Genomic DNA, 144,179 nt, shown 5'->3' with positions numbered 1-144,179 from the left:
TATGGAGGAAATAAGAGCTGCCTTCAGGGACTCACAGTGCAGGAAGTTCTGACTCTTCTAGAGTACAGCTAGGACATAGGGCAGTTCCGGGAGAGGCAGAACAGGTGAGGTCACTAGAAGGAAAAGCACAAAGGGAAACCTAGAGGGAGGGTTATGGGAGAAGAAATCAAAAAAGAGCAAAGAGAGCAGCAGCCAGAGAGCTCTCTGAAGTAAATTCTGCAGAGCCTAAAGGAATTGGACAAATCTAGATATCTATATTTGCTAGAATCAACTTGTATTTGATGTTATCTAATAGTAATATTTCTGATAATGACAGTACCTAAATATTCTCTTAAACGTTATAAAATTATTAAGGAATTGTGGAAAAGTGCCATAATATAGGGGGATACTGAATCATGACATTATTTCCACCTGCACCGAACTTATAGGCTTGGGGTTTCTCCAGTGAGCAATCTAGAAAAGACAGTGCTAAAAACTCTTAGTGGAACAAAGTTTCAATGGTGCTTACATTCTTATTCTCAGATGGAGGGTGAGTTGGAGGTGGTTACAATCAGTGTGCTACAGACAAGAAGGCATCAGGATATAGGAACTGATAATCCATCTAAAAGTTTGGTGATGGGCTTTTCTGTATAATTTTATCTTAAGTATTGTAGGAAGGAACACATGGAGCTTGGTTAACATATCTCAATTGTCCAATATTGGATCACTAAATTTATCACAGAATTGTGCCTGGAAGAGCAATCTCTGGCTCTGCTTTGGCTCACCCAGGCACCTGGGATAATCCAAGAGAGAGTCTAAACCAGTAAATTTAAAAGGAACCTTGAGATAAACACTGTCAGACCATCTAGATTCTTCTGGGGATATAGAGTAGTTTTCAGAATTCAAAGTTAATAAAGTATAAACTGAAAGGAGTACAAATACCCATCTAGGAAAGAACCATAATATGAGAAGAGTTGTGTCATTCATTAGAAAATTCCAAAGTGAAGGATAATGTAGCGAAGGGAAACAAGTATAAGTCTAATTATAGGTATTATAGTAAAATTGGGAGATACAAAAATAATTATTTGTGAACTGAACATAATTATTTGTGAAGAAGCTGGACCATGCAGATCAGAGTAATAAAGATAATGGCCATCAGAGCTCCCCATCTTGTTCAAGAGATCTTAAAGTGCCAAGTTAGCAAAACCTACAATACTTCGTATTAATCCTGAAAGTGTCAGAAACAATCATGCTGTAAAAGTGGTAAACTTTTTCATTATTATAGTTGCATTATAATTATATGTAATATAGTGGGATTCATTGTGACATATTCATTTACACATGTGACAATTTGGTCAAATTATCTCCTGTACCTTCAGTTTTCCTCCCCTCTTTCCTCCCTTCCAAATTCACTCTCTCTAGTTTACCTTAGTACTTTTAGTATTATTATTTTAATTAGTGCATTAGTGTTATATACAAAATATGTATTCCTTGTGATATATTTGCATGTGGACATAGTATAATTTCTTGGATTTTGTTCCCTAGTATTCCCCCATGCCCTAACTTCCTCATTTTCTCTGAATTCCTTCCTCTTCCTTCTATTTTTGTGAGCTCACTAACTGAAGTAACAACATTTCCAGATCATGCAATGTTTTTATCAGTAATATTGTTTCATATTTAGTGACAAGATACATATGAAAGTGTCTAATTGAATCAGATCCCTAAAGATAAGATTATATAAACAAATCCATTGTAAACTATTTGACCTATATGATTGAAGACTAGAATTTAGAGTACATAGTGAAGAGAGTTGCAAATCACTTCAGCAAGTTTTCAATTTTTATTATTGTTCATAAACCATAAGTAATGAGTCCACACTGATAATTAGATTGTCAGGAGAAATTTTTGCATTACAGTTTTTTTTTCTGTCCATTGTAAATGTATAGCCTATTCTAAAGTGAATTAGTGAGACACAATCTTCACAATTTTAGTGGGATATATTTGACATGCCATAAATTTTGTCCTTGTTTTAAATGCACTATTCAATAAGTTAAAGGCAATGCTATATTGCATTATGTGTCATTGAACTTTTTAAGAAAGTCTGGACATACACAGTTATTAATGAAAGAGGAGAATTATACCTTAATTGAAGATGTAAAATCTTCTTGTTATTGTTTGAACTGCAGACTGGAGTCATTCTAATGCATTTTTAAATGTGGTACAATACTCTTCTTATTAAAAAGAATTAAGGAGAATCCTAAATCATTTTTGCCCCACGTTGGATCCACAATGATTTGTGATTTTACTCTCTGGTTTAGTGCCTGGTTATTGTGAAATTGAGTTGAATGCATAACTATGAGTTTTAAAAGCGAAAGAAAAACCAATGGTAAGGTTAAATTTTTGTTATAAAATAGGACAAGTTGAATAATATTGTTCCTTCAATGGAAATTATTCTACTAGAGAATGATAAGTGGGCAGAGTTAAGAGCAGACTTTGATCATTTCACTTAGAGAAATGGCAATTTCAAAGTGAAGTTTAAGGATTTAAGATATACATTGTGAAGCAGGTGCATGGTATTCTGGTTTGAGTCCAGTGAGACAGAATACACTTGTAGGTAGCAAGATACATTAAGTAGATTCATTACTTATAAAGAGGCTGCAAGGGACAACAGAAGTTTAGGATTTATTGCATTAATTTAAGGTAAAAAATGTATGTACATGTTTAAAGTATTACATATTTTCTTTGTGATTCCATGACTATCTACCAGTTTCATGATTTAATCAAAGTAGTCAAACGATTTACCCTAAGTCCATATTTACAGAAAAGATTTATGACAATAAAGTTAATAGGAAAAAAATTCAGGAAAACTATATATATGCAAAGTCATATAAAGTCAGAGAGGTCATATGCAGTTTCTTTGTCCCTACTCTTATAGAAGTTAAAAGAAAACATCCTTCTCACTTCTTCCAAATGGCAGGAGCATATAAGAGAAATTCCTGACCCTGAAAGTCCTTTTGAAAAAAAGTTGATAAAATGAACTAAGAATCATTTACTTTTACTAAAATGATACAAATATTTATATTTCTCTTAAAAATCAAGGGAAGAAATTGCAGGTTATTGTGGATAAAAGTAATTTATGTTCATTAGTAAATGAAGTATAATATTCTTTATAAAAATACAAGGCATCTCAAATAAAAGTTGGAACACATTCAAAACCAATAGTCTTAGTCTATTATTTTAATTCTCAAATTAGTTAGAAATACTTACACATGTTTTTGTATAATGATGACCCTCTTCTTCCACCATCCTTGCTATTCCCCTTGTATCTCCCTTTCCATCCCACCCCTATTCCCTATCTAGAGATAATCTTCTTCCCATGCTCTCCCTCCCTACCCCACTTTGAGTCATACCCCCTTATATCAGAGAAAACATTCAGCATTTTTTTTGAGATTGGATAATTTAGCATAATCTTCATGTGAATTTGGTGTCAACATACCTTATATGCAAACAGAGATCTGATAAATTATGGTATAAAGGTGTATTAAAAATTGCAATGCAAAAAAATAAGAGAGCTCAGTATAATGGCATAATTTGGCATGAACATACTTTATATACAGAGTTATGAGAAACTGTGCTGTGAATGGATAATTATGAATGTAATACATTCCACTATTGTCATGTATGAAATAAATAAATAAAAAGAAAAAAAATACTTACACATGTTCTATTCCCTATGTTTCATTTTCAAGAGTAAAGTTGACAAGTGAAAATATTTATCCAATGTCACAATAAGATTTAAACCATTTTTCCAAATGTAATATGTTATGTTTAAGGCACTACTGTCGAACAAAATGTCTTTCAATAATTTTGTTCTCTAATACTCCTAGGTCTGCATAGCTATTGGCAAAGAGATGTATCACTGCTATGATGGACAAAACCCAATTTTTAATTTTATATTTTATTCATTTTAATTTAATTAGGTCCATGCAAATAATGCCCCCCATATGGGCAGCACAACTTGCAGTTATAGATATGGATATTCTTCTGGAAAACCACTTTATCTGGAAACCTGTGGCACATGCTATCAGTGTCCACTCATAGAATATTGTTCATATTGTTCCTGCACTTTCTGTATACTCTCACCCACAAATAGGGAAAACTGTAGGGAAGTTTATTTTCATGAAATATAGCCTTCAGGAAAGAAGCAAGTGGATCGATAGGAAAAGACTATCATTCTCACACTGCAGTGGGTGTGGAGATATTCTGAGGACAATGCTATTACTGGTCTGAGGATCTGCAATAGGATTGAATCCAGTTGCTCACTCCAATTATTTATTTATTAATAGTACTTATTCTTTTTTTCCCCTGGTATTCTTCCTTTTCTTAAATGAATTCACTCTTTCTTCTTACCAGTAATTCCTGGAATCATCTCTCATATAAATCCTTGCTTTAGGAATAACTTCCTTATTTACTCGAAACAGGATTAATAGACTGTCACTTCTATCTCTGTATATTCATGATATTCCTTCCTTTTCCCCTCACTAATACATTTGTGAGCCATGTCAATATTTTCATCACCATTGCTACTCAAATATTGATATACTGCCTGACAACATCAATGAATATAAATATTTAATGAATGATTGGTTGGGTAAGTGAATAAATAAATGTATGCATAATCAATACAAAATTAAACAGAGTAAATTTCAAAACTCAGTGGTAGTTATCCACTTTTCTACTGCCTCTAAGCTGATGTCAGTTTTCCTTTTTCTTATGATTGCTAATTAATGTATTTGTTATCTACTTTTTATATTATTGGGTTTTGTGTTTTTATTTTCTTTTTTTCATATTTTCACTGTTCTCTCAAGAGAGCTTATGCACATATTTTCTTTGCTAGATTAACATACTTAATCTAGGTCTTATATAGTGCTTTCTTCCAGTTTTATCCTCAGAATCTACCCTGTATGCACAACCTTCTGATTGTTTTGTTATCCAACACTTTTATCAGTGCACAGTTTTTAACAAGCACATAAGCTGAGAATTGTATTTCCTTAGTTTTGCAAATGAGGTTAAACAATAACAATTTTTAAATTAAATGTTGAGAAAAAATTCAGATATCCTAATGTATCTGAGTCCCAATAGGAAACACACAACACATTCTAATTTGAATGATATTACCAAGTGGTTAACTGCAGAAGCACCTCAAGAAATAATAGTGCATAAACCTGGAAATGATCAAAATTGCTATCAGTGTCCCTAGAGACCTTTTATTGAAGAAATCTAGTTTTCTGAGTTTCTCATACAGGCAGAACCAAGGAAAAGTTACTCTCCCTCTCATTTCTCTGCTTTCTTGCAAGGGCTCCTCATTGGCCAACCCCAGCAGAAACCAGAGGACCCAGGTCTATTCGTCCAAACTATACAGATTGCTCTGTCAGGATGGTTGAATAGAGCAGGAGAAGTTACAGGGTAGACCTGGAGTAGCAATTAGAAGACCTAATACATACTCATGAATAGAAAGCTCAATTCAGAGCTCACTCCTATTCAGAAAATTTCTACACTTCAGATCCCCTTTAGCGAATAAATAAAAATATTTTGTAGAACATCTTAATATTTTGATAATTAGTATAATGAAAAATGTGGTAAGAATATCTTTCTATTCTGCTTCAATCACATTTAAGATATTATAAGGAAGCTTACAACTGCTAATAGCATGCTAATGCTTAAAAATAACAATACAGTTATGTGGCATTTTTAAAGTTCAGAATTAAAGCAGAATTAATAATTCAGGTATGCGATTGCTCAGTAGGGTGACTATATATAATAATAGCATATTGTGTATTTCAAATGGTAGAAGAAGAGGTTTCTTAAGTATTCATTACAAAGAAAAAAATGATAAATATTGGAGAGGGAGGGATATGTTTAATGTGATTCTACAATGTGTACCTATTACAAAACATCACTTGCTGAAACATTAATTGTGTATTTTTGTCTTTTTTAAGTATCAGTTCAAGATAAATTTATTTTAAATAACAAAATTTAAGAATAGTAAAATATTTATGCAAAAGATCTAAAATCAGCATATTATAGTGATATAGTATTCATAACAGCACAATACACAATTGCAAATTTATGAAAGCACTCTATGTGCCCATGAAAGGCAAATGAATTAAGAAAATGTGGCATATAAACACAATGAAGTTGTACTTAACCATAAAGAAGAATGAAAAGATGGCATTTGCAGGTAAATTCATCAAACTGGATAATTTTGCTTAAAAAGTAAAGCAACATATATAATACCAAGTGATAAAAACATTTTTCTACCTTCTCAATATCATATGAATATTTTTATTAAAAAATGTAAACTAATTCCCAAGTATGTGATATTTTTATGTTTTTACTGTATTATTATATTTTTTGTTATGTAGTGAAAAATGAATGTATTTTTAAAAATCATTTTTGTGTTCCTGATATTAAAAAATTATAGTTAGTTTTTTGGCTCTTTTAATTGTCTACTCATTCAATATATTAATTTTTACTATGATCGTTTCAAAAATTCAATTCTATACTAAATACATTCAAAGATTGAATACCATTTTCAGAAATGGTAAAGGCGAGATTCAGTCATGCTAATATAGTTTGTTTAGTAATGGTGATGTTTAACATCACTGTGAATTATCCTAAGGAAATGTTAGGATAATATCTGATGCTTTAACACCTGCAGCTAAAATTTCTAAGAACAAGGCCATTGTCTCTTTAAAGTTGAAAAATATTAACTTTTTCCCCATATAATCTTATAAGTACATTTTCAAAAGCAATTTCAAATATTTGACATACTTTTAAAATTTGTTGTAGTTGAGAAAATACTTGCCAGATTCCCACAACATAGTTTTAAGTAAAATATAGAATTTATTTTCTTTAAAATATTGACTAGTAGATAATATTTTTGAAATAAAGTTTTAAGAAATTTTATTTAAAAAATCCATGATTAAACAAATAAAACAAATAACAGTATCCTCAGAAAAATACAAAATAACTTATTTCTTAAAACATTAAATATATACTAACCTCAATATAAAAGTGTTGAGAATACACATTACTTTAAAAAAATTGAGTTTTATTTCTTGGAGAATAAGAAAGACAAAAATATGTTTGAATAAATCACACACTGATAGTAGACCTTGTGTTAAATCCAAAAGGAAACTGATTTCTTCTCATGATAAAGGTCCATGTAATATTTATAATTCTCATGCATTCCTCCTTCTTGCAATAATCCTTGGCATCACAGTCTTTCTCCAAATGACTAAATGGTGCTGCATCTACCCTGAAAACATTACTGGCTTCCAGATCAGCTGCTTGCACTCTGTTGTATTACGTTTTTCACCTATAAAGTCTGAGTCAGTTAGCATCAAACACACAAATTTCCTCATTGAGAAGGAACATTTAAATCAGAAGTGTAAATATCCCTTTGAAGGAAGCTCTGATTAAGGCAAAGCTCTTGATTAGGACTTATTTTATTAGTATTAATTGATATTAACATTAGTATATTACAAAATATTTTTCATGCATTAATTGACTTACAATATAAAGATTATAGTATATGTTAATATGAAATAAAAGATAAAACAATACTATGCTTATTTAAATTTTGTTTACTGTGGTCTTATTTTGTAAATTCCTCCTACATGATGGTAAAACTCAATGTAAACACATTTGAACTGAACACAGATTATGGCTAACCATATAATCAGACTTCTGCAAAATGTGGGCGTGTGCTGTGATATGTCATATTGCTTTTCTTTCCTTTAATATGAAGATACTACAAAGGCTTTTCTATGAAAATATTTTATTATAGGATTCTGTTTCTCCTAATGTTAAGTAAACTGAACTTTTCTAAGGCTGTGTGGTATCTTGGATGTCTTTGCAAGTTAAGTACATTCATTTAAAATGTTTTATAATTGTGTAAGTTATAGGCAATGAAAGGTTCTAAATTGTGCTATCTGTATTTTCATTTAACCAAATATAAGTTGTAAGAAACTTTAGGAATATCAATAATTTTTTTGCACATCTGAGTCTCTCTTTGCCAAAATATCTATCATAACAAAAGCAAAATCTCTAAAACTTAGGTAAGTAAAATTGTTTCAGTTTTGAAACCTAAAAAGAGCTCAGAGAATTGCATATTCTGAACATGCATCCTTTTAGTATACTCTACCATGCTGGGTCAACAGGTGGAAAATGGCATGGACAACCAGAATTTTCTCTCTCACAAATCACATTAATTTTGCAATATGTCTCTTTTCCTACAAAAATATGGTTTATTAAATGTTCTGCTAATTTGATTGGGGAAAGATCTGTAATATTTATTTTCCTATATGTACCATTGGTAAAACCATGCTTTGTCCCTCAACGGTGCTTAATAAATAATTTGATAATATTTTGTAAAGTGAGATTGAATTATGTGATAAGGCCTAAGGAAGTTCAGACGTTGAAACAATTTAAGACAATCAATGATGAGAGAATCCCCCAATATATTTTATTACACACTTCATAAAGTTAAAAAAAAATAGTTTACATATTTTTTCTGATGGAATCCAGATTCTAACACAAACATTTATTGAAATATATTTTCAAAATTCCAAATACTAAAAATTAACTCAGATATTGCTGTCACAAGTGAAATAAGAAGTCAATATTCTTACATGTGAATTTATTTTTTTAATTATGGTGCTTTTTTCAAAAATTGCACAATCTTAAATGATTTTATTTTTAGAATATTAAATATGAAGTACCCTTTGATATCCTTATTTTGGTAGAAAGATTCTTACTGTTATTTCTGACAAAAACACCCGTGAGGCATTCCTCCTCACTTCTACTCTGGCTGGAATCCACATGAGCATTAAGTGGGCTCAGAACTTCTATATAGCACCATGATACTTATAAACAGGCTGAATATGTCAAAGAGTTAAATACATCATACTCCAGAAGTTAGTCTATGTTCTCAAAATAGTATCTGGTACAAACACTGGGAACTGAGAATATTTCTTTTTTCTTTCTTCTTTTTTCTTTATTCAATTTATTTATTTACTTGTATTTATTTAAACTTCTTGTTGAACCTCCAGGGAAAAGGAGGTAAAAAATGGTCTCTTTGGAGAATCTTTAATTTGATTACTTTTTTAAACTGAAATTTTCTAAGGCTGTGTATTATCTTGGATGTCTTGGCAAACTTCTTATTTTCTCTAAATTTCAGAACTAAAATTGTGTTGAAGAATAATTTCCTGAATGTATTTTGCAATACAACTTACTAAAGCTCCATTTTTCAGCATAATGTTCAGTTATAAACCATAAATAGAAAAGTTCTAACTGGAATTAGACTTAATATTCTCATTGCTTTGCTGAAATTTAAAGGCCCAGGTGCTGTTATTCTTAGATCCTATCACCTGAAAACCTATTTACCACTGCTGAAATCAAATGCAGAATACTTTTACTATCAAAATAGCACAGTTCATTAATAATTTTCTTTCAAATAAACTTCTGTCCCTGGGCTATTACTTAAATACCAAATAATCTTTATTCAGAGCTTTAAAAGGCAACAAAAACACATTGAGAAATGGTTTATTTAGCACAGGTTGTACTGGAACACATACAAATAAAGTCAGCCGCTGGTTCTCATGCATTGCAGTAAATCCCACTGTTTCTTCTCATTGCTCCTATTCAGAGATTACGAACATGTATAAACTATTTTCAACTAATAAGATATTCTCTCTGGAAATGCATTGACAATTACAATGAAACATAAATATTAAAAACAATTTTAAAAACAAGACATGATTATATAAAACAGAGACTTCAACCTTTGTGTGTTTCTCTAACCCTCACTGAAGTACTTTCATCACGCTTGTAATCAAATTGGATGCATAAATTTGCTTTATCTATATACTCTATTTTCTATTCCACATCAAGTCACTCTTGTTTCTGGTATTTTCCTGCCGTTTACATCAATAAAAAGCCACACTCATCCCCACGGACAGCATTTTATTACCAAATGCATCTAATTTTCTAAAGTGTAAACAGCTTTGTATCAGTGTTATCCATGCTGTCAACAATTAGCCTGTGAAGCAGCACTATAAAGCACATAGGGCTGATGTTGATCAAATTTCAGTACTTTGACTCAGGATATAATTTTGGAACTAAGTGCCTGACTTGCACTGATAAAGAAACACTATCCTTATTTATCAATGTCTATCTGAGGGGTCAGAATTCCAAATATTCTCAGATGGGAAGTATAGTAATTAAGACTGGGAAAAAAGGCTATCTTTACTAATAATGTTAAAAATAATATGAGTTTCTTGGAGGTGTTACTCAAAATGTGAGTCCTAATGAAAAGGAACTTATGCTATTTAGCTCTAGTTAATTTTTCACATATGGTGCTGGTAACCTACAGCAGCATCATTTTTTCATCTCTATGTATTTTTAGGAGTCAGAAAATTTAAATTCTTTTCTGACTTCTCCAATAGTTAAATGTTAGCAAAAATACTGACAGTTCTCACAAAAGACAAAACACTATATAACTACTCTTGTGAGCTCTCAAGTAGAATAATAGTTTATTATTTAATACAACACATGTCCTTAATTGAACACTGGTGGTACAACCAGTATGGAAAGTGGGATGGAGATTTCCCAAGAAACTTGGAATGGAACCACCACTGGCCCAGTTCTCCCACTCCTTAGTATATAGCCAAATAACTTAAAATCAGCATACTACAGTGATGCAGCCACATTGATGTTTAGAACAGCTCAATTCACAATAGCTAAATTATGGAGCCAAACTAGGTGCCCTTCAACAGATGAATGGTTAAGAAATGTGGAATATATATATATATATATATATATATATATATATATATATATATATATATATAATGGAATATTACTCTGTCATAAAGAAGAGTGAAATTATAGCATCTCCCAATAAATGGATGGAAACAGATACTATCATGCTAAGTGAATAAGCCACTCATAAAAAATTCATAGGGCAAATGTTCTCTCTGATACATGAATGCTAACCCACAATAAGGCAAGGTGTGGTGAGATGAATGGAAACTCATTGGATTATATAAAGAAGGATAAAGGGAAGAGAAGAGGGATGGGAATAGGAAAGACAATAAATGAATCAGACATAACTTTCCTATGTTCATATATGAATACACACCAGTGAAACTCCACATCATGTACAACCATAAGAATGGGATCCTAATTTTATACTCCATGTATGTATAATGTGTCAAAATACATTCTACTGCCATGCATAAAGGGAAATTGCATGGAAATGGAAGGAGACCCTCAGTGTTATACAAAATTACACATAAGAGGTTGTGAGGGGAATGGGAAAAAAACAAGGAGAGAAATGAATTATAGTAGATGGGGTAGAGAGAGAAGATGGGAGGGGAGAGGAGGGGGGATAGTAGAGGATAGGAAAGGTAGCAGAATACCACAGTCAATAGAATGGCAATATGTAAAAACATGGATGTGTAACCGATGTGATTCTGAAATCTGTATTTGGGGTAAAAATGGGAGTTCATAACCCACTTGAATTTAATGTATGAAATATGATATTTCAAGAGCTTTGTAATGTTTTGAACAACCAATAAAAAATAAAAAAATAGAAAAATTTAAAAATATATTTTAAATAACAAAATTTAAAAAAAAACTTTAAATAATATTAGAAGTAACCTTGTGAGTTTCTCTTATTTTACATATAGTATGGATCTAATCTTGTAGGTTATTTGCCTTGAAGTCAAAAGAGTATATCAAATTTTGCACACCAGCAAGGGAAATGTCTCTCTCTTTCTTTCTCTCTAACTCTCTCTCTGATTTCATTAAAATGTGAACGAATTAAAACAATGAAAAACTTTCTTGGTTTTAATGAAAATTGGTGAATGTAATGCATTAAAAATAAAATTGAGTCTGGGGTTGTGGCTCTGTGGTAGAGTGTTTGCTTGCCTGCACCTACACATCAAGGCACTGGGTTTGATCCTCAGAAGCACATACAAATAAATAAATAAAATTAAAGTATTAAAACAGTTTATTTTATTTCATTTTAAGTCACATAAATTTTTAAATGAATCAATATTTTAGGAAAAGAGTAAGACAAAATAAAGCAATAATAAATTTTATAAACATCTTTTAATCAAATCAGTATTTGTAATAAAATTGATAGAATTCCTTTCACCATTCATATATAATACATTTATATATTCATGCAACTAACATTGATATTTATAATTATGAACTTAGAAAGACCTAAAGAGAAACAGAAAATTTGACTAAAATCTCTATCCTTCACTGTTAAAGCACAAATAATTTAATGTGGTTAATCTAATGAATTTCTTATTGAAATGCAAATTTAAACTACATTGAGGACTGGTATTGTAGCTTCGCAATGGAATGCTTGCCTTGCAAGTATGAGGCACTGGTTTGATCCTCAGCATCATTCATAAAATAAATAAGATAATAAAATGTATTATATCCATCTACAACTAAAAGTATTAAAAAACAAACAACAACAAAAAAAACTACACTGAGATTTTTATCATAATCCAGTCAGAAAGGCAATTATCAAGAATATAAGTAACAATAAATGTTGGCAAGGATGTGGGAAAAAAAGATACATGCATACATTACTAGTGGGACTACAAATTTGTGCAAACACTCCAGAAAGCAGTATGGAGATTCTTCAGAAAACTTGGAATGAAACCACATTTGACTCAGTTATCCCACTCCTCAGCATATACCCAAAGGAATTAAAATCAGCATACTATAGTGACTCAGCCACATCAATGTTCATAGCAGCTCAATTCATAATAGCTATGCTGTGGAACCAACCGAGGTGCCATTCAACAGATGAATGGATAATGTGGTACATATATATAATTTAATATTACTCAGCCAGAAAGACAGATGAAATTATGACATATGTCAGTAAATGGATGGAACTGGAGACTATCATGCAAAGTGAAATAAGCCAATCCCTGGAAAACAAATGAGTGTTCTCTCTGGTAGGTGGATACTGACTTACAATAGATTTGGGGGTGGGCAGGGAGAGAGGAGTGAAGTTCATCAGATTACATGGGGGAGGGGGGATAGGAGGAATGGAAGATGGATAGGAATAGGAAAAACAATAGAATAAATCATACATAACTTTTCTATGTTCTTATATGTATATACCACCATTGTAACTCCACATCATGTGCAACCACAAGAATGGGAAGTTATACTCCATGTATGTATGAGATGTCAAAATAACATTCTACTGTCATGTATAACTCAGAAGAACAAATAAATATTTTTCAACCACTGTAAATTCCTAAAAACTCAATTTCAACTTTTTTAAGAAAATAAGGGATTAGACTTTAACAAATTAAAAAATTCAAAAGCATGGCACTGAGATTTAGCTTTGCCCGTTTTACTTCTGACTTTCCTCTCCCTTAGTTCTGTGAATGAATTCTTAGACTCTATTGTGATCAAGTAGCTATTTGTTGCTTCCAAGTTCATCAAAGTAAAGGGATTTTTTTTTCATCTACCAAGAATCTCAGTTTTTTTTTCATGTATTTAGTCTTGTTTTCATATTTTAAGTGCTCTCTGTGGGGATCTGACTCACCAAACAAACAAATCAAGGTTGTCACTGGTCTAGTGGGTGTGTTCGGTGACACCAGAATCAAAGGGCCAACAATGTGAACTGTATGTAATTCACAATTTCTTAGGAAGAATGAATGCTGACTGGGTGATAAACCCTTCTATATTGAAAATATCTTATGAATTGCATATTTGAATAATTTGATAGGGAAATGGAAACTGAATAAATAAAAATCAGTGAATTATTTAAGTTTCTGAATAATTTAAATCCAAATACAAGTAAAATATGTCAGTCCTCCAATGAAAATTCATCATCTTCTTTTCACCTTCAAGCATGTTCAAAATGTCATTGAAAGTCTATAGTCATGCTACAGCTGTTATCAGTGGGTGGTGGGCTTACCACTGTAAATATGTCCCTACCTGCTGCTGCTTCTCATGGTGACTTAGATTTTTCTTTATTTTGGAGGTCATTTAAAATGTTAATTTAAAAGATATTTTAAATTTTATTTCTTGGCAAAATGTTGTTTTAATAATTTTCCATACATGCTATGAAAAATTACATTTGTTGGATTTGAACAACAGTAATTTATGTTTGCACAGGTCTGGAGGAAGAAGTTTGATATTAGTTCCAGTAGATCAAAACTGAAGTATTGGCAGGGCCACATGCCCCCCAGAGGAAAAGTTGCTCCATTCCTGTTTGCCTTCTGATGATTGGCAACGGTTTTGGTCTGTTGGCTCCGTGCAGCGTTCAAGGAGAACATCTTCAGATTTTACCTTACTTTGTATTGACATCACCTTCTCTCCTCTGTTTATCAGACACCCTTTTTCCCTCTTTTATAAGGTCACATGTAATTGTATTTAGAAACCAAGCACAAGCTGAGATAATTTCTCTCAAAGTTCTTTTCCTTATCACATCATTTTGCAGGGAGACATTTTCTAGCATAGAACAATAAAATCTGATTTATCAAAGATCTGAATGTAAACCTTTGTAAATATACTATTATTGTCTGTAGATTTAAACATTCAAATTTTCTTTTTTCTACTAAATACACTCAAGCACTATGATTTTGAGTTATTTGAATATATAATTACCTAATCAACTATATGAAATAAAATATATAATTTAATTGCATATAATTGTAATATTTGTTTTTTTTTCAAGATTATATTTTGTCTTTGATTCTGCTGATGGTCCACTGCTCATTAAACACTTTCTGGACCTTTGCCATATGCTACCCTTAGTTCCATAGGTATGTGGTATAGCAGAAAACAAATGAATAAAAACAATAAGAAAGAAATTTTAAAGCCATAAAAACTTAGAAGTCTGTAGGAACAAGCAAAAGAGTAATTGTGAAGGCATATTGCCTCTAAATTGCTATGCAGATATTATATATTATTTAATAAACCCCACACTAATCACATAGTCCCTATAGCTAGAACAATCTCAACATATATCTTTGTATCATGCTGTTATAGAAGAAAGTTCTCTAAAATGTAGGGGTTTAAAAAAGCATTTCTTCTGTCAGTCAACAGTGTGCCTTGGGCCAACTTTTGTGGTTGTTTGCTGGTCTTCTATGATTACTCAAAAGGCTTTGATCAATAAACTTGGCTTGAGCTGTATGATCATGAGGGCCACGTTTAGGATACTCATGATTTTTCTTCTGGCCATGTGTTTCCGTAGGATCAACATAGGCATTCTCATAAGGTGAATAAATCCAAAGCAAAAATGGAACAGAGCATGCCCCAGGTGCAGTCACTTTTAACTTTTTAAACTGCAAGTTTTGGCTCCCTATTTACCCAAATCATGTCACATGATGAGGTCCTCAGGCAATGTTCAGAACATGGATATAAAGAAGCATGTATCATTGATTATTGGTGTTATAATATTCTCCCACATTTCTTGTTTTTTTTTTAAGCAATTTATGCAGTGTCATTAAAAATGCTTGATTATTCCATACCCGGGACCTAAGGGAATCTTTAATTATTTACGGGAAAAATTTTATGCCCTTGAAAATGCTCAATTTATTAGTGTCTACAGCTTCATACATGAAATATTATTACACTGTTTTAAAATAAAAAGGGTCTTCTGTTTACCCTTTGGAAATTCAAAATATCACTGAACAAAATATTTTGGAACAATGATATTACCACTGTACAAGAGTTACTAAGTTTCTTAGACATGTAAGCCAAAAGAAACCAGAAAATGTGGATAGAAAACATACTTGGATGAGACTGTAGAATGAGATGCTTTCAAATAATGTACTTTCATAATATCTAACCAAATAGTTTCTTATTAAATCCTCCTCAAATTTCTCTCATATCTGAATGTTCTTGTTAAAATTAACTACCTGTTCATTATTCTCTAACATGCTAAATTTTGTGTTAAGCATAAAGAAAACAATTGAATAGTTTATTACTTCATTTATTCTTGTAAGAATTTGTTTCCTGCTTTATGGACAGAATACTAAGATAAGTCTATACATGCCATACTCTGAACGGAAAAGTAAAACAAATCCACATGTGATTAGTTAAAGAGAATTAGGCTACATAATAAAGTGAAAGTGTCACCTCATTAATTTTACAAAGATAAAATTCATGAATACTAATTATGTTTCATGACATTTATTGACTACTTTGCATGGATTTCAAGAAGGTACACTAAGCACTGGGAAAATGTGCAATTGATAAATCCACCATCAGATTAAAGAATAGAAACACAAATTCCTTCAGATATCTAGTATATATACATACAATCTGATGGAATTCTTTTATTTTAATAGAATGGAAAAAATAAGAATGAGCCACATGCGGTGGCTGGAATGCCAGTGGCTTGGAAGGCTGAGACAGGAGGATCCTGAGTTCAAAGCCAGCCAGCAAGAATGTGAGGTACTAAGTAACTCAGTGAAACCTTGTCTCTAAGTAAAATGTAAAATAGGACTGGAGATGTGGTTAAGTGGTAGAGTGGTCCTGAGTTCAATCATCAGTATCAAAAAAAAAAAAGAAGAAGAATGACTTTATAATTTTTACATTTCCTTGTATAATATAACATCTCAGCCTACTGAATTATCAATAAATATTTGTTGCAAAAATAAATAAAATGTTGAATTATTGAATATAAAGCTACCTGCCTATTTAATAAAATGCTAAAATTTATAAAAATTATGACTTGAAATAGTTTTATATTGTTGTAGGCTATTTTTAAAATGAACCTGTTATCTGATTGGATAAATGAGTTTTGGTACAGCTACTATGAAAAAAGTTATTTGTTTATCTGAAGCAAAACATTTCATATAAGCCCAAGAAAAAAATCATTCTTAAATACTTCAGTAACTTTTAGTGATGATCTTAGTAACCTGAGCCTGAAAACTCACAAAAAAAGATGGCTCTATTAAAGAAGCTTTATACCATGTATTTTTTTGTGTGTATTATCTAAAGAAAAAACAATTGAATATTTGTTACTTATGTTATATGGATGTATTAAGACATGAACAGTTTTGTGTCCAAATTATTTATTGTTTATCTGGCCTAATTCATGTAAAGACATATAAAAATGCCATCGTTTTGATTTTTCCAATGTAGCTTCTTTACTGACTGGCACAAAATAGATACACAAGGAATGGTATTTCTTGAAAGAATGAATAAATGACAATGACAGCACTCAAGAGAATATTAACATAATTCTGATAGTGATCTGAAAAACCTGACAACTTGATAATCAGCAAAATAAAAGATAAATAAATTCTTAGAAGAAAAAATATAAAAAAAAATGTATAGTGACTTGAAAAATATCTTCCTTGGAGCTTTATCCGTTAAAATAATTTTCAAGAGTACAAGCAGTATAGTATGCTTTGGCTCAGATACTATCAAATTGACACTACTGAAAATTGTGCAAATGCTATCTATAAGAGACAAGGGAAGAAGGATGAAGTGGGAAACTGTGGAACAAAGAGAATTACTAGTTACTCTATAAAGCTGCAAGTATGATTTTCTGCAGAGATTAGCTAGAAGGGTGGGTGTGTGCCAGTGAACGTAAATGAAACCACCAGATAATTTTTAAACAACTTCTATAACAAATGACAAGAGAAACCGGCCAGGGATAAGTAAGTGATTATCAAGCTTCGGTATGTCAAGAAGAGACAGAGAAATGAAACTGGAAGAGCTTAACTCCTGAAGGAAATTCTACAAAAGCTCCAATTAGAGTTTTCAAAATTATTAACTTTGAGGCCGTGGAAAATTGTATAACTTCTAGTGTCTCAGTTTTCACACCTGAAAAAAAAATTAGACGTTCAAATCTGACCACAAACAAATTGACAAAACAGCATATTTTGCTTTTCCTTCAGAGTGAAAACTGAATCTTAAAACAAGACTTTTGTTAGGGAAGATGTTTGCCTGTCTAATTGTACTGATTGTAAATGAGAGTGGCTTCTTTTGATAGAAGGGTCCACTTCAGAAGTGAAGTGCCTGAGAAGGAAAGGAACAGACATCAGAGTAGATGAACTTCTACATCTTTATGCAGAAACAATTCTTTGTGGAGTTTAAAACTGAGCATTTTTTTTTCTGATCTCATTTTTATCATTTCTGTTTTTGTAAAACTGGGCTTTTTTCTGACCTTTGTTTTTACTGTTACTATTTTTATTTTACCTTTATTGAGAGAGAGAGAGAGAGAGAGAGAGAGAGAGAGAGAGAGAGAGAAAGAATTTTTTAATATTTATTTTTTTAGTTTTTTGGCGGACACAACATTTTGTTTGTATGTGGTGCTGAGGATTGAACCCGGGTCGCACCCACATGCATGCCAGGTGAGCACACTACCACTTGAGCCACATCCCCAGCCCACTGTTATCATTTTTATTGGAAATACTTTTCTCCTCAGAAAACTTGTCACGTAAGAGTTATGTAACTGTAGGTGCATTTTAAACTCAAGCTGATAATTTCCATAAGGTTTTTGTGTAGATTAAATGAAAAGATGGCAGTAACTGAAACATGAATGTTATTGCTTAATATTCATTCAAATAATTATTCCAGTCGAAAATTACATGTCTATATTTTAAAATGCATTTCACTACGTCCTAAATATTTTTAAATTATGAATTGTGCTATTGTTTCTTTATGAAGTTCTCTTAGAACTCTATAAATTAATCATATTATTTGAATATCTACAAGGTAGCGTTCCTTGAGAGATAAATTCTCTGAAACAAAATAGGGCATACTTATGAGAACAAAGCTTTAAGCATATCTCTAATCTGCTTTGTGAATTTGACTTAATCTTTTTTAGCCATTCAGAGATGCCATAATGAGGCTGGATTTTTAAGGGTAATAATTTCAGATTTTCCTCATTTTCTATCTACAGCTGGAACATTCATATGCTGTGTGCATGATGTATTTTTATCATTTTAGTTTGCATATGACCTTTTCATTTTTCAAGAATTTAAAGGAGTTTATAATAAATGCTCATTATTAACCACTAATGAGCAAAGCCTAAGGTTTTTCTCTGCTCATTCTTTGTGTCCATAGTTTAATAATTTGTTGAGAAATGGCATCTTCCATGTTTTATTCCTAAATAACAACTTGGTATGTGATATTGCCATAATTGAACAAGTGTGTATAAAATAGACAGCCATAATATACCAAACCCTACTTCCATTTCATAATGTTGCGGGGTTTAAGAACAGTACATCCAACATGTTTAATATTTAGAGGAATGTGTATATGTATACACACACACATAAACAATGATATTTCAAAAATCATCTGAACAGGCTATTATAATTGAATGTTCAGCAAATTTTACTTGTTTTTTTCTCATGTATCATCAGCAACTCACTTTTATTCTAGTATATATTTAGGAAGGTCTAATTTTCACTTTTTATTTTAACTTTGCATTTTTGTATAGAGAAAATTTAAGCAACAACTTATAAGAGCATATGTTGACAATGAATGAAAAAAAACATTTCTGAACTACAAATAGAAAGAAAAATAGTTTGGAAACACTAAAGAGAGTAAACACCAGATAATAAAATAAAATTATTTGTCACAGAAAAGTACTTTGAAAAGTCATAGACTTGAGATATATTTTTAGTGAAACATTGATATTTAATCAGAAGAGTAGAGAAATCTCCTAGTCCCTCACACTCCCCAAATGCAAATAAACTGTAGTATAATATTTCATATATGCCAATTAAAAGTCATAGATGATCAGAGTAAAGAAAAAAGAAGTATTGATATTTTCTATATAAATACTGAGTATACAAAAATAAGAAATGGATGCAACAAGATGTGTTTCAGATTTTGGTTTATTTTTTGTATATTTGAATATTTGCACGTGCATAATGAGATATCTTGGGGATAGAACCCAAACCTAATCATAAAATGTTTCATTTGCAATTTATATTCATAATCTCTTGGTATTTTTGTACCATATTTTTAGAGTGCATATAATTTGACTGTGACTTCTTCCATGAAGCCTATTATGACATTTCAACTTGTGGTGTCATGATGGTAATCATAAGATTTTAGATTTTGAAGCATATTGAATTTGGCTTTTCAGATAACCTGCACTTGAAAATAGGTTTAAAATTATTAAGAGGTAAAAATAAAGAGGTAAATGTATGCAATGCTAGCATTAATCAAAAGAAAGCTGTATTCGCTATACAAAATTTAGAAAAAGCTAAATTCAAAACACAAATTTTCAGGCATAAAGAAGGACATTTATCAGGTGTTAGGAAGGTATCAACCCTCCAAGAAGAACCACAATTATAGATAAGTGAATGAGGCAAAAGAAACAGACATGGGAGAGATAGAAAAATCCAAAATTTTAATAGGAACTTCCACATCTATTTGTTGGATAGATATTTACAAATCAAATTGGTAAAAAAGTCAGTGAAGATATGAATGAGATGTACCTACCTGTCCATTTTATGTAATTGACATTGAATATTCCATCCAAAGACAGTACCATGCACATTCTTTTCAAACAGGTATGGAACATTAACCAAAATAAACCATATTCTTGGCTAAAAACTTGCCCGAGCAAACTTATAAAATTAAAAATAATACAAAATAAAATGCAGAAGTCAAACAAAATATTTTCTAGATTTTCAGTGGAATTAAAAGTATAAATCACTTGAATCAAAGTGTGAAATATGATATATCAAAAAATATGTAATGTTTTGAACAACCAACAATAAAAATTAATAAAAATAAAAATAAATAAAAGTATAAATCAATAACAGAAACTTGGAAAAAAACTTAACTGTTTCTACATTAAAGATTCTTCTCTAAATAATACATAAACTAAGGAAGTTTTCAGAGAAGTTAAAAATATGTAGGACCCAATGGAAATTAAAATGTATTCTGTTAAAATTTCAGGGACACGGTGTAAATTCTCTCTTCAGAGAAAAGCATGTATGAAGTTGGACCACTGTGGAGTGTACCTGCAATCCCATCTCCACATAAACAGAGAAGGAGCATCAGGAATGCAAGAAAAGCCTGGAAAACATATAAAAACCCCACCTCAAAAATGCATATATTTCAAAACTAGTTATACTTATGTTCTACCTAAAACATCATAGAAAAAAGATTAATATAAACCACATAAGGTAAAAGAAATAGTAACAATTAGAACAGAAGGTGGGAGTGGTTGCTCAAAACTGTAATGTAGCTACTAGGCATGATGAGGCAGGAGGTGCAGGAATTCAAAGTCAGCCTGGGCAACACAGTGAGACCCTGTCTTAAAATTTTGAAAGAAGGTGCCCAGGGATATCTCAGTGATCAAGTGCTGCTGAAGTCATTCCCAGCCCTGCAAAACAAAAACAACAACTATAAATAAAATAAAATAAAATAGAGCAGAAATAAATGAAAATAGGAAACAGTATAATAAAAAATCTGTTTCATTTAAAAATATAAATGACCAATTTATTTTTATTTAGCAATCAAACTAACCATGAATAAAAGTAATAAGACAAAGATTAGCAACACCAGAAACAAATTAAAATTGATCACCATTGTTGTGAATTTGAGAGGCATAGAAATTATAACTAGTGAATACTGTGACCAAGCCTAGGGTCACAAATTTTATATCCTTGATACCAGAGTCCTATTGTAAGACACAAACTAAAAACAAAAACAAACAAAACCCCACCTCACACAAGGAGAAATAGATATCCCTGAACCTATTAAATCAATTAAACACACAATAAGTTTATACTAAAAATGTAACAGGTCCTGATTATATCACTTAGGATTTCTTCCAAACTTCAAGTAAGAATAATACCAATTCTAAATAATATGTTTTCAAAATATACAAGGATATATAATACTAGCTAATGTATTTTATGAAGCTAACATTACCCTAATATCAAAACTACAAGTGATATTCAAAGAAAGGAAATCCAGGTTATATGTATATAACAAACACAGGTGATTCATTTCAAGTCTGCTTCGATATTCAATATTTGTAAATGTTATCTACAATGCCAATTGATTTACCAAGAAAAATCATTATAATCATACAATGAATAGAAAAAATATTGACAAAGTCCAACAATGATTCTCTATTTTTTAAAAAGTCTCAATAAATTAAGAATAGAAAGGAATATTCCTAACTTGATTTTACCTAAAAAAAAAATTATCTAACATCAGTCACAATACAGGAACATGACAAGAATATCTGCCATAACTATTTCTTCAACATTGCAGTGAAATTCTTACCTAGAACAATGAAATAAATAAAAGGATATATTGATTTTAAAGGAAGAAATAAATATTTGTTTATTTGAGTATGACATAAATGTCTGTGTATAAAATTTGCAATGTACAAAAATCTCAAATGATTAGCAAATATAGCAATATTACAGGATGCAAGTTTATTTAGAATGAGTCAATTGCTTTCCTATATACCAGTGAACAATTAAAATTTTAAAAGTTTTATATGCCATTTACAATACACACCAAAAAAGAACCATTTGTGTATAAATCTAATAATTATATACAAGGTCTTTACACAGACTACAAAAACTATTAAATAAAGTAAGAGACATATAAATAAATTGAGAAGTAGTCAATGTTTAAGGATTAGGATATTCATTTTTGTTGAGAAGTGAATCCCTTCCAAATCAATTTAAAGATTTGAGTCATTACAATGAAATTCTAAGAAAATTACCTCCTGACTATCAACAAATTTGTTCAAAATGAGTATTAAAAAGCAAAAACCTTCAATGACCAACACAACATTGAAAAGAAAAACAGGAGTACTCACATTCTCTATCTCAAGACTTAAAGAAAGTGATGGTGATCAAAAGACTGTGGTTTTGTGAAGGAGTAGACACAAAGATCAATAGCACTGAACAGAAAGTCCAGAAATATACTCCTAAAAGCCACTGGACTTCTAAATATTTTCCCAAGTAATTTGAAAATGTGTGTTTACACAAAGACCTGTATGTGAATCTGTATAAATCTTTATTTACCATCTCTGAAAGCTAGAAGCAACCAAGGTGTCCTTCAGTAGCCAAATTGATAAACTGGTACATCCATACAGTGGAATAAATTCCATAAAAACAAATGCATTATCACATCACACAAAGTCAAAGATGACTCTTAAATTCATATTGCCAAGAAAAGCATCCAGTGTACAAGGGCTACACAATGTATTATTCTATTTATATAACAGCATGGAAGTCAAAAACACAAAGATAGTTCATAATTTATGTTTCACAATAGTCTAGAGAAGTCTCTGGAGATTACGAGAAGTGCAGCAGATTTTCTTTTTTAGAGCAGTAAAACTATTTTGTTGAGACTAAAATGGTAAACTAACAACACTATAAATGTGTCAAAATCTATAGACCATTATATTACAAACAGTAACTTTTAATATGCAAACTAGAATTTTTATTTAGGAGATAAAATGATCTAAAAATTGAAAGAGAAAGTGACAAAATAATCTCACTTTTTGACAAATGGCCAAAACTGCATCACTGGTAAAGTTATGATGAGTGACATTGAAAAATCTAAGACTGAAGGCTAAAGAATTCTGATAAAGTCGTCTTATGGCTTAATAGTTCTTAAACACTATACTGGAATTGAAGAATTCCTAAATGGAGGACCGATGCTAAGAGGTAGTTTTCTCAGTAATGGAGTGAACGTTTTTCATAAACAAGAAAGACTACAAACAATGATGTAGGTGGTAAAGAATTATAGATGTGATGTTACCCTGACTCATTCTGAGCCTAATGAAGCCACCACAGATGGTTACACACTGCAACACTTACAGACAGATTCTGATCCTCACACATGTATTTTCTTGTTCTATTATCTGAAGACATGAAACACACACCTGGTAATGAGAAGCACTTTTACCTTCCCACAAATTTGTAAGATAATTTCCAACAAAAAGAAATAAGCCTTTTTGAAGAAATGGCTAATTCTAGAACTCTGTCAAAATAGTTTATAAGACAAGACTGGAGATTGCAGTGGCAGACTGTAAGACAGTGTTCAGAATATACTAACAACCAAATACACACACACACACACACACACAAAAAAAAAAAGAACTATTGAAGACATGCAAAGGGCTATATAAATGAATGGAAATAGGTTTATGAATAAAGTAACATTAAATTATAGGCCAAAATATCAAATATCTATGAGTCCATTGTCATATAAATAGATGACTAAATATATAAATTGAAAATAGACACATATCTCATGCAAAATTAAAATGTTTTATGATGAAACTCTGCTCTTAAGTCACAGAACATAGCTCCATGCCTCTTACATGTAGGCAACATGAATAAACTCTCTTGCAAGAACTGCATAAGGATTTGGGGAAAATTAGGAATGTACAATAAGAAAACCTGAAAAACTAACTCAGCCAGAGGATAAAAGTTAATATCAACAGTGATGTCATTTGAATAGCATATCATTCTTATCTATGTGAAGAGAGTGGCACTTTATGTCTCTGTTCTTCCCCAGAACACATCCTCAGTCAAATCATGAAGTGAAAATATCTGACCAATACCCAGTGAGGGACAGTCCACAAAGCACCTGATCAGTAATCCTTCAGACTTCCAAGAACCTGTGAAGTAGAAATATGAGAAACTGTCACAGCCATGAGAATCTTAGAGTGACCATATGCAATGACAACCCTGCATGGGATCCTGAACGGTGAAAGCACATTAGGTAAAAATAAGGAAAAATACAGATTTTAATTGACTGAAAATTATCAGTACTGGTTCATGTCTGTAATCCCAGCAGCACAGGGAGCTGAGACAGGAGGATTTTGAGTTCAAATCCAGCCTCAACATAGTGAGGACTTAAGCAACTCAATGAGACCCTGTCTCTAAATAAAATACAAAATAGGGCTGTAGAAGTGGCTCAGTGGTCGAGTGCCCCTGAGTTCAATCTCTGGTACCCTAACAAAAAATTATGTAAGAGTAGGGGAAACTAAATATAGGGTATTTATATGTATATATACATATATGTTCATATTTATACATATATAAGTTTTCTGCACTTAGTAATTTTAAAAGTTTATTTTTAACAGTTGTTTTATTACTATAACAGCAATACAATGAGAGAGTGGCAATAGTATTGGAAATAAAGATTATTCATATCTCGGTGGAAGTATACTGACATAATAGGGCGAGTGATAGGAAGGTTTTGTGTGTGTGTGTGTGTGTGTGTGTGTGTGTGTGTGTGTGTGTGAAAGAGAGAGAGAGAGAGAGAGAGAGAGAGAGAGAGAGAGAGAGAGAGAAAACAAAGAGTTTAGAGTACATTAGAGTTCATTTAACAACAGAAATATTACATTCAGAAAGTGGAATATATAGATTTGGATCTAATGAATTCAAAGCCAATGAATTGCCAGGAGTATATATTTAGAAAGTAGCAAATACTACTTACTTATGAATATGTTTTATATATAAATACATATATATATATATATATATATATATATATATATATATATATATATACTATAGGAATTATATGTATGTATATTGTGTATATAGATATACACACATAAATTTAAGAATTCTTTGAATGCTATTTTCTATAGAGATAAAAATTGCTTCATGAAAGAACTCCAAATGTTGATGATACCAAAACAAAGAAAGAAATAAAAACAGAGTGAGCACTCAGTGGAATTACCTCTGTAGAACATGTGAGGGTATAAAATACTTAAAAAAAAGAATGAACCGAGGGGTGGAAGCAGAATTTGAAGATGAGAGATGACAATGTGCTTAAAACCATGGAAATCACAGGAAGATGAAAGGAAAGGTCGTTGGAGGGTTTCAATTTTGAAGTTACTAGTGAGCTTCAAAAGAGACAGACTTTAGGCTGTTAGTCATGAATGAGTGAGGTAGGAGAGTACAGTACACTGTACCTCATTACTGACTGAAGTGTGCATTTCAGAATTCTGTTAGGGTCCTGGCTCTGCCACTTGCTTTTGTCTAAATAGAGGCCTTTCGTTACATTTTTAAACCTGATATACTAATTTACAAAATAATAATGATAATTAGTGTCTCATCAATGTATTCTAAGAATTAAATGTTTATAGTATAATTGTTAGCATAGTGTGTGCTCAGTAGAAACTCTATTTTAGTTGTTGATTCTTTAAAAATGGTTACAGAGCAGAAATTTGGAAAGAAAAATTTGATAATTGTTACTGACCATCTTAAATCATTCAGTGACCATATATATATAGTAATTTTCAATCAGGTCAAGCATCATATTCAGTGAATGATGTATTGGGAGAAATATAAGGTAAGTAAATTACTTTTGGAATTTGTATCTTTAGTGTTGCTAAAGGTTAAGGTAGAAGTGCACTCAAGGCAGCTAAAAAGAAATGACGTTGAACATAACTGCATTGAAAAATAAAGGCCAAGGTTGTATTTAGATGACTTATGTGAATGCAGAAAAAGGTATAATGCAAGGTGGTTTCATATATTTGGATTACTGGTAATACACACATGGATATCTTCAATTTTGTAATAGAGTTCTATTTGTACTGGGGAAAAATATTGTGTCATTCAGTCTTGACTCTTGGGTAAGATATTGGATATCAGAAATAATAATGTTATTTTCTTGATTAAGTATAATAATATGTTGTATTATGAACCATAATTCCAAGAAGTTCCTGTTGTTTTTATTTTTCATTGTAGAGTAGTAAATAACAGTGTTGTGGTTGGAAAACCAGTGAGAAAATACCAAGAATGGAAGTTAACATTAGATTTATTTAACTCTCCATGAATAAAGAACTTTACTTCCTACTTATTTTTTATTTCTCAACTTTGCACAAGTTGTTTGGGTATCAGTACATCCCATAACATTAATTTTAAAGTGAGACAATAAAAAATGTGATTAAACACAAATACCTAAGGAATTTAAGAACTTTGGAAAAAATAGAGATTCAGACTGACTGTTATAAAAATATGTGCACTAAGAATTTCAAGAAACTTGAACAACGTGGTGGTTCATAATAAAATTTAGACTTATTAACATGCAATGGCTAATATATAAGTGTATTATTTATATAGTGTAACATATATTAACCAACCATAAGGATTTAGTCTCACTGTTTTATAACAAATGTCAGAGACAAATTATTAAGGTTTTCCAAGTCTTTATATAATTGTGACTGTTTATATGTCTCTGCCATAATTAGACAGAGTGATGAAGATAAATAACATAATGTTAAGGAAACAAATATTTATGAATCATCTAGATATGCTATTTTTATATTATTCGTATATGCACATCAGTGTATTTGTATTTTTACACAATAAAGAATGTGGCATATTGTCTAATAGCAGTCAAGAGTTTTGGGTAAATGACTGGAAGTTTGGTGGAACAGGGATGTGTGAAATTATAAACTCCAGAACTCATATTGCTGCTGTTTGAGATTCTATCTTCTCAACAGAACACTTAAAAGTTTCAGAATTTGTTCATATCATGTTTGGCAGAAAACTGAAATGAGATCTGAATTTGAAATGGAATACATTACAATTAAATCTATAGTTCTTTTTCCTGTACTCATTTGAAGCTCATAATGTATGAAAGAATAAAAAAGTGTAACTGTTTTTAAAAAGAAGCTACAATTAACATCATCACAGAAAATGAAGACTCATTTAAATATGACTCATCTAAATATAAGAGCAGAGCAAGCAGGAAAAAAGAGAACTACCAAGAAAATTATTATCACGAAAATAGGATAAAATATTAAAAGACACAAAATTAAATATAATACAATGAGCCATTACATCCAGACCACCAAACAAACAAACAAACAAAACAGCAACAAAATAATGAATACCAGAAAATCTGCCAGAAGTGAAGGTTCTGAGGCTGCATATTTACAGAAGCCCTCAAATATCTAGTCCTAAGAATTAGGAAATTCTCATCCTTGGCTCATTAGTATGAAATTTTGTAACTCAGAGGGTAAGAAAAAAATTTTAATATCATCCAACACAAACCATTTCACATACACATGAAAGAGTAGTGCAATCATATTTGTCTCTTCAGCTGAGTTGTATGCCAGAATATGATAGAATACTTAAAATAATGAGGAAGGAACGATTACAACAAGAACTGAATATCCGGACAAGCTGCTGTAGTTGAGGAGGCAAAAATAGATATTTTCAAGCAGGGGGTGATTTATACAATGATCCATTGTACAGGCATACTCTTTGGAAGGATACTGAGACTGTTTACTGATTTTTTTTATCACCTCGTTTTTATTTCTAGTCACAATTTGACCACCTCACATATAATACATACGCAGTTACATCTGTTATTAGTAATTCTCAGTTTTATACAATAGCTATTGAAAATTTTGCAAAGATTTCTATAGGGAATAGTGAATATCTTTTAATCTTTCCTTTTGATGATTTATTTTTCCTCTTTGCCTCAAGATCTGGGCTGTAGCTATTTTCATACTATTTTCTCTCTCTTCCTATGCACACCTAAAGAACTTCTGCATCTGTATTTTAAAAATGGCTCCTTTCTGTGATAGAAGTGGAAAATGTTAATGTATGATCAATCAACTACATACTTCAAAGATTTCTGTGATTTATGACTTAAAGATCTCTATGAGTCTCAAGATTTTTTTGTAATCCACAAATGATTTAATGGACTTGTGATTATAGCTAGAATTTAATAGCCAATTAATTTCAGAGGAAGCTTACAAAACATTAGGGTGCAACAAATTAAGTTTACCACAGTGACCACTAGAATATTGAGAGATGAAGAAGGAACTTGCCTCCTTGGACATTACTAGCCCGAGACAGAATTTGGTACAAAAGCAATTTTATATTATTTCTAGTGTATCAATCACAAAGTTTCACTGCTGGATGTTGATAAATATTCTTTGAATAAAATCAAAGGTAGTATATTTAAAAATTTATAAGTAACATACTTACTTATATATAATATGTACATATATATTTCTATAAAGATACATATGCAAGACAATAAAATTATAGTTTAATTATAGTTAATAGTCAATATTTACCCATATAAATAAAAATTATTAATAGTTTTATATTGCTTAAAGCTTGAATGAAGTTTTGTGATTGTTAATATAAATTTTTTAAAAAATTTGACTGGGTTTCTGGTTCAGTGAGAGAGTGCTTGCCTGCTACACTGAGGTACTGGGTTCTATATTCAGCAGCACATAAAAATAATTTAAAAATAAAGGTATTGTGTCCATCTACAACTAAAAAATATTTAAAAATAAAAATATTGATATATTAAATCTACTTTTTGTCATTGCATAAAAAGTATTCTGTAACACTTCTAATTAGTTAATACTAACAGATCTCTTTCCCCATATCGATTTTTCTAGTTTCCCATTGTAATGAAGATTATTTCCATCACTTTCTTTTGACATAATTGGGTGGTTGGCTATTAGAAATCAAATGCTTTTTTGGTTGAAAAAAAGTTTGCTGTGATTATCTGTATTATTGTTATATGCCAAATCCCTATGCTGAAATCTATCTCCTAATTTGTCTTTGCGACTGCATTCAATGCTAGGGACCTAGAAGAGATAAGTAAGGTAAAAAAAAGGTTACATGACTAAGACCAAATCTAATATTCAGAAGGTTCTTTTAAAAAAGTAAATAAAAACATAAACACAGAGTGAAGACAATGTAAAAATACAGAACAAAGAATTTATCCTAAAGCAAAGAGAAATGCCTCAGAAGAAACCAACCCTCCAGAACTGTAAGGAAAAGCACCTCTTGTTAAGCATTTCAATCTTTGATATTTTGTTAAAGTAGCCCTACCACACAAATAGTGTTGAAAATGTAAAAGAGATAGATGTCCTAAAAATAAAATTTATTAATATGATTAAAATAAGATCCACAAGTTTCATACTTTTGCTTAGTATTTTAGTCACATGGTTTCACATAATCTGCCCCTCCTAATTTTCTTCACGTCACATGGCTTCTGTTGAATGTAGATCCAATGATATTCCTTTACAAAATGTCAAATGCAATAATTTCTGCCAATAATAATCATTTCAAAAGGGAATGATATTGCACATTAACCTTCTTCAGGAGGTTTTTCTTCATTACGTAGTGAATCATGTTGTGTGGGCAAATCTAGAAATTATCTTAATTTTTCTCTTGGGAAATATGATGATATTATAAGCTTCCTAAAAAAGTATGTAAATATTTCCCAAAGTGTACTATATTAGAAAGTATTATACTACATGAATATTGTAGTTCTCAGGAATGAGACTGAAGTAAAAACTGGGTGATCAGTAGAGGAAAGCAAGTTCGTCAGTCATTCCTCAGAAGGAGAAAAGGAAACTATGCAACTGGTAGAAAGAGGAAAAAGATGGGAAATGCAGATTTGAAGGATCCCATTGCCATAGCATCAATAATAGATAATTTTAAAGTAAGCATTTGTGTGTGCATATGGCTGAGTATAATTTACCAGTTATTCATATTTCCACGTGATTTTCCCATATGTGAATTCTTGGTTTTATGATCTTGTAAATGTTAAATATATTCATAGATATTTTAAAACTATAGTTAGATATTGATCTTAGATTTCAGATGGAACTACAACAACTTTAATTTTCTAATTATACATAGTGTTTATCTTTCAGAAGACACATTTATAGGTTTAATATTGAGAAATATACAAATTTAATTAGTTAATATCTGTTATGTGTATTTCTAAATAGTATACAATCCAGTTGAAATTAACATGAGTGAAGTTTACTAATATGCTCATTAAATTGAATATTTCTTAGGAACTTGTATCAAATTAAAAATCTATTTACAGGGAAGTTGTAAAGGATGATGAATCTGAGGATTGTTGTTTGTGAGATAGCAAAGAGTTAACTCTGAGCTGTAGTATAGAATGGCATTCACAAAGTACATGTTAGTAAGAGCATCAGCTGACTGATTTTGCATTTGTGTCCTTTTTAAGATTTAGTCATTGGATTCAACATTCTGAAGTCCCTGACTTATTTGTTCAATAACATAAAAAATATTTAGAGATGTATTGTACATCTAGCCTATGTTATTTGATATGTATTTTTTTCATTGGCCAAGAAAGAATCACTAGAATGTAATAAAAATCTAAGAAACTGTAATGAATTGCTCTTTCTCTATTTAATTTAATAGTTGTTTTTCCCTTTGAAAATATTCATAGAAATAGAAGCTGGTATTTTATCTACAACTGAGAGTTTAAATGATTTGGTGACTTTTTAAAACCAATTTCCACACACCACTACAGTATAAAACAAAACCAATATTTATTTTAATGTGGAATTTTAGCCCTGAGGCCTCCCTTTATAAAGAGGAATTTTTTTCCATTTCTTTTTTAAAATTTTATTTTTTTGGAAAAAACTAATATATTAATTAACATTCTTTAATATGAACTGATGTTACGATCAAACATTGCTTTTCAAATTCATGGGTTACATATTTAATTTGATATTATTATATTTATTTCAATTTTCTGAAAGGGTAGGAAAAGCAAATATGTCTTGGCATACAGTTTTAAAAAGAAACACCTTTGAATTATAAGAAGATGGAGATCAGAGTTTCCTTTTTGTCTCAAAAGGAATGAGAAGAGTCAGCAGGGTGCTATTGCTCCTTGAAGATGTCTTTGTTTATTCCTCTTTATCACTGAATCCTGCAACCACATCACAGCAGAGTGTAGGGTACACCACTTTAAATGATAAGAGTTTCAATAGACACTTTAGTGGAATTAAGAAAAATCTAACACTCTTCCACCGTGATGCCACATAGCTATCTTCGTTGTAGGTTGTCATGTCAGTAAATTGTATTTAATAGGCCTGAGCTTGTCTCAGCGTGTTTCTGAAATAACAAAACAAAACAAAGCAAGTACATATTATAGGATTTATCTTGTGACAACAGAATAAACCAAAACTGACAGTGTGATAAATACAGCCACTTGCTAGAAACCAGATCATCAAAAGAATCCTGCATTATAAAGCCTGTGTGTGTGCGCGCATTGATGTCTACTTGTGTTGCTCCTGTTAAAAAATCTCTCCTCCTCTGCACCTAGCCTCTGCCTCTCCCTAAGTGACTTTGTCGGGGTTGTAGCTCTCTTGTTCACGGAACATGTCAGCAAGGACCTTGAAGCCCGCTCCCCAGTCTGCCGGGTAGTCGTAGTCCTGGTCAGCATCAGTGGCCAGCGAGTCAATGGAGCTGAGCGACCTGGCTAGCGACCCTGCGCCCTCGTAGGCGAAGGTGGCCAGCGAGTCATAGGGCGGGGCAGCAGGGTCCAGGTCGTGCTCCTGCAGCCTCTGATGGATGAAGTCCCTGATGTCCGTGCTGTCTTCCACCGGGGGCCTCTGGCGGGGCAGGCAAAGTGAGTCTGGCTTGATATCCCTGCGGATTTTGTTTTCTTCGACTGCTGTCGGGTTTCTCAGCGCCCCATGTCGAAGGCCTGCGGGTCCTCCTCTCCACCTCCTTCGTTGTCATAGTGAATAACGTTGTCTCTTATGTCTTCCTTGGAGGTCATCAAGGTATCCTTCTTCCTCTGCCTGCGCAATGCGATGTACAGCACAACTATGGCTGAGAGGAGACAAATTGCAATTGGGGAAAAGAAGGCAGATGAGTCATTTATCATTCCAAGAAAGTTAAAATTGATCAAGGCATGCTGTTTCCAATCTTAGATTAAAAACACTACAATCAATAGGAGCACGTATGTGTTTATGTTTTTCTCATTGTCTGAAGTCAACAACTTTATTTGGAAATGATAACAAGAAACCACAGAACAGTTATTCAAAATATCATTTTTGCCCTTATATTTCCATATTTTAGATTTCAGTTTGACAAAAATGCCGGGGTGGGTGGGGGTGGGGATGTTCTAACCATACAGAGTTTTAGGAATTGATACCAAAAAAAAAAAAAAAAAAACTTAAATATCATCATCATCTGCAAGATGTAATTATCATGGTTAATTTCCAAATTGTAGTATTCTCATTTGGAAATTGGAAATTTGTGTTTTTAATAAAATTAATAATTTTTTGAGGTAATCAATTAAAAATAATTAGGGGAGCAAAATCCTTTTGATTTACAATGGAAGAGTCTGGAAGACTCTTGTCATAAAACTAGAGAGTAGAGAAGAATACATCATGATGAAAGTAGGTTATTTCACTTTCTCCAAAATTAGAGTCAGGGCATTGGAAGAAGGGAGGGAACCTAGGGAGGACTTCTGTACACTGAGACTTTGAGAGAAGTTTAGCAGCTCTGCACTTTCCCTATGACTTAGAGAATCCCCAAACCTAAGAGACTGTTGTTTGATTGCTTGGGGAGTATGTGAGAGACTGAAAGCCTCATAGAGAATTCCTGAATGCAAACTGGTTTAGGAGTCATCATGGCAGTAAAGCAGACTATTATAGACTTCCCTGAAGTCCACCTAAAAGAAAATCAAGTAACACTGAATTCTTGGGCTTCCCATCAACTCACAAAGGAAATGAAAATGGCAGACCTAGTGAAGTCTGTGATTGGTTACAGAAGTCAAAGAATAGTGGATATTTAAGCAGACACCATGGAAAGATGAAGAGTGCCAATATTCACTACTCTGTTCGAGTGAATTCACAGCCTCTAGAATAGCACAGGTATTTTGCAGGCATTAGGAAGCATAGAATGAAGGAGTGCATGGTAGATTTCAGGGCTTTGTAATGATGAGCAGACATGTTACTTGCTACCCTGTTTCAAGGTAGCAATACAAATAGACCAATACACTCCCAATGTGCCTTCTCATTTTAATCAATTAAAAATAATTAGGGGAGCAAAATCCTTTTTACTTATGTTGGAAGAGTTTGGAAGACTCTTGTCATAGAACTATAGAGTTCTTTCATCATGATGAAACTCGGTTTTTTCTCCCCAGGCAATCAAACAAGTCTCCTAGGTTTTGGGATTCCCTAAGTCATAGGGAAAGTGCAGAGCTGCTAAATTGCTATGGAATTACTCTGGCATTCCAGCAGTCACAAGACAAATGAGCAGAATGAGAAAGGAACACTTGATTTGAACTTAAACCTAATTGATTATGTTCAATTCCAGATGTTAGAATTTTTTTGAATGTGCTCTTTTAAGTTTTATATCAACAGCACAAATAGATACTAATAATTATTTATTATAAATTATAAGGACATAATATTTCATTATGCTTATGAAAGTTATTTAGATGTAATTAATAATACACATGTAAATTGGACTACAACTTTATCATTCAAGACAGCATGAACATTTGACTCAAGGCATGTTCTCACAAGGTATCATCGAATTTCTTACTCCATGTTCTACCTTCTACAAGTGGTTTAACAGTTTTGCTTTCTATCCTATAGTTACTAGAAAGTGTTCATTTTTTTCAGAATATTTTTTCCTGAATGGAAAATATGCATATACAAACTTATCCCACAGTGCCCAGCAGTGTTTCTGTTGTAATTTGATTTTAAAGAAGTGATGCAAAATTGAAATCTTTCTGTACTAGTGTGAATATGGCAATAAATTAGAAAGTGAAATAGAAAAGTTGAACAGTTGATGGGAGAGGCAAAGCCCTGAAATTGGTTGACAGTCACTATCACAGAGATGGTGAACACATTTTACTTCAGTCCTTTTCCTTTGTTGTGTGCCTAGATATTTTAGTCAGTTTTCTTCAGAGTAGGAATAGTTAAAATTTTGATGTGAGGGGATGTGGGAAAATTGGAAGAAGAATTGCTTCTGAAAGGCAGTTTTAACTGAAGAAAATAAAATTTGGGGATTCCTTTATATTCTATTTTTTTACTGCCCTTTTCTTTCTTCTCTTTTCAGAATTTGAGAGCTTTTGTTCACCTAGTACATTTCTTAGAAGACTATAGGATCTTTTATTCAATTGTAGTAATTACTAGAATATAAAATGAATTGAGAAATTGTTGCCAAAAAATAGATATTTTTAGAGAGAATCTCATTTTGCAAAGGCCACAAACTTGAAAATCCAGTTTTATATTTTAAATTATGTGACTTATGAGGGATTAAATAAAAATATATCTCATAAAATATTGTAATATAGATAAATTATAACAAGAAGTGACAGCTCACTGAACAAAAATCTATTTACATGGTAAACTGAGAGGGAGAGCATGCCCGCTCAAGAAAGAGAGAGAGAGACAGACAGAGATAGAGACATAGGAGTGTGTGAGAGAGAACTTTATTAATGTTAAAACTAACCTAAAAGTATAACGATACATAGTAGGATTGCAATTAAAGTGCCAGTGCTCAATCCAACAGGCAGAAAAATTGCTTCCACATTACAAGACAGGATGGTACCGTCAGAGTCACACCTACAAACACGAATAGTCATTGTGTTTGTACTGCTCTGGACAGGGTAGCTGCTGTCTTCTATTACAACAGGGAGGAAATACAACTCTTACTGTCTGCTGCTGTATCCATTTCTTCTGGTTTCAATTCCAGCTGTGTTGTCTACAAAACAGGACATTCAGATAACATGGTTACTGTGAGTTTCACTTCAATTCTTTAAGTTGGTATCCACTAAGTATAAGAAGACCTTTTTGAATTGGTAAAATGCAACCTTATATTAGTTATGTCATATATCATCATGAAAGCTGCCAGAAAAATAATCCTTAAAGAAGGAGGAAACACTAATCTTGTCTGCTGCAAGAATTAGCTTTCGTATTTGAAAAAAAATACAGAATGTTTTATGAGAAAAGAAGTCGTTGGGTTACTCTTTTTTCTTTTCTTATATGAAAATGTCATTGAGGAAAAGAATATTTCCACACATATTAGCATAACAAAAAAATTAAAGCATTAATCTGTTGAATATCTTATATAAGAATCTATTCTTTAAAATTCATTAAAAATCTATTGACGGAGGCTATGGTTGTAGCTCAGTGGTGGAGTTCTTGCTTGCCTAGCATGTGAGGCATTGGGTTCTATTTCAGAACCACATTAAAAAAAATAATTAATTAATTAAAGGTATTGTGTCCATCTGCAGCTAAAAAGAATATTTTTTAAAAAATCTATTGACTCTTTCAGATTAAACTTGTGATTTTTCCTGTGTTTTACATGGATCATTTATACATAAACAAATAAACATGTTTATATACGGACCCCCCATATTCACACATTCCATAGCCATGGATTGAAAATTTGAGAAAACAAGCAATGGAAAAAAATTTCCATTGCTATACATAAAGAGTAAAATTGACTGTTTATTTTTGTATCATTTACATTGTGTTAGGTATAATAAGTAACATAGAGATGATTTGAATTTTTCAGAAGGCTGTGCACAGATTATGTGTAAATACTATGAAATGCTTTATAAGAAATTTGTATTTCTGAAAACTTTGGATTCTATGGGTGTTAGGGTCCTGGAATTAATCCTTATACCAACAGACACCTGCAGGTATGAGTGTGTGTGTGTGTGTGTGTGTGTGTGTGTGTGTGTGTGTATGCATGTGTAGGTATTTAAATGCTTTCACTCTTGCACATTAGATAAAAAAAGAGAGATGGAAAAATACATTCCAATTATAAATGTAAAAATACATAACAATTTGTGAAAATCATGAACTATTACCACTTTAATGTAATTACAAAGGAAAATCATTTTAACTTGAAGAAAATTAATAGTAGTGATATTTGAAGAAACAAAAGACACCAAAATTCCATTTCATATAAATTTAATTAATGTTTCAATTGAAAATATTATTTTGCATTCATTTGCTCTTTTCTTATATGTTTCTATTCATGAAAGCATAAATTTTAGTTTATTTGAAAACTCTTCATTATTATTTCCAATAAACTCCCCCCAAATGTTTTATTTTTAGAAATAAATTGACATGTAGTTTATTATTTATCAATATATTAACATTCATAATTCCCACTTGAAAATAGATTTAAAAAATTAGAAAAATATATTACTCAATAAAATATAAGTCTGTTAAAAATGTTATCACTTCCATTATGTTACATTGTACTGTTTGTAGATACTCAATGGAGCCAACAGAAGTTACTGAAAAATGGAGTACCTTGATGAACAAAGTATACATGTGATAAGATCAGGGTTTGTTTTGGTAAGATTACTTTGTTATTATTACAGACATAACACTTTAAAATTAAGAAACAAAACTTTAAAATGCCAGGTGTCTACTAGGATACTCCCAATCAAATTTACGTGTCAAATGATTGTGGGGACAATAAGGATAGAAAAGTGGAGACTAGTCGAAGCAATTCTAAAATCTTCAGCACTTGATGTTTTTCTACATGAATCTGAGGAAAAGGAACAAAGATTAAGTGTTGTAACCTGAGTGAAAATAATTAATAGGTTTATTTGTGTAGCAGTACTGAGGATTGAACTCAGGAATGTTCTACCTCCCAGCTACTTCCCCAGCCTTTTATGTTTTTATTTTGACACGGGTCTCGTTAGTTTGCAGAACCTCAAACTTGTGATCTTTCTGTCTCATCCTCTTGAACAATTGGAATTACAGAAATGCACCACAGTGTCTAGAATCTTTTGGGATATTTAAAATATTTATTTTCAGTTTATTATTTTTTGAAAATAGATTGCATGAAAATTGTACATTGTCAATAGTGAGAAAAAAAAAGATACAGTAAACCTCATTTCCCCACTTAAAACATTTTCTGTACCCTAAAAAGTGAACAAATATAGCTTGCAGTAAAGAAGAGCAATAATTGACATTAAATTCTGTAGCAGGTATATGTGCAGTCTATAAGCCAACACTGCTCCTGAGACCAGAGGGTCTGGTCCATATTATCATGATTATCTTGGTCTTCCAACAAAGATGGATTAGGGAGGCATAGCAGATACTCAGAGTGAGTAAGTGATATGAGCGTCAATCTTATGATCTGGAAATCTTATTTGTCTGCATTATATTCATGAATTAAACCAAGGGCATCCTGCATTGGGCTCTATGAATTCTTTCTCCATCCTCTTGTCTTCATCTTCACAGCCAGTCTCACACGATAATGCAAAGGTGCCAGGACTAATCTTTTCTCCCTCTCATGTCTTTTCCATATTACATAAGACTGATCTTCCCAAAATGAAAATCTGAACATGTTATACTGTTGCATAAACTTTTCAATGACTTATAAAATTACTCTATTTGAATTACTATACCTTTAGCTTATTTATAAATAGTGTGAACATAATGACCTGATTTGTTTTGGACAGCTCTATTTTAGATGGGTTGCTCTAACTGAAAACTATAAATATTGTCTACTTCTGTTCTCAGAAGTGTTACCATTTTCATGATAAAACATGTGGTTGTTTTATTCATAAAATCCTTCAACTTTAGGGTGCTGTTTCATGTACAGCTGTTCTTCAGTCATTCTCACTCAACTTTCTTTGGTGACAATACATGGGTACTCCAATTTCTTTCTCTAATTATTTAAAGCAAACCCAGTTTTCTCAAAACATCCTTGGGCGTCTACCAATAATCACCATCATTATCGTCCCATTATAATTTAAGTACTTAGTTCTAGAAACAGAATTTATTAAAACTTTAGCTTCTCACTACCCAATATTATAAAAATTGGCATTTTAATTCTTATTTTTTAGCATATAGAAATTTTGAAGCCAGGAGCAGTGTGGCACATGCCTGTAATCCCAGTGGCTCAGGAGGCTGAGACAGGGGGATTACAAGTTCAAAGCCAGCCGCAGCAAAGGCAAGGCTCAAAACAACACAGTAAGAACCTGTATCTAAATAAAATATTAAATAAGGTTGGGGATGTGGCTTAGTGGTCGAGTGCCCCTGAAATTTAAACTCCAGTGGTCACTTTATTTATAAAATCAAAAAAAAAAAAATTAAGAGATAAAAATGTCAAAGCAAAAAACAAAAACAAACAAAAAGGCAAAAAGCAAAACTATAATTTGCAATTACTTAATAGAGAACACATAAACCTTAATATAGACAGTTCCCAACTTCATGGTTAAATATTTTTAGTCCATATGTTGTATGAAAGCATACCCATAGTATGAAATTGTTACCCTTTTCATTTTTAGTATGATATTTAAAAATTGCATAATATATTCCAAACTTTATTCTAATATAGACAATCTGTTAGATGATTTTGACCAACTGCAGATTAACAAACTGTTCTAAACACATTTAAGATAGGATATGCTAATCCCTGATGTTTAGTAGGGTAGGTATATGATATGCAATGTCAATTTAGTATATTTTCAACTTTACGATGAGTTTATGGAGACATAATCCTATCATACTTTGAGAAGCATCTGAAATCCAGTATTCTTTATGTTTTTTGTAGTGGATATAATAGTGTCACATGCAATAGTAATAGCAGAAGTAGTAGCAATCTTGGCCAGAATAGTTGTAGAAAGTAAGTGTAAACATGGTATATGAGGGGATAACTAAAATTATAGTGGCAGTAATATATTATAACCACTATGTTTTATACTTTGTATACATGAATTTAATACAAGTAGGGTGAAGTTCTCATCGTTTAGTACAATTTTCTGAGCGTCAACCATTTTGGTATGGCCTGGGAATCATTCTGATTACAATATCTACATTAGTAACCAGTGCTATACTGAGTGTTATTAAAATAAAACAGATACTATAGAGTTACCTATTTGTATGTACAAGAAATATGCATGGGAGCCAAAGGATATATTTGATAGGGACAACTTTCAATTTGTCTGGTAGCTTTTTACATGCATGGCTCATTAAGAGACATTCCTTTGTATGGTGGAAATACATTGGCCTTCTAGATAGATCCATATAGATTAAATATTTAACTTATTACTATTTAGGCAATGTTGGATTTCTCATATGTGGATTTCTTTATTTTACAAAATTGAATGCTTTTAGGAAAAGTATTGATTCCTCTATGTGTGCCCTTTGAAAAAGCTACTTGAAAAAGGTAAATCTTTAAGTGTTTATAATTACTTCTGAAGTCACGGACTGTAAAATTTGGTTTGATGGCAGCCTCAGGGGATAATCTAAAGGAGAACTGCTGCCCAGCAGGTGAAAGATCTCGATCTGCAGCACTGACTATCTGAATTATCTGAAACAAAGTTAAGATTAAACTTGAAGTCAATCAGTTTTGAAAGGAACTTTACATAACAGGTTTATAAATCCATTTAATAAAGTATGCTACAGAAATTATACTTTTTGAATTCATTTTAACAGGCCAATTACTCACACATAATTTTTTAAACAATTTTCTAAATGTTTACAGGTTTTAATAGCAGGCTCAATTATAGGACACAGGTTAATTCTAAATCAATATATGTGAAACTGAAAAGCTTAACAGCATTGAAAATTCTCACTAATAAGCAAAATGAAATTAAAATGTACTTGTTTGCATTTTAAATTAGATGAATTAAATTCTTTCCAGCCTAAACATGAAGCTGCTTACTGGAAACAAAATATTTGATTATCTAAAAGTGCTAGAAATAGCAAAATTTTAGAACTGTTGTTTGTTAGAATGAGTTTTATTTTCATGTATAACACAATGGGAAACAAAGAAAGAATGTGTATATTGTTTCTGTTGTTACGTTAATTTTCCTTCATTGGTTAGGAACAAAAATATGTTTTTATAGATTTCCATAATAAGCATTACAATCCCTATTTCAAAAAATGTTCTTTGTCACCAAAAGTAGCACATAGTCTAGTTAAATTCCTGATATTTCAGTGAGATGCTCTTAAATTTGAAAATAATCAAAAAGTAATTTCTCAGAGCCAAACTATTACATTCATAATTCACTACATAGATAAGCAAGTTACAATGGCTTTAAGTGATTAGACAGTCAGCTCAGTGGTAGAGTGCTTACTTAGCATGCACAAGAATATGGATTCCATTCCACCAAAAACAAAACAAAACAAAACAAAATCAGAATGGCTTCCAGGCACTTTTGAATCAACATATCCAATAGCTGTGTTCCAGAAAGACTAATTTCAGGAAGCATGTGTGGGAAAAGACAAAGGATGTGTGCTGATCAGAGGATCATGCTTTTGAACTAAATTTCAATCTGGCAGATGAAGACGTTATATTCAATTATGGTAACCTGCCATAATTGTGAAAAATATTCATCATATGGCTGATGCTATTAAACTGATGCTTTTGATTTTTGTTTTATTTCTGGTTTTTATTCCTGGTTAAATCCAGTCTCCGGAATACAATTTACCTTCCCATATGTTTGGGCACACAGAGAGATACCTAAATAATGGATAGATGAATCACAGTTGTTATTGGCATTTATGTATCAGTGCAGCATTAGTAACAAAATTAGGGATTTTGGATTCTGGATTTGAAATTTTAATTTCTTACCATAGTGCAAACTCTTTGCACAGAATTTATTTTCCTTGTATAATTGTCATAAATGAGACTTTTATAATTCATCATTAGACAATGGAATATGATAATTTAGAAAGAATCTTGATACATATCCTGAAAAATTAACTTTTTTGACTCAGACCAATGTACTCCAATCATAGAATTTCACCCCTAAAAGTTCTGTACATTACTTAGGGACCAATATTTGATTGTCAATTTTTATTTTGTTTTCTTAATGTTGTTAGCTAGTGCCACTATTAAATTAAAAAATATTTAACAACAAAATATCAAGAACATATTTTTGAAGAAAGAAAATCATCTTAGGACAGCATATAGAAACTATTAAAGACATTCATTTATCTGGAAACGTTATTTGGATAGCACTGCCCTGAAGAAAATAACTCTCACATAAATTTTCACAGGTTTACATAAGACCAACTTATTCCCTACTATTTCTCTCCTTTTTAGAAAAGTACACACACACACACACACACACACACACACACACACATATATATATATATATATATATATATATATATATATATATATATACCCATATATGTATTTTATATATATTCAAGAATAATCCAGAAGAGAGAGCTATTTGCTATGCATGGTTTGTAGGCCAGGGGCACTATAGTCGGGTACCCAAAGCAGAAAAGGCAATATATCACACACCCTGCAAACTCAAGGGACATTTCAGCACTGTGCTTTGAACATAAGTATTGAGGAGTAGGACACAAAAACCCAAAAGATATTTTTTGATATAGAGTTCGCAAGAACACAACAGATTTTTCACTACTTTGTCCACAAATAAGAAAATCTGGTTGATCTCTAGTAACATGCACTTGTATCAGTATTTCAAATCTTTTACTTTATTAGACAAATAGAGCTAAATAGAGCTCTGTTCCCAGAGGCTAATTTCATTTGGAGCATTATAAGATTTTGATTAGTCTGATATTATTGATATTCCTAAGTATCCAGAAGACAAAAAATGGCTTTTTTATATACTTTGGCACAGTGGAGCTCCTCAAAAGTGAAAAAATAGTTAATTTGTAGAAGTTTTGTAAACTTCTTTTAATTTTCCAATTATCAAAAAAATTAATTTATCCTCAAATACTTATGTAGCATCTACTATTAAAAACATTGGAGCAGAACAAGCGAAACAGACATCCATATTGTGGTTGCTTTCAAGGTGATAAGGTTTAATCCATTCTGTGACTATTATAAATTAATGATGCAGATTTCTTATTTGAGGTAACATGATGAAAATATGTAGTAATGTAATTCATTTAGTGATTTCCTCACATCATCTATGAATGATTGGGACAACACAGTCAATCTAGAAGTCTCCATGCTTATGAAAATGTAACTTTACTCAAGAAAATGGTGTCTGCTTGACACATACAATTACTGAGCACTTGAAATGTTACTAGAGTGAACATGGGCTCTAAATTTTATTTAAACTTCATATAATAGTTATATTGATAGTACATATCACTGGTGCACAGCTTTTGGACAAATAATCTACAAAGTAGTATTACATGCACAAATTGAAAGACAGTAAATTTTAAAGCGTGCCCTTTAAAAATATTGTTTCAAATGTAAAATTTATTTCAAGAATTAAAACTCATTCAATTTACCTAAGTAAGTGGTTATGTTATTTAAAAGTGATTGAAGTTCACATCAATATATCAGCATAGAGTGTTTGCTCACAGTTAAGTTCTTTAGAAAAGCCACAGTAAGAGAGTACAAAAATGGCAGAATGCATAATCCAAAGAACTTGCTAGGAAATCAAAACTTTATTTCCCATGGGATTATTTTCACATCCATATTCACCATAATCCACTCAAGTTTAATATCTCTTATGATGTATTTTATGAGGACTTGTTCTGAAATATGAGCATATGCACATGTATATATGTCTGGACTTAGAGTTGAAAATATACACATATGATGTGTCTTTAAACATTTTTTTTGGCATGGGGCAGTGGGTTCTGGGATTGAACCCGGGGTTTCTTTACCAATGAGTTACATTTCACTTTTCTCTTTTTGAAATAGGGTTTCACTAAATTTCTGAGGCTGACCTCAAACTTGTTATCTTCATTTCTCAGCCTCACAAGTCAATGAAATTACAAGTGTAATTGGTGTACTCTCGATTCACACTATTTGTAAGATACTCTCGATTCACACTATTTGTAAGATACCTGTCCTGGTTTTGCATTTTCACAGACGGCTGTCTCCTATGGCACAGATATTTCTGGAGGAAATTCATTGACATCTAAGACATTAATTAGTATGTTGACTTTGCTGGTAAATAATGGATTACCTGTTGAAACATAAAAACATAAATTATGATTAAAATTGTTTTAGTTATTCTTTATTCAATAAAGAACATCAGTGCAACACTGATGCTTAGGTGTCAGAACACAAACAAGGCATATTACCAGGGTTCATCCCTGAAACTCACCATTAGGTAAGACCAACCACTTAGCTGGCATTTTATAAGTTCAGGGCATTTCTGGTGGAATGACTTACCTATCTTACCAGGATTAGTTCACAAGACTAATCTTTGCCATTAGCAATATTTTTTATTAGATTAAAAAAATATAGTTTTCTAAGTTTTACAAATGTAGTAAAAATTTTACTCTCTGCCATGTTTTACATCTTAAATTACCCTTTTGAAATTAATCGTCTCAGAAGTTTCTTCCTGAATAAAAGAATGATGAGTATGAAGAAGAAAGAGAAATTGATTTACATAAGTTATAATTAGAAAAAATAGCTTTAAGGGAGTAAAATCAAGGAATATCATAGAAAGCTAGGATATCCTGAAATTACTTGTTGATTATATGAAAGAAAAGAATAAGCAAACTTTTGTTAGAGAATAGGTTCTTTCTACAGTATCAAAATAAATCTCAACTGAAAAGGTATCAGTTAAAATCCCATCACAGGGTTTGGGATCAACCTAATAACTTACCCTTTGCTACCTGTCATTTGCTGAAGTATGCTCTAAATAATTTCTTACAAAACATAAAAGTATTACTTACAAAACATAAAAGTATTATGTTTTAAATAATTAGTTTAATAAATTATAACATAATACTTTAATATTTTGTAAGTTTTAGCTTACAACATACAAAATTTACCTTTAAGATTTTACAGATGAATCAGTTGTCTCAAATTTTTAAAGGCCTACCCAGATCACACAGCTAGAAGAAAGGGGAGTTAAAAATGTAAGTCCAGGAGTATGAAAATTGAAAGACGTATATATTCTACCATACATTCTGTCTTGACTCTTCTGTAGAAGAAGTTAAATTCTTCTATAGTGTTATTGAAAATTCAAAATATTCTTATACACCTCTATCTGGAAAGCTTTAAAGAAATGAGTACACAAATATTTTGAATGACTGATTGTCATAAGTCTATAAAATTCAGTAGAAAGAAATTTTAAAATGTTGAACGTTAACACAAAAAATATCTACACGTTGCCATATGTCACTGTGAAATCTACTCATGTATACCAGTATGGACAGAGAATATATGAAATGAGGATACTTGGTGTAATTATGAAAACTATGTTGTTAATCTTGAAGAATGATTGTGAAAATACATATGATGTAGACATTGATATTGGTGAAAGCATACTAAATTATTTGATAAGAAAAACTTTGGCTTAGTTTTCAAAAGTTATTGAACCTTTCTTATTCAGTTATTTCACTGAGTTTCCCCATATAAAACACAGGATATCAATAAGTCCTACCTCATAGATTTGTTGTATTAAATAAGATGATGTTTTACATAACTTTCAATGTTTTGGTGAAATTCTTATTATTCTTATGACCAGTTATATTCTGTGGAGATTAGCTAGAGACAGTTATTTTATTAGTACTTACATTTATGTAGTGCAGAATAGGGATAAAAGTCAGTAAATTTGCTAAACTTGGTTTAAATTTCTAAAAAAAACTGTATATCAACAATAAAAATAAAACAAATGCTTAATACTTTAAAAAGTAAACAATGAATCAACAACATTCTAAAACACATTATACAGATTAACTCATTTATGGTTCATGGTAACTATTATATAGACACTATCATCAACCCTATTATGCATATGGAACTCTTAAAAAAAATGGCGAGTTGTGACTTTTCCAAAAACCACAATTGAAGGTAAAAATGCTGACTTGGAATCAGATGTTCTGGCTCCTTAGTGCTTCTCAATTCTATTATTTATTATTATTTTTAAAAAGCACACTGATAATTATACAGCCACTTAAAATAGATAAATAATTTATATTATGTCTTAGATTTTGCTGTTAAGAAGAATGACAACCTGTTCAACATCTGGACAATGGGAAACAGTCTACTTCCTATTTTACATGGTAAAGTGGGTTCAAGTCCAGAGCCCACATGAAGAGGAGAATTTCTTTTCCACTTTTTTCTAGGGTAGGAGTTTTATTTCATTAGGTTAGAATGAGAGGGAATTTCTTCAAGAGGAGACAAGTCTTATCCCTCAATTGTATTTATCTTAACAATCTACTTTTATAATATGTAAAAAGATTATCAAAATGAATTCAGGCCTACATTCATTCATCAAAAATTCTGGGTATTCTTTGAATTATTGAATTATTGCCCTAAAATGTCATTTTAGTTGATGTTTTCTATGAGTAAATTTTCACAAAAAAACATCAATACTGTAATAACATATTATTAATAGTGTTTCTCCAGGGGATGCTTTAAGCGTTTTAACTAAGACAAATCTTTGTTGTGTGAAACAATTCTGTGCACTGCAAGACATCTAGATTTCCTGAAATTAAATGTCAGAAGCCAGCATTACAAAAGCCATAAAATAAATGTTCAATCAAGGATAGAGGAAAAACAATAAAAACAGCATGTTCATATTGCTGAAAATGAGTAATGGGTTTATGGATTTAATTCTGTTATTTTTTCTCTATTAAATACATTTTTAATTTTTCAAAATTAAGGGCTTAAAAACAATATACTGAATTCCATAGTGCCAAGCTAGGTAGGAAGAACATCTCTGTTTGAGAACTACTGAAGTCTAATAAGCCTTGAACTTTTTGCCATAGTATATAATTTATAAAAGTAATGCAGCATTCTTTCATTTAGGTATACAATTTACTAAAGTATGTTGACAAAGTAATGACATATTTTCTTTCTGACCCATCTAATCTATATTTCACAGAGCAATAATGAAATTTTATTTAACTTTGATTCAGCAAGAGTATAATGACCAAATATTTGACAACAAAATTATACAGGGTTTAGTTATTATTTAATACTTAAAAAACAAATTCAATTGTTGGCTTAGTAAACATTAAACAACTGATGTCACACATAATTGTGATGTTCCTAATAGACCGTTTAAATTTCCATTATCATTAGTCTACTTTGTTTATATTTTAATTATCTGCTAATTAATAATTTGTGGTCCATTTATGATAACCAAGATATAATTCTGGTCAGGTGCAGGGTGCACATATGGCTGCTTTGAAGGCTGAGACAGGAGGGTCAAACAAGCCTCAGCAATAGCAAGGCACTAAGCAACTCAATGAGACCCTCTCTCTAAATAAAATACAAAATAGGGCTGGGGATGTGGCTCAGTGGTTGAGTGCCCCTGAGTTTAATCCCTGGTACCAAAAAAAAAAAAAAAAAAGAAAAAGAAAAAAAGAAAAAAGAAAGAAAGAAGAGAAATAAAAGAAAGTATTCTGTATTTGTCTCTCATGCCTTCAAAATATTTTGTCAGATGTTTGTCCAAATCCTAAACGATATTGCAGTCCGTTCTCATGCTCACTCAGTGAATGAGAATTAGAATTGTTTATTCATATTTAAAGTACAACTTTAAAATAAGGAAAAAGAAAAAAAATTACCAAAATCAGAATAAAATAAGAAATATATTTTAATCATAAACAAAACAAAATATTGTAAAGAAATATGATAAGTTATTTTATTGCAAAAAATAGTAAAAAAAATTATGGTCAAATTCTTATAAAGATTCAAATGATCAAAACTGACAGAAGAAATAGGAAACATTTGTGTTCCTAAAACAGGTATGAAAATTTAGGTATAATGAAAAATCTCTTCACGATTAAAAGCCTTTTTCCAGATGTCTTTACTAGAAATTCTATCAAACGTTTAAAAACCAAATAGTGTAAATTCTTCAAAATAGAGGAAACATTTATCACTTGATAACAAAGCCAAACAGAAACTTCACAAGAAAGCAAAAGTACAGACCAGTATATTTTATAAACAAAGGCCTTTACCCCCTAGCTCAGCAACAGAGCCCACTTCAAGCCCTACCTGGGCGTTACTTAAAGGGAATGAGCAAACCCCTAAAACCCAATCCTTGCCTTATTTGAGTAGAATATTCTTGAATATCTTTTCCCCAATAAACAGAAAGTTTCTCCGTGTGCTCACTCTTTTGTCTTTCCAGGGCTGGAGCTGACCCTTGGGTTCACCGAGCTGAGCCATCGTGTCTTATGTTTCTGTACTGTGTGGTTAATTAACCATTTTCTTAGTTATTGATACAGTCAGGTCCTTTGATCCCTGCTCATCGCCAGTCCAGCTAGGTGGTGATAGGAAAGGAGAACATTCTCAAGGCAAAAGCTCGGTTGGTCCTCTCAGAGAATGAGAATATTTCCTTTCCTGTCTTTAATTTTATTGGGGATCCCAGGGAAGTTTCCAGAGAATCCTACCCAGGTCCACCTCTTGTCTTGACTGATAGCAGGATGACATTGGACTTTCAAGTCCTCACTGTCATCACAACTGTAGGTCACTTTGGACCAAGCTGCCTGTACTCACAGGAAGCTGTTCTTATAGATTCTATGATTTGGGTGGATCATACTTTTCATCCTGAGTTACAGGATCTGATACGTGTAAAAAGCCCCCCTTTTCAGAGAGAATAATTTGCATTCTAATTGGCATTTGGGTCTGCATTTTTCCTTCATATAATAGATAGTGTGCTGAGGACTGTTAACATATTCTGTCAACTTAAGCCAGGCAGGACTGCAGGTAAATTGGTTATTAAAAAAGAAAGCATGTGGGAATTAACACAATTAGTACATTTAATAAAATTATTCCCTTCATGTTCCCATAACTCTAGTCTGCCTGTTATCAATTGGAAATTAAATCAGAAATCTTTTTTAGAAACAGGTAACTAGTGACTATTCTTTATATATAACATTGATAATCCTAGATAAATAAGACTATTACCTAAAGAGAATGTAAAATTCATGTAACTGTACTATTCTCTCCCAGGTCTTCTCAGTGCCAAGTGGTTTCATAGAGAGCAAACCGAAGGCAATACATTTATGGAGAGCTCTCTTTTACATAGTACCTTGAGACTCTGTACCAGATTTAAATTTGCCATAGTGTCCTAGTGATCTACAAAATTTTAAAATTTTATATCTATGAATAGGTGAGAAAATGGGCAGAATATTCCCTAAGATTTCTGCAGAAGCCAAAGCAGAATTCTGAGTCTCCTCAGTGTTTTTATCAAATCCTGAGATCTGAGATGTCTATGAAGGAACTGAAGAGCAAGAAGGCATGCTGCCTGAGATTGCCCAGGCAATTATCACCTCTCTTCCACAAGTCACCTCATAATGCACTCCAGCCACCATGCTATGGGGAAACCCCTTTCAGAGCCAAGAGAGAGTTTTGCAGTATTCAGCTCTGTAGATACTCAATAAATATAGTCAAATAATGCAACATTTCTTAGAACCAAGTGAGAAGTCTAATACAAAATGTTTTGAAAATTGTAAAGTTCTAACAAATACCAGGTTTTGGTTATATTAATAAACATGGGAGCTACTTTGCTTCCTTATTTAAAAATGACAAGAGCTTTGGAATAGCTATATCAGTGAAAATTCCATTTTGTGATTGTGTACTAAATTATAACTACAATCACTTCAAAATTGGAATTGTAGCCTTTTATACCAAAAACTGAATTATAATTGTACAAACTGAGTATGACACATGTAAATGAGTGAATAATAAAGGCTTTCTTTGGCTTTCCTCTTTAAACCAGTTCACTTCTAAATTGCAAGTCAAGTTAAACTATGTTTAATAATAGCTCTGTTTTGTGGTGTGATCTGCAACTAGACTGAGCAATCCATAAAAAGGATTTAAATTATTCATAGATGCCTATGGTGAAATCAAATATTACCTTTTGTGCTTCTGGTTACAAAATGTGATCTCCAAAGGAAAAAAAAAATCCCTAACAATACCACTAATCTTTTTATTTTTCATAATGAAAACTGTATGAAGAGTAAATTATATATATAAATTTAAAATAATATGAAGTATTAGATACTTTGAATTCCTTGAGGACAAGAACTGTGCCATATTTATCTTGACATTTAGAATATAACACAGTGCTACTACATGATACTCAATAAAATATACAAACAAATAAATATAGTATTAAAAACAGACTAGGCTGAAAAGCTAAAACAGTTTCTATGGAGTTGACAAGACAAGAAAACTGTATGGATCACGCCCCACTGATTCCTTGGTTCTCAGTGTATGTTCCCTGAATTAATCCATGCTTAATGAAATCTATACACCTATCAATTCTATTTTACTTTATGTAAAACCATTTGTAATATAAAAGGTTATTCTCAAATTACTTCTTCTATAATAATTACAACAACATTAGATTAATATTTTATGGTCAACAAAGAATAAGAAAAAATGCTAAACATCACTAATCATCAGGGAAAAAAATGAAAACCACAATGAGGCATTTCATCATCCCAGCAAGAATGCTGTCATCAAAAGACTAAAGATAACAAGTGCTGGGAGAAAATAGAAAAAAAGGACCCCATGCACATTGTTGGTGGGAATGTAAACTAGTACAGCCATTTAGGAAAACAGAATAATAATCCCTCAGAAACTTCAAAATTGGGCTACCGTATGATATAATATTTCCACTCCTGGGTATATACACAAAGGAAATGGAATAAGTATGTCAAAAAGAAAAAATACACTGCCACGTTTACTGTAGCCAAGAAAAGGAAACAACAGAAATGCAACACTTGATAAATAAATAAAGAAAATTTGGTAGATATTTACAATGGAATATTATTCAGCCATGAAAACAAAATGAAATTCTATTACTTATGACAATAAAAATAGAAATAGAGATAATTATACTGTATACTTCAGAAAGCTAGAGAAAGGATTCTGTTTTCACCATAAAGAAATGATTAATGTCCAGGCAATAGATATAGTGATCCTGATATAAATATTACACAAGTTCAAAGATTTTGAGATATTACTTGTTATTCCACAAATATGTATACTTTTTAGACCTTAATGTATTAGTTAAAGATAAATGTAAATAAAATTAATAAATGAACAATAAATAATTTGAAATATTTGAATTTTGAAAACACATAGAATTCACTAATATTAATTTTATAATAAAGATGATTTTATATCAAAATTAATGAACAAATGTCCTTTGGTAAGTAATTAAATTTCTGAAACACCCAGTTACAGAGATTTAATAAATCATTAATAGTTTATATTTCTATGTAGTTTTCTTTCATTATAATCAACTAAGATGCAAAAGCAATAAGAATATAATGCACAAAATAATCAGTTGTGTTTTAGCCTCTTCTATAATTTCTTGATTATTCAAAATGTGGTTTATAGCTCCTAAAAATATTTGTTCATTTCTAGGCATTCATGTCTTGTTTGTCTTTCTACATCCTCATCATTTTTTTCTTCTATGGGCACATTTTCAGTTTACTTAACTTTTCTTTTTCATACTCACTTATAATCTATTTTGCTGATAAACACATATATCTACTGAAATCGAACACAGCCCCTCATACATGCTAGGTGAGGGTTCACCACTGAGCCTCAACCCCAGCCCCACCAAATATATTTTTCAAAGCTAAATTGTTACTGAATTATGACAAGTATACACAAATGATGGCAATGATTTGTATGAGGAGCAAGCATATTCTACCCTTTATGTTCAAAACTAAGCTCAGAGTTTGCAAAACACCGTTATTTCTGTTTCTCTGTTCTACATCAGTTTACTGCACCCCTTACTCTTATCTCCTACCTGAAACCTGACCCCTAATACTGATGTCTCACTCCCCACCCTGTATTTTAACATTAAATGAGTTTCAATTTTCATCATTTTAATCTTTCCATTTTCATCCACTGTCAACGCTTCATAGAACACTCAAGTTTTTGTCTTAAATTATAACAAAATTATTTATTAGCTTTTTCTACTGTTCTCCAAACCTGCTTTTCTTAAATCCTTTTAATTATTCTTCAATCAGCATACATTTTCAAAAATACAATTCATACTTCTATTTCATTTTTTTCAGCTTTTACCTCTTCATAATAATATTGAAATATCACATAGGCTGGAACAGAACACAAACCTTAATTTTTTCTCACCTTGATTATCTTTATTATAGGGATGAGAAAAGTATAGGGAAAGAGACAAAGACAAATACAAAAGAGTGTCACCTTTTACTCACCCTAAATATTTTCCATATACTTATTTCTTTTATATTCAATTACTTTATTCTTAGTATCAGTGCTTTTTACAATCAAGAATGAAATAGATGATATTTCTAGTATCCAATATACTAAAATTTTAATATCTTTTCCCTGACATTATAGTTAACATGCAGCAGTATTGTGGAGGTACTCCCTGATACCTTTCTCTCTGCTCCCACAGCACCCTCCTTCTTTGCTTTCTTTTGATTGACATTTTTACATGCTATTTTTTTTACAGTATACTGTGCTTTATGGTCATTATTCCATAAGCCCATCTAATGAAGTTTTTTTTTTTGTTTTATAAACATTAAAAATGGCATGTTAAGATACACAAAGGAATAGATAAATGAAAAAATATTAAAATATTGCTGTCTTATTTATACTCATGATGAATAGTTTTGAGATTCTAATGAATAGAAGGTATAATGTAGTGTTGGTGACTTAAATTGTTAATATGTAATATATTTCAAGAAAGGTTGAACATACACAATATATTAATTACAAACATATCCATGTAGTTCATAATGAGTAATATACCTTGGAATCAAAGATGTATAAGATAAAGACATTTCTTCAAAAAGTTCATGCTAAATTGATAATATCACTCTACAAATATATTAGATATGATATATCATGTCAATGTAATAGTTTTGATATTTTTTTTCTATTCTTGAACTCTGTCAGGTTAAAGGAATATTTCTGTGTTAATGGAACTTTATCATATTTGTATAAATATATATTTGTATATGGATTTCAGCAATTAGGTGAAAAGTTCATCATGTAGTTTTTACTTCTTGAGAAAACTGATACTAATTAAGTAAAAAATAAGGCTGACATTAATGTTGTACATGTGATTTTGTTGAAGCAATTATATTGATTTAAAGTACTCTTAAGCAGTTTGATTATGTTAGTATAATCATAAGCAGTTGAAGGTTTAAAATAAAATATAAGCTCTCACAACATAAATTTGGATTTCATTATATTTGCATAGCATATAATAGTGAGCAAAATGGAAACATTTCTAAATTAAGTTGATGATCGAGATAACATTAATGATTATTTTTCCATGTTATATGATACACTGCAGAGCTTTATGAAATAGTTTGAAAACTTTACAAGTGATTCATTCTTCACAGTATCACTCTTAGAACTACTATTGAAATGTTGCCAATTCTAGTATAAATAAAATTTATTTTCATTTGAGAATACAAATTAGTTTCAAATAGTTACTTGGGGGAAGAAAAAAAGAAAATTATAAAATGGTAGACAAACTACCTAGATTCTACCAGGAATCTATGAAAAGGCTTCTATGAAAAGTAAGAGAAGGTTAATTATCTGGGCACCTGAAGGAAGAAAAAATGACATGGGCTTAGAATCATAAGCAATTGCTCCATGCCATCATCAAACCTCATCTACGCTGAGTAGTGACAGGTTTCACATTTTTATTTCCCTCAATTTGTGCTCATCTTTAGGACACTGGAGAGTTTGGCAACATTCCCTCTGTACATCCAACTGTCCCACAATGGTTGCAGTATCTGATCTCAACATGAACTTTGATGCCTCTATGACTTTGCTTAAGCAGTTTCCCCACCTGATGTTTGTTTAATGACATAGGGTGCTTGTTTCCAGTACAGGTTTCTTGACAATAATCCCAGAAATTCTGATCCAATGTGACTTGAATGTACCCAAACATCTGTCTTATAAAAAAAATTATCCCAGATGACTGTGATATTTGTGATCATAGTTGGGGAGTAGAGGAATAATAGTAGGAAAAAAAAGGCAACCCAAGGATATTAGTTTTCAACAGCATGCATAGAAATATTATAACTATTTTGAAAAGTGATCCAATCAATGGGGGAAGTAGAGTAGGAGAGTACTGCTGGTCAGACACCACAAAGAATTCCAACTCACCCTTGTCACCAGCTCCCTGGTCAATCACAGTGAACCAGATAATACACTGTGAGGCAGTCAGTGCTGGACTAAAGAAATGCATTCCAAATCCACCAACAAAAAAAGTTGGAGAAATACATGCCTTTTAGAAAGGTGTTAAGCAAAGGACATACAGGTAGAAACAACAAAATGAGGGTAGACTCAAACATATTGGAAAAACTAAATTCTCAGTGAAGTTTTAGCTGGCTGAATGAGACTACAGACAATCTTTCCCCTCTATTCCCTCTGTACATCCAACTGTCCAACAAAGCTTGCAGGATCTGATCTCAACATGAACTTTGATACCTCTACGACTTTGCTTAAGCAGTTTCCCCACCTGTAATCCCCTCTTCTCCCTATGACAAGGTACATTTTTCCGTATGTTTCTTTAAGCTTTAAAGTTTTATGTGGTGGTAGGACTTATTGTTCCTTGTTCTTACATGCACACAATGTATGTGTGTGTGTTTTAATGTTTTAAACACTCAGTTTAAATTAAAAGTTATATGGGATATAGTGAGAACACTTTTTATTTTGAATTGGCATTTAAATCATTTCACCAGATATTTGCTTCTCTCACAAAATTTTCAGGACTTAGAGGCCAGATAATATGGTTCCTAATTTTTCTTCTTTTTAAAATAACTTATTTAGTTGCCAAGAGTCACATAAAATAGTCAACCTTTTTAAAATGGTCTATAATTATCACTGCCTTCTTTTTACACACTTGCTTTACTCTCTGTTTTTACATGTTGTTTAGATTTAGTAGTTTGCCTCTACTGAACCAAAATGTGGCAAAAGCGATGTGATGCAATTTCTCAGAGTAGGTTACAGAAAGTTCAATTTCATGGAGTTCAGGTTGAGGCTCAGTGGTAGAGCGCTTACCCAGTATATGTGAGGCACTGAGTTCGATTCTCAGCACTGCATATAAATAAAAAACAAAATAAAGGCCCATCAATGTCTAAAAAAAATTACAAAAAGGATTAATTTTGATCTTTCACACATTCTCTGTCTCCTGTGTTTATTTTGATCGCACTGACTGAGAGTTGTAAACTGCCCTAGAAGCTCTCATTTACAGGAAACTGAGAACATCCTGGGAACAACAGCCTCTGAGATTCTAAGTCTCAAGTCCATCATCCTACAAGAAACTGAATCTTAATATCACCTATGGAGTGAACTTAATTAAGGTCTAATGAGAGAACATTTAGAGGACTCATTTCACCCATGAATGAATAAATGAGATAATAAATGTTGGTGTTCTATGTGACCGAATTCTGATGCAATTCGTAACATAGCATAATTATCTAATATCCCAAAGTTAAATAACACCACACCTTTAAGGAGAGGTCTTTTTTCTACTTTCTCATAGGCTTCCTCTGCAAAGACTGGGAACCTGCTGACAAACAGCAGTGATGTGCTTGAGAACACATTTCAAATCTTCCTCTCTTAATGTGTAAATATAATTCCCAGTCTCATGTCCATCTATTTTTGGAAAAAGTGTTACTGGTTTGTTTTTGTAGCATAGCCAGCCCATTTACAGAACATCTGTACCATATTTTTTATTCAAAATGCATTTGAAAATTACCATGACTATTGTTATTACTCATTTAAAATAAAGGAAGGAAGCAGAAGTTAGTGGATACACATCCCAAAATGTATTTTGGAGAGTCAAAGGGTCCAAACCCAGGTTTGTTCTCTTTAGCTGTGTGGTGCTGGGCTACGAAGAAATGTCTCAAAGCATTGATTTCTTCACTCCTACACCATGGATAGTAATACTAACCTTGAAGTATTATCAAAGGGGACCATATGAGTTAATGGGTACACAAGTATTAGAATAGTTTAACTATTTTATTATTACTTCACCTTGTCTGAGAATATAATTTCATAGCTAGTTTTTTGGCATACAGAGAATCATTTCAGAATATTCTGCCAGGGGCTGGGGCTCAATGGTAGAGGACATATGAGGCACTGGGTTCAATCTTCAGCACCACATAAAAATAAATAAATAAAATAAAGGTATTGTGTCCATCTACATCTAAAAAATGTTTTAAAAAAGAATATTCTGTCTAAAGGTCATTTATTTTTACTTAAATCTTTCATCACTTTAAAACCACATAGTGGTCAGTCAACCCTTTGCAACTTCTTTCTAGTGTTTACTTAAATATGAATTTTATGGAATTAAACACAATTTTAACAATTATAACTTATTTTAATTCATTAATTTGGTTAATTTCTATCTATACTTTCACTGCAATGTCCTTAAGAATTGACATTATTTATAATGATGTTTGCACAAATGGTTCTTAATATAGTAAATAAAATAAATGCATAATTCATGTTGAGCTTGAATTATAGTAAAAAATCTTATAACTTGATTTTTCTGTACATATGAAAATCATATCACATGTTCTATATTAAGTAAAATAAGTTCTAACATAAAAATATCTTCATGCAGACACCTTAAAAATTGATTACCAAACAATTAAATTTCAACTCATGAACTTACACAAATATATGAAATTTCACAAAAATAGCATTTAGGAAAAGAGTTCATTGACTTTTTTTTTACTTATTTCATAATAAATAAAACCAATCCATGTTATTATTTGAATATCAATAAGAAGAAAATTGTCTCTTATGTAATTTGTATATATTATAAATATGAAATAAATTATAGGACTTCAGTGTCATGGTCACTTACCCTCTTTAACTAAGGGCATTTGTTACATTAACACCAAAATATTTAGATACATTGGCCTTTTGAAATTTTCTGATAATTTGAATGAGGTGAAATTTTGAAGCTTCCCTCTCTTTTAAAATTCTTGAGAATTATTTGGACCTCTGACTATAGCAACACTGATAAATGATTGATTTTTAATTAATTTAAAGTTGTTCTGTCATTGTACCATTTCACTTAACCTGAGAGGTTTTAATAGAAGAGTCAGGTCAAAACATATACTAGTTCAACCTGCAGTTTGGTCTACTTAAACAATTTCATTCTTCATGCAAGAGCAAGTATTGGGTATTTATTTCTCATCCATTCACTATGATAATAATATCTGATCAGTGGGATAGCTTGATCAACGAAGTCAGCTTAAGGAATTGGAATATGAATCATGTTTACTTTAAAAGTTCATTTGCAAAAAATAAAGACTCAAAATTAGCTTTTATTATGGAATCTCTAATTATCATGTGATGATATTTTGGCATCTTTATTTTGTCCTAGAAGACTTCTTTGATGGGTCTAATATACATTCAATCGTCTTTGAACAGATACTGAATTCCTCAAAATGGAATTGATGGTCAGTCTGTTTTAGGAATATTAATTTGGCATCACTCTCATATTGTGTGTGTGTGTGTGTGTGTGTGTGTGAGAGAGAGAGAAAGAGAGAGAGAGAGAGAGAGAGAGAGAGAGAGAGAGAGAGAGAGAGAGAGGAGTATATATAACCCACGTAACTCTCATGAATAAGCATGGCTATACAACTGTTGGTACCCAATCCACAAAATCTACTTTGGTAAAGAGTCCAGGGCTCTAATCTTAGGTTTGTCATCATTAGCTGTGTGACACAGTGCTATAAACAATTTGAATTCCTTTACTCCTATACTGTAGATAGTAATACCTTGCAAGTTTATTGAGGAAATTGATTTCTTAGACACATGAGATACATATGTACAGATGTATCTTATATACCTAAGTTCCAGTGCTGACTATTAGGGCTAAGAAACAACTTGTTATCCATAAACTAGGATTTCCTTACTCGCATTTTGCTAAAATCTACAGCTTACAATTTGGGAGAGCATGTGCACTAATTATAGAGATAAGTAACCAAATATGGTTCTATAAATTTAGGAAATCTAATTTTTCAGTGACTGAAGACTTTTATTTTCACACAAGGGTTTATACTTTCTTCCCTGCTTCAAGCAGTTGAAGCTAAAGGCTCTAAAAGGAGGCCCTGGACATTATTTTTATGTCTATTCTCACACCATTACCATGGTTTTGTAGCTACTGGGAGAAAGAAAACTTTTATAGTATGGTAAAGATTACCAATGGATTATCCACAAACATTTAGCTTGAAGTAAGGCAGGGGTCTATTACTCCTACTTCAAAGTGATTTTAGCATTACTCACAATGGTTTTGTATTAAATAGTTTAGGAAAATAATTTTCATAAATTAATTGTCCTCAAAATTCTATAGAAATTAATCATTGAAAGTTATCAAGAGGAAATAATTAACCTATGCAAGTACAGCAGATACAGAACAGAAAGGAAGAAAGATGTTCACCACAAGTGAGACTACAGCAAACAGTGTACAGAGAATGCAGGTGGAGGGTCCACCAAGACTAGCTGACTGGTATTCAACTCTACAATAGCACATTCGCTCAAGTAGTTCACTTCATACTCTGTGTCTGAGTCTAGCTGAGCAAGAAGGTCCAATCTGAACAAAAATGACAAGAAAAAGACATTGTGGTAGCACAGCCTATAATTTACCTTGGCAAGAGTTTTTGAGTTTTCGTAGGGTACAGTGGACATAGCAGATAGGAACTGGCATGGAGAAATTATACTGTTATCAAGAATTATACTGTTATCAAGAAGGCTGCTTGACAATCAAGAGGAAGTTAAGAATGTTTAAGGTTTACCATTGTGTGGTGGTATCTGATTCCTATGCAAATGTCTCCAAAAGCCCCCAACATTAAAGGATCAAATCACACAAGAAAATAATTGGCCTTCAAACATTTACCTTTACTATCAGTGCAACTCAACACTAAAAGTGGTGGGACAGATAAGAGGAATTCATGCATTTTTATTTCCTTCACTCCCAACCCAAGAGACCTGAATGTCTATATCCTTATCCCCACATTCTCAAATATACAAATTATGGTTTCTTTGGAATCTTCAGTGATTTATTTCCATTTTACCAAAAAACAACCTTGACATGGAAAGTAAAAAATAACATTTTCATGTTTCTCACAATTCCATGAGTTAATATTAGTTTCATAAGGCAATGGGGAGTACACTGTGGTATTCATCTAGCAAGTGGAATTCATCTAGAAAGTAGATTGGATGAGGGGTTTCAAGACTGACATAACCATCAACTGACATGTAGTGTTGGAAGGCTGAACTGAGCCCCAGTTGTAATCTGAGCATCAACAGGCGATCTCTCTTTTATGGCAGCCTCAGAATAGCTAGACTTTCCACATGACAGGTTAAAATTTTAAGAGTTAAGTATTGAAACAAACAATGCAGTAGTTATTTAGCAATCAAGAGTTACCTGAAAGTCGTAAAATTGGCTAACGATATTCTAAAAGCATGGGGGTAAGGTATCTGACTGTTCATGTTGAGCCGCAGTTGTTACAGATAAAAAAATTGTTCCACATTTATGCCCCCACCGAGTTGAGACTGATCAAAACCTTTCCACAGAACTATTCATAGCTTCTCTCTGATCTGAAAGGTGAAATTAGCAGCAAAAGTGTTATAAATTTGCACCAGATGCACAAAACAAATGAGAAAACGAAATGAAAGATACTTAGGGATTTTCCAAAACTTTTAGGAAATCATAAGCAGAAGAACTAGGGGAATGCATTTCTGTTGAAAACAACCAAGTAAAAAGAGTCAAATGTCACATTTCCACTCTAATTGATTACTTAAAGAAATTTTTATCACATTCTCTATTATACTGTTAAACCATAAGAACTACAATTAAGCTCAGTTGACAGGATTCTATTTTGGACCAAGCAGAAATGAACACAAGGAACAATTAAAAACAATTCTAGGGATTCTCTGCAGCTCTTTGCAGAATCGCACTTAAAAGTGTATTCCACAGTTACATTTATTAAAAATATATTCTAGTTACAGGAAAGAGACAGGGAGAAGATTTTTTAAATGCTCTTCTTGATTTCAAAAAATATTTTAGAGTGAGTAATTTTATTTGATTATTATTTCTTCTTGACCAGCCTATGAAACTCTTAGGATCATGCATGGCAGAAAAGCTGTCACTCTGGTGACTTTTTGAGAGTACAGAGTGAAAACGATGAGACCTCACAATGAAATGCTTTTCTAGGTATTCATGCGATACTGCAAACAGGGCTCATTGGCAGCTGTCACAATATCTCTGGACTTATGCTAGGAGGAAAAGGAACAGGTTTCTGAGTTTCCCCGGGAGACCACTCAGCTGTTATTGCAAAAATAAAAAACATCTCAGCAGGGACTCATTTAAAAGTGTTAAATCCAAAGAACTGTGGTATAACATTGATTCTGTCCATGCCATACTTACTAACTTTACTCGCAATTACGGAGAAATTATACTCTGTCTAGTAATTCATTAGTGGCGATGGTTCCTTCTGTTCCATCTATTGTAAAGTAGCTGTCCCCATCACTCTTCCAATTTATGAAGTACCTGCATGTGAAAAGAGTAAATGCAAATGTGCAATGGTTACACATTAATCATAATGGCAGTTAGGCTAACTTGACACAGTTCCTTTTTTTTCTCCCTGTAGCTATTACCCACCTTGCAATAAAGAAGAGTGTAAATGACAGCTTCTTTATTGCAAAGTCAGTATGCTCAAGGGGAAACTGGAAATAATGAAAGATTTAGTACTCCTGCTGTTCATATTATTTTAGGGTCTTGACACCTTGAAAGCTCAGCAGAGACTGAAATTCTAAAGCTGACCATGGGTTTCCTTAACCTGCTGAATACTAAACTTTTTTGAGCAGTAAAAAAAAAAATCCTTAACAGTGGCTGTGAAAGGGCTTTGGATGAGGGAGACTTCTGCAAACAATAACAAAAATCTATGCCAGAACTGAGGTAGAATCTTGATTTTAACGCAGACAGGGGAAAAAATCACATAATGGAAAATGAAGGAAAAACTTTGACAATTTGGTGATTGTACAAAAATATTTGTCTTTATACAAACATAAAAGAGCCATTGCTGTTTTATTATACTATATGTCAGGACAACTTTCAAAAAGAAGTGGTGACCTTTGCTAATGATGTCTTTTTTATCGTTTTTATTGTCTGACATATTTGGTAATAAATGTTGCTGACTTATGTGAAGCAATAGGAGTAGAACATCCAAGAAAATGAATAACAAAACAGAAATTTCATTCACTTAAGTCGTTAGGAAATGGTGAACACATGAACTGGTATGTTATCAATTATAATAAAAAGAGTTAGCATTTTTAAAGCTTGCCATATTTCTCTCGATGTTGATAAATATTATCATTAATTCATAGAGTAGCTCTAAAAATATATTATCAATCTCCCCACTTTACTTATGAAATTATAGAAATGAAACCATAGAAACAAGAAAGAATTTGTCCAAGTTTCCATAGATTCAATGTTTTATGCTGATATTTGAACAAGTCAGTAATGATCCCCATATGATCATCACTCTGTATTATTACCAAATTGACAAGGGATATTATAAGGAAGAGCTCTGCTAATCATATGGTGTGATGCACAGAACATTTACAAACATTATGTTTCTGGCAGGGGAACAAAAGATAGGTTCATAACAGTGGCTGAGAGCAGGTGACATTATTGCAGCTGGCCCATTAAAATACCCATGCCACAAAAAGTGATCCTGTGTTCATCATGAAAATTCAGTTAAGGGAAGTGTATCTCCAAAGAGCAGGTTATTATTCTGGCAAGCTTGTTATTATTCTGATAAGTTTGTAGTTCTCATGTCACTGCAGTCAGAGATCAAAACTTGTTTGCCTGTACAAATGAGATTTATGAACTAAACTTGTCAATATTTGTTAGTAATTGATTTTCCCACCTGAAGTTACTGAATGTAATGGAACAGGGTATAAACCGTGCAATTAATCTTTTTATATCATGGCTGTTGATTTGAGTTGTGAGAATGCATTGAAGCCATGTGATTTCAATATAATAGCTTATCTTTTAGGAATGCTCTCAAAAATATAAATGAAGTTAAGTTACATTTAAAAGTCAGGAAGCATGAGGATATAATAAGTCTAATTCTCTCTGTAGCATGTTCTTTTTTGAACAAGAAAGAATTGTCTCACAATAGTCCTTTTAAGCACTTCTATTCAACTAAATATATGCCTAATTGAAGAAGAAAATTGCTACTGAATGTGTTTATCAGCTAGCATTTTAAAAAGAATTTTCAATGCATACTATGTTCAATCATGCAACTCATTATATTTGCTGGGTGTACATCATGCAGTAGACACCTTGCTAGAGCTGAAACATGAAAATTAAGTAAAATAAACAAGAATTGGGGTTACACATATCAACACATGATCTTAATGACTGATAGACGGATAGGGAAGACCATAGGAGAGCCAAGAAAAGGCATTAAGTGTAAAATCAAATGGTTCAGGCAAGACATCCTGTGCCTGATGTTTGGTGGCACTAGAAGGATATGGAGAAATGATCTTGAAAAAGAGACTAAAAAACCCAAAGTGAAAGGGAAAAGATGGTATTTTAGAGAGCAATGCAACCACACTATCAGACCTGTGAAAGTAGTATAGAGAATTATACATTGTTAGTAATTGCTATAGAAAATACTTGAGAGGAACAATAATGAGAAGATGAGTGATTTAGGTCAAAGAAGACCTTAGACATACTATTAAGTAGGTAGACCACATGCTAAGGGAGATCAACACTGCTGAGCAGGGTCACAGGGGCTTACATTTAACCCCTAGAAAAGTAACTTGTTGGATGTATTTGAAGAGGATGAGACTGTGAGCATTTCTGGATCTTCAAAATCTTGACAAAAGACGGAGAGTAAGCAGGGTTGTAAAGAGACTTGATTCAACAGGCTTTGAGGAGTGATGAGGAAAGGGACACTTGCAGCCCAAAGAAGACACAAGATACATTAGCTGACTTTAAATTGGTAGAAATGGACACGTGCAGGGGTGACAGAATTACTTGTTATGTTTTGAGGGAATAGGTAGGACTGAAGAAGAGAACATATATAAACAAGATTTCAGATACTTAAAGCAAATATGTTTATATTAGAACTGTAAACATTTATAAGGGGTTTCCTCAGGAAATAGTACACACTGTGGGCGATTTTGGAACTGCTCCAGTAAGTTCCCACTTTGCTAAAATGTACTTCACCTTCCATAAACTTTATTGAGATATAATTTATATGCTAAAAATTTCACCCACTTCATCCGTAAAATTCATTCATTTTAGGTATCATGAATGTTGTGCAAGAATGTGGTAGTTTTTAGAAAATATTTTAAATTTATTAACTCTATATGTATATATTGTTATGTGTTTAATTTTCTGGAAATTTTATTTTTATGGATAAAAATTGTGATGGGGTCAAGGAATAAAATAATTCTGTCCCTGAGGAGTTTTTAATGATAAAAGACATTCTCTGGCCTCCTGTTTAAAAGTCATTTGTTCTTGTGTAGGTAGACCTTGGTGCATGATTTATATTAGGTACTCTCCAACGTGACAGACAAGAACTGCTACTTTATGTTATTTTTAAATTTAAATTCATCATACATTTCTAAGAACATTTTAGAATACCTCTCCAATATATTACTTGATAATACTTTCCACATTCATTTTTAACTTCATGTACACACATGTATTAATGTTTTAACAGACATATTTGAGAGTACCTTAGAGGTTTTATATCCCCTGGATCCTAAATATTAACATGTTTCTCCAAAATCAAAGACAACTAATTTGTCCCAATATTGTTGAGGGTTAATGTTAACAATTTGGTTAGTGCAGAAATAAATACTTACTCATACACTTAATCTCAGAATAAAGTAAAAATAAACAGAGGTGAGTTCCCTGTAATTTCAGGCAATTCTGATGCCCAGCCTATGGGAAACTACAAGTCAAAATTAGTGGCTTTAACGTTTTTATGGTTTAGATATTAGGTATCGCCCAAAATATTATGTGTGAAGCAATGCAAGAAGGTTTAGAGAAGAAATGATGAGGTTATGAGAGTCTGAACCTAATCAGTGAGTTAGTCCCCTGGTGGAATTGGCTAAGTGGTAACTAAAGGCAGGTAGGGTGTGTACAGAGGACACAGGATGTCTTTGGGGTATGTATTTTGTATTTGGTAAACGGAGTCTCTCTCTTTTCTTTTTCATCATCATGTGAGCTGCTTCCCACTGTCACACTCTTTCATATAATGTTCTACCTGACCTCGAGGCCTAAGGAATAGAACAGGCTGTCTATGAACAGGACCCCTGCAACTGTGAGTACTCAAATAATCTTTTCCTCCAATAAAATTGTTTTTTATCAGATATTTAAGTCACAGAAATGAAAAAGCTAAACTTTATTGAAATCCTATGCTAAGCGGCAGAAGGAGACCCTCTTACCACGAAAGGTCACTGACTAAATGTTTTCTCAGGGTCAATTAATCTGTGTTTACAGACTGACTTCACTTCACCCACTTTCATATTGCCCCACACTCTGTGGCAGGCCCAGTCTGATAGGCAGAAACTTTCTCAGCTCTCCAAGATCAATATCCCTGAGCCCTTCCCCTATCTATGATCTTTGAAGTCCCACAGTATCAGATTCACTGAGGGAAAGATGGGATATACTGCAAAATAATATAAGTGTGTTATCTATACAAAAAAGGGTTGAAACATTTGTGAGGCCCAAAGAAGTAAGGTTGCCTAGTGTAGTTACTTGCTACAAAATGTTGAAAAAAAATGCGTGGCCATTTGCACAGAACCAAGGACTCAAATTGGATAACTTTGCTACCAGAAATTTATAATCATACAAATCATGTTTCATCAGATTTTATGTAGTTTTATATTTTCTGCCTTTTGATTAGATTGTTTATTCCTTTTACATATAAGGTCTTTGAATTAATATTGAATCTGCATTTGCCAGTTTTTTTTCCATAAGTTTTGTTTCTTTTTTCCTCTATTCCTTCTCTACTGTTTCCTTTCTCTACTGTTTCTTTTTTCCTCTATGCCTTCTCTACTGTTTCCTTTTTCATTGAGTGAATATTTTGCATTGTAATATAAATCCTTATACTTTTTTTCATTGATTTATTTTTTCTTATACCTATTCTGAGGTTTGACCATATACACCTTATCAGATTCAAATTCCCTAACTGAATTCCAGTACTATCTAGAAATATTGCTCCTATATATCTATGTGCTTTTATTAAATATGGTATGAACATATTTACACCAACCTTTATGTATCTATGTCACAAGTCTAATAAAACATGGTAATAATTATGAAATATGTCTATTAAGGCTTAATAAAAGCAAGTAATTGGAGAAGAGCTTCAGATCTCTGGGTTCTCAAGGACTCTGTTTCAGCCTGGGCAAATTCTCTGAGCCAGTGCTCTAGGCATTGGGTGTAGACAGCAGCCTGTGGACTTCCTGTTCTGCCTCTCATTGTTCAGGGTGTTTGGGCCCCACATTATTAGTCTCACTGGGATAGAACCTCCAGCTGTGTGTGATACTGACTGGAGGAGAGATGCTACTGGTCCCTTAGTCACACTCACTAGAAATTTAGCTTCTGAAACCTGGAGGTGGAGGGGATGAGAAATATTGGCAGCCTGACCCTCCTAGCAAACCATTATCTCTTGATTGGCTACTGAAGAGAGGGAAGACATGTCTCTTTAACCACAAATACCCAGGGCAGGCATTTCTACCAAGGTAGCTGGGACATAATAAGGAGGGAGGTAGTGGCTTTGGGTCCACTGCCAAAGTCTGTTGCTTTTCACAAATTTTTGTTTACTTACTTGAGTAAATAGTTCTTCTTGTGCTGTTAGCCTTTAGAAAAGTTTTGAGAGACAGTAAATAATTGTTTTTTAGTTTGATCATTTTTTTTAAATTTTTATTTGTTTATTTGTTTTACCAAGGAAGGCCTCTGCAGAGTTCCACATTGGCCATTCATTAAGTGGAATCTTCATCAATTTTTACAATTCTTTTCTTCCTTTATATTGCACTTAACCTGCATTTTATTTTTAAAATATTTCATTATTTGAGACTCTACCCATCTTGGAAATGTGAACATCTTTCTTCCATGCAATGTAATATGTTAGGGTCTGTAAACAAGTCAAGATGGCGCCTGGCATTTTGCCAGAGGGAGTGGTTTGTGAAGTAACGCCAGAGAGCCATTAAGTGTGGAGATTCCTTATTGGTTGACTGCTGTATCTAGTTTATGTTAATTAAGATACGCTGTGTGGAATGTATATATACCCCTCCTATTCTACAATAAACGTCTCCCACTCCTGCTGTATCAATCTACACAAGTCCCTTGTCACCCCCCGGTTATTTTGCTGCAGCCGGACCCCAGCAGATGGTGGCCCATATGGGGATCCCCAGGACACTCGGGGGTAAGTGACGAAAAAAAAAAAGCTGCCCGTCCATAGATAGGAAGGGAGCAAATCTGCTCGTCCCTAGACAGATAGGGCGAGAGGACAAATGGCCATTTCGAGAAAATGGAGAAGATTGATACAGTATGTTTGTGTCTTGTTTTGTCTTGAAATGTTGTATTGTCTTTGTGACGAAAATATGGAAGGGGTGAGAAGTAAATTACTAAGAGAAGAAGGCACCCCAGTGGAACCAAGAGGAGTTAGGGCATGTGTTGATGGAAGTCCAGGAACTCCAGTCAGAAAGAAGAAAGTTCAGAGGAGCAAGGATTATCAGGAAAAATGTTGCAGCAAAAGGCTATTACTGAATCTTTTCGTTACTGGAGGGTGCATGAATTGGCGTGGCACGGCGGCTGCCATGTGCGTGAGCCAGTCATGGCACAGCAAGGACTTTCCAACCGGTGGCAGCAGGCTCTTCCCCGCCCCTATACTAAAACTATTACATCTTATACTTAGGTAATAAAATGTAAAAATAATAATTCAGGTCAATGTAGAAAACAGTCTTTTGTTTAGGTAATTATTATATATCAAAATCTCTTCATTCTTATCTCTAAGTTGCTAATATTTTGTTGTTGTTGTTGTTGTTGTTGTTGTTGCTTTTGTGTTTGGACAGCTAATGAAATGAAAGTCAATTGAATCTATTTGCAGAAACATTTTAATGAAAACTTCAGCCATATACATCAACACTCAGAGTGTAATTGCTTCCTTAACAATAACAATTAAGCTTTAAACTTTTTTCTTAGAGATCTCAGTGTTTATATGAACCTTTTTAGGCAAATATAAGTTTAAAAAGGTTCATATAAACACTGAGATCTTTATTTCTTTCATTTATTTATTTCTTTATCTTATATTTCTCCTTATTTTTAAATTTTTCTTAATAAATTCAAAGTTGTATCTCAGTTTGGATAGTTGATTGTTTGTTTTAGATGTTTAATGACAAACTAAACACATTATAAAGTTAGAATGGTTAAATAGTTGGCACTCTTGCTGGGACATGGGACACAGTGAAAGGGGAGGCTAAGGAAGAAGGACTGTAAGTTTCAGGCCAGCCCAGGAAGTTCATTGAAACCTTGTATCAAAATAAAATAAAAAGAACTAGGGACATAGCTTAGTTGCAAAAACACCCTGGGTTCAAGAGAGTATTAGAGAGTAACACACACACACACACACACACACACACACACACAGAAATGTTTCACTTCTTTGTTTAAATATCTCATTTGGATATAAGTAATATGCTTAGAATAGGTGTCTAAAGAGGTATAAATATAAAATGTGTTAATAAAATTATATATATATATATATATATATATATATATATATATATATGTATGTATATATATTAGAGAGAGAGAGAAAATTTTAATATTTATTTTTTAGTTTTCGGTGGACACAATATCTTTGTATGTGGTGCTGAGGATCGAACCCGGGCGGCACACATGCCAGGCGAGCACGCAACCGCTTGAGCCACATCCCCAGCCCGTAAAATTATATTTGTTATGTATTCATTTTCCTTTAATTTTCTCATACTTTCCTTTTTTTTTGTTTGGTATTGAGGATTGAACCCAGAGATGCTTTACCATTGAACTATATGAACTATATTTTCATTCCTTTTAAGTTAAGACAGAGTCTCACTAAGTTGTCCAGAATAGCTTTAAAATTGCCACCCTTCTGCCTCTGCCTCCTGAGTACCTGGGATTACAGTTGTGCACCAAAGTGACAGGCCTGTTTTTGTTGTTGTTGTTGTGGTTGTTTGTTGTTTGTTTTTTTCTTAAACAGTCACACATTGTATTCTAACTATGAATCTTTTGATACATGTGCATGTCAGTGTTCAGACTCCCCTGTACTCTGCCATTCTCTTGTTCTATGTGGACCATGTATTTTGTCTTTAGATACTCTCAGAAAAAGATTTTTTTTTCTTTAAAAAAACATCATCTGTTCCCAGAGCATTATATGTGACCATTTGTTCAATTTGTTGATACCTTGAAGCAGCTTGCTGTAATGGTGGAAAATGTGGTTTACACCAATACTAAGCTTGGGTTCTGAACTTGATGTCTTGAATATAAAACACAGGTTCTCAGCTTTGTTATGTATTGAAACATACAGATAGCAGGGTTTGATAATACAAATAAAGAATGTGCTTAATAAATGTAGGCATTTCATCCCTAGAAATATTTCTGACTCTGGATCTTATGCGTCCTTCATTGGGCCGTGGTTCTCAATTCAATCCAGCTATTTTCTGAATTCCCTGCAGCACTAAATGCATGTTTTGCCTTTGCTCGTGGTGTTCCTATGAAGGGTCCTCAAGTCCTTATGAGTGACATCCATCACTTCTTTCCTACAAAATCCTCCTGTGTTATTTCTTTTGTCTAACCTACATGTTTAAATTGATGTTAATGTTGGTTTCTCAAAAATGAAAATAGCAAAACAAGAGTTTTGTATTTTGTTTTGTTGAGTACATAAGAAGTTCCTTTCATTAGAGTTTATCAGTGAGTTCCCTGTTCAGTCATAGGGCCTTGTACTTACATGGGTGCACTGTATTATTTTATAAGAACATCTGACTGCTCTTATTAACAATATCCAGGCTAGAGGGTAGACATGGAATTTCTTAATTTATATCAATGAGTGTTAAACATACTTATCCTGAAGTACTTTCCAGATAGCTTCATCATAACTACTTCATATTAGTGCCTTGAAGTAGTATGTTTGTTCATGTCATCATTAATTTTATTTACTGTCTCTAGGAGCCACAGCAAAATGGTCTGGATCTGTTTGCTATTTTATCTAAAGCAATTTACCATTTGTGTCTTAAAAGCTTATATTATGTTTTAAAGAATTTTTTATTTCTTTTATTTCTTCTAAGTAAGCTTGATTTCCTACAAAACTAGACATGTGTACTCTTTAGTTAATTTACACTAAAATTATTCACATTCTAATAATTCATTGAATGGTTTATGACAGATTATTTCATGGACTAATTTCTTTAATTTTCTAATGATTATTGACTTTTACCGTATTTTTTCAGGAAAATATATGATGATTATTTACTATGCATTTAAAATAACTAATTATTATAGGTCAAACACATACATACACAATTTCAAATTAGTGTGACAAAATAATTATTCTCCAAAAGCAACTGAAGAAATTATAGAGAGAATGAATGGAGCCAAGTGTTGTGGTACACGCCCATAGTCCCAGCAGCTCAGGAGGCTGAGGCAAGAGGAGCACAAAGTTAAAGCCAGTCTTAGCAAAGGTGAGGCACTAAGCAACTCCTGTCTCTAAATAAAATACAAAATAGGGCAGGGGATGTGTCTCAGTGGTTGAGTACCTCTGAGTTCAATCCCTGTTACCATCACCCTGCACACACACACACACAAACACACACACACACACACACACACACACACACACACACACAAGGTAGAAAAGAAAAGAAAGAGAATGGAAAGGGTTTTTTAAATGTTTGCTCCCTCAGCACTTGGAGATAAAGCAAGTAACCTGAACTACTACAAAAGGAAAGCATAGCAATTCAGGTCCATGATACATCCCATGTTCACCTGGGTGGTCAGAACTCCTGAGGAGTTACCTAAGGCAAAACAGGTTGGCCTCTGAAATAAATCACCATCCTTTCCATTACAGTGACACTGCGTAATTGAATGTATTACTAAACTAATATAAAATTTCTTTGTAAATTAAAGCTAATTCTTTGGCTATTTGTTCCAAGGCTTATAATAATGAGAACTTGGGGATCTAGCTGTATTTCTTCAAATCTTTTGCCATCCTTTCTGAAGACATGATTTGATCTTCTGGTATCTTGATTTCTCTCTCTGTAAAATAATATGAGCTATTCTATTGTGTGTGATGTGAGACATGTGCACATTCCAGAACTAGTACAAATTAAATATGATGATATCATTATATGTTGATAGTCGCTTGCTACCAATATAAATAAATCCTTATTTGGATATAAGGTTTGAGGGAACAGAATTTTTTTTTCCTAGTGAAAACAAAATAAGCAATGCATGCTTGTAAGAGTGTTGTTGTCATTTTGTATTGTCAACTAGAAATATGGTATATGAGCAAGATTCAGAAGGACCAATAACATGATAAGAGCATGTCTACAACAAGTATACCTTATTGTCTCCCAGGGGCGGGTTCCTGCTGAGTTTACAAGCAATGGTTACCCAAGGTGATTAGGTGAGATCACAGTTATGAAAATCAAATCACTGATAAGTTTTAAAATGCATTTGAACAATTATGAAGACATGATTTAGCACCACTTTTTTATTGTTCAAAAAAATCACATTCCCTATCACTAAAATAATTTCTTATACTCCACTTCTTTTCCTTCATCCTAGACTTCTGCTTTCACAGGTACCAAAAGAATATGCATATTTCATTGCCAATTCCAAATTACTGAAAGAACATTTAAGAGACATAGCGTAGTGGAAGGAAGTTACCTCCATCATTGGGAGCAAGGCTATGACAGGGATAGTGAGAACAGGACTTTTTTTCTTTGGTTTTCTGGTCACCCCGAGGTGGACAGACATTCTATGCCCCAATTTTCCACTGCATAAGATACTGAGATGCCACAAGTCAAAAGCATCTTGGCCAAGAATCTGTGAACTGAAATTGTAAGCCCAAATAAGTCATCTTTCATTTAAGTTTATTTTTCTCATGTATTCTGTGACTTTGATGAAGAGCTGACTAACATGGTACTATTTAACAATAACCCCCAAAATGTGCAAGTGAAAACCTACTTGATTCAATACTTTTATTGAACAAGCTTTAAATGCAATATACAAAGTTAATATTTTTGAAGTAAAACATGTATCCTAATATGCAATGCAATGTTATTAATAAAATGTAGTATGCATATGCTTATGAATATATGAAAGGGCATTTTTCCAAATCTATCCTAAGCAGAGGTGTGTGTGTGTGTGTGTGTGTGTGTGTGTGTGTGTGTGTGTTGGCCTTTTTTTCTTAAGGGCTTACATACATGAGGATTTTGATATTATATTTATAGAACTTATGCTCTAATGTCATAGCAAAAGGAAGTTTGATCAATCTCTTCTCAGAAAAATTAATTTCCTCCCCCACTCTTTTTTTCCCTTTGTGTAAAATGATTATCTGTTCTTAGCTTCTATAAATGCAGTTAATGAAAGCTATATGCCATCAGCATATTTGCAAGTAGACTTCATACAAAAACCAATTTCAGAAAAATAATTCTCTTGAGGGTCCTAAATCTTAAGGATAGCATAGTTGTGACAAATTCAAATAAGGCAAACTCCCCAGAGATTAACACATTCAGCTGTTACTGCAGTTTCTAAATTAGTGTCCCCTTTAATGCATGTTTGCCTTGAGTTTCTTTGAAGTATTTCAAATCAAGTCCTGTCTGCTTTTTCTCTTTGGTCCACCAATATTTATACACAATATCTTTATGTTTTTCATTTAACATTTTTGGAGTTGTTTCTTCTCATTTGATTCTGCAGGTTTTCAAGTGATGTAAGAATTCATAATATATCTTTTACTGGAAATTAGTTTCAACTATTGTAAATAGTTAGCTCTTCCTAACTTAATAAAATAATCCACGAAGAATAGTTTATGGCATAGAAACCAACACATTATTTGTTTCTTATTGTAAACTTGAAACATATTTCCTTTTCTAGAGTCCAGTTGGTTTTATGACTCTAGTAAGTTTTTCCTGTATTATATTTTATCAGTTAGTAGAAGAGAATTATTTCTGTTTTCATGACCACTTTTTATTTTAAAATACTGTGATTCAGATCACAGTATTCAGATACTGTGATCTTAAGGAAAAGTAGTACCTATAAAACTTTATAAAATATTTATTAAGATAAAATATTTAATACTTTTTAGAACTGCAGCCTTATCTCTTTACTTTGTATTTGCAATGTGAATTTTAATTATATATATATATATATATATATATATATATATATATATATATATATATATTCTTAGAATCATTTAAAGAGTGTATGCACTACAAGAATTTGTTATATATAATGATATATGGTCATGATCCATAAAAAATATATATGCAGTGTTTCTTAGAAGCAAGTCCTATTAATTAATTACTGAGTTTCCCATGTATTGTTCTATATTTGTAAACAAAATATTTAATCATTTTGATTTTTGCATCATACAGAAAATATTTATAAATGAATAGTTTGCTATTTGGTTGTAGTTTATAATATAGAAATCAAGTCATTAATTTAACCAATATTTATTTATCTACCCCTATGTTCTAGGTAATTGTATTAGTCAGCTGTGTATTGCTTTGAGCAAAATAACTCTCAAGAATAATTTAGAGTAGAAAAAATTATTTTGGGATCACAGTTTCAAAACTTCAGTTTATAGTTGGCCAACTCCATTGCTCTAAACTTATGATGTAGCAGAAGAAAGTCACAAAACCTATGGCAGTCAGAAATGAGGGGCAGGAAGAGAAAGGGAGGGAGGAAGAGCATAGAGACAAATATATTATTATAATTATATATATGTAATATGATGTTATATATAATATAATACAATTCAAGAACCAGGCTTCCAGTGGCATTCTGTATTGTATTGTATATAATATTATATACAATACAATATATATAATATAATACAATACAATTTTTTATGGATCATCACCATATATCTTTATATAAAACAAATTCTTATAGTGCACATATTCTTTAAATAAATATATATATTATAATTACATATATAATATAATATATGTATCATATTATATATAATACAATACAGAAACCAGACTTCCTTTAGCTATGCCCCGTCTGCCTACAGTTACCACCCAATAATCCACTCAAGTTATTATTCCATTAAATATATTAATCCACCAATTATCTTCTAGCCCTAATCACTGTCAAAAATCCCTACCTCTGAACCACTGCTTCATGGAGTGAAGTTTCTAGAACAAATTATAACATTAATGTTTGAGGTATGTGGGATTCATCAAGACCAATGCAGAAGAGAGGGGATTGGTGGATTGTGATCATATCTCAGCTACTATTAAGACTGATACAGAAGAATTGTGAATTTAGGTCAAGCTTGGGCAACATAATAGAACCCTGACTCCAAATATAAATAAATAGATAGATAGATAGATAGATAGATAGATAGATAGATAGATAGATAAAAATCCAGTGAAGAGCAGTATCTGGCCTTCTGAACTTTATATGCTGAAGGAAAAGTAACAAATCACATATGCAGCTCATAGAATGTGGCAGATTAATCTAGAAATATTTTATACCACCACTTATTTTAATCATCACAAAATTCCTGCTAAGGAAGATAAAAAAATAGAATGGACATTTTTTGAACATGTAGTATCTCCCCATCCAATTTTATCAATAATTAAAATAAATTTTATCTGTTGCCTTAGCATGCCATATGGGAAGCTTGGCTTCACTTTTGTGTCTCTTCCCACATGTGCTTTGTGGATAAATGTGTATTTTTGCCCATCTGATTAAATTTCTGGTGTATTGAAAAAGTAGCTAGTAATAGGTACACATGTTGCAGTCAGACTTGCCTCACTAGAAATTATTTTTATGACCTTTATTGTAACATGTTCTACCACAAAGGGTAGACAATACTAGGGGCAGAAGAAGAGAGCATTAAAAGGCAAAGGCTGGAAGAACAAAGGGGAAAATATTTACAAATTAAACTAAGACTACTAGGGAACTGTGTGGTAAGTTTGCCAGGCAGAAAATCAAAGCCAATCTTTCTTTGAAGCTGGTTTAGTTCTTGGTGATGATATTACTTCTGGCTTTACTGTGCTCAGTGTAATGATAAGAATAATAGCAGTAATAAAATATCCAGAATAAAAGATTAACACTACTAAATTTTACCTTGCATAGTAACACTGTTAAAAGATATTAAACAAAGAAAAAAAAACAAATAGATTGTACCCTAATGTGTCAAATAATTATATATTTGATATTTAGTTTTCAGAACATATTTTCACTATCATTGTTAAGTGAGCAAACATGTTTTTACACCAAACGAAGATGACTCAACAGGATATTTCCACAACTGGCATGATTCAAGTTTGTTGTTTACTCCATGAACATGGACCAGTTTCATGTTTTCAAAACAATTCTGTCTTTCGACAACTCTCACAGAATCAATTAGATCCATCTTCATCTTGGAAGCAGGCACTACTCATTAGAAGAAAGACTAGGGTGTGACTTTAAAATAAAGTGGCATTGCCCTGACTCCTATGACATAAACAATGAAACTTGAAAGCCCACTTGTGCAGGATAATTTCTCTGAAATGTATCTTTCTTTTCCTTCTCATACCAGGATCATTAATTTGACAATTTTCCTGGGTTTGAAACTGTCCCTTTACCTAAGGATGTGTTCTACTTATGTAATCTTTAAATTTTTCTGTGTGAAAGGGTTTTGAAGTGCTGCATTAGAAGGACAACTTTTGTTAATGTTTTTTGTATCATCATGTAATTCAACAATTAAAAAATTGAATGTGATTTCGACATATGCAATTGGACTGTTACCCCAATTCTCTTTTATTAAATTGTATAGAGTTTTAATCAGTGTTTTTTTCAATGTTTTCATTATTTTTTGTTACAATCTTCAGTATTTCTTTAATAGCTTTACACATTTATTAAAAAAACTATAATTTTGTTTGCAAGGCATTTTCTACTCATTCTCTTTAGATTAACTGGAACTGAAACATGTTGCAATGTTGACATGCAGAAAAACAGCCTGAGCCCCATGAGTAAACTGGCCAGTACTTGACCTGAAAAGTAAGGTATGCTCATTACTATAATTTTTCTCCCTTTTTGTGAGACAGATGTGCTTCTTTTAGAGTTCTGTCCTTATCACAGATGTGCTATAGAAAATAAAGAATCTGTTGTGATCTGAGTGGCCATGCTCCCCTTGTATATATATTGATGTTGTAACCTGCAATGTAATGGTATTACAGGTCAGCATTTTGTGGAGTATTTAGGTTCAGAGGTGAAACCCTTATAAATGGTATTAGGGACCTTTGCATTTCTATAAATTATGGGCATTCAGAGTCAACCTGCATAAGGCACAGAAAGAAGAAAAGAAGTATAAAGAAAGTTTCTGTCTACTTAGAGAACAGGTATGAAATCACCAACAAGTGTTGTAGAAGGTAGATGGTAAAACCATTCTGTTGAAGTTCAGAGAGAAATAAAGAACCTACTAGGAACTGGAGGAAAGGCAATATTTATTATCAAAGATCAAAGAACTTGGGAAAGTGTGTTCACAGTCTAGCATTTTGTGGAACATATAACTTTCAAGGTGTGAAACTTACTATTTAGCTGAGTTTTCTACACAAAATGTTGGAGAAGAAACTTGGTTCATTCTAATTACTTACAGCAAAACGTGGAGGGAGATTAACTAAAGATGGAATGGTTAAGCCAGTGGAAATCATAATCTTAAAATGTGGAAATAGCTCATCCATACTGTAAAACATGAGAAAGTGTGTTTAGAAGAGCACAGTAGGGGTTGGCAGACTACTAATTTGATAAAGGGATTCCTGTGGGTGTGAGCAACAGACTCTAACCACCATAACAACAAAAGCCAGGAGTAAAGATGTCATCACAGCAGCAGCAGCTCTGCCAAAAAAAACTGAAGAAACCAGTGAGAAAAACAAAAGAAGGCTCGCAGACTTCCAAAGCCCTACAGTACCTTCAACTGAGAACATGTGCTTTCCTTAGTTCAAAAGAAGGACTCCAACATAATCTAACCTCCCTAGGGCTAGGGTCATGGCTGCCTTCCCAGTGATTTCACAGTGCAAGATCAATGCCTGTAGAGCCAAAGGGTGAGGATGCCAAATAGAGGGCTGGGAGGCCACCTTCCTACATGGGTAGGGCCAACATAGAGAGCAACAGCATGTGTAGAGTCCTGCTCAGGAGTAGGGGTGATGTTAGCACCCTGATGAGTGCAAAAGCCTGGAGCTCTGCCCCAGTGGTCCAGGAGGGCAGAGGACTGACCGAGAGAAGGTTTATTCTTAAATCTTAGGGCTGAAGGGAGTCTGGCCTGCTGCAGTACACATTCACATAGGACTTGTCATCACTTTTGCATTGCCTGCTTTTCCCTTTTTGAATGGTGATGTCTGACCTAGGTCACAGAATTGTATTTTGGGAATACATAACTTGTTTGGTTTCATTGGTTCATAGCTGGAGGGAATTTTTGCCTCAGCATGAATCTTACCTTGAATCTCAACCATATTTGGTTTAGATATTATTTAGCTAGACTTTGTACTTTAGACTCAAATGATTATGTTGGAATAATTTGAGACTTTGGGAGCTCTGGGGAAGGAATGAACACATTTTGAAGGTGAGGACAAGAATCTTGATAGGTCAGAATGGAATGTTAAGGACATAGTGCTTGTGAACATCTCACCCCCTTAAGTCATGATACAAAATCTGAATCTCCAATATGATGGTATTAAGAGATGGTGGTGATTAAGCTGTGTGAGTGGGGCCCACATGCTCCTAAACAGTGGACCACAGAGAACTTTCTGTCTCTTTCTGCCTCATGACCACTGAAGAAGATGACCACCATCTTCTAAATATTCACCAGATACCAGACTTGCTGGCACCTGGATTTTGAAAGTTACGGCCTCCAGAAATCTGGGAAATAAATGTTTATTGTTTAATTCACCCAGTCTGTGGTAATCTAAGACTACAGCCTAGACTGACTGAGCACCCCATGGGATAGATTCAGATGAATACAATAAAAAAAATACATGCTTTCAAACCACTTCTTCAGATTGTGCTATCTACAGTGATGTGCTTTCTACCACTGAATACATGACACAAATTTTTGGTATTTACTTACCACATGTCATAAAATCTTAAGAGATATGTTTATTCCTCTCTATATCAATAGAGTATTTTTGTTTTAAAAGACTACATAATGTTTTCTTAATTTGGTCCAGAATAGCTTTTATTGCTGTTCTTTATTGGTTCTCAAGAGTTGAAGATGTGTAAGGTCGGTTAGCAAACAATAGAATATGGGAGAAAGTCTCAATCCTATTGCAGGATCAATGTAAGGAAAGGAAATTTTATCATCCATCCACAGTGCTATTGTAAGTTATAGCTTTATGGGAGGGAGGGAAAGAGGAAGAGAGGAAGAGAAGGAGAGAGAGAGAGAGAGAGAGAGAGAGAGAGAGAGAGAGAGAGATTGATTGATTAGTGAGGAGGTATTGATAGGAAAGAGCTCTGTGCAAAGTCTGGGTTCGGGTCAGTTAGCAAACAACAGAATATGGAAGGAAGTCTCAATCCTATTGCAGGATCAATGTAAGGAAAAGGGGATTTTATTATCCCTCCACAGTGCTATTGTAAGTTATAGCTTTATGGGAGGGAGGGAAAGAGGAAGGGAGGGAGAGAGAGAGAGAGATTAGTGAGGAGGTATCCATAGAAAAGAGCTCCATGCAAAGTCTGAGTTCTGGGCAATTCCTTAATTCATCTTACTCTTGGACTGACTAAATGTGTTTTCATTGTCTCAATCTCACATTCAGAATGAAAAGTCATTACAATAAGAAAAAAAATTGCTTTCAAATAGCAAATGACAAAACCATCCATTTTTAAACACTAACTTTGGGGACAGAAATTTTAAAATAATTATAACATGGCTGCTACATTCTAGGCACTGTGAAAGTGTCTTAAATTAACTAATTTGGAAAATCATTCTTTGAACTTCATTTATTAAATCTTTCATAGATTAAAAATTGAGATTTGTTAGTTTGTGTGACATATCCAATAGCTTATCTGTGGTAAATGTTGCAAGGAGGACTGATACAGATGTTTGGTCCAAATCCTACAGCACTTCCTCTATTCTTATATATAATTTATAGCATCGTATTCTATATGTAAATCATGATGCACTTTTGGTCAGAAAATTGTTAATTGTTAGTTTTTGTTTTGTTTTCAAGACACATAAAAAGAAAATATTTCTTATTCTTACCTAACAGCACTACTGCCCACATCCAGGTCTTGTGCAGTTACAGCGCCAATTATGGTCCTGACAGGGGTGTCTTCATAAACTTCCATGGTGTAAAGTGGCTTGCTAAATACAGGAGGCTCATCTACATCCAGAACACTGATCTTCACTGTAGCAGTGTCTTTGAAAGGGCCAGCAGAGTGAAACCGGTGGTCAAGGTGAAGGTTGGAGGCCTCTACTTTAAAAGTATATGCCTTCTTTGTTTCAAAATATAAAGGCTGTAGTGAGGACAAATCCAAATTGAAGTGTTACATTTTTTATAGAATGTGGCATAAACCATGAGCATCATTTCAGAGCAATGCAAGTTGGTATTAATTATACTGGTTTTGAAATGTCTCACTTTTATAATTAGTGTGTAAGTAAAGCACAAGGTCAAACTTTCTGGGTAACTCATAAACATAATCTTTTGCACATATTAAATTTACATAATGTACTTATGAGCATACATACTAGATAGGGGTTACACATTTTATAAAAGCAGTTTGAAATCAGTTAATAGTTTAAGGAAAGCACTTCTCACATCTTATCCAATACTGACATCTAGTGGAAGCAAGCAGTGATAAAGAAATGGAACAAAAATGGAATTGTATAATTGAAAATTTCTAGATTCCATTTGTAAATTTGGCATAACAGCACATTTTTAAGTTCATTTTTCCTATTGTGACATTAGTATCATTTTCTTTTAAATAATTATGAATTAATAAGTCGTTTTATTAGAAAACATTTGTATCAAGATTCAAAATCACACACAATGGTAATTATGAAGAGTGTTGGTCTTTTGTGTTCTCAGAACTCCATATAAATACTGGTTCTCCCATGCATTGTCAGTAAGTATCACCAAGAATTCAGGCTTCCAACATATATGAACAAATTAAAGAAGGCATTGGAACAAACATACAAGTCATTTTCCAGATTTTCAGTAATGCTCAATTTTAACTTGCTACTATTTACATTCACCCTCACTGTAAATGTTAGTTTTATTATGAAAGTAACTGAAAATGCTATATTCCAGAAATATATTGCTACTATGTTGCTTTGTTAAGTGATAAGCTTAAGTGTAATGACTCAGACTTCTAATCTCCAAGGAAAAACTAAGACAACACAAATTTAACATTAACAGTGAATACGGGGACCCTTAAGTTTCTGTTTGCTAAAGCAGTTCCCTATAGTGTGACCACAATGATTTGCTAATTGCCTTGTCAGCATCTGTTCCTTTATCTAGCACACCAGAGGAAACTAAAGGAGGTTTATTTTCACTTTTAAAGACATGAGTATTATTTTATGTATTTCTTCTGAGAAAAAGAGAAAAAAATCACTTATGTATTTAAAAACTCTCACAATTCAATGAAATCTGCTATGGTAAAATCAGTTATAAGTCTTGTATATGCATCAAGTAAGTCTCCACACAATATTTTTAACGCATGAGACCATACATTTATTCCCCTTTAATTATTCCCTTCATTTTATCAAGTTCATTATATTCTTATTCCTATTTTTATCTTTCTTCTATGCAAATAATTGATTTGACTTTCTGATAATTTAGTCATACCTGTTAACATATAACATTGATTTCTTTCAGTTTTTATTACTTTCCTGTTAGAAATGTTTATTTCTCTTAAAACAAATAGAAATAAAATTGATAATATGGCCACTGGTCCCATGATTAGGAATGAAATATCTAAGAAAGCATAGATAGAGGATAATCCCATGATGATATTTTGACCCATCTAAAGCTTGACTCTCATGCTTTGAGAAAGGAATCAGACTCAAGAAAATACAGCTAATTTACAGAAAAATATGTCAAAATGTTATTTAAAACAAAAAGAAGAAATCAGTACAAATAGTGAGAATGAACAGTTTCGAATAAATAAGACCAAAACAAGACAGGACACATATTTTAAATATTAAGGACTATAATGGTGAATATAAGTTAGGATTATTATGTAAGTTTCTGAGTAGTGAATTAGTAATAATTTAAATTCTTTACAACAATAACTTTTGTTTGGAAAAAGGAAGAAACAAATAACAAATTAAAACTTTCACCACTGAATTAGTTAAAATATAAAAGATTCTGGCAAGGCAAGAGGTATCCCCTTGGAAAAACAGAAAGGTACAAAGGTAAATAAGATTTTTTTTTCTCTCAGCATTCAATAAATTATAGAATAAAGGCATGTTGTCTAATGGAGAAGTTTGAAGAAGCAATAAATTTCATTTAAAACACCATAGTAGTTGTCTGAAAAAAAGAGAAAAAAAAAGTAAATTGAAAGAGTTCACTGGCTAATTCAAATTAAAGAAAATACAAAGTTCTTCTTGCATGTAAAAAAATAAGTGCTCCATAAATGTTAAACAATGTATTTTCCTGACAGTGAACCCTAACATCTATCTTAGAGCAATCTAATTTTAACAACTTTGGAGTCCTTGATTTCAAAGCAAACTGAGTTGCCCCAGCTCAGACTTATTCTCTTTTGGGCACCAAATCCACGGCTATCCTAAAATGTAGGCATTCTTACCAACTGTTTCCCATCTCTAATTTTCCTCTAGATGTTGAAATGCCTCTGACTATCTGTACTAATGTGTATATTTGTATATATAGCTTATATATTGTATATATAGTTTTATTTTCCCTCTTAATAATACATTACATCTGTCTGGATGAACTTGACTCTTTACTGGTAAACCGATTTCAAGCCAGAGACAGAAAGAGACTTCTGAAACATTTTTCGCTTTTTTAATTTTACTTTTATTTTTAGGAGATAAGACATGATGTATGTTTTTAAAGAAGTCCTGGCCTATCACAACAGGTAAGAATTTGGCAGTGAGGGAAATAGAGAGTGAGATGAAAGAAGCTTTTTGTACATTTAGATTTTTTTTTTTTTGCAACCAAAACGTTATTTCCTACGAAGATCAAAGAACAGGAGAAAATTGTAAGAGAAATGCCACAATTATATTCTATGTGGACTTCTTCACGACTCTGACCCTTAGGCAAATTCACAAAATGGTGTAACTCTGAAAGAGCAAAGAATCACCAATCATCTCTACTTGCCTGTACTCACCCATCTGACAGACCAAAGCCATATTTGGAGGGAGATTTTGTAATCGACAAAAATTCTAACATTTGATATAATTATAGAACAGAAAAGATTTTTTTTGGTAATTGCTAGAAAATTGGTTCTATTTTTGATGGGATTAAATAAATTTGAAATATTTATTTTTTACACAGTACTTTGAGAATTTTATGACATTGCTCTGGGCATATTTAATTCAGTGAGCCTTTCTAGAAGAATAAGAAAAAGACTGACTAAAGAGAGTTTAACTGAGCAACTTCTTTGGATTTTTCTGTAACAAAAGATTAGTAAGATCAGAACTTTTGGAAAACAATTCACAATATAGGAAATTGTGCTACATAAGACCGTGACTATGGTGAATTGGAGAATGGCATATTTAGTTTCTCTCTGGAATACAAAGTGAGAGAAGGGTCAAATTTTCACCTTTTACTTCTTTTTGTTACATTGCTTTATTTACTCTTTGCTGAAGTCCAGATAATTAAATATACATAAAATGTTCAATGACAAATAATTTTTGTTTCACTTAAAAGGAGGATAAGCTATTTTTAATATTAAATATCAGAATAACCCCCTGGGCTCTTTTAGTCCTCCTGTTGTTTCCAGATAATGTTGAGTGGAAACAGGTACCTATAATTACAGATACATGAGAACTGGGAAAAAACAGCTGTGGCAGACAGAATTCTGAGATGCTCCCTATTTTTGTCCCCATTGCCCCCAACCATTTTATGTAATAATTCTGCTCCTTAGTGTGAGGGACTTGTGAATTAAATGGCATATTACTCTTGTCAACTTGTTCAGTTCTGTGGAAAAAATAATATGAATATAGAACTAAGGCCCTTAATCATTTGACATTGACTGAAGACACATTCTGGTGATGTCTGACCTAGCAAATGGTGCAAATGATTCTGGCTGGACTTTTTTTTTTTCTCGGTGGTGCTGGGGATTGAACCCACGGCCATGTACATGCAAGGCAAGCACTCTACCAACTGAGCTATATCCCCAGCAGCTCTGGCTGGTCTTGAGCAAGTGAACATGTGAGCACAGGAGCCAGTGTGGCAAGTGCCTAAAGGATACCTATGAGGATTGAGACTTGATCTCAGCCAGGAATTAACAAAACAATCATAAAACCTCAGCAAAGTTAATTCTGCAGGCAACCAGTTAGCTTGGTAAAGAGTTCCAACCTTGTATCAGATTTCAACCTCAACCCACACCTTCAATTCAGCCTGAAAAGCCGACAGTGAAGGATCAGGGATGTGGCTTAGCCGTCTTCCCATCTATAATGTTATTGCAGCAGTTTTCATGATGAGCATCTATCAGTTTTACCAACAAAGTGAAGGGAACACTCCAAAAACGAACAAAAAACAATGTATCCTTGGCATTAAGGCTGTACTCAATCACTTTGTAGGTCTTCACAGTCAAGAGAATAGAAAACTGTGAAGGGACACAAATGAGCGAGGAGTGTAATGTTTTACAAAATGTACTAGTCCCTTTCAAGATAAGGAGTTAGAAAACAGATTTAAATCAGACTGAACCATGATGAAAATACATTAGAAAAACACTCTTCCAAAGCAAGTTTATATACCAGCTGAACAATAAAGATAAGATGTTCAGAACACATATTATTTTGAAAGAAAGTCAAGTTTTCCATGAGTTAATTTTATGATCAATAAAGTCAATTCCTCTCTGAGAGAAGAGATGGGAAAGCTTATATATATATAAAATCTCCATTGAAGAAGGAATTAAATTCAATATTTCACTAAAAATAATCAAAGATTTGATGAATAATTGATGTTCTTGTACCACATGAGAAAGTCCCTATAGTGAAGAAGCATGCAACAAAATAAAATGTGGATATTTTAAATATAGGCTTTACTTTTGACAGTGTTCACAGTATTTCTTATACAGTTAAAAATTATATAACTATAAATAAAAAATTGCCATTTTATTTAAAGAATAAAATAAACACTACATCCAACTTATCTCTAAAAATATTACAACAGAACTACTTATTTAAAATGGATTTAGTTTTTCTTTGCAAAGTTATTGCATTCCAGTCTTTTGTAATACTGAAAATATTTTGACGGTCATTTAGCAAGTACCTGAAAGACCATGGACATTAGTTCAATGTCTGTTTTTTAGTGACAATAATTTCTGGAACAAATCTAGTAACAAAGACAAAATAAATCAAAACAAAGGCAATAATGTCAGGGCTTCTTGCTACACATTGTCAATAATAATTTTCATAAAATGACAAAAGGTTTCATCAAGTATTATAAATGCTTAAGTGAAATATATGAGTCACATACATGTACAGTATAAATCATTCCTATCTGGAGAGGCCAGTTATTTTTTTTTGTCACATATCATTATTCATTGCAATGAAAGTATATGCTTTTCAAAATACACCATAGTTGAAAATAAGCCATGTGATTTTGAAAAATGTATCCTTCTTCCATGCACTTCAAATTTCCCATTAATGAAATCAATAAAACACTGCTTTTCTTATATACTTTGCAAAATATTTTGAACTTTATATAGTACGTAAGTGAACATGAAATGTTTTTTGTCTTATCCAACAAAACATTAATACCCTATATATTTTAGAGATTTTCTTTAACAAACAGGACAAAACATAAACACGATAAAGAACTTCAAATAAGAAAAATCAGATATGTCATAAATGAGTGTCATAAGTACAACAAGTGCTGTTGCAGAAATGCTGAAATTTTGTAAAATAAAGTAAGAGACAACCAGTTTGGGAAGGAGGGCTCAAAAAAACCGTTGATGATAAGCAAGGGAGATAATACTAAGTAACAGGAAAGTATTGAAATTCCTGTGAGCAAGAGACTTCCATGAGAATGTGGAACAGCTCAACAACTCAGGTAGACACCTGCAGTGAATTTGGTGTGGGTGAAAAGGAGCTTGTACATGTGTGTGACAGTGTGTACAGAGGCTGGTAAAAGAAAATATGCAGCCTGCTTTTGACTTTTCCAGCAATGGGGACCAGATAAAAGTCTAAGTAAGATAATCAGATGTAGTTCCCACCCTTCATTCACAGGATGAAAGAGTTCCTGAAGGAAGATAAGGGGTGAAGCTGGCAAATACTTAGCAGTGTTGGATGGGAGTATTAAAGAAGGATATAAGCCACAACATTAATTTCTGCTCAGAAGAAATCACTGGCTAAGCTCTTGCCCTGTTTTTGGAAAACAAAGGTCTAAGGGAATGGTAGAAACCTAAGAAGCATTCTGGACTTTTTGTTAAAAAAAACTAGAAAGGACAAAAATAAGACAGGTCACATGTTTATTGGAGAAAAAGAAGGAATATGGCTTTATACATTTTGAGGTTGAAAAAAGCATTAAGAAATATTCAAATAGAAAAATCTGCAAAGCAGTAGAAAAATTGGCCTTGGTTTTGTTAATTCGGGGTTAATTTAGAGTTGAATCTATTAAGAAAAGTTGGGCAAGGTATTTAAAGAATATAAACAAGGTTTAGAAATTAAAAAAAAAAAAACAAGAGAAAGACAAATATTTGGAAAAAAAACAGGAACATAATATTTGTAGAAACAACATAAGGAGTACCCCTGTCTCTGAAATTAGGAATGTCAGAGTTATTAAAAATAGAATTTTAAATTTTATTAATTTTTTTGAGCATATAAATTAGTCTACAATTTATTTTCATTTTATTCCTAAGAGATATTCTAAAATTTACCACATGATGGTGCTGTTACCAAGTCATATAGTGTGGAAATAATTCTCAGTCATATAAAATGATAAAATTAATGAGTTTTACTGATTCATGAGTAAATATAAAATATAGATGCCCAATGGAACCAATTGAGGCCACAGCCTATTTATAAAATCGTTCTGTTGAAAAGTCAAATATTTCATCTCCTATTTAAAAATCCTTCTACTTTACATTTAATGTGATCTTTAGTTATGTAAATTCAAAATAAAAATATGCTAAGATAACATCAAACTGGTTAAACTTTTTAATTTCAAAAAATGTTTTACTTATTTTATAGTAAATAGGCCACTACTTCATCATTCTTCATTTTAAACAGATGCCACCACTACTTTGTAGTTCTTAACAGACATTTTTATAGAGATGGTACAGGACTCTTTCTGAAATTCTGCAGGATATTAAACTGTTCTTTGTATTACTGAAGTATTCACTCTACTGTTTTAATTACCTAAGTTTTCATTCAGCAACAAGCAAACCAAAGTGTTTCTCAATATATTTATCCATTTAGAGTTTTTTAACTAATGTGAATTCCTCTTCATTTTTATATTCAATAAGTATATATTTTATTTTTATTTTTCTCATAGGGAGTAATTACTAAGATATAGTTTATTTGTCTTTTAAATATAAGAATTTTTTTGAATTTAAAACAGCTGATTTTCTAATTGCAAATATATCCCAGCTCCTAGATTTTAAGATGTGATTGAAACTTTCAGAAGCATTATTCTAGTTTTTCTAGTGTTGGTATTGCTATATTATTCAAAAACACATAAGAGAATTTTAATTTGTGTATACTTTGTTCAGTGTAACATGCAAGAGTAGAGTAAGAGTTGGTTTGGGTTTTTACCAGTATTGTGTGCTTTGGAGAGATTTACAAATTTTCCTAATTTTACTCTGAATTCAACGTAATACAGTGAAATGACAGCTTTCTTCATTCTCCTCAGCTTATATAAACCTGAGTTTCATTTTTATATATCCTCACCCTACAGAGGAAAAGGAGAGAAGTATACAGTAAAATAAAACTAAATAAAAGATTTTGAAGATAAAACAACATTGAAAATATGTGCTTCAGAACATTGAGCATTTGAATGTATTTTAAGTGGGTTAAAAAAAGAGAAGCTCTGTTAAATTGAAGAATATATTATTTCATTCCTCTACTGCTGCTTAAAAGTTTGTCAGCCAAAAATTTAAAATAACTCATCTTTAAAATACAGCTATGTATTCATATGTAGGATATATATTTATGGATTTCCTAAAAGTATTTAGTATACATAAAAATATGATTTATGTAGGAACTGTCAAAAAATAATTTTAAGATCATATGGAAAATTAAAATACTACTGTTGATGTTTACATTCATATTTATTTTTGCTCATTTCATTCTTCAAAGACCAATAATAAGTGCAAGATAAAGTTTTCTGAGAACCTACTGCATGTAATGCTTGAATAGTCTTATTACATGAGCTTTAACCAAAAGGATTCTGTATTTTAAATACAGCTGCCATTTTAATTTATTTTCAGTTTTCCATGCACTTTATTCAGCTGAATATTTTTTCCATTATTCCTTTTTCATAAAATCATACCACCATGTTTGATATATATATATATATATATATATATATATATATATATATATATATATATATATATGTGTGTGTGTGTGTGTGTGTGTGTGTATGTATGTACATAAGCACATTTCATGCAATCCAACACGTAGATAGATGTTAGATATTTCAAAAATTGTGTTGCAAAACTTACTTCTTAGATTTAATAGATGTAGTCTATTGATTGCATTTTTTTCAACAGAATAGGTTACTAGGTAGAGATTGCCCCTGGTGGATCCTTATTTAGAGATCACAGCAAGTTAAAACATTGAAAGTGACTCCAAGTATTCTGTCAGGCTTTGTAAGTACTGAATTGTTTGGTGTAATGTTCTACATGATAAAAATAGTTATAACAATATGTTTTGACTGTTTCTTTAAATTTAGCCAGAATCACCAATTCTCGCAGTCTTTACTTCTATGAGCATCTCAATCTGTTTCTTGGATTAATTTCAGTGATCTTTTCACTGGGCTTTTCTCAGCCTTACTTAAGTAAGTCTTACTTGCTTAAGTCTGATTTTCCTCAAAGCATACAGAGTAAACTGACTCTATTAGAACAGAGGTGATTTACATATAACTCCCCTCATTATTACCAAGCTCAGAGTCCTTGACCTGACCTACAAGACCTCCATCATGGGACATTGAATACCTTTTCTCCAATCAACATTCCTTTTATTCACTGACCTTTCCAGTCTCTTTGTCCATCAGTCCCTCCTCAGAGAGAGATTTTGCAATTGTTGCTTAGTTTTTCTGAACACATGTAATGTACACAGTTGTTGTTCATCTGTCTTTCTTCAGAAATATGCTTATATTTCACCATAGCCCCAAAGTCTTCTTGACCTTTACTATAAGACTGCCTTTCACATTCCTGTAATCTTTTTACCTTGAATTATGCCTATCAGCTTGAATCTATCATTGCTGATAGAGATATTTCATGTGTCAATTTTCCGATTTTCCCAATTGAATGGATGGAGCTGGAGAACAGGGAATGTCTATCTTTGAGTCCAAAATGGATCTGGGACATGATGGCTACACCATAAATATCCCTTGAATGATGAAGGGAAAGGTATAATCACAGATTTATTTGGACAAGGAGTTTTATGCCAGTAAGATGAATGATTAATTTACCTCAGGAGGAAACACTGTTTTGTCTTTTTTAGAGATACATTTTTCAGATTGATTATCTGCATTATGTAATTCAATTTTAATAAGGCATTTCCATAGTTTTATAAATCTCAAAGTCAATCCAATAATTTTTTTTTAAATTCTCAAAAATTCAAACAAAAAATGATGTAGCACCTACTCACTATTAATCTTTCCTTGGACTGAAAATGCATTTTTACTGATTAATAATAGTTAAGTTTTTTATAATTTATAACTGCAACACTTCCTTTAAATATTATATTTTTGACTTCATAAAATAATAAAGAAATATAACACTATTTCTTTCCAAATATATTTAAAAATAAAGATTTTTCTGATTGACATCTAATCATCAGTTACTTACAGGCATGGATGAAAAATAGGTGTCTATAAAAGTAAATATAAAATATATAAAACTACATTGATGAATATAAAATACTTTTATAATAGCAAGATGAAAGAATATTTAAATGTAGATATGCATAATTTAGTATTAATTCTGTCACTCAGATTAACTTTGTAAATCTAATTAATTTAATGGTTAAATTTTAAATTTTAAGATACTATTTATTATCATAAATAGTAAAATATTTTCTACCATTTTTAGTATTATTAGCTTATTAATATTTGTTACAGTTGTTTCATTTGGATTGATTTTGAAAAATATTTAAATATTATACTTTTACATAAAATTAATAAGAATATTCACTGATATGTTACTGAGTAGAAAAGAGAAATACTAAATAACAATAGAGAAATACACAAGAATCATACACCTTTTTTCTTTGTGTAATTCTCAAATTCAGCATTAATGCATAATTTTAGATGGTATCATGTGTGTTAACTAACTTCTGGACTAAGTACAATTTATGTACATTTGTGGGAATAAAAACAAAATGACTATCTATATGAAGCTTAGATTTACTTTTATGATGATTTTCATTATAATTCATAGTGTTTCTTATTAAAATTCAGAGCTCCTAACAAATATGAGAAGAAAAGACTGATTAATAGCACTGATTTCAAAAATATTTCTTCTGGGTTGAAATGTTCATAAATAGTAACAGAAATGACATGTACTGCAGTTTGGGGTTAAGAGAGTATACATTGTACAAGGAGAGGGGGAAAGAAGACCTAAATTTAATAAGATTCACTTTTTTGCTATACTTCACTACTCAAAATTCATTGTTTTCTTCATTATAATGGAAGCAATCTACATGCCTCCAATGGAATCAGGTTTCTTTCTCACATTTACACACTCCTTCATGTGCCACTACCCAATAAAAGACAAAACTACATATTGGGCAAGTAACAATTTCTTTCAAGGGTCTGAACAACTTTGCTGTCCTCCTCCACTGCTCTTTCCACTCTCCCTTTCTTTCTCTTGCTCTAAAGTTTGGCCAGAATCACAATTCTCTCAATCTTCACTACTATTAGCATCTAAATCTCTTTCTTGTATTATTTCAATGATCTCGTCACTGGGGATATTTCTAGTCTTACTTCCTAACTGATAAAAGTAAAAGTCTCTGTAGGCTTTTTTCTTACAGAATTCTCAAGTCCATTATTATCCTTTCTTATTTCTTCCACTTCTGCACTGAATAAAACTTACCAACAATAGTGTTTCTCCACTGTGATATCAACTCTCACCAATAATGTGCTAACTTAGATATTTATACTCTGTGTTCTCCAAAAAGTCATGAAATGTCAAGATCAAATTTGGTAAGATAAAAGTTATTGATTGTTTTTTTTATTTTTAAATTGATCATTTTTGTACATATATTGCTATAAAATTAATTAGAAATTAAACTCTGATAAGAGTGTTAAAAAAGTACAGAATCAAATTATTATGCTTCAATTTTCAATATAAATCCATATTTGTTAAATCATAGAATAACACTATCTGTGGGAGTGAATATTTCATAATAATTACTTTTTTATTTAAAATATTACTAATTAAAGTAAAATTAAAATTGCTTATACTCTTTCATTTTCTTTAATTATTTTTACATAGTAAACTGTCAAAACCTTTGTTTATGTACCTTTTTTAGTTTGATAACTCCTTCTTGTGTATCCTCATCTGTGACGATGTCAAACAAATTCCCTCCATCTCCGGGAACAATAGTGTACTCAATTTCTGCATTTTGTCCAAAATCAGGATCCAGAGCTCTTATTTTTCCAATAGCTGAGCCAACAGGAGAAGATTCAGGAACTTTCAGATGGAAGATGCCTGATAAAATATATGTAATTTGCATTGACAGTGAACTAGTAAAGGAAGATTATCAGGTTTGAAAAATGTAGACTGCACAAAGTAAATCAAATTTGGAACATTATAGAGCAAAATGCAAAGGCAATTTGCTGTCAAGGATTATGATTATATGTAATAACTTCATTTTCACTTCAGTAGACCTGCTTTTGATTTTTAAATGGGTATTATAAATAATAGAGTGTGCTATATTAAAATTACTGTGTGGAAATATTTTAATATGATGGATATCAAATTATACCTTCTATGTGAGGGTAAAAGTCTTCATAATTGTCACCAAAGTAATCAATACCAATAAAATAGAATCTAAAACACAATAAAAAGATATATACATATATATATATATTTATATATATCTATCTATATATATATATATATAATTAATAAATTGATAATAAATAGATAATAGATAGATGGATAGTTATTTATGAATTTGAAGGTTATGTATACAGAAAGTAACCATTACAATGACTATGAATTCATCTTACAATGAACTGAAATGATAACCTGTACACTAATACAAAATTCTACCTCGATGAATTTAAATAAGGCATATTGGAGACAAAGATTCAGCTCATTTTTTTAATAGGTAGAGAGAGAGAGAGAGAGAGAGAGAGAGAGAGAGATTTTTAATATTTATTTTTTAGTTTTTGGCAGACACAACATCTTTATTTGTATGAGGTGCATCAAACCCAGAGCTGCACGCATGCCAGGCGTCAGCTCATTTTTAATACATATTAACTTGGCATACTTTCTAATATTTAAACTGAGTACATAAAGTTTGAACTCCCCAATTTTTTTCTTTTTCTCATTAAAGGAGAAAAAATTAAACTGATCATTTTTACCACCAAATAGAATACTTACATTACATGAAATATGTACTGGATCAGAAAAAAATGTAAAAAAAGGAATACTTATCTGTGGAAAATATTCCAGAACTATGAAAATAGTAGACATAATTTAAAACCTTTGTCAAAAATTTAAGGTTTAAGATAAAGAAAATAAATAAGACATACTATTTTTTGAACATCTCATCAAAGTGAATATTAATGGGGTAAACAATAATATTCAAATCAAAGTTAAAAATTTTAGCAGATGCTAAAATGAATGAAGAAGTTCCATGTTTAATTTTGATACTGGAATTCCAGTTTCAAATTCTATAAAAAAATTTTGAATGTCACTTTCCCATGGACAAACAAAGTGCAGTGATTAAGTTCTTTTAGAATTCTAGTACATATGTGAATATTGAGTTATGACGGCACTCAAGACTTTTCTTGCATGGTGAAGTTCACTCAACAAATTACTTTTTAAACTTATAATTATTTGCTTCAAGATGGCATGAAAAATTATTAAATTAAGTCACTTCATTTTTCATTACCAATTATTTTTATAGAATATATAGTTATTTCACAATCAGTTGGCAAAACTTGGTAATCTCATCAGCCCTGGTAACAGTTAAATTTTGCCAGCTACCCTCTACCTCCCAAATATTTCCCATTTTTTCTTGTAAATTATTTTGAAATCTGCCTTATTTTAACTGACATCGAAAGAACATCACCTCAATAGAACACACATTCTGTCTTAAGAGGGCTAAATATCCACCTATATCTTGTTTATTTGATGCACAAGAAAGAAGGTATATATATATTTGGGGTTGGTACCAGATATTGAATTCAGGGGCACTCAACCACTTAGCCACATCCTCAGCCCTATTTTGTATTTTATTTAGAGACAAGGTCTCACCAAGTTGATCAGCGCCTTGCTTTTGCTGAGGCTGACTTTGAATTTGCAATGATCCTGTCTCAGTCACCTGAGCTGCTGGGATTACAGGCATGAGCCACTGTGTCCCACTAGAAGGTATAGTTTATACTGACCTAAAATAATTGTGAGTAAGTAATTAATTGTTTAGTATTATACATGTAAGATGACTTTCTAAAAGAATACACCATATACAGTTTAAATAAGTAAATATACAATACAAACAAATGATAATAAAACTTTCTAATGACAATGTTGGAGCATTAATATAGACTTTATTAAGGAATCATATTTAATGAAAGTCATAGTAATTGATCAAAGTAGCCATTTCTCATAAACTAGTATTATTTTCATTAGGTTTTATTTGCCAAACAACACAGTTGCTGCCAGATGTTCAATGTTCACTAAATTCTAAGCAGGGTTTGAAACCTAGGCCACCAGATCAACTAGAAAAATCAAAAATGAAAGGATTAAATGTTGCCCAATTGTCTCCAAGAAGGATAAAGTGGGAAGTGGGACATTCAAGGGCAATCTGTCTTTTATCAAAAAGTGACAAGTACCTAGTAGAAATTAATGTGACCATTGTCACCTACATTCTTCAGATCACAAATATTTCTCAATAAGTACAGATTTGAGGGACTCCTGAGTTTTGAGCAAGCATGAAGATACTTGAATTTATTTTTAGTGTGGCAGTAAGGCATGGGGCATAGTCACTCAAGTTTTACTCAACATCTCAAAGAGAAAATTCAGAGAAAAGGAACAGAGCACAGAATATATGAGATATTTTTCAATTCCTTTTGAATTTTTTTTCAGAGTAGAAATTAGAAGTTTATTAAGGGACAGCACAAAAGACTTCTCCCGGAGGAAGAAGGGGACCCAAGAAGTGGAATCCCCCTTTTAAAATTTTTAATGTCAATTAAATGTAAATATGATTTATTAGGAAGTGAGTCTACAACATTTGATTCTCACTGTGTGATTGGGATAAAAATCAGTAGAAAAAATAAAACCCTTAAATTGATAGTATGATTAGTCACAGTTCAATCTCATGGTCCATCAGTGTTAGAGTCTTAAATTTTTTGCTGAAAAAATAGAGAAATGGAGGTTTAAGTTGAATGAGTACTATAAATCTCCCTCTAATAGGATATTTAGTTAGGAAATTTATTGTTAAACATTACAATAAAAATTGATTTGAGAGCAATAGCATGATGCTCTATACAGGGGATTTCTGTTGGGTTGGTGAGGATACCTCCCTGAGGAGTGCAGGGCAGGTGTTGGATGATATCTTTAGGGAAATAGGAGGATATAAAGAGCATAGGGTATTTCTGCAGACACTTTCCAATATATTCAGTGAGAGCAGCTTCAAGTTGCGTATTAAATTTTATAAAGTAGCTTTTCATTTGAAAAGTATAGAAGCAAAAATAAATAAATTGTATATTGAGAAAAATAATAAAGACTAGAGTCATGTCCACTGGATAATGGTTAGTAAATATGGAAAGTCTAGCCAGAACTGAGACCCTCTATTGTGAGAAAAAGCACTTTAAACTTTGAAGGGTACCAAATAATGCAGACTAGAGATGAAATAACCCCCCTTGAAGACACTATGCTGAGATGTGAATTTTATGCTTTAAAAAAGAACACTTTATGAGGCCATTAACAATAAATGTGAAGATAGCTATACTTTGTAGTACTCTGTCAATATAAGTTATAAGTTATCTAAGCAGTTCTTTTTGAGAATTGTCATCTCAGAGCATTCTCACAAATTTCATTAATATTTAATGGCTTTGGAAAACTTGTGGTAAATTCAGAGTGGCATTGTCCATATATGGTTGATGTAACAGCATTTGACTAATCTGTATCCCTTAAAATTAAGACATAATAAAGAAATTATTTATCACTTACATTTCTTCTGTGCATCGAGGTTTTAGTGCATGTACTTAAAAAATATAAATAATGTTTTAATTTACTGAGAAAATATGATATAACCAAATATATTAAATGAATGAACAATTTATAAATATCATAAAAACTTTCAGCAATGTGAAAATTTTTTTAAAAAGATGAAATAAATTTTTACAAATTTACTTTTAAAATACATTTTATATTTAAAGCAATAAGTCTTCAGATAACAAAAAAATTGTGTAAGAGCTCAACATTCAACTATTTATAAAGATCATTTGTATATGACAGGTAATAATTGGAGCTTAAAAATACTAGAACTTCATTGGATTAGATAAATGAGAATGAAGGGAAGGGAGAGATGGGAATAGGAAAGACCACAGAATAATTTGGACATAATTTTCCTATGTTCTTATATGAATATACAACCACTATAACTCCACATTGTAAACCAAAAAAATGGGAAGTTATACTCCATGTATGTATAATATGTCAAAATATATTTTACTGTCATGTATACCTAGAAAGAACAAATTAAAAAATTTAAATACTAGAATGTTAGGGTCTGTAAACAAGTCAAGTTGGCGCCTGGCATTTTGCCAGAGGGAGTGGTTTGTGAAGTAATGCCAGAGAGCCATTAAGTGTGGAGATTCCTTATTGGTTGACTCTTGTATCTAGTTTACGTTAATTAAGATAAGCTGTGTGGAATGTATATATACCCCTCCTGTCTTACAATAAACGGCTCCCACTCCTGCTGTATCAATGTACACAAGTTGCTCGTCACCCCCCCCCCATTAGTTTGGTGCAGCCGGACTGCGGCACTAGAATGCTAGAAATATGAAATGTTTAAGAATAAATTGATATGAATTATTAAACATTTTAAGAACTCAAAATTGTATCCTTGAGCCCACCTAAATAATTATACTATTTTTTAAAAAAGTTTACATTTAATATTCAGAATGTGTATATGCATATACATACACAATCACCTAACTGTAGATTACATAATTAGATTTAGACATAGAATTGTTTAAATACTGATCCTGTAAGTTTTTTCCTTGAAATGCCATCTAATTGCACCTAATTGCATATGATTTGATTTCTTAAGCAAATGTAATAATAGACAAATAATGTAGTATGTCAAGAATATACCAAGAGAAAGCAACCAACATTGTTGTAAATTAAAAAAATAATAATAACTTTATAGAAACTTTACCTATATCTCTGTGACCTTGGGCAAAATATTTAGTGATTCTTTTATTTGTAAGATTGGTGTAATAATAATTTTGATTCATCTTGTAGATTTATTTTCAAAAATTCACTGGTACAATAGTAAATAAAATTTAGTATTTTATATATATATATATATATATATATATATATATATATATATATATATATATAATAACATACTTTGTATTATCCATTACTACTAATTAAATTTTAAATAATATTTTTATTGATAATGTCCCCATGAATATGCATTATAATATTTTTTTCTATATGAATAACAGTAAGAAAGAGAAAGCTGCATACAAATGTGGGAGAATGAAAAAAAGAGAATGCTGAAAAATTATTTTATATTTTACTAAAATATTTATTTTCTTGTTCTGAAAATTTTAGAATTCAGGAATAACAAAATATTTTGATAGTTTAGTAATATTTTAGGTCCTCTGTCTTCAAAATTCTAAAGCACTTTTTTAATTAAAAAAAAAAAAAGTCCGCAAGAAAAGACCTTTCTGATGACAAAATTGAATTCAATCTGGGCTTAAACCAAACACATTAAACATCTGTAAATAGAACCTCAGGAATGACAAATCTATCCCTACTCAGTCTCAGAATGGCTATGAGACCAGTGACAATAAATTTGAAGAGAACTAGTGTTCATTCTACTCTACTGATATAAGTTTTCTAAAAAAGTTTTGAAATTTTTCATCTTAAATTGTTCACAAACTTATCATTACCTAAAGCCATTGAAAAACTTGTATCAATTAAAAGAGAAGCATTTTCTAGCAATGATTGACTTAGTAAAAGTGCAGGTTGAACACGTTTTAAAATGTCAAGGATTGGGCACCAATAACTTTACTATTTTAGTTAAATTATTTCCCTTTTTAAATACAATAGTAGAAAAAAAGGAAATTCAAAGAACTCAGAAGAGGAAAGGAAAACAAAATGTTTGTAAAATCTAGTGCAATTTAGAAATGTTTATATCTAATACAATCTCAGTTCTCAACAACTAAAAGAGAAAAGAAAGTTTACAAAGGTTATAAATGTCCCTTCTAAATTGTACAAGCATGTACATGAATTGTTAAGTATATATCTAAAATTAATGGATTAAGTTTTATAAATTCTATGTAATGATAGCAATAAATCTTTTCTAAGAGTGATAAGAACTCATCCATCTAAAACTTCTGGTTCTATGCAAATAAGACAATGCAAAAATATAGGGCCAGATGTAAATCATATTTATATAGTAAGTTAATTACTTAGCATGCCTGTAATTCAGGTAAAAGATTAGGTCCAACTGCAGCTTCTAGTAGCTTTGTCCACAGGATGTTGAAGACAATATAAAAATGGATAAACAGATTTTTTATAGTTTTGTCTTTCTCAGAATTCAATAATTTTCTTTTGAATGATTACATAAGAGCATAAATTTATACATATTTATGAGGTTCCCCATCTTTTAAAAATATGTATATATTGTGTAATGTTCAAATGAGTTTAAACATATCTAGGAGTGTTAACAATTTAATGTCATTGAAGAATTTAATTGAAAAATCAGAAATATTAATCTAGCATGGCAACTTCGAAGGTCTGAAGCAATGTTTATAATTCTATTCCATGTATGATATTTAGACTGAGTGTGTGAACTGAGCCAACTTGATATTGGGTCTGTGAGGTCATCTAATAGGAAACAATCCACAGAACCATCAATCCATAGAATCAAACCACAGAAACAACCACATGAAAAAGCTAATAGGCTAAGAATTTCCTGACTTATAATTTTCTTTGTTCAGCTACTCCCACTGTGATCTATCAACTCCAATATCAGAAAGACCACTGGTATATTAATCTGTATAAATTCTCATCTTGTTCCTGTTCTTTCCATATCCACTTGAAAAGTTTGATTTATCATTTCAATAAAATACTAATGTGTGGCCTATATATATTCCCAATGCCCCCCACCTTTTTTGTACAAGGGATTGAATTCAGGGATGCTTAAACATTAAGCCACATCCCCAGCCCTTTTTAATATTTCATTTAGAGACAGGGTCTTGCTGAGTTGCTCAGGGTCTTGCTAAATTGCTGAAGCTGGATTTGAACTTGTGATTCCCCTGCCTCAGCTTCCCAAGCTGCTGGCATTACAGGATAAGCCACCATGCCTGGTTTCTGACATTCTTTTATTACTATATCTGACAAAAGACAACCCTTAATAGTCATATTAATCTTCTAAAGAGGAGAGATGTATGACTAAGAAAAAACAAGAAAGACAGCTAGATATTGGTTTAAATTATGATCATTAACCTAGAATTCACCTTCCTCATTGCTTGCAAAGTATGCAGATGCTAAAGTAACTACCATTCTCTTTTCATTTCTATTTTAAACCAATCCACTCTCCACAAACTCAGCTTTACTAACTTCACTAATTCTTTTCCCAGATAACGACTGTGAACTGTATTTCACAGAATGAAATTAGAATGGTGTTATGTAGATTTTTCACTTTCCCAAACCTGCAAACAATCCCTCATTAATATTCCTGTTATTGGAATAAGTACAGCATGTTCATTTTTCTCCTTCTTCCCCTCTCCATTTCCTCAGTGAATGTCTTTCCTTGGATGAAAACAATGTTGAGCCAGAACATCATCTGCAGCAGTAACTACAATATAGTGGTCAGTTTTTTGTTCCCTATTAATTCTCCAAGATATTACTCCCCAACTGTAGGATACAGCAAAGCTAGGGGTTTGGTGTGTCCTTGTTTTAAGGTATAGTTTTGCTTCTCCAGGTCTGATTTATCTGAGTGGCAGTGAGTGAAGAACTCTTGGAAGCATCTCATCCTGCAACCCCCAAGAGCAAGGAATTGCCTCTACTTTGATAGAACACTGCCTCGCCCTCCAGATCCCTCAGTGATGCACTCCACGCACAGATTCTCAATATGAGGAAAATCTCCTTTGTAGGACTTAAAATGACTCTTGGGTATTTTTCCCTTCTGCAGCGACATCTTTACCCTTCCTTTTGTTATCATGTAATTATTTTTACAAACAGCTTTCCTTGGGTACTTCAACATTCTTAAACATATGGAAAACACTATCCCAAGGATTTGCTCCCTGTCTGGGAAAATAACAGCAGCCATTGTGATCTGCCCTGGTTGTTGAGGAGGCTCTTCTCTACATACCTGAGGCTAGGAAAAGAGCAACCACACTACTTACTTTGATTATATGGGAACTCTTCATCACTCTCTCAAAGAATACCTCAGCATAAACTTTTTCTATTATTCCCCATACTCTATAAAAAGTGTTTAAAAAAACACACACACACACAAAAAATATCTTGTTCTGACTAATGACTCAACAGCCTTAAATGCATTCTGACATTATCATTTTAAATTCTACATTTGACTTTGGACAATACTTGGCTAGATGATATTCACTGCATTTTAGCATCATGGTAAAAATTTAAATAATAAACTTTTATCACATCTGTAAGCATCCCCCTCCCGCTATTTAGTCAATTTCAATTGAGATATCCTTCATCTTCCCTTCTTACTATTGAACTCCAGCAATATGCAAATACTGGTACAATTTATCACACAGTCTGTTTTCACAATCAATATTCTTCTTAACTGAGATATTCCCAAGAATAGACAGTGTTCATATTTGATTATTTCACAAAGGTTTTCTTTTGCTCCAAACTGACTCCAGGCACCCTTTTAATTATTGTCCCCTTTTTAACATAATTTCTCCTTTATTGTCACTGTGACCTATTTCTACCTAACAAGCAAGCCACATGTAGACTTAGGCTGGTTTTTGAAGCCACTATTCTGTTAAAGATTTCCTCTGATATTGCCAGTTTTATTTCTTTGTCATTAAATTCTTAACAATTTTTGGGCATCATTCAACCCTCTTCATCATTCCCTCTTTTTTGAAGCACACTTCTAACATCTCTTACATTCTCTATATAGAGTTCTGGTTTCTTCCACTTCACAGCTGTCCCCTCCCCAATGCCCTTTGTTATGTCCTCAAGATCAGATAAAATTCCTGCTGCATGTTAGCATCATATGGAAAGATTTGGATGCAATGCTGCAGCCCAAGAATAACCCAAAGAGGAGTTACTTTAGTGGTTCTGTGTTTAGACCTGAATAACAGGATTTTTTACATTCCTTCTGGTTCTATTGACAATCATGGTCAAGAGCCATTGTCTCCAGCCGCCCCTTTGATTTTTCTCTTCAAGTTAATTTCATCTATCCTCTTGACTTCATTTACTCTATTCACACTAATTTTTTTTTTATATTTTAAATTTCTCTATATACACCTTCTGAGTTTCATACTTGGCAAAACATTATGATGTTCCAAAACTTCAAGGCATCGATCTTGTTGCATTCCACATAGAGCTTATAGGATTGCCATGTCCCCCAAAAGATATCTAATATGCAATGTCTCAGCAAGTAGTATTTCTCCTGTTCCATAAATTAAAATCCTCCATTGATAGAAAATAAATACTACCATTTTTTATCCAATAAAATTGTTCAAATCTATACACATATTATCATTTTCACAACTATCATAGTCTTTGCTAACAGAGATCTCACACATATTTCTTCTCTGTATTACTGTTATTGTGTGCTAACTGAGTCTCCCGTAGTACTTCTCTCTGAGGTACCTGCAATGTCTTCCTCATGCTCTTCTGCAAGAAGAGACAGGGTCATGTCTATCACTCACAGGGAGTGAGTACATTATTTTCTGACACAGAAATAACATGGAATAAATGTATAAAGCTTTTAGAAAGTCAATGGACATAAATATGAAGGAAAGAAAGACATTTTAAAATACATATTACCCTTTAAGAAGAATAAATATTTTTAGGAATCATTTCTAAACTTCTTTACATTTTGTAGCATGTATCTAAAATCTTTCCCATCAATAAATATTTTTATCATCACATTAGAACTATGATGTCTATACTGTTATCATAATTCCCATTCATACCCTGGTAGGGTATGACTATGAACATACATATTGAGTAGGGAGGGAATGCAGGTATAAGCCCTGGGTTTTAGTGTTTGTCAACTTCTATGGCATAAGAACTCCCACCACAGATAATTTCAAGTCAACTATGTGTCATCATTGAACACAGTCCTGGGAGATGTGCCCTATAAGCTCAGATAATCTGTTCAACACCTCTTTCAGGTGTTCTAGGTTATGAGAAGGACAAGTCAAGTGGCATCTCTGACCCACAGAATGATTACTTTATTTGGTTTGTCCACTTGGTCTCATTTTACTACCTGAAATCAATTAAACTGAGGCAATATTTTGTTAGTAAGCAAGCTTTTAAAATACAAATAACTCAAAATTAATACTTTCAGCCATATTGAAGCATGTACATTTCAATAATGTGTGACTTAGTGGGTTAGGCATAAACAGGAGGGTTTCTATTTTCAAAGTTTAAAGAGCACAGTCAGTGAAAATACGGAGAAAAAGATCATCAGGAGATTTAAAAATATTCAAAAGGGGATGGGGCTTTAAAGATAAAATTTATTTATTTCTACACTCTTTCTATGCCAGTAGTGCAAAAAAAGAAGGAAAACTGACTACATTTTTTTCTGGACTTCTGATTCTCCTTTCCTTTTTACAAAGTACCTCTATGCAAGTATAAGCTTTACATCTAATACTGCAGTTATAGTAACTACAGTTTCAATAAACATATCTATATTTCCCTACAAATCTAATTGTCCTTTATATTTTTTTCAAAAATTTGCATTGGAATTTCAACAGCCCATTTATATTACTTAATTATTATCAGAATAAAAATCTCTTTCACATTCTATTATATATATATATATATATATATATATATATATATATATATACATATATATATATTCAATACATATGAATTATATACTCACTATTCCTGTTACATGGTAATAAACATGATGTGGATCTTGGCAAGAGTTCACATCCTTTCAAGTGCATCAATAACTTTCCATTGTTTATTCATCTTAACAGAGTGCATTTAATATTCCCTTAAATCCTCCTTTAAATATGTAAATAGTTCTTTCAGTTGACTTTATCCCTATAATTTCTGATTAATCAAATAAGATATAGCACATTAAGAATTCTAACATATATTGTCAAATAACCTTATCAAAATATTCCACAAAAATAATACAAATTTTCTTATGATTTAGAAAAAAAATTGAGCACCTTTAAACTAAGATCCTATCTGGGCATGGTGGCAGATGCCTGTAATCCCAGCAGTTGAGGAAGCTGAGGTAGGAGCATCACAAGTTCAAAGTCACGCTCAGCAAATTTAGGAGGTCCTAAGAAATTTAGCAAGACTCTGTCTCAATATAAAAATAAATAAATAAAAATGGCCAAGGACGTAGCTCAGTGGTTATTTGCCATTGGGTTCAATTCCTGGTACCAAAAATAAGTAAACTAACAAAATTTTAATAAATATTTAGACTTTCAAGACTGGGATTGTGGCTCAGTAGTAGAGCACTTGCCTTGAACCTGTGAGGCACTGGGTTTGATCCTCAGCACCACATAAAAACAAATAAAAATAAAGATCAATATAGATATAGATAGATATAGAAATACTTAAAACAAATAAATATTTAGACTTTCAAATTCAGCTGACCTCATCTATTTATTCAAAGGATTGGTTACTCATGAATTTCCTTTTGAGACTTTAATAAGATAATCTGGAAGAGATGAAGTTTTGTAATATTCTCTCTCATGGCAGAGTTTAGTTTCTTTTAGCCAAAACCAATTCGTTAACTGACAGTCCAACTAGCTGTCTCTTAATTTGATTTCTTAATGGCCATCATACCATCATGAATCATGTGCAAATGCACTGGCTTTTCTTTTTTTCTATTGCCTGTATTTGACTGTTGGACTTTCCCTGTTTAGTTGCCCGTGCCTTAATGTTTCACTAGCTATCACTACAAATCTCTTCATGTATAAATATCTGACTATCATTTATTTTTTCAGGAATGGTTTCAATGCACTCTTTGATTTTTTTCTCTCTCCCCCTTCTCTTTCTTCTTCCTTCTTTCCTTCCTTCCCTTTCTGTCTTTTCACTTCTAATTTTTTATAGTTCTATATATACAAAGCTTTAAATAGGATGTCATGTTTTGCAGTGCTGTAAGTATTTCAGTATAGCTTTGGTTTCCCACTAACACTATTATAATAATATTATTTCAGGAATCAATGTCGATATCACTTCTTCCAACATTTCCATTGTTCTGTAATGATATGGATTCCCATCCAGTACATTTATATATATTGTGTTCATAAGTTTATCACTGTTTTTATTCCAAGTTGTGTGATTGTCAGTTACTTAAAAAATCTATACTTGGTGCTTGAGGGAAGAAATTTAAAAATTTATTCTCTTTATGCAGGTTCAAATAAAAAATTATATTATTTTTACATTATTCAATTACTTCAATTCATTACTTCAATAAAACTGCAGTTTTAATTATTTTTCTATTGAATGATATATTTTATTACATCTAATATTTGTTAATAAGATATATTTCTTACATATCAGAATTTTGTTTCCAAGGTTTTTACTATTAAACTTGGTTCTGTGTTGCTCTTATTAACAAAACAGTTTCAAAATCCAGTTTCTTTGTCTATATAGCTCCTAAGACCAATAATAAAGCAAAAATGAAGTAGAGAAATGTGAACCATATGGAGTTAAAGGTAGCTTTAGGATTCTTTCACAACTATGGTTAAAGACTGTCACTAATGTCAGAAATTTAAGTAATAAAGACTTGATCTGCTTTTTTTCATCTTCTCATAACTTCATTTTCTTTTCAAGATTTTTCATACTCTAATGATAAACAGAGCATGATTTCTTTAATTCAGTTATTTTTTATCTTTGTGTGAGAGTTCATGTATCACTTCTTTGCTTATATATCTTAGAAATATTTCTTTGTGGCTTTGATTTTGAAAACACTTTTTAAGAATTTTAAAGCCTTTTTCAATGGCCTTTTGCTTTCTCCCCTCCATCAAGCTCATCATATTAACACAAAAGCCATCTTCTTGCTGAAGTCATTTCTTCATTGGTCTTCCTCTTACTTAACTTCCTTTTTGAGTCCAGAAGATCCCCGTGTCCTTTCCACTCTGTTATTGAGATATCTCCAGGCTCTGCTTCACTTACTGTTTCTGTGGACTTTCTCTACACTACTGTATACTTCAGTCCTTATCACATATAAAAGCTATTTTATCTAAAAAGCAATACATTGCATTTTGTTTTATGTTACATTATTGCCCTTAATGCAATTTATGTTACATTATTGCCCTTCTGCAATAATGTAACATAAATACATAGTGTATACATATTACAACTTTGTAACATTTGTATTCAACTTACTCCAGGCTCAAAGGCTTTGATTAGCCATATTATGGGAGTGTTATTAGGTTTTGTTTGTTTATTTTTTTGTGTTTGGAGAATAAACAGGTCGCCTGCCCTTAGCCAGAATTTCCAGGCAAGATAGGAAGTGAGGTGTAAAAAATGCACTTGAGAGTAACAAGGAAGCTTGTGAAAGGAACTGAGTGATCCTCACCATATCCAGATGAGTAGTATAAGGCCTTCTCTGAACTCAAAGGCCAGGAGATATTCTATTTTAACACATATAACACATATTCTGAGACTGTGTGTATGCTTGTGTATATATAACCACATAAATATCTATGTGCGTATATGTTTATACTCTTGAATTGACCCCATTACTTAAGTAATTTGATTTCATAATATATACTTTAGATCAGCTTGTTAGATGGTTTAGCCACTTAAAATTCATGTAATAGAAATCATTAATATTTTTGTAGCTTACTTACAAATAAAGATCCTCTAGAGATATCCCTGATTGTAATAGATAGGAGCCATATAACTCTCATGCAAAACATTTTTAAAAGAAAATGCTTTCTCTTCATATGATTTCAGAGTTCTTTTTGTAGGTATCAGGTTATTTCCACTTCTGATCCTGTATTGTTGGTTTCATTTGTGGACACTTTTCTGGGTTACTTGGAGGAACTTTTTGGGTAAACATAGGCATCAAAAATAAATTTCCACTCTAGAGAGAGAGTTAATTTAAAAATAAAGTTCCTGGATGAATCTCTTTTACTTTTTAAACAATATAGCATTGCAATTTTATTTCTGAAACTGAGTCATTATAAGAATTAAGTGAGAAGGAACATCCAAATCATTGTCACACAACAATTTCTATGTTGTGTGAAACATAGTAATTTATTAGTCAATACCATAGTCATCATCATCATTATCAGACTGAGAAAAGTTATAAAATCATGGGGCAATCAATTTTAAATCAACAGTAAAATGACAAACTATTTTCATAAGTTTTATACAAATACATTTGCCATTTATGGTTTCCCATCTTCTTTTATAGAAGAAAATGGATGCAAATGGGGGCTTAATAAGTCATACATGCATATGAATACACATTGCCATAATGCACTGTGATAAGTAAATTCTAAGAAATTATGTTGTGCATGTTTAAGCAATGGAAAAAGTATGTCAAATTCATCTGAAGCAAGATTTTTTATCATAACTGCTTAAGAGTCATGAGCAAATATAGCTAGTCTGGGGAATTCTCCTTTAAGTTATTTATGTAGGAAATACATGTTTCCTTGACATTAACATTCAAATAGATATCATTTCAGTTCATAATTTTATGTCACATTTGCTGTTTAATTGCTCCATATGAGAAATGTTTCTGCTAAATGAGCACTGGCCTCAAAAGAATGGTTTTACTGTGTATAAATGTATTCTGTCTTTTTCTCTGACGAATGTAATTCAAAATGATGTTACACTAAAAAGGTTTTGACACAAAGACATGTAAAACTTCAGGCAGTTGGACTAATTTTTTATTCATGCAAAACATGAAAACATTCTTCCTTCAAATAATTCAACAATATCTCCCACTTATTATAATGCTAGACAGTGGTTCAAATGTGCATGTAATACAATCATAAAATAATTTGATCACAGTGATCTGCTAGGTAATTTTCTATTGCCCTCTTATTTTTCTCTTTATGAGTATAGGCAGTTTAATATATGTTATGATTGTTTTAGAAGTGCATTTAAAATAATATTGTTTTAGAGTGGCATATAAAGAAAACCATAGTTTTTATTTTTAATATCATGTTAAATTAGAAGAATTGTGAACTTCAGAGTTAAAAAACTTGTAACTTCAATTCATTGTTGATAACTGAGTATTTATCTCTCTAAGGGTCCATCTTCTTTATAGGCAAAGTGATAAATATTAATCTAATAATGTTATTGTAAAAAAGAAGATAAGACAGTAATCATAAAGTTCATGGAATAGCTTATAAATGCTCTAACAGTTTCAATGCTCTGTTCTTTCACATACTTTCTTGTTTAATCACTCTTAAAAACACAAATTGAAACTTGAATAAATACCCAACAAGCCTATGGACCTATCCATATTCTTTTACGCCCTACATACGATCTAAAGTTATCTTTCTGTTTCAGTGGGATCTAAGCAGGAATTTGTGTCTCCTAACTATATGTAGCTTCTCTTGAATCAAGACTTTCACTGTGTATTTTCCAGGTCTATTATCCCTGCCCAAACTTCTACAAAATACTCTTCACCCATACCTGTAGGACATGACTTGCTGCCTGCTTCCCAGTCTTGGGGCCGCACATGTGGCTGGGATGGCGCCTGGCAATCAGCCAGTAGGTAGTGTGGTGGTGACAGAAAAAACAGACCACCTCCAGGATAGGTCCAGTACTCTTCCACCCTTTTGAATAGCTTATGCCTTCCCTTACAGAACATGGGAAGGGTGTATAAGTGAACTCACCCCACCCCTCTGACCTTTATCCTGATTGGCTCCTGAGCATTATATTAGCTGTGTGTACTTCCTCAATAAACAAGATCCTGCTTTGAAGGTCTCCCTAGCGTGTCTGATTGTCTTTCGGCGAGGGAGGGCAGGGTGTGGGTGCCTGGGTGGCGAAGGCCAATCAACCTTTGCCTTTCTTGGCTCATCCTGGTCAGGGCATGCTTTCCCCATGTCTCCCGCAGGTCAGGAGGAAACCAGGGGCTAAAACCCTGACACATACCCACTAATAGGACATCTTTCCACTGGTAGTGGTTTTGAATTTCTGACCTGGAAACACCACTATCACCCATATAAATAAGAATATCACATTTCCCAGAACGTATTTGCTACACTATAGATTCCACAGGCTTTATATACACAAAACCTGAATCTGAACCCATGTTTAATATTGCACATTTTACATGCAAACAGAAAAATCTCTCAATCCATACTGCTCAATAATCTATCACAGCTTGCCGAATTTAAAGCAGACATAAAAAAAAAAAAATAAAACAGAAAGAAAGAAATAAGAAAGAACTACAGGAAAAAAGAAAAGAAAAAACATGGATAGCTTTTAGAATTTGAACCATATTCTTTAATGAGATCATATAATAGGTAATCAAAGTAATTATTTGTTTCTCCTTTTAATGTTTTTTCTGTTTCCCTCAATAAAAAAGTAAGAAAAAATATTGCTTTAAGGAATTTTGTGTTATTGCTCATAACGTTATCTAGTAAACTTTGTTATATACTTTCCATGTTCTAAAGTTTGGTGTTATCTTTGAAACAAATTCATACATTTTTTTTAAATTGACAGAAACTATGTATGTTTAGCATGAATCACATGGCATTTTTTAATATGTGTCCTGGTAGAATGGTTCAATTGACTAATCAACATATGCATTAAAGTATAATGATTTCTAAATGCCATTCCAAACATTTGGCAATTAGACTTTCTGATTACTAAATAAAAATATATACCAATGAAGAAAATATAGGTTGAAACTATAAAGAAAAAAGTGACAAAGCATTCAAATATGAAAACATGTAGCCAAAGCAATAAAACATACAATTATTTAAATATTCTTAGTGCTACAGATTTTAGTAGATGAACTCCCTAATTGTCCTTCTGAAGTGGAAAAAGAAAAATCATTTTGGTTTTTAAACTCTCTAGACAAAAAAACTACCTGATGACTTAATCAAATTTCTTATAAAACTATGACTAAAACCATTCAGCATCAATATTCTAACTCTGAGGAACAGAGAAATAATTCCCCAAAATGCACTGGGAAGTGAATAGGTACGGATTGGTGTTAAATGTAATACTGTAACAGAAAACTAGATGAAATACAAGTGAGAAATACTCATTTTCAAAGGGAAACACAGAGTTATAGAGAGGATACAGGTGTGAACCATTCTATTATCAAAAGAAACTGTAGCAATTTTCACCTATTGCAAAACTAAAATGAAATAACAAGTCAGAACTAAAATAATAAAATATCATCAATATCATCCTATTCACAAAAGTATATGAAAATAGTTCCATGTGTATATTTACAAAAATGGAGTCACAGAATTATTATCTTAAATATATAATAAAAAATATGATGGTACATGTGTTATAAATAGGATGCCTTATATCAGATTATGTATATTTGTGTTACGTCTTAAATTAATAATGTATCACGGTAAGATCCCACCCAAATAACTATAAATATTTTGTTTTAGTTAACATTGATTTAATAAGTCTGATTGTTCAATTATTAACTCTATTTTCTATTAAAATAATATGGGATGTGAAATACATTGAAATTATAAATTCTGAAGTCATGCAATTTTTATCTGTTGACTTATGTTCCCTGAAACCAAAAAAAAAATGTCTGGGAAATGATTTTAATTGCTAATGCATTATATAACATTGTAATTTAATAATTTCAAATGGCTCTGCAAATTTTGAGTTAGGGTAAATTACATACTTTTGGGGAAGTGAATTGGATTGTCGTTGACATCACTGAGGGTGATGTTGACTACTGTTGTTCCAGCCAGTCCTCCTAGTTGTCCTCCCATATCTTTGGCTTGAATGAGAACTTGGTATTGTTCTTTGACTTCTGTATCCATGTTTGCCAAAGCTGTTCTAATAATACCTTGAGGGGGAAATAGTAACAGAAGACAAACATCACAAATCCTGTACTTTCCATAATAAAATAGATTGCAACCACAATAAAATGATTCTATGTAGATTCACTAACAAAGTTATGCCGGTGAGAAATCATGTGTTATTTAAAAACACCTTAAATGCTCAATACTTAAGATATAATTTAATTTCGGAAACAACCCTACAATGAGATATAGAGCAGCAGTGAGGAATTATTAAAAACTACCATATTAGTTCTAAAATGTAACTAAGAACATTAGGTTAAATTTTATTTATACAAATGTGTCTATTTCAAATAAGAATGTTTTAAAAAATTGGTAAACATAATCATGTGAAAAAATGTACATGGTCAATTTTTGTTGAGTGTTCACTTTCTAATGATTACCATTTTCTTCTTCACTTTCATTTTCTAGGATAAATATGCCACTTAGTTTTTTATAATTCGTGAATAATCTCCTTTGCACATTATATTTTGTCTTTCACCATCTCCCTCAGTTACTTTAGCAATAGATTTTTCACTTAGGTATCATTAAGCTTTATAATTGCTGGGACTTCTGTCTCCTTTGTCACCAGGTCCTCCAGCACCTAGGACAGTGCCTGATATTTGGAAGGGACTCAACAGCTGGTTGACCAAATAAATGATTGTTCGAGTGAATTTATCCATAATTACATTTTTAGTCATAAATTTAATGGTTCATATGCATATTTATACATGATGTTCAGTTTCTACTTTTGTGTCCAAATTTAGAACTAATTTATATTTACACTTATTCAAAAGGAAGTAAGTAAAAGCTTCCAGAATTCTTTAAAAAAAAAAAAACTGAATGCATTAACCTAATTCCTATTTTCAGTCAATGGTTTTAGGGTAAGATGGGACAGCCTTTGCCTTCAACCTGTGTGGCACTAATAGTGGTGTTTCGTAATGGAACAAGTATGTATGACAAAGAGTGTCAACAGGAGCACATAGCATTGAAATCACAAACCAAATATACATCCTCATTTTATCTTTACTTTCTACTTACTATCCAACTACCAAATGCCATTTTGAAGCCAATTCAGATTTAACTGCAATCTGAAATTTTTTTTGACACTTAGAAGAAATAATTATAAAATGACAGCCTTCATTTTGCTAATGATGTTTTATTCAAGAATTGGTACTGACACCATTTTGATTCAATCTGTTTGTCTCCACCTTAAGCTCCTGATGCCTTATTTCCAACTAAATCTTACAACTAAGATTTTTCATCTCTAGTTTTTAATGTCTCTGTCCTGCCTACCTTAATCTGTGTGACTTCTTTCTGAGTTATGCTATCTGCAAATTTTAGATAAATCCCTGAGTTTGATTCATATGTTCATATGCTTACTGACTTGTTCTTCTATTCACTAAGGCCTAGCTTTGCACAATTTATTTTAAATATAATAATTACAAATATATATAAAATATTTTTATTTGTTTAATTCGTTTGTGTTTGAAAATCCTCAATATCAAATTAGAGAGAAAGAAAAGAGAGAGAAGGCAGGAAAGAGAGAAAAGGAGAGAGAATTTTGGACTTGTTTCTTTCTGCTTAGTGAAGTGTATAAAAAAAGCTATGTACTGAAATGAAGTTAGATCAAAACATTAAGATAGAATTGCAAAGGGGGTAGATACATATAACTCACTTTCAGAATATCTGTTTTTTCCTGTGATCTTGTTTCCCCCTGTGATTTTTAATTTTGTCAAGTTGTCCCCATGGCATCTGCCACCCTGCCCTCTTCATCTGCCCTGGGTATGATAGGTGACCTGCCTTCTGTTCCTTGCCCTCTTTTGGTACCATGCTGCCTAACTAACTATAAGGTAGTACATTAAAATTTCGGAAGAGCAAGAATATATGTGATGATGAGAATAATGCTCTTTCCGCCATCACTTACATTCAAGAAACCACGGTTCCACAAAAATAAAATGCAACATTTGCACATTTTTGTAACTTGTACAAATCTGGGGAATCGGGAAGACTATAATATTGAACATGAAAAGAGAATTTTTCATTACATCACTTTTTAAAATGCTGAAAATTTCTCTTTCAGGAAATTATTCCTCTTATGGCCACTTGTGTATCAATCAATTAAAATATAAAAACCAATCAAACAAGCAAGAATAGATTACATAGTTTTGATGTAGGAGGACTTTGCAAAGAACTGAGCTGCAGTACTTCCATACCAGACAGCAGGAAGCAGAAGAAAATGCTTCAAGCCAACTAAGTTTTCATGTTAGTATTAGTGTCCATCCTATCTACCTTCCTTTTGGTATTTGTATATAGATACAGTGGCTGACTTATAGGAGAGCAGTTGAAAACAAACCAATGAATTTTATAGAACAGTATAAATATTTCACAAAAATGATGCCACTTACTTTAATTCATCCCATAGAATTCTAAAATAAATCATTTTTGTTGGATAAAAGGAGACAGAGATAATTAATCCTGGGATTATTTTAATATCTTCTAACTGAGGATATTTCTAATGTATTAATCAAGACAACTAGAATGGGAAGAATATTGTTACATAGTTTCTGCCAATATAAATGGACATATATGATTGAGATAGTTTTACACATTTAAAATAATATAACAAAGAAAAATAGTCTTCAGAGAGTTTATTTTCTTTGGCAATAGTCCCTCAATCTTGATGAATGTCTGATTATTTTATAAAATACAGTAAATGTTCCAAGAATGCCATTTTGAGATGAAAAATAATACAATATTATATAGGAAAAAATATCATAAACAGCATCTGTGATCATCTAGTATATAATTTTACAAAAGCTAATTTTTGAATGAAGAGGTAAAGTTCAGTACTAAGACATGGGACCACAGATCAGGCAAGCCTTGTACTAAAGTAAACATTTCATTCACCTTTTGTTATTAGAATTGAGGATATAATCTTCTTCTCCTGCTCTTCCTCCCTATCCCATTTTGAGTCACCCCCCTTATATCAGAGAAGACATTTGGCATTTGTTTTTTAGGGATTGGCTAACTTCACTTAGCATAATCTGCTCTAATGCCATCCATTTCCCTGCAAATGCCATGATCTTGTTATTTTTTAGTGCTGAGTAATACTCCATTGTGTATAAATGCCACATTTTTTTTAACAATTCATCTATTGAAGGGCATCTAGGTTGGTTCCACAGTGTAGCTATTGTGAGTTGTGCTGCTATAAACATTGATGTGGCTGTGCACCTGTACTATGCTCTTTTTAGGTCTTTAAATAGGGAAGAGAGATGGGTGGGAAAAAGAGGGAAAAGGGGAATTGCATGGAAGATGAAAGGAGACCCTCATCATTATACAGAATACACATATAATGTTGTGAGGAGAAAAAAAAGAAGAAGTGTGTCACATTAGATTGGGTAGAGAGATGTGATGGGAGGGGAGTGGGGAGAGGAAGGGAGGTAGGAAGGGCAGCAGAATAAAATAGACAATATATTGTTATTATTACATTATTATTGCTATATGTATATACGTGACTGTATGACCAATATGATTCTGCAACCTGTACAATCAGAAAAATGAGAAATTACGCCCCATTTGATTCAAATGTATGAATTGTCAAGATCATTTTACTGTCATGTGTAACTAATAAAAAAATAAAAATAATTAAAAAAAGAATTGAGGATATAATAGACACAATCAATTGCTGCCTCCCCTCTCCTTCCCCCCCCCCCCCGCCCCACAGATCTACTTTAATACTTTTCTAGACTTTGCTCCTTGGCTCCAGGAAGCCTTAGGTCTATTGGCAGTGTATTGTCAAGTAAAACAGAAATTGGCCTGGGCTTTTATTCCCATAGTAGCCCACATCCCATTTCTTCTATCCCAGGGGCCCTCACTAGATAATGCCTGTGTCCCTAGACCCTCTCTCTCCTTCAGTCTTAGTAAGCTAACAGCACCCTCTTGTTATTCCTTCTCCAGGTACTATGTATGCCTTAGTGATTCTCTAAAGTGTGCATGTGCTTTAGCCAATTGTAGTTTAATTAAACTAATCTCAAACTGTCCCATAGTGGCATATGAGACATATGGGATGATAATTCATACACTCTCTGTACAGTTCCTTTCAAAATTTATATTTAATGGTTTTGTGTTTGTGGGAGTAAAAAGCAGATCATAAGGAAGTACACAGTGATTTAGGCAATTTCATATGGTGATGAGTGTTGTGAAGACTATAAGAGCAAGTGCCTTGGACGTGGGGGTGTCAGAATAATCTCCTCTGAGGAAAGACTGTGGAGATGAAATCTCAGAGAAGAGGAGGCAGATCTGGAAAAAAACAGGGTGGGGCATTCTAAGGAGAGGAGACAGCAGAGCGTCCCTACTTCAAAGCCCACTGGAAGAGCCCTCAGGCCCAGCAGATGAGAGAACATGACATGAAACAAGACTCCAGAGGGGCAAAACAGGCAGACAAGTGTGTTATTCAAAGACAAATAAGCCTTTTGAGAAAGCATCTTGAAAATTATGTGATCACTTTTCAGTTTCACAAAAAGTCTTCTGACATCTACTTGGTGACAGTCCAGAATAAAAACACAATTTGGGGGACTATTATGCACAATCCCCAAGTTATTACAGATCCTACTGGATTTAATATAGATTTATTATTATTGTTGTTGTTGTTATCATTACAGTTGTTATTATTATTATCTGAGGCAGATTGACAGATTCATCCTGCTGTCTTTCTTTTTCAGCAGTGTAGTGACTGTGTCAATCAGCGGGAGACTGACATTTCTAATTTGTGGGTGACCATGGATTAGTAGCATTGATAACCTAACTTTTAGTCTTGGACCAATCATGATATTAGCCATATATTCAAAATGATGGTGATTTAACGAAAGGACAAGGTGGTTGGGATTCATTTGAGCAATGCAAATTCCAGAATTGTTATATTCCCTATAAACATAGTTGGGATAGAGAAACTCTCAGGAGAAATGGCTTCACTGCAGTCACACACCACCACCAGTCATAGATTCCGAGAGGGTGGCATTTGAGGTTCACACCTTGGAGCACTCTACCTCTGCTATCCCAGCCTTGCCAGGCTACCTGTGCCCCTGTACTTTTCCAGACATCTCACTCTTATTATCTCTGTTCCACAGATGGCAGGCTGCTCATCTTTCTCGTTCCTATGTTAGTGTGTTTTTCCTAAGAAGTCATTTCTGCCTCAATGACCAGCTCCATCTCTGACTCATATGTGACTATATCCAACAGGATTCAGGCTCAGATGCCCGTTATTCATGGTACACACTTGCTCTTTTTTTCTTATCTTCCCTCAATAGACAGAAGGCTGCAAGAAGACTGAAAAGATTCTTAATAATTTTTATGAATGTATATCTATTTTCCTGTTTCACCTTTATTAATACAACTCTCTATATTTTTCCTATATGTAATAAAGGTAAAATTATTTACCTTCACGTAATAGAGGTAAAATAATATGCAATACTTTTAGTGTACTTGATACTCATTATTTTGAAACCACTTTTCTTTATGTTTTGTTGCCTGCAAATCAGAAAATACAAGCATGTTTTTTTTCTTTCCTTTTATTCAGGGAAGATACACAATATCCCCCATATCAATGCCCTGATTTAGCAATTCACTATGGTCTTTTCCCTGTGTATCTATTTATTTTGCAATAAATATCAAATAAATACATAGAATAAGGTTCATTGCAAAAGCCTTTTACATTCTTCCCAATTCATCTTCATGTCACTTTAAAGCTTAATTCTGAGACAGAAATGTCTATGCTATATTTTAATCAATCTTTATTGTGTCATGGAAGAAGAAAATATTTTCAAAGACAGAAGGGAATCAGGTTATTTTCTTCCCTCCAAGTCCTAGAGATTTAGAATAGCATTATAGTTTGGGTTTGGGAGATGAACAACAAATGAATCCCATCATTCACCATTCACTGAGTAATCTAGCCCCAAGAAGTCCCAAAGGCCACCAATGTGTTCTCATTAGAGCAGCTATAATGGTGAGTTTCCAATGATCTTCTCTCTGAAGTCTTCAGAAACTGCAGGACTCTCAAAGTTTTCACAAAATCCCCACCTTCCCACTGAGCTCTCTGATTGTCTCCCCTTAACACCCTTCCTGACTCACTGGAGGAATCTACCTTCTCTTCTTGCCTCCTGCAAATGTTATCCCATCGTAGGTTCATGAAAATTTTCTCAACTTCCTTCAGATTTTTTTTTCCTCAAAGTTATCTTTTAAAACATTCTTGGTCATTTGATCCAAACTCTCATGCTAAATTTGTTTCCTATTGCTTCTGTCACCAATTACCATAAATATAATAGCTTGATACCATATCAACTCTAGAGGGTCTTGTTAGCCTCAAGTCCAGCTGTCAGCAGTGCTGTGTTCCTTTCTAAATATTTTCATCTTCTGGAGGATGCCTAACTGCCTGTATCCTCATCACTATTCACCATCTTCTGAGGCAGCAACAGAAGCAGCTTCTTTAATTCTTTTTTGACTCCTCTGATTCATTAAGAAAGACCCTTGGGATTACTTGGGTCCACTGAAAGGAAACAGGATGATCCCCATCTCCATAGCAGATTATCTGATGGATAAATTATACCTGCTACTTAGCTCTTCTTTGCATATAATATAACACATCTGCAAGTTCAAGCAATTAACAACTTTTAATACTCGGGTTGGGTCATTATTCTATGAGAGATACTACTCCTCAGCATTTCATGACCTTTGTCATTTTCTCTTTAGTTCTTATTGCTATTCAAAACCCTGTTTATTTTTCTTAATTATTCTCTTTGGTTTGTGGTCGCCAACAAAATATCAGTTGCTGAAAGCAAGCTTTTTTCTCTGTATTTTTGGAGAATACTTACTTAGAATAATTTCAAGGATACAGTAGCCACTTAATAAATAATATTTTTAAAAGTAGATTTTAATAAAGTAACAGTTAATTTACCATATGGAAAAAAAGCATACATACATTTTTTTAAGAGAGATTATTATTTAATGTGTTTTTAATAATTCTGGTCACTATTTGCAGAAAAGAATTTCTGATATAATTTTGAATGGGATGAAGGATTTAGTTTGGACTTAGATGTATTATAATTGCTCTATCATGAGAAACATCTTGAATAAGCATTATTTTTGACCAGAGAGTGATCTCTTTAAGTAAATCATAGGCTCCAGGATTGACCAAGTAATAATCAACCTTTACACAAGTAATAATGTGGAGAAAGCAGTATAAAATATATTTTATATATAAGCCTGTTAAAGATAGATGGCAGGATAGGAACAATAATAATAGTGTAAGAACTAAGAACTTTAGCAGCATAATATATATTTCCATTTTCAATTTCACAGCTAAGTAATTAAAAACACTATATAAGAGATCTGTTTTTTGTTATCAGTTGATTTGAAAAGTTACTGAGTTTCATTTCCTTTTAGACTTAATTGGCCAAAAATGATGCATTTTGAAACCATATTGTTTTGATTTTATCTCTCTGACAGAAATTATCAACAAGAACAAATAAGAAGAAGAACTGTTTATTAGCGGTTCACAATTTCAGAGGTCTAGTCCATCACAGACTGACTCCATTGCCCTGGGCTTAAGATGATGCAACACATTATGGGGGAACATGTTCGGTGAAGGAAAGCTTCTCCCCTGTGGCTGGGTGAGGAAGTAGAGAAAGAGAAAGGATGTGGTGAGGAAGGGCCACAGGGAAGATACACTTTCAGGCCACATCCTTTAGTGATCTATCTCCTCCAGCCACATCCCACCTGCCTGTAGTTATTACCCAGTGATTTAAAATAAGATGGACAGATAAGTTTATAGGTCTCATGGCCAAATAAGTTTACCTCTAAATATTACTGCATAAACAGTAATTTTCAGAAAACACCTCATACCCATGCCATTATACATATTAGTAAAAATTCTGCATCCATCACTGCATAGATGAAGTTTATATGAACTTCATGTATGCAGTGATGGATGCAGATGTAAATGTTGTCAACAATGTATTTAGATAATAAGAAGAATTAACAAGTTATTTTTAACAGGGAACTCCCACTATAATAGGCCTTAACAGTTCCATAGGACTTAGGAGTCATTTTCCCCAGGAGATGTTCCTCAAGAAGTTTCACCCCTCTAATCAGTCTATATCTGTAGTGTCCATTAGTAGCATTATTCATCATAGAAAATTGTGTATTACAAAATTCAAATATAACCTTCTGAGGACTTGATGGGCTCCACCCAGTAGATGGGAATCTACTTGATTCATCTCAGTATCACTGTGGCCAAGAACCTGCCAGACCATAGGTTATAAATAAATGTACATTAAAAAAATTATTAATTAAACACATTACCGATTATGGTATTGATCTATGATACCAAATCCAGTGATGTCAAGCTCATAAGATTATGACACATCCCCTTTTTACACACAAACAGTGTATTTAGATTAGAGAGCCATTGAGAGAGCTTCTCCTCGAAAGCAACACAGAATGAAACTAATTCCTACCGGCATATTTTACATCCCTCTGAAGTATTGTCTTTTCAAGGTCAAACATTCTTATATCTTTCTGCTTATTCTAAATCAAGGCTAGTGGAACTCAATTACACTTCTCTTAAAGAGGGACAGTGCCCAATACAAGGGGATCTTTTTCTATGATGAATTCATGGCCAGCTAATATTGCTACACATATGCAAAACATTGCAGAATAGCTAAACATGTGTGCTTTTTTATCTTAATAATGGTGTGTTTCCTTGACACATTTTTCTTCTTAATATGCACTGCATCTATTGATTTTCTTGCCCTTGGTGTGTCCATAACGAGTCCTTGTTTTAATGTTTCCTGGCAATTCATTCACTCTGGCTAACACATATTGAAAGAATGGCTACTTTGTGTGAGCACTCTTATCCTTGAAGGATGGAGATATTAGAAATTTAAGTTTGACAAAATTATATTATGAATTAATATGAAAATAATTTTCAAGACACAAGATATCACAGGCATTTGCATGGTCTTATAAAGTATTGGTTCAAAACATATGGTATGGTCCATGCTGCAATATTAGTATGAAGTTTAGAATACCAAAACACTTTAAAACCTTAAAAAAAAGTCAAAACATAAGAACACATAGAATATAGATTTGAAGATTATTATATCTGAATGAACGATGATAGACTCAAGAACAAAAATCTTGGTAAGGTCACTGAACTAAGGAGGGTCACACAGCCTGGAATATCAGAACAACAACAACAACAACAAAAAAAAAAACAAAGTAGCTCATGCAACTGCATTTTCCCTTAACTGTTTTGGTATAAATTATATAAATGATGTATACATACACAAATTCTAAAAGAATTTAGAAAGGACACATGTTTCAAATTTAATGTAAATAAATTGGCCAAAAATTTCTGGATATAGAATACTAGTTTTATATCTATACCTTGTTATTTATACAATATATCTGTCCATTGTTGGTTGCATAACAATGTAAATATACATAATACTGCTAAAATTTGCATTTAAAAAGTTAAAATGTTGATTTTTTTATATCTTGTATACAGACAAAATTAAAGTTTATGGAATAACAAATATATTGAAATTGATATTAATAAGCTTCCTCAAGTAGGGCTCAGATATTTTAGAAAAGTACAAAATATCATCACCATATGATACACAATGTAGATATACAATGTGGAAATCACTAGTTAATTAATGCAGACTAGTTACTTGAAATCATTTGGAAAAAAACTAAATGCATTAAAAAATGTTAAACATTAATTAATGCATTAGATTCAGTTATTAAGAGTAATATTTTTTGTTCTAACTTGAATATCTCTATTATTAAGGTTACTATGTTCAGCAGTATTCTGATGCCATGCATTAGATAAAATACTACATTATTTTGCGTTTTAAAAAATATTTTATAACTTATAAAGGCTTTTCATTGCTCTTTAAACATTAAGTGTAATTAAGCATTATGATTTATATAATTAGCTGATAAAAGCTTATGATATAATAATATATCATTATATGATATAATAAATAATTCAATGTCTTATAAACATTAAATATAATAAAATAATGCATGTTTTATAGATGCACTTACATTTGGATTTTTATGAATATTATTGATTTATAACTTAAGGCATATATATGAACATGCTATAGCAAAGTATTTCTTGGTTAAGACAAAAAATTATCTAATAAATAAATTTTAAAAAGTACCATTTCTTGATTTATTTCATTCAATAAATTAATTTATACTAAGGTCATGTGTTTATATTTAGAAAAAAAATCTTGCCATATCTACTCAGAAATGTTAGGAAGGCTTATCAAAGTGAAATATCAGTACAAGCATCAATTTTATTTTCTCATGTCTAGTAAATAAAATATAGAAATATTTATCTCTTTCTAAGTATTTATGCACCAGAAGTTTTGATGAGACTCTTCCTTTAAGAATTGTTTTAAACTCTTCTCTACACTCAAATGTGGAAAATTTTAGATAATATTGGCTTTTCATGCATTTTATTTAATAACAGAAAGAGGAATCATAAAAAGAAGGTATATGGCTGGAACAAATGGAAAGTATTTCTGAGAAATTGCAATTATCCTTGATTTTTGATTTATTCTTATCTATCACAAGGTGATAAATTTGACAAAAAGTCTACTTAATTGTTTTTGTGCATGAAGAACTAGTTTTCATTCTTTTAATGAAGTGCCCCATTCACTCTTTTTCTGTCTAGTGGTCTGAGGCATGGCTACTATGAAGACTTCTGTCTCCAGTGAAAATCAATGCTTCAAAAATCTATTATGTACTTTGTGCCAGAATTGTTTCACATTTAGTTCTATATAATAAGCATTATACAAAAATATAAACATGAAATTATGAAGTCATAATGTGTATTCATATATTATGGTGTAGTGTAATACTTTTGAAATGAATTAGAATTTATTTAAAGTTAACACTGCCCAAGTAGACTCAAAAGGAGAGCATTTGTCTTGACTCACATACTTGATATCTGTATGGCATTAATTTGACTATAGCTAGTATATTCTTAACACAAGTATTTAGTTTATCTCTGTATATTTTTTTCTTATTTTCAGTTAGGTTTTAATTATATCCACATCACCTACAGTTTTTCTTAACAGCATGAAGTCATTCATCTTTCATTGGCCACCCTGCTTAGGATATAAACACATGCAGTCTATAGAGTACATAATTGCAAACCCATGAAAGTATTCTAAAACTGACCCTCTTTCTTCACAAGTTGCTATATACTTTTTTTTTTCTTTCTTTTTTCTCTCAGGAGTGCTCCTCAGAGACTGAAGTAATTCATATTTTCATTTTTTATCAGATTTTCAATAAAAGTAAATTTGGATATGATTTAAAACTCTTTAAGAAAAAAATAGCCCAGGGGCTGGGTTTGTAGCTCAGTGGTAGAGTACTCACATTGTACATATGAGGCACTGGATTTGAGCCTTATCACCACATTAAAAAAATAATTAAATATAGGTATTTTTTCCACCTACAACTAAGAAAATCACATTTATATTTATATATGAAGAAAAACTAATGACCCAATCTAATGAAAGGATACATTTTAGATGATGTCCCTTCATTAATCCTTTATATATTCTGCCCATTTTTCAAAACTCTGTAATTTCTTGGAAACTTTGTGTCAACATAAACTTCATTGAACAACATCCTCAACTTTTTTCTTCTTCAATTTCCCCCGTTCTTCTAAAATAAATAATTTTCCCATAGTTAACAATAATCAAAAATCTTGTTTAATAATGTTATTGACATATATCTTCCTACATTCACTGCCATATTTACTGTAAAATACCTTCTAAAGGTTACTTCCCCATTACACACTCACTGGTAGCATTTCATGGTCTGAGTTTTAATCTACAATACTCTGTCTAAACCAGAGGAAATTTTCACCTTCTGGATTCTCTTCCCCTTATAATTGCTTCTTGTTTTAGTTAGCCTTTTATCTCTGTCCCACAAATACTCAACAAGAACACCTTAAAAAAGGAAAATTTATTTGAGGTTCACAGTTTCAGAGGTCTCAGTCCATTGATGGCCAATTCCTTGCTCTGGGCCCAAGGTGAGGCAGCATATCATGGGGGGAAGGGTATGGTAAAAGAATCCTGCTCTTCTTGCACTAAGGAGGCAGAAGGTGGGGAAAGGAAGATGTACCCTTGCAGGGCACATTCCCAGTCATATGTCTCCTCCAGCCATGCCCAACCAGCTTACAGTTACCATCTAGTCCTTTCAAACAAAGATGAACTTTAGGTTTCAGATCTCCCAATCCAATTACTGTACCTCTGGACATTGCTTCATTAACAGAGGAGTTTTGTAGCAATACCTCATATCCAAACTATAACATTTCTCAACAGAATTCTTAAAGGAAAGATGTGTTCTCTTTACTCTCAACTCTTTTTTTGGGTCTAGACAAAGAAGAAATTCACTATCTTACTCTCAGCTTCAAAATTTCTGTTTTCCCCATTGACTTCATCACAAGGGAAAGAAGTGAGCATTGACAGTAAGTTCTGTATGCCCTGCATTTGTTTCCAATTTAGTAGAAAAACAATATGCTTTGTTTCTAGGCAACATTAGTAGATGGCTAACTATTAATAACATATCTCATTGGCATACCAGATTTCAGCACATACCTCTTTTAGGAAATATATTTGGATTATATCAATAAATTGTATACAAATATATATATATATATATATATATATATATATATATATATATATATATAGATAGATAGATAGATAGATATAGATATAGAGATATATATATAGATAGATAGATAGATATAATGTGTCTTAATATTTATAAATTTAATATTTTTCATCAAGAGTAATTGATCTGCAAATTTTAAAGATAGTTTATTTTAGTATATGTTGACAATTCCCATTATCTTAAGCTAACATAAATAATAGTGCCCAATTTATTTTTCAACTTATTTAATTGCACTATATAAGAGGGGATAGAATGGCTATCACCTGGAGTTCCTGCTTTAACTCTGATGTGACATGGAATACCTTCTTCATTCACTGGTTAGAGTGGATGACTCTCCATAACAATGTATTTAGTGTTCAAAAACAGACTGCTTAGAAGAACAGAGATCTCATGTGATATATCAGGGAAAATAGGGGTGAGGGTTTCCTCAGTGGTAGATCACTTGCTTAACATGCATGAGATCTTGGGTTTAATCCCCTGCACCACAAAAAAAGCGGGAGGGATATAAGATCTTTTATGTGCATATTTTCCTGCCCTTTCTACATCATCCATATTATATTTGACTTTTAAATCTGCAATTTAGGTTAGGTTGTTGTTGTTGTTTTTTTGTTGTTGTTGTTGTTTTGTTTTTTTTTAGAAGTGTGATGGCTTTGAAGACACAGACTACAGAATCAATGGTCTTCATGTCTGTCATGCTCTCCTTTGCTTTATTACAAACGTGTCTCTTGGCTTTAGCCAGCCACTTATGACACTTATACAGACAGCAAAAATAATCTAGGATTTCTCCATGCACTGATAAGCCTAAAAATGGAATGTAATTTAATTCAGTTAAGAAACCTGGAATGAAAAGTTATTTAGCCAGATATTAAAAAAGTAGACTTTTGAAAATTTAAAATAAGACAACCAGAGAAGTTGTAAGTATATGTGAAAATGTTTAGATTTACACATGTCACTATCTATAGCAGATAGGTGAGATGCTAGTTTCTTTACTCAGTATGAAGCTCACAGAATCTTTTTTGCTGTATTAGAATAGGTGATTTACATGCCAAGAATTAATTAAAGTTTAAATATTTGAAGGAGTGGTGATTAGGTTTTCTCTAATAAAAAAATTACCTGTCTTGGGATCAATAGAGAAATAAGGTTGTCCCTGAAGAATGCTGTAAACAACTCTGGCACTGTTTCCATAGGTCGGGTCATCTGCATCCGTGGCCTTGACCTGGAGCACATATGCACCTGGAAAATAAGAGAGTGTGATTCTAGCTTTCTTCCTGTACAGAGTTGAAAGCCATTTCTATAATTTGCTGCACTCTGTTTTCCTTTGGAATTTGGCATTTCTCATGGATGTCATGAGATTTTATGCCAATGAAGAAAATTTAACTGTTACCATCAAAACATCATATAACAATACATCAGAACCACAGTGAGATATCACATCACCGTATTACAAATGGTTAGTATCAAAAAGACTTAGAGGCTAACAAGAGCTGGTGAAGATAGGGAAATAACAGAACTCTTGCTCAATGCTTGATAGAATGCACATTAGTACATCCATTTGGGAAATTAGTGTGAAAGATCCTCAAAAATCTTATAACAAAACAACTTCTTGAACCAGTGGTTCTAAGAGAAATATATCTAAAGAAAATGAAATCAGAATGTGGAAGTCCATCTTCATTCCTCTGCTCATTGTGGCACTATTCACAATAGCCAAGAAATGGAAACAACCAAAGTGTTGCTCAACTGATGAGGAGATTAAAAAAAAAGTTACAAAGAGGATAATAATCTGCCCCAGAAATTAAACCCTGTCCCTTGTGGCAGCATGGATGGAACTATAGATCATTATGTTAAATGAAATAAGCCAGGCACAGAAAGACAAGTATTGCATGATCTCACCTTTGTATGGAATCTAAACATCTGATATTATAAAGGTGGAGAGTGATATGGTGGTTCACGAAGGCTGGGGAAGTCAGAGTTGTGGAGAATAGGGGAAATGTTGATGAATATTCTGAGTAACAAGAGGAAGAGCAAGATGCTCTGGTGTGGTACTGCATCTAGGGGACTATAGATAACAATAATTTATCATCTAAAAGCAAGAAAATAGTATTTTTAAGGTTTTCATCATAAATAAATAATGAATATTTGAGGAGATTCATTAATTTTATTTAAACATTTCACAATTTTTACATGTGTCAAAGGATAACACAACATATCATTAATATATATAATTGCTATATTTTCACATATGAGTTAAAATAAATTTAAAAATGTGGAATCATAGAGCTGTTCTTCAAATAGCACATATTTTAGACATCTATTTTAAAAGTTAAGTCCATTTCCAGTAGATAGATCATTGAACTGAAAGTTGTCAAGATAGTATTATTGATTTCTACACTAAAGAAAACATGGACACCACTTACATTAGCTCATCTGCTTACTGTGGATGCTTTAATTTCATGATTAGAATATCAATAGCTAAGCTAAAATGTTTAGAGGCTTACTGAACTTTAGAGGTTAAGTGATTTGCAATTTCAGGTTACAAATCAGCAACTGCATACACGCATTAGGAAGCCTTTAATTAGAAAAGAATACTTAAAAAAGTGAAAAAACATATTTAATTGCAGTGTCAAATAGCTACAGAACACCTCTTGGTCTCAAGACTAAATTAAACTGAGGGTTCATTGGCATTGAAAAACACTGAAGACAGTCCAAATTATCTGCAGCTTTACTCCTTTTTTTTGAAATTGAGAATATTATTTAAGTACTAAAGGGAAGTTGGAGAGAATTTTTCTGTATTTTTATCTTATCTACTTAAGCACGTTCATAAATCAGTCTTCAAGAACCTTTTAAGTACAGTTTCCCAATGTCTTCTTCGACATTGTTATTCTTAAATGAGTAAAATAAATCAAAGATATCATACATAACTTGTAAAAAATTATATTTTGCTTTTAATTAGAAATCTCTGCTAAGCATAAACACACACACATATGTATATGCTGAGCAGGGATATATATATATTGTGTGTGTGTGTGTGCATGTGTGCATCCTAAGTTTTACTGTGCACTCTATCCCTTGGAGGCATTCAGAGTAGTTGCTGTTTTTGGGGAAAGCACAGTTGGCCCTTTCCATTCAGTTATTTATTTAGCCTTTTCTCTCAAGTTGAACTTTGAATAAACTAAGTCTTATAAAGTCTAAAGGAATGAATCCACTCTTCACCATTACTTTTTAAAAAAAGTAAAGTATTAGAGATTAGAGTGCTAACTTTCCCTGGGCACAGTGGAGTGTACTTCAAATCCCAGCTCAGTAAGAACCTGAGGCAGGTGGATTCCAAGTTCAAAACCAATCTCTGCCTCTTAGCAAGACTTTGTCTCAAAATACAAAATAGAAGAGCTGAGGGTATTGTACCACAAAACAATAAATCAATAATAAACAAATAAATAAAAATTATGAAATAAATGACAACTTTTTGTAGATATTCAATATCAAATGCTTTTGCTTAATATGCTTTGGTATATTCTATCAACAAATGAAAAACATGTTATAGCAGCCTTTCCCAGGGCAAGAAACTTCTAGAAGGAAAGGAGGAATATATTGCTAAGTAGATAAGAGTGATGAGTAGTATTTTCCATCACCAGCACCAACATTTCCATGCCATCAATAGTTGCATTAATCATACCACTAATCATAACGAAACCATAATCACACACATACACACACACACACACACACACACACACACACACACAAGAAATTTGATTATTGATTAGTGTTTGCTTCTGTGAATCACTATGTTCCTGTCTTAAGGAGTCATCAAAACTGATCTTTGCTCAATGTTGTAGATATGAACATTTTATCAAGAATAAATTTTCCTCTCCTCAACAGTGATCTTTACCCTCAGATTCATTACCTGTATTTCTTTACCATACATGTGTTTTATAGAAAAGCCTATCAATTTTAAATATTACCCTAATCCTAAATATGAAATTGCAGTTTGAGAGGTGTGAATTGTTCTACTGTATAGGTACATTTGAACTTAAAACATTTTTAATAAGTAGCAAATAAAAATATTTAACAAAATAGATATATGTAGTAATAAATTTAATAAAAGTTTGCCAAACCTATACCACATGCAATATCAAAGAGGAATACAAATATAATCTTGTCTTCCTTTTTACGTGTCTGTTTTTAATGTTATTATGAACTTCCAATAAACATGTTGAAGAAATTTTTTTCTTGAAATCTAATATTAAAATCTTGTGTAAATCATTTATAAAGTTTGTCACTTAAAAGAGTGAGAGTACTTCATTAATACATATAAGTAGCAGAGATTTTTCATTCAGTTCTATTAGTCACATGATAGCAAGAATACATGTTTCTCTACTTGAAGCACATTATTAAAAAGAGCTGTCTGTTCAATTTAAGAATAGGTGAGGCCTGGCTTGCTATGTCAACTTTCCCATGCTTTTCTCTATACTAACACAAAAAACAAAACTTTCATGTTGTTACATGTTTCATGTTGTTAAGAATTCTCAGTTAGAGGGCTGGGGCTGTAGCTCAGTGCAGAGTGCTTGCCTAGAGTGTGTGAAGCACTGAGTTCGATCATTATCAGCCACAAAAAATAAAATAAAATAAAGGCATTCTGTTCATCTAAAACTATAAAAAATTTAAAAAAATAATTCTCAGTTAAATTTAAGGAATATTTATGCTTCTAAGCAAGACTACCTTCTTCAGTGCTAAACTCGCACACCAGTTGTTCTTAACATTATTAATTACTAAATGCCCAGGAAGTAGAAAAAGATTGTGGATTTGAGGCGAAGGCATTTAGTGTGCAATAGGAAAATAATATACTAATCAATGATTTGCACTGAAAATGGAGGGGTCTTCTATGTTGACAACAGCCTGGAATTTATTTCCTATGCCTCAAATTCAAATACAATAATACAACATTCTAACTGCAGTGCAGAGAGAATGTAGTTCACAGACAAAACATTACTTTATAAATGGTTGCAGATAGTGTGCAAAATGTTTGAGGCAGAGTATCAAATCACTTCAAGTTCACTTTACACTGCCCTAATCATTACAAATTTAATAGTGTATTTTTAGTAATAGTTAAGCCAACCTTAACATATACATATAAAACTAAGAGCAACAGAAAAATTGAACATGGAGTTGTATTATACAATAATGAAGAAAGAAAATGCATCAGGGAACCCAATTGAGAGAAACTGAACTAAGTAAGTGTTCCCTAACATCTAAATGATCATATTTAGAATTCATTTGAGATCCAATTTGGATGTGGTATTAGTAAGACTATGATAAACAATAGCAGCAACAAAATACTAAAGGCTGGGTTGGCTTAAACAACAGAAAGCAATGATCTCACATTTCTGGAGGGAAGAAGTCTAAGACCAAACTGTGAATTTTTTTTTTCTGGTAAGACTTTTCTTCTTCCCTTCCAGATGGCCACTTTCTCACTCTGTCCACATGGTCTTTCCTTTGTGCTCATGTGAACTGGGAGAGCTCTGCCATCTCTTCATCTTCATATAAGGTGACCAGATCTATCAGTTTAGGGCCCCACCCTTATGACTTCATTTATGCTTAAAAACTCTTGAAATGCTGTGTCATGAAATACACATGAATAGTTTGGTATTGGACATATAAATTTAGGGGTGGATTACAATTCAGAATAAAATTGAGGAATGTTTTCTATAGTGATCAGGAAAAAATATTTGAGAAAAATAATTTATATGGACAAATGAATAAAATGAGGTAAAATTTTTGTACTTTTTTCTAGTTCATTTCTTTTTTTAAGAAGAGAGAGAGAGAGAGAGAGAGAGAGAGAGAGAGAGAGAGAGAGAGAGAGAGAATCTTTTTTGTAGACGGACACAACAAAATGCTTTTATTTTTACATGGTGCTGAGAATGGAACCCGGGTCCCGCCTGTGCTAGGTGAGAGCTGTACTGCTGAGCCACAGTCCCAGCCCTAGTTCATTTCTTTAACAAATAAAATTCTATATCCTTATTGTATACAGCGTGATGTTTAAAATATTTGCATACACTATGGAGTAGCTAAATTGAGTTACTTTTTATATGCATTACTTGACATACTTATCAATCTTTGGGTTAAAAAAACCTTAAAATTTGTACTAATTTCATTAGTGATTTTCAGGTATATAATACAGATAGTTTCTGACTTAGTGACAATTCAACTTAAGACTTTTTGTTTTAGTTTCAAAATAATATGAAATTTGTGCATACATTCATTTTACAGTCAGTAAAAACCATACTTCAAATTGTGAAATATGCTCTTTGCCTGAGCTAGTGATACACAGTAGATAGGACACCCCCTTAGTAATCTCAGAAGCATCAACAGAAGGCAACAGCTCCCACAGTCAACCGTTTGACCATGAGGGTAAACCACCAATGCTCTTTTTTGGAGATAGGTATAACGAATTAAATAAAATATTCAGCACTTTCTTATAAAATAAGTTCATGTTGATTTCACCCAACTCTAACCTAACATAACGGTTCTTAACATGTTGAAAGCAGGTTTAGGCTCAACTGTGATTTTCCTATGTTGAGTGTATTATTCAATACTTAAATTATTTTCAAATCACAATGTTTTCATTGTATGTAAATCCACCTGTACATTGTTATTAATTACAGTCACTGTGTTGTACAGTACATCTCCTGAATATATTTACCCTGAGATTTTGACCAAGAACTCCACAATCCCCCTCTTCCCAGCTCTTGGGAACCATCATTCTACTCCTGGCTTCTATGAGGATTTTTGAAGAAAGTTTATTCCACGGAGAGACAAACTCTAGGGATAAGTCACATTAAATGTGCTGAGGGATCCAGGAATAACTGAGCCACACTCACTGGGGATAACAAATGACACAGAAGGGATAATAGAGAAAATGAATGTGTATGGCTTTCCAAAGCCATTGTTAGGCCTATCCTACTTCTCCAACACGTCATTGTCTTTGTCTCATTATAACTCATTGTACCGTCTAATTACCCAATTATCCCTGTTTCAGCTTTCTTTTATATAAAATATAGAAACATGCACACATTCTCAAACCTTACTTTGATCACTCAAATCTTGAGTAGACATCCTACAAAAGCACAAAAAAATTCTTCTGATTTTTAACTAATATTTACTTAGTGAGTACTCGTTTTAGAAGTTTCTGTTTATTGTCTCTAACACAAATAATTCTGAACACAAATAATTCTAACACAAATAATTCCATTGGCACAGCTCAGTCTAAAGGCATTTGAATTCAAACATATCAATATCCATTGTCAAGTTGTTCTACAAAGGACTATACTAATTTACATTTTGGCCAATGTATGATTTCTAGCATTCTCATCAGTTCTCATATGCAGTTGTGTTTTGACTGCACTTTGGTAGTCCATCACCTTATGTTTATTGTCATTTCCATCTTGTGTATGCATTAGATACACACACACACACACACACACACACACACACATACACACACACACACACACAAATATAAATTGGTATCATATTCTTAATCATCTGTCCTTTACACATTATGTTATATATTAATCGGCAAATTGGTCATTTTCTAGCTTATTTTTATTTATTTTTTTACCTTTAGTTTTTTTATTTTATCTTGGTTCGTGATTTTTGTGGAACACCCTTTTTTGGTTTGTTTGTTTTTCCCTTTAGCATTTCTAGGGGTTTAATCAAGGGATACTTTATCACTGAAATACACCCCAACACCCCTCCCTTTTAAAATTTTGATGCAGAGTCTTGATAAGTTCCCAAGATTGGCCTCAAATTTGTGATCCTCCTGCCCCAGTCTCTCAGGTTGCTAGAATTAGGTGTGAGCCGCCACAACAGGGTTCATGAAATTAGGTTGTACTAATTAGAAATTTTTATGCATATATGTTAACATATTGTGTGTGCATGTACATTGCATACATACTTTAAAATATTATGCTTTGTCCCTGGTGAGATTAAGTTGTCTTTATTGTCTCTTCTTCATAATTTCTATCACAGTGTATATGGGTTCTGGAACACAGAAAAGACTAGTCACTTTCTTTCACAATGGAACCACATAGGCCTTGCTTCTGCTTGCATATGTCTTGTGATAATTATGCTTTATTTATTTGATTAAGTTAAGAGTGATATCATCAGTGTCTGAAAGTCATTATAGTATCTCTACGGTCTGCATTTCATAACACAGGAATTGAAGGTCAATGCTATTATCACTGTCTTTGATACTTCCACAGATGACTGTAGCAAGACAATGGTAGATTGAAGTCATATTAATTCACAACTTCAACTGAAGTAGTCATTAATTTGTTGGTGCATGAATTTATCCTTTCAGTCAACATACATTCTATTGTATCTACAGATATCACTTTCAACATACAAGAAAGCATATTGCATAAACATATATTCTGCCAATGCCACTTTTAGCATGAAAATTTTATATTCTGCATATTATATTACTTGCATTTTGGGTACTTAGTAAATAAGTACATAAACTTGCTGGAAATGCATAGACAATTTAAGTGTATTAAATCTAACATACAGTTTCTATTAAATTTTTCTTTAAAATATTCCCAATGTATAGGAATATTCTATTCATCAAATACGTCCTTTGCTGTTTATCATTCTGAGACTGCCTAAATCCATTTGCATCCTCACCACTATGAATTAAAAAGCATCTCAAATGCTTGGGGAAAGATTAGATTTATCAAGAGGTGCATCATTTTTTTGTTTTTTGGTTTTTTTTACTTTTGCCTTATGTACATTGTATTAGAACATTGTAAATGTTCTAGACATATAATAGGATGTATGGAATGATATACATTCTGACACTTATTCAGCTAACATTTGAAAAGAAAAATACATAAAATTGAAAAACCATGAATTATATTATCTAGAAAAGTGTATGTAGTATATGCTATTTAAATACATGTAAAATAAATTAAATACACAGAAATTTATGTTTTTTCTTTTTTCATCACCTATAGGCTAACAAAGTTTAACACTAACATGAGTGATGAGCTCTTCCCTTAATATTAAATTCTCATCTGAATTTTATTTTCTGTGTATTAGACAAAGTGACTTTGGGACGTATTTTTAAAATATAATAAAATACAAAAAAAAAGTAGACTATAATAAAATTGGCCCACTATATATACTTGAATTCAGAAGTACTCTAATTAAATGGAAATGTGATCTTATGAAAGTTATTATAAAGATAAAGTAATTTCAGTGCATGTGTAGTACTAGAGATTAAATCTAAGACCTCACACATGCTAAGCAAGTGCTCTACCACTGAGCTACATACCTTTATTTTTATTTATTTATTTTAAATTTTGGGACAGTGTCTCAGTAAAGTACAGCTGAATTCCAACTTGCAGTCCTCCAACCTGTTTCCTGGATCGCTGTGATTACAGGCATTTGCCATCATATCCAGTGTAAATACAATAAAATACGAGAGAGAGAGAGAGAGAGAGAGAGAGAGAGAGAGAGAGAGAGAGAGAAAGCAGAAAGCAGTCCCTAAACTGTCCATACACTAGCACTATTTCTATCACCCACTCTTCCATGCATGCAAAAGTAGAATTCTGTGGAATCAATAGGCTCACGTTTAAACTACATAATTTTTTAAAAATTTTTTTAACAATGATTATTTCAGGATTGTATATGTGACTCATTTCAAGCCAACAAAACTCAAAGAGCTAGGTGCTGGGACTTTCTAGAAAATGTTCTCTTTATTTTTTTCTCTAGAAATAGGTGTGTGGATGTCTGAAATTGATAGTCTTTTAGAACACCTTGGGAAGAACTTGAATGGAAAAAGTCAATCAGAAAAGGACATAACCCTAGAATTACAAGAATGGAAATAAAGTTTGATTTTTTTTGTTTTGTTTTGTTTTTTTTTTGTTGTTGTTTTTACAAATGATGCCTGAAGCTCAACCATCAACACTTTCTATAATTTGAGACCAGAAACCATTTTTTAAATGCTACTTTAGACTTTGACTTAGATTTTCTGTTACTTCTACACAAACAATATTTTGCAAGTTATTTAAACCCTATTGGCCGCTTTTACCTCAGAATGGAAGCATAAACTGTTCAGTCTTCATTGAACTCATTAATGCATTAATTCATGTAAAAATATGAAAAACTCCTAAGTGTAATAACTGGAACATAGAGAAAGCTTATCACGACAGTTGTCACAGTCCTTTAGCATTGCAATGAAAGCATAGAGTCTTCCTCTATTTCCAGTAATTTATTGTATAATTTGAGATGGAATTCTATCAGAACTCCTCTCACAAAAACTTTTCTATTACTGCAGCATTATCTTTTGGATACAGGATTTTAAACATATCACTGCTCTTTCCAAAACCAGGCCCAGGCATAGCTGTAGTGTGAACATCAAGACAGTCTGATTTCTGTTTTCCATTCTAAAATTTACCTAGTCAGCACCTCAAAACTCGATCTATAGGACATTTGTTTTTTTTCTGCTGTCCAACAAAAGTTAGAACTTGGCTGTTTAATTTTGGAGACTAACAAGTCTGAATTGCTAAGAATTGAAAATTTTGTGTTGCACCTTGACAGTGTGATGTCACTGACAGTTCACCTTAATTAAAATCCTGGTTCCCCTGAGACTCCAAATATCTGTTCAGCATTTAGAACTCACAACAGCACTGCTTCAGCTTTCAGGTACTGCTTCCAATCAACTCAGTTTGCTCTCAAGAGAGAAAGGTGCTCCTCATGTTTCCTGGTCTCTTTGAAGGCATTTAATTTGGAGGTCCCAATCTTTCTTCAAGTTATTTCACTTTATGGTTTCCTTAACACCATTTCCTCTTTACTTTCTACTTGCTTCTCTGATCATCAGTTAACCTTTTATATAAAATCACATTTAGCTCCCTACGTGGAAAGGTTTCTGTGCTGTAGACTTTTACTCTAAAGCTGTATGTTCTACTCCTTAATCTCATTCCTATTAGCTGCTAGGTGCTAGACCTTGGTCAACATCCATAGTTTTCAGTTGTTTCAGAAGCAAAATTGCCAGTAACTAGAACAAGATAAGTCTTGATTGTATTCTAGAATAATTTTTTTTAGAACTTATTTTTCAAATTAATTCCAGTCTATTATTAGTGAATCATTGATAAAATATGTCCCTCCTATCTGATATAATTTTTAATTAAAATATTAGTTTCTCATCTAGATCATAGTATTGCAATTTTTAATAACCCCAAAGCTGCTTGTTTAGTACCTAGCATCAATTCTGTGTAATTCAATCACACTTGTCTTTTATGTAAAAATGTAAATTTGACTTTGTCCTCAGCAGTATCTCAGATGTTCTTGTAAACTGCCTCTCCCAACACCTCCAGGTTCATCTCTCACTAAGGACTCGTGTTTATGCTGCCTCTGTAAGATAGCAGTTTTCTAAGAGATAGTGCTGGTCCATATTCTGCTATGGATTCATGCTGTTGTTGATGTTAGAAATATCTTCTTTGCCTACTTCAAAGACTGGATCAGTAGCTCCTCTTACAGAAACTCACTTCCTATATGTTCAGAATGTCTTGGTTCCTGTCTATCTTTCCCCTACTGTGTCTTCCACCAGTGACCTACAGACTGATTCAGCTTTACTTTCTTTTGGAATCTCAGAAATACTATAGATCTTGGTTTATAGTACGTACTTAATTCGTGTCTCTTGTGTAAGTTTATAAAGGAACAAATATGTCTAGCTAAAAAAGTAGTTTCAATCAATTGATGTTAGAAGTTTTTCAATGAAGCCTTAGATTCCTTGACTTGGCCTAAAGGCTCAATGTTCCACCCTGTCAATAATTGTGACAGCAGCACTCTTTTGCTGTCTGTTGCAGAAATCAAAGGAGAAGCTTCAAATCAAAAGTGTCTTGAGAACTCTTAAGGGCAATGGCAAAATAGTACAACAAAAGTGATTACTAGCATATTGGTAATCCTGACACTTTAAGCCTGCTAAGTTTACAGAAGAGTGCACAATTCTACTTTTATTTCCCACAAAGAGAATATACTTTCCTAAGAGCAAAAATTAATCTGACATCATATGCAGAAAATTTGTTTGAATAACATTTAGAGATTGTTATTGTAGTTCACATGACCTGCAACTAGGTGACATTAATACTGATTATCACACAGAATCAAAGGCATGATGATACATATGACTTTACCACACTTGCAAAATTGTTTCACATTCCCTTGAGTGCTAGGCCCCATGTTGTAAATGTGTGATACCAGTAACCCTGGAGTCTGAGATAGGAGAATAGCAGGTTTGAGGGCAGCCTGGGCAACTTTACAAGACCTTCTGCAACTTAGTGAGATCCTGTCTCAAAATAAAAAACAAAAATGTCTGGCTTGGTTCAAGTGCCTTCTGATCCAAATTCTTCCAATTCATTAATGTGACATCAGTTTCTTCTTCTATAAAACAGGAAATGTTGGAATAGATTCTTCTATGCAGATAAATATTATGACTACTGACAGAGATAGATTGTTTTTATAGTTCCTGAAATCAAACACTGTTGAATGGCCCAATCTTCACATATGATCAAGTTATCATTTCACATCAAAGGTTTCTGTATGAAGATTGGAACGTGTGATTTGCTTTACAGCTGCAATATAGCAATCATTCTCAGGATGATTTTTATTTTAATATTAGAAAACAACTTTAAAAGTTAGGTATCACTTTCAAAGCTCACTAAAAATAAATAAATATTTGTTTTTATAACTATTTGTTTATTACTAATTTATCATTTATAGAATAATGTTTTATTGACCACTTTGAAAATTTCAGAGTAGCACACACATGAAAAGGAAGAAATATTATATCATTAAACTATAATTTCCATGCATACTATATGGAACATTGAATTTAACCAAGAACTTGCATGATTAATTCAGATAGCTGGAGGCATTCCTGTTACTTATAAAAGAAAAAAATGTTGTTTTTTTTTTTTTTTGTGCTGTACACTTTTTTATGACACTTTTTATGACAAAAGTAGAACTAAGTATGCCATTTATTTCCAAATAAATGTGATGGGTCTTCACTAATTTAGGACTTCAGTATTTATCTTGAAGCTTCTGCCTCTATACTGAAGTTTTTTTTTTTTTTTAATATCTCAGTGATTATGTCATTACATGGAAATTTTCACATATAGTATTTTTAGAAAAGCTTTCAGGTTGTAAACCAATGATAAAATATAGAAGAGATTAAAAGACAAAAAAGGGATTAAAAGTCCAAGGGAGAATGAGTCCTAGTTAGCTGAGTTTACTTAGAAATGTATTTTATGACCCAGCTGTGGAGACAGAAAAAAAAAAAAACCTAATAAAAATCCAGGGCAGCAGTAGCTGATGCTCTGGGATGAATATTAAAACAGTGAATTTGATTCATATTTGATTTAAAAGGTAGATTAAAAATTTGGTGAGGGGCAAGTTTGCCTAGTAGAATTGAAAATTGTTAATGAGTGCTATTTAAAATAATAATACAAATAAAAAAGAAAACTGTGAGAAGATAAATTTCATTAAATTTAGCAGCTGGCTAGAAGTCCATCAGGCAATTCAGAGTCCTGAATGTGTGCTAGGCCTGAGATTGGGCTCAGTTGTCCTCTCCTTTCCTGAGCATTGACCTGGGGCCACATTCAGGCAAAGGCTGCCATGACTCTGATATTTTGGCTACCAGTATATATGGCTTTGAAGTTCCAGAAAGCAGTTTGGTCTATTCCATAAATCTTACCCCAAGGAGGACCTCTTACTCAAACAAATTTATATTTCCTTCAAACCATCCACCCCCACTGCTATCATGATTTCCTTCATGACCTCTTTTGTAGAGATGCTCTTTTCCTTACAGCGGAGTTGTACCAGGAGTGTGGCTTCCTTTTCCTCTTCAATATCACTGCACTAGGCTGGCACTTGTTTATTAGAGGATTATGTTAGCATGGAGTACTTTACATGTAGTGCTCCTTTAGTTTTTCTTCTTTAATCTGACATATTTAATAACCAGAAGTGAATACCCTATGAACTAGAAGTAATAGATAGCTAAGTCCTTGTGGTCCCCAGCCATTAGCATTTTCTTCTTCAGAAAGGTAACTATATAGGCTCAGGACTTCTTTTTTTTTTCTTTTTCTTTTTCTAATGGTAAAAGGTGGAATTTTTGCATTTAAATGCAATCACAAGACTTCCCAAATTTCAAAGTTCTGAAACCACAGAACTTTCATTTACTCTTCCAGTAACTGACACTGAAGATACATATTTAATACCAGGGGACATTTTTTAGATGTTCTCTGGTGTGTTTTTTCTTTATTTTTAAAATTTTTTTCTCAGTTTTTAGTTGTTTTTTTTAAATTTTAAGGCATGCATTAAGTGACCAGAGTTTCAAGCAGCTAACTGAAAATAAGACCCCAAAACAAGCAAAAGCAAGAACAAGAAGCACCACCATAAGAGCAACCAAAAAACTCTGCTGTTAAAAACAATGTTTGAAGAACTTAAGACCATTTTATATGAGTTTTGGGGAATTCAGAAAGTAATTCTCATCTGTAGCCCCTCTTCTTCCCTAAAATGATAGAAACACAGCAATTAATATATTAGGAGGTACTACAATATGTGAAACACAGTATAAAATATTTGATGTGTATTATTGCATTGAAAGTTAAAACTATCCTACCTCTATGACTCACACTTTTTTTATAAATATAAACATTTACATGAAGTTTTACTCAGATTTTTTATTGCTGTGACCAAATGATCTGACAAGAACAATTTAGAGGAGAAAAAGTTTATTTGGGGGCTTATAGTTACAAAGATCTCAATCCATAGACAGCCTCCTCCATTCCTTGGTGCTCAAGGTGAGGCAGAATATCATGGACTAAGATTATGGTGGAGGAAAGTGGTTTAAGATATCATACCAAGAAGCAGAGAGAGAGCTCTGTTCAACAAAGACAAAATATATACCCCAAAGGCATGCCTCCAGTGACTCACCTCCTCCAGCCACACCCTACCAACATAGTTACACTCATTTAATCCGTATCAGTAGATTAATTCACTGATTAAATTTAGGCTCTCATAACCCAATCATTTCATCTCTAAACCTTCTTGAATTGTACAACACATGAGTTTTTGGTGGACACCCTGTATCTCTATACCATACCACATGATAATGCAGGTCATCTAAATTCAGGACTTTTAACAAATGCAATGGGGGGAAACTCATTCAGCTGAAACCAAAGTCTTTGCTCATAGCCACCATAATGATCAACTATAGGGTGAAAGGAACTCTGGGTTAAGTATCAAATTTGCTTTTATTTGTACAGCTTGCTACAAAAATTTGATTGATTTTATTTGCATTTTTGTTTTAAATCAGGAATTCAGCTCTATAGAAATGCATTATTCATTGTTTTTTGTTTTATAAGTACCCAAATAGTCTATTTCAGTCAAATTTAGTTTTATATTTATGGATTTGCTTTTTTGATATTAAATGATATTTTTAAAAAAATACATATATATTATAGGATTGCACATTAACTGAATATTTAGTACACAACTTTGAAATCAGTTTTGTATGCTTAACACTAAATATAAGTAATATATATTAAGACTTAGATCTTTATTTCATAGTCTTATCATTTAAAAAACTAGCTCCACTATAACCCATATTTGACATTGAGCAACATAGCAGAGGAATTGATAATTTATCAAAGTGCTAATTTCTAATGCATTTGTGTACTTCATGATTTATTGATTTGGGATTTCAAGATAAATAATAGATGTCTTACCAAATCAAAATAAATTCCAAAGCAATATTTGTAAAATTAGATCAAACAATATTTCCAATAGTTAATTAATAAAACAATGTCCAGGATTCTTTGCTTCGTTTTTAGCATGAGACAGATATTATCTATAGATTTTTTTGTTCATACTATGACAAATTAAGCACTGCTTCATTGTGCTGATTCTCCCATTAATTGAAAAAATTTTGTCAAATTTTATTTTTATGTCAAGTTGTTTGAGTTGTTTGTGACTTATATGTAATTTGCTTTATTGACACACTCTCACACAGGCAAACACAGAAAGTGATATGAAGCAATTGTAAAATTTATGAAAGAGATGAATCCTTATTATTTTGCTAGTATTTCAAGAGGAATTTTTAATCAGAAAAAAAATGTTTGAACCAACATAGATTGGTTGTATTATTCTCATTATTGTGCAGGTGTCTATGTATTCTATTTATAGTACAACTACCACATTTAATAGTTGACTAATTTAAAGTACTATATTAGGCAGTTTTTAAAAATTGTCATTTACAAATACAACCAGTTAATTTTTGCAACTCCTTTATGAGGTAATAACTTATTACATTAGACTCTATTATAACAACTTCCCTTGTTTAAACAAGTTAAGTTCTCAGAAGGATACTATAAAAATTACCATTTCATGCATATTTTACTGGTGAGAAAACTAAGATTTTCTCAACTTTACCAAAATCCTAAAATTATAAAAGTCATTTATGATTGGACAGCTGAGCCACTGTTATAGGTTATAGTGTGACACAACTTCTTCCTTTACATAAAATGGGTATTTGCCAATTGAAGTAGATATTTGGCAGCATCACCTTTAGCTCCATATAAATACACCTGTTAGGGGCTGGGAATGTGGCTCAAGCGGTAGCGCGCTTGCCTGGCATGCGTGCGGCCCGGGTTTGAACCTCAGCACCACATACAAAACAAAGATGTTGTGTCTGCCGATAACTGAAAAATAAATATTAAAATTCTCTCTCTCTCCCCCTCTCTCACTCTCTCTTTAAAAAAAAAATAAAAAAATAAATAAATCCACCTGTTATATAAAAAATTCATGCAAATTTGTAATATGTGGTCAAACACAATTTGTGGGTAGCAAACTTGAACCCATGATGAAATAATTTTATAAATATTTAAATATGTAATGTAATTTTAAATTTAACTCTCTTTGATTTGAGTTGCATTTCCATGCAAGTCTTTTTTAATTTAATATGTCTTTACCAAAACATATCTTCCAATGGCTTAAAGCAATTATCCTTTCCCCATTTATTTTCTTTTTATATATTTAGTATTTTTCATAGTTTCAATTATATTTATTTTATTTCATACTTATATTTATAATGTCATCAGTGTTTTTCAAATACTCCTTTATATTAGTATGTTATTAAATCTATTTTCCTAAATAGTCCTGGATAGTACATCCATCTTTTTTCCTTACAGTTTTACTGGATAACTTTCTCTGTTCTCAGTATGTCATGTTTCATTCTTTCTTGACTTGGTTCCTTAATTTTGAAAGAGACACTAACATGTTCACAAAATTACTTGGAAGGTATATGTGTTTTTATTTACCATCTGGCCACATTTAGCATTCTTGGTTCAAAATCATGTTTCTTGCAACATAAAATGCATTGCTCCATGAATTCCTAGCATCCTTGTTGTCATGTTCCTGTAAACTCTAATGTCACTTTGCTTCTTTGTTTATAGTAAAGTTCGAGACAGGGTCCAGGCTGGCTTCATACTTGCAATTCCCCTGCCTCAGCCTACCAAGTTGCTGGGATTACAGGTGTGTACCACCCACTAGGCTGATTTGTATTTCTTTAACATTTATTTTTTCTCTCTGAAATTTTGGAAAGGTTTGTCCTACTTTGCATTCTGATAACTAAAATGAAGAATAGTTTTTTTAAAAAATTCTTTATACTGCATACTTTTTAGTGAAATTTTAAGTCTCTACCTCATATAATCAGATTCACAAAAATTATTATCAACTTTGTTCTTTCTGACTTCTTTTTCCTGGAATTCTTATTCTCATATTCTCTTGCTTATAATTTCTCTTGCTCCCCCACCCCCAACATTAAAAAAGAAGAATCTCTTACACACTTTGTTCTATTTTTAAAAAATGCCTCCTCTTTGCTTAAAGATAACTTCAAATATTAGGTATAAGAACTTATTGTATGATTATTTCATTTTTTCACATTTTTTAGTTCATTTTATTTTCCATTGTCACTTGAATTTCTTAAATATTGGTAGAAGTGGTTTCACTGTTCTTTTGAGTATGCTGTTCCTAATGTTTTTTGGTTTAAAATTAATTTTTATCTGTTTTTACGTTATAGTTTTCCTCAAATGTGTGATGAGCTTTGCTCTTTGGCTCAACTTTTAAGATGAACAGTAGCATCTTTTTGTAAGATAGGCTTGTGTGGTCAGAGCTTGTTTACTTAGGGCAAGGGCTTCTAACAGGTGTGCTGTGAAACATGGTGTGAAGTGAAGGTGGTTCATGTTTGGTAAGAGATTGATTACCTCTCTCCCAGAAGCAGGAGTCAGAGGCCTCAGATCAATATCCTCCAGTGTGCTACACAAATTGTCTTATTATCAACATGGGTTGTCACTGTTGAATACATTTATGTGATAAAATGTGATAGGAAAATTTAGGATTTCCTACTTATAAATAACTACAACTTATTAAAGTTCCTGTTTATTATTTCTCATCTACACAATATTTGAGAAGATGTTCCACTTATGTTCTCATTGTCTTCATCTTTATACCCTCATTTAAAAATATTTCTCTGGTGATAACTCTTAGAACATTCTTAATTTGCCCATTCTTTTACTTTTTGTGGAATTTTGGATTTAGACAGCTACTTTTTAAGGTTGATGTGATTTGGTTGTTACAGATGGACAAACATATAAATATATAATAATAACTATATACAAAAACTGTAACAAATACAATATTTTGAGAAAGTAGGTAAATACTAAGTTTATTTTACTCCTTTTTGAACACTAACAGCTGCATGAGATATGAAATGTGAAATGTAAAATCCTTCTTACACAGTTAAAATATGTGCTCCAATGACTTTTTGCTCACTTGCCCCATGGAGACACTGTGCTTCTATAACTTACAATGATAAACTTCTGAAATTGGAATTTGGCTATCATGTTACTCTTTATCTCTCCTTGTTCTGAATGAATATATTCACCTTCTTCAACTCTGCCTTGTATAACATGATTTCTCACTCTGAGCTTTATTGGCCAGCCCTCCGTGGTCCTATGGAAACTGATAAAAGTCATTTCTTGCGTCTAGAAACTCAATCATGGGTAGCAGACAAATCAGTACTACGTTGTAATAGGATTACACTTTTATGTTAATATAGAGCTGTTATGAACTATTTTACATAATTTGCTATTTGGGGGACATAATTTTTAAGAATAAAATCACTAATGAGCAGTGGTGAGAGTAGATGCCCTAAGCAGGAATGATACAAGTTATTTTTCCTCTTAGCCCCATATTTTCTTCCATCTTTTTTTTTGTAGTAATGAGACAATTCTTTGAGAACGTGATAAAACAAATCACATGAAAGTATAAGATACAAATATGTACATTAATGAGGGCCTGAGAAGACCACTGTAGATAAGTCTCGGGAAATATCTTGCAGGCAATATATTTGTTTGCAATATTTTGCAACGAAAAGTTAACTCAACTGGGCATGGTGGTACAATGCCTGTAATCCCAGCATCTTGGAAGGCTAAGGCAGGAGGATCTTGAGTTCAAAGTCAGTATCAGCAAAAGCGAGGTGTTAAGCAACTCTGTGAGACCATGTTTCTAAATAAAACACAAAATAGAACTGGGGATGTGGCTTAATGGTTAAGTGCCCCAGAGTTCAATTCCTGGTACCCCTCCCCAAAAATGTTAACTCATATAGTGATGTGGACCACACAGAGTGCCAAGTGTAAGAAAGAGTGGAGAAATACTTGCCAGACTTTCATTTCTTTCCTATAGTTTTGTTTAATACACAACTGAATTATTAAAAGTTTTATTTCTTCATAAGAAACTTAGAGGCTTCTTGGTTTTAAGAAATAAAGGTAATTATTAATTAATTCCAAAAACCTCACATAATAACTTATAGATAATATATGTCATTAACATTACTGGGGAACAGAAGGCCTAACTTGTGATTTTAATAATCTATTTAAAATGTTTTTCTCTAAATATAGAAGTAACATACGTTCATTCAAAGTTCAGTTCTTTCATAATCCTGATATCTAGTAAATATTTGTTTTAATATATTTTAGGTTTTTATTGTGCTTTCTGCATAGAGAAAATAAATTTTTATCATATTATTCATAATATATTATAATCTGCTTTTTAACAAATTTGAAAATATATAATGATAACCATTAAGTTTCTTAAAATATTGTTGTTGATTTATTTCTGTTAAAATACAAGGTGTTTCATGAAATAAATTACTAGACTATTTTTAAAACCAATCTTTTAATGGTTGACTGGATTATTACATGGTTTAACCATTATAAGGGCATAGTGTACATTCTTACACATACAAATGAATGCATATTAGAGAATCAATTTACTTTTAAGCAGGAACTAAGAATTTAAAATAGAAAAGTATATCTTATTATATATTTATGAGAGAAAAATTATTGTATCTTAGATACTACTTTACATACTTAAGAAAATATAAAATCGATATGCCTCGTGTACATGATATTTTTGTATTTTTATCTCAGAAACAGATTTTCAATAAAAGATAGAGAAAAATGTCGCAAACATTTTTTAAAAAAATAAAATTGGCTCATTAAAACTATTTACTGGCTTAATTTCTGAACTACACAATGTGTAAGGGCTATTTTTCTTTAATTATTATCACAATTTAGCAAAACAACATGGGAAGAAGGAAGACTTGGTTTCTGGCTCACTGCAGGGGTACACTGCAACTCAGGTTAGGAGGCCCCCTGGTCTGTGAACAAGTTCCCTGCCAGTCACCACCTCACAGCTTTTGCAAAGCTCTACTTGCTTGTACCTATAAAGTGAGAAGCTGACATTGCCTTTTTAGCCTTTGTCTTCTATTAAAAAAAATTAGCCAATTAAACATTTTGAAGCCAGACTCTGGAAGTTGCTTATACAGAAAGAGTGTGAAACAAAATATTTCACTGAAAGAAGCCTCTTTCCAGTCTATGTACTCACATGTGTGAGACCTTGATAACACAGAATTTCTATGGCTTCAGTATCTTCAATGCTAAGAAATCTGAAAGGCATATTCTGTTCTAGTTGTCTTGAAGACTGGTTAATTTTTTTCTCCTGCTTTGTTCTCTGTTGCCTTTGGAAATTTCTTAGTACAGATGATAAAGAATGGCTGCCTTTGCCTAAATCTCTTCCAGTGTTAGCACCAGAGGCCAAACTCAGCTCTTTCCTTAGTCTGTAAATTACCACACACTGGCATTGTCTGATTTGCCTACATACTCTGTCAAAACATCAGTTATAGTGTCAGAAACTTTCTCTTACAGCTATATGACCAAGAAAATAAAAATCTCAAAGCTTCATTATTTGTATCATGAAATAGGGGCAGGAAGTTTAAATAACTGACAATTAAATGAATCAAATCCAAAAAAAGATCTTGATTTTTCCCCTTGTAAAATATAGTAAACACGCATACACATGTGTGTATATGTGTGGGGGATATGTGCTGCAAGCATGTAATTAATTTGTTTTCAGGACTTAAATATCTACTTTACTTTACTGGCATTCATTTCCCCCACTCATCTCCTCTTCCCCACTACCAAGCACAGCATCACAAACTTTTGATGAATGGCTGCTTAAAGACTGAATAATTCACAAGAATTTGTGAATTAAGTTTTGAATCTCTCTCTCTCTCTCCTTTTTTTTTTCACCCAAGAAGCATTAAATCAGTTGTTTGTTATAATAGTTAATAGAAATCAAGAAGAAATAGAACTGCGGCCTTACTTTCAGCTAGTTATTTGGCTAAGAAATGATTTCACTTAGTGTATTTCTCATGTGATTTTAATATTTTTTCTTCTACAAGGCCTCAAACTCAATGGAGGAGAATAAAAATTATTATGTGTGTCATATTTAATTGCATTTGCATATTACTAAACATAGATACACCCCACTCTCCTTAAAACATACTTTTAGACACAGAGTGGTTTTCCATCTGTAGGTTTTTTAGCAAAAAATGTACATAAAATACAAGAATGTTTGTGATTCTGCATGTATTTGAAAGCAGAGTTCTTCAATAAAGCTGATTTTATAAGACTTCACTAAAACACCAGAACAGTGTCAAGTATATCTTATAATAGTAAATGTAGATGGTTTTACCTATAGTAAAAACAAAAAGTGAAAAATGAAAATCTAAAGAAATATCAAAGTAAGAAAACAAGTTTAGAGACAAAATTGTTACTTTTTTCCATTTGAACACTGTTTTCAATGTTATCCAAATTATCCAAACACCATTATAATTTGACAGAATATATAAGTATTGTCAGAATTCCAATAAATGATGATGTTAAGTACCCCAATTATGATGGGTCAGTATTTATAGATTTCCTTCTCAAAAGAAACAACAATCAGTCATATCCTGTTTTTTTGTATCAAAATTGCATTTATATTTCTCTATTAAACAAAAGATTTTCATCACTTTTTCAGCAGCATAAGGAGGATTGAGAAGTTTAGAGTTCAGGAAACTATGTCCTTAGATATTTGATAGTACATTCCAATCATTTTCTTCATACAGAACAAAGAAAATTTACTAATGTGAAACATTTAGACCTAGACTGATTTTGGGAAAATTCAGCAAAGGAATATTAACTTTGATTTCTTCTTAAGCTCACAATGTTTGAGTAACACATTACTTAAAATTCAATTGCTAGCCCAGTGTGGTGGCTCATGCCTGTATTTCCAGCCTCTCAGGATGCTGAGGCAAGAGGATCATGAGTTCAAAGCCAGCCTCAACAAAAGCAAAGCACTAAACAACTCAATGAGACCCTGTTTCTAAATAATATACAAAAAATAGGACTGGGGATATGGCTCAGTAGTGGAGTGCCCTTTAATCCAATCCTGGATACCCCCTCCACAAAAAAAATGAATTGCTTTTTAATCTTCATTTTATATGTGAGGAAAACAGCCATAGACTGTTAATTGATTACATATTGCACAGCCTATACTGTACCACCAGGTATAAGAAATTGAGCCCCTTTGAGCCTCAGCCCAATTCTTTTCTCTGCCCAAATTTAAAGAAAATCTTGATTTCCTCATCCTTCTTATACCAGAAAACACAGGGGCTCTTGAGTGACTTGGAAAATGATGCAAGCACAATCACAATTAACAAATTTTATCTCATTTTCTATGGTTTCATTTTCATAGGGAATACTACTTTACAAAACTCATCAGCAGACTAAAGAAGGATCAAAAGTCAATCTCTGGATTAAGTCATCTCTGTGTGGATGTGGCCAAAGCAGCTGAATTTATCTCTGTGAGTTAGTAGAAGCAAATCAATATTCCATGGTTACAGTTTCTATTTTTACTTAATTCTCCTTACTAAATGTACCTTATTAATTATTTGGAAACAAGGGGATGGATGTGTGGCTGGGTCAAATAAGAACTTTTAAGAAAGGGAGGAAGGAAGAAAGGTAGGAAGGAAGAATTGGAAGACAGAGAGGGGTT

The 144,179-nt window shown here is 32.3% G+C and overlaps 1 pseudogene; it reads right to left on the bottom strand.

Moving 5' to 3' along the window:
- Positions 1-32,077: 32,077 nt before the first annotated feature.
- LOC143386500 (cadherin-12-like) lies at positions 32,078-107,918 on the bottom strand (annotated as a pseudogene).
- Between the last annotated feature and the right edge of the window lie 36,261 nt (positions 107,919-144,179).

Source organism: Callospermophilus lateralis, unplaced genomic scaffold, assembly GCF_048772815.1.
Source record: "Callospermophilus lateralis isolate mCalLat2 unplaced genomic scaffold, mCalLat2.hap1 Scaffold_116, whole genome shotgun sequence".
NCBI classification, from domain to species: domain Eukaryota; kingdom Metazoa; phylum Chordata; class Mammalia; order Rodentia; family Sciuridae; genus Callospermophilus; species Callospermophilus lateralis.
Note: the sequence above shows the minus strand (reverse complement) of the source record. Positions and strands in the feature narration are given on the sequence as shown.